Source organism: Haliotis rubra, unplaced genomic scaffold (genome assembly GCF_003918875.1).
Source record: "Haliotis rubra isolate DU_JTF1 unplaced genomic scaffold, ASM391887v1 Scf631, whole genome shotgun sequence".
NCBI classification, from domain to species: Eukaryota; Metazoa; Mollusca; class Gastropoda; order Lepetellida; family Haliotidae; genus Haliotis; species Haliotis rubra.
In genome coordinates, this window is record NW_025767337.1 from 14116 (window position 1) to 158294 (window position 144179).

At 38.6% G+C, this 144179-nt stretch overlaps 2 protein-coding genes and 3 long non-coding RNA genes across 5 annotated transcripts; 3 read left to right on the top strand and 2 right to left on the bottom strand.

Annotated features, from left to right (window-relative positions):
- Window positions 1-682: 682 nt before the first annotated feature.
- LOC124256617 lies at window positions 683-3739 on the bottom strand. Its single transcript, XR_006893009.1, has 3 exons — window positions 3675-3739; window positions 2627-2758; window positions 683-994 (listed from the first exon to the last, which is right to left on the bottom strand). It is a non-coding gene; the product is annotated as an uncharacterized LOC124256617 (long non-coding RNA).
- Window positions 3740-23339: 19600 nt separating this feature from the next.
- On the top strand, window positions 23340-26766 carry LOC124256606. The gene is made up of 3 exons (XR_006893004.1): window positions 23340-23376; window positions 26216-26347; window positions 26670-26766. It is a non-coding gene; the product is annotated as an uncharacterized LOC124256606 (long non-coding RNA).
- Window positions 26767-36314: 9548 nt separating this feature from the next.
- Window positions 36315-46441, top strand: LOC124256622. Its single transcript, XR_006893011.1, has 3 exons — window positions 36315-36532; window positions 39258-39263; window positions 46431-46441. It is a non-coding gene; the product is annotated as an uncharacterized LOC124256622 (long non-coding RNA).
- Window positions 46442-60644: 14203 nt separating this feature from the next.
- Window positions 60645-76238, top strand: LOC124256609 (sodium- and chloride-dependent glycine transporter 2-like). The gene is made up of 13 exons (XM_046690585.1): window positions 60645-60831; window positions 68425-68556; window positions 69272-69581; window positions 69690-69822; window positions 70071-70205; window positions 70510-70613; window positions 71182-71306; window positions 71941-72053; window positions 72668-72805; window positions 73695-73794; window positions 74566-74666; window positions 75035-75202; window positions 75789-76238. Exons 1-13 carry the CDS (start codon window positions 60645-60647, stop codon window positions 75906-75908), a joined length of 1866 nt encoding a protein of 621 aa, XP_046546541.1. The 3' UTR covers window positions 75909-76238.
- Window positions 76239-78930: 2692 nt separating this feature from the next.
- Window positions 78931-94744, bottom strand: LOC124256618 (sodium- and chloride-dependent glycine transporter 2-like). The gene is made up of 15 exons (XM_046690590.1): window positions 94533-94744; window positions 93844-93925; window positions 92590-92728; window positions 92306-92437; window positions 91625-91910; window positions 90209-90341; window positions 88123-88257; window positions 87290-87393; window positions 86524-86648; window positions 84945-85057; window positions 83565-83702; window positions 83170-83269; window positions 82369-82469; window positions 80918-81085; window positions 78931-80399 (listed from the first exon to the last, which is right to left on the bottom strand). The coding sequence occupies exons 2-15, from the start codon at window positions 93904-93906 to the stop codon at window positions 80256-80258; spliced, it is 1881 nt and encodes a 626-aa protein (XP_046546546.1). The 5' UTR covers window positions 93907-93925; window positions 94533-94744; the 3' UTR covers window positions 78931-80255.
- Window positions 94745-144179: the final 49435 nt, after the last annotated feature.

A 144179-nucleotide genomic window follows, 5' to 3' on the forward strand; every position in this document is an offset into this window, starting at 1 on the left:
GGGCAGATAATTCGAATGGAGCTAACTCTGGATGACCCAATATATTGCAGAATCTGAACCATATCGCGATAATCGCATCGCGAGATACTGTACCGGTATATACCGGTGTACCGGTAATATTGCACAGCCCTAAAATATATACCCTAACTACAGATAAGATAAAGGTGAATAAAGGTAGGATTTATAGTTGTCTGTAACTCTGTAACTGTAAGCTCAGCCATTGACTTGAAACGTTAGTAGTAGAAACTAACGTATACAGCAGGAAACAGCACTGTTAAAATATACTTAGACTTCATAATAGCCAATGTGTGTGAAGCTGTTTTACTTACAAACATGATGACAGGGGTGATGTAGGATAACATGATACTCAGCACTACCGGGGTTCGTCGCCCATGCATCATCTCCACGTCCAGACTGAAACGTTTAGAACATGCAATAAATATTCAGTGCTATATTAAAACCATTGCTGAACCGGATAACACAGTCAGTGTTGTTGTCGAACTACGCAACCCACCTTTTCACTGTTTTTTCTTGGTGTTGTCTAATGTTCATGGGTGGGTTCTGGTTTTACGCCCTTTACCTGTAAGTGTTTGATCATTGCACGCACCTCACGCGTGTACATTTTCGCGTCACAGATACCCGTTTATTCACTGACTTGCCACAACGGGACAGTTTCCTCGGGGTTTTGTCAATCAAACTCCATGGCATCACATAATGTCCACAAAGGCACATTTCAGTATTGGGCTCAGAACTCATCAATCGACGGTTGTGCGTGTGACAACATGCTTTAGCAGTCGACTGGAACAAACGTTTAGCCCAAATAATGGTTTCTGGTTTGTTGCCGCTCACCTGAAATTCGACAAAACAAATCTCAACATCACGGTCTTTCCATACCATAAATCCAGCAGATCGTCACGCACTCCAGGCAACCAATGAACAGGACGCTGAATGATGAGGCATACCAGTCCAAAAGTTGGAAGAGGTAGATTCCACCCTGGAATTATGGAATGAGAATTCATTGTTTCAAGTATTGCATATACAGTTTTATTATCCATATGTTTAAAAAATAAATTGTGACATATTGTCGATACGTAGCACACGCGTTATAAACCATAGAGGCCATTTCCTTGGCCTGTTGCGACAATCACGGGTCATCAGAATGCGCAGCTACTTTTGTCATAAATAACGTTTTACTACGATACAATGTTTACTACAACCTCAGTTACTCTCGTTTGTAAGGTTACAATGACTTTTAAAAATATATTAGTAGAAAGTGAATTATATGGTAATTAAAATGGACATTTTGTCACGTTTCACTGTTTTAAATTGGCGCTAGATGTTTAGTTATACAACAGTTCCTGTCAGTGCGCAGCTACTTTGACCTTGCTGTATTTGTATTCATACGCTTCAAGGCTATATTTAGATCGCTTTTAACATGGAAACTGCCAGTAAAACACTGTTTATTGTAATTAAAGCCTTCTGAAAATTAGGTGATAATATAGAAATTAACACACTCGCGTAGATGTCATATTGTATTTACAACACTCGTGCCAGAAAAATTATACCCCCCCACCCCACCCCCCTCACTCGGGAAATATAATTTTTCAGTCACTCGTGTTGTAAATACAATATTATGACATCTACGCGAGTAGATGACCCTGTATGTGGGAATGCCACATGCAACATATCTAGAGATTAATACCCGCAGATATATACTGAAAGGCAAAAGAAATGTCGTAATATTGGAAATGACATTTAAGTATCAATGGAACATTTGAACCTATTTTTTTTAAATAATACGCCACTGAAATGCAGTACCGACTTTCATCAGAGAAGATAACCCCTCTCCATTGTCCCCCACGACAGTTTTGCCGATGTTGTGTCCACTTGGATACGTTCCCGGCGGTGACGTTGGGTGAATATGGGTCTCCTGGCAGGACATCGACAAAACAGGTTCCTGGCTTGGAGACGTCGCCGAATGGTAGGTCACTGACTGGTCGCTGGTGGTTTCCTATGGTCACCCAAGCTGTTTCTCTGACCCTTGCGAATAGGTCTTGCACGTGTTGATGGACGATATGACGGTCCTGGCGACGTGTTGTTACACGGGGTTGACCACTACGTGGACGGTCATCAGTGCTGCTGGTGGCGTTGTATCGCACTCTAAGACGTTCTATCGTTCGTACGCTGCAACTGAAGTCATTAGCAATGACTCGAGCATGTTGACCAGCGTGCAGACGTCCAATAACTTGTTGTGGTTGATCTCTCGTTAACCTAGTCATAGCTGCTGTGTTCAGAAAACAAGTGAACGATTGCCATTCAAGCCGGCAATTTATGCCTGAATGCATTTATGATGCACGTGCATCTCAATTTCAGTGTTGTGTTTTGTGGGAACTTTTCCCTCTCCAAAAAACCAAAACATTTCTAACTTCAATCTCAAACAATACTTTATTGGGCAATGCAGGCTATACGACCACGATTCATGTTTCCTGAAACTTGACTTCTGGTGTATATTTAAAAAAATAGGTTCAAATACTCCATTGATACTCAAATGTCATTTCTAATATTACGACGTTTCTTTTGCCTTTCAGTATATATATGAATGAATTGAATGTATGAATTAACACACCCTTGTCGTATATGGAACAGAGAGCAGGAAAATACATAGACAAACTCCAGCTGTGACACGAACTCTTTTCTTCTGTAAATTCTGAGGAAAGGCTTCGGTTATCCCCGCTATGATTGTCTCTACTGACCCAAACTATAACAAAGGATTACAAAGACGTTTTACAAACGAGGACCCGTGAAATATGTCTTCAACGAAACAAAGCATCTATAGTGACAACATCCATGTAAATTGACGCGTGGGTTCTATAAGACAATAACGTTCATGTTTAAGACTTGTTACTGAAAACAAACCTGGAACATTGCCAAACAGAATACCATTTTCTAGATGTTTGCTATCTATTTTAAATGTAAAAATTACCCAGGTAGCAAAGGCACTGTAAGTCCCAATGGTCCCTAGTATGGTGATCTACCTTCAGTTGTTGGCTACCTATAGCCTGTTTCTATATTGAATTATCTTCGTTAATAAAATAGTCTTAGATTTGCATGCTAGTTTTAACACAGTATGTGATACTCTAGTTATTATTTACAGTCCTTCGATGACTGGTTGCTTAACAAATCGTATTTATTTTTTATGCACAACCGTTCACGTCACTATATGGCTGAAATATTGCCGAGGTGACGTTAAATTTTAACTCGCTCACGTATTCAATATTGATAGGACATACAGCCATGACACACACTAAAATCACCACTGTCTTTACAACCCAAAGAGTTTCATATCTCAGTTGATGGGATGTTTAGGCTCAGTGACACGTAATCTTACCCGATGGCGTACATTACAATATCATTCCCTGAATTGCTGGTCCAGATTTGATCATTCACAGATCATCGTATGACTTGAATATCGCTAATGTCGGAGCTCAGCAACAGGTAAACAAGTTCTTGTGGGAGAACAACAATGACAACATGCTCTAGAGAACATAATAAAACAAACGCATCATGAACATCATTTAAATGATACTGTGGTGACAGATCGAACATTCAACGTCATCGTGTAAAAGCATCAGACAAATGAGGCACCATCTATATTGTTGGACCGTGTATTTTACCAGTGTGTCGATCCCCAAGGACAACAATGTGAGGAAGAACAGGACTGACCACAGCTGAGGCAAGGGTAGCTGGGCTATAGCTTCAGGGTAGATGATAAAACCAAGTCCCGCTCCTGGGTAAATGAACCGTGAACATTTTACACATATATTTTAGCTTTAGATATGTCGAAGTTAATATATACCTAGGATACATGAATCATCTACATGATCCATATGATAATATACATTCTATAAAAGGTTCACTCATATGGGGGTGTTGTAATTGGGATAAACCTTGCAACTCCCAACTTAATGAAGCAGATACTTGAAGTAATGAATATTTAATCCGTCTTTACATGCCGTGTTCTTACAAACTACAAGCCCTTGAAGGCCAGTTACTCCTACAAAGTCAACATAGCAATATCAAGTTATTGTATTTATAATGCACATTGTAATTCCCACATACCAGTCGAAACTACCTCTGATATAGGTACTTGAGCCTCATGAGCCATGAATCCTATAGTAGAGAAGACTACCAATCCGCAAAATATACTGCTGGCTTCTCCAAGGATTGTCAACAGTGCAACGTCTCTAAAATAGACGTGTTTAAGCATGCAAACATTGAAAAATGTTTACACACATGCACATTAGTTTACTTTTAACATGATTAGATTATAACGATATCCATGTTCTCCGACAATCACCTGAGACAGTTGTTATGGAATCACCTGAGACAGTTGTTATGGAATTTGTTGTAACTGCTGATAGTGATGAGCGTGCCAAACGTTGGACCCATGGAATAAAAGGCTTGGAGGAGAGCTTCAAGCCATACCTGCCATGAAAACATGCATTACAAGATTGACGGTTTGCTGCTATGGCAATTGGTGCTAATTCTTACAGTTCATACTTCAAGAGGATATACAGGTATATTCTGATATTTAGTTGCAATATATTGTGAACATTTAAATCTACTGGATAGGATTTCTAAATATATACTACATGTAAAGGCAAGACTACAGAATACCGGATACCTTCCTTTATCTTCGAAAGCACGCGAGTTAACTTTTGGTTGAGGTTAGGTTTAGGGTTACAGTTAGGGTTAGGGTAAGGTTTAGGGTTAGTGTTAGGGTAAGGTTTAGGGTCAGGGTTTAGCGTTAGGGTGACGTGACGCTAAACAATATGGTATCCGGTATTCCGTAGGTGTACCCATGTAAAATGTCACCGTAGCTCTATTTTCCAATCAACAGATTTCCCCATTTCATTTCATCGATAAAATTCCTCAGCATCCTATTATTCTTATAATTGTCACAGAGCAATTGATTAAAGAAGAATATCAATATGCACGAAATCAAACATGTGCTGGGCAATTTATCAAACTAAGTTGCAGCAATAGCAGGTGGTAACATACACAATTTACTAATTCAACAACAATAGACAAAAAGACTTGAATAGTTGATGAATGTCATGGTGATTGTAATAAAAAATATATCAAACCTGTACTGATCCAAGTCGTGAGAAATCTGGACGCAGGAAGTCCACTGCCGGAGCCCGGCATCATGCACGACCGGACCAACAACACCATAAGGAGCACGTAAGGCATCACAGCTGTCACGTACACAAACTATGGAAGAAAACTTGCAGCTAAGTCAATTACATATACATCCAATCAATTTACAACGCACAGTAGCAACGGTTCCCATGGTTGGGTGGTGGGATTTTACAAACAATTTTGTCTGGACCAATGTTTGATTCTCAGAAGAATACCTCATGCAACACAGTGCCAACACATATAAGTCCATGTACGTGTACACCTTTTGTGCTTTATTCCTGTTTTCCTAAGAGTCAACTGTGGTATACTACTCATACCCAAGAACAGTAATGCCCAGTCTAAAACTTTGCCGAATCAGACACGAAACCTTGAACATAATAAGCACGCCCCCTGTGATGCAGATGTACACCAACGTTTTGCCATCCCACAAGACAACTGATGCAGAACATACACTTCATGAACCTACAAAATGCCATGCAAAAAATGCAACTCATGCAAAACACATACACTTCACCATATACTTGCCATACTTAAATGTCACCTATTGCAAACGACATCACGACCAGAACTTTCCGTATGCTTGCCATTCTGCACGGAATCGCGGTAGTAGGCTGTGCTTGTCACACGATTCCCAAACGCATGTTACAAACGTCTTCAAATTCTGCTTCATATTTTTGTCACCAAGATAACACCCAAAATTCCATTCCAGAGAATTTTATCAAGACAGTTGGAAAAGGGTAAGGTTTACGTATTACAGGAAAGATGATTCTCTTGATATTTAAACAATGTGACTCAAATCACCTCCCTTTGTTCGTTCCTTCGGTTCAAGTGACCCACCTTCCCTACAGCCCGCACACCTTTCACCACGCACAGAAACGCTTATGTCCAGGAACACAGGAGACAAATGATCATATGGGACTGTACTGATCCAAAATTGTCGATCCCGATCCAAAGTTGACACCCGAAGGGTGTTGAACCTTTAAAGAAAGAAAGCATACATATCAGTACACCTGAAACATTCATTTTGTACAGATCAACCCCATTATCTGTATCGATTTCCCACATTGGTACAATGTGTGAAGCCCATTTGTGGTGTCCCCCGCCATGATATTACTAGAATATTGCCGAAAGCGGCATAAAACTCACCCACCTGGCCAATTATCTATAATAAACAAAGATCTTGCAAAAATGCTAAGTTAATAATAAGTATACTCGATAGATAAGCTTGAGGCTTGCAGAGTATTAGTATATTTACAGCTCGCGAATTCATGTGGAATCAATTCTCTATGAGCAGTGTGCTTGCTTCATACTTTGAAACAAAAATATAAGTATCTGTCTTGAAAAACCTACTGCCAAAACTCCTCCGACGCTGTCAATGTCGAGTTCGGCTTTCTCCATACTGCATCGAGGAGAAGCTGGTGCTCCACAGTACTGTTGAAGTATACTTCGGATGGGTCATTGGTTACCTTATTGATACATACAGGGGTGTTCCACCAGTTGTCACATGTTGTCCAGGGCAATAACGAACTGAAGGGTTGGCTCAGATAGTATATTGACCAAGCCGTTATGAGAGCGTACGGCATAATACCAATTATGCATGTTAACACTTGGGCGATGGCAATTCCTGAAACAACAACAATATGCATTTATCGCATTTCTGATCGGAATGTTTTACCGCATTCAGAAAAATGTCGGTTTGAATGCTCTTCCCAATTTGCATTTAATGTAAATTGTTTATGAAAAAGAAAATTATCATTGTAAAAAATAATTGCAAAAAGTTTGGGTTTTTTTTACTGCGAGGAAACTTTCTATCAAGCTGTTTCGTATATGTCAACGGTTTAGGCCCAACTCACTCAACCCCAACAATAGGACCCTTGGGGATTGAATGTATAAGATCACCATATGAGATATTACCCTTGTCGGCTCTGTGTCATTACAACCAGTCCCACCACTTAACTTAGGTGACTTCCTGTTTTTACAAATCATCCTCCCTTAGGTAAAATGTCAGAATATATCCAAATAGAGTCAACGTGCTGACGTCAATTCAAAATTAGTTGCCAAAATTGACGTGAAAAACTGTTGGCTGAAAACAAAGCAAGATCCATAAGAGTTACCTTTACCTAACACCTTTCATCTACAACTCTCATTTCTAATATCTTCATTTGCTGTCTTAAGCACTACTTAATACACACAAACCCTCACACAATTCACACAGGCTTTTCTATTCAATATTTACCTAAATATTCAGGCCTTGGTTAAAGACCTAGCAGAATAACTTATCATCTTTTGAAGTTCCACCTCAATTACATGAAGGCGAAATTATTATTAGCCTAAATGAAACATCTGTTTCACAACAAAATCCGATATTCCAACAAACGTTTGTTTGGGGTTTTTTTAATCGGGCGTTGAGGTTTGCGATTCGAAATCTTTGTATCACAAATGTTTTGACATTTGAGAACTGCTGGTATGTTCCATGCAGGTAGCAAAAGTAATGTAAGTCCCCATGGTCCCTAATTTGGTGATCTACCTTCGGTTGTTGGCGATCTATAGCCAGTTTTTATATTGTATTGTCCAAATAGTGCTATTAGTTTTAACTTTCCACACTAGTTTGAGTTGTAATTGTGATATTCTAGTTGTTTTACTGTCCTTCGGAGACAGGTTTTTATCATATACATATATTCCACTTCAATGTCAAATATGTTCTCGTCACGATATGCCTGAGATATTGCCGATGTGACGTTAAATATTAACTCACTCACTCACTCACTCACTGCTGGTATGTACGGCAGTGTCCCATTTTTGACAGCGTCTTGGTCACTGATCCGTTAAGGTGTGAAGTTTCGAAGAGCCACCTATATGTGTGGACTTATATTACTTTTCAAACCAGAAGATTCCAACAAAGAAGTGTATATTATGCAGCTGCAAGGTTGGCATGAAACAGATGGAGACGTCGTGTTGATAATGCTTCAGCAAATTTGTACCAACTTGGTAAGGAATACATGACATGTGACAGAGTTATGGCGTCATATCTTTCTGCCTGTGACAGTGTTGATCAGTGATTGGTGTCTTTGAAGTGATTGACTTTCAAGATTAAACAGTTTCAATTATAGTCTTTTTTGTTTTAGTCTTAGTTTTTAGTCGTATCCGAAGCTCCTGTTACAGTAGCTCCCACAATCACTGGCTAATCAGGGATTAATTAACATGTGTGAGCCGAGGACTCGGAGCTAGGAAAATTTCGTATTTTCATGCATATTATCTTTGATCATCGATTTAGTCTAAGCTTGGTACATTTCAGTTCACCAAGCTACTCACATCTAGTTATATAATAAGTTGGGTCACCCTTTTTCTGGTAGCTTGTTTCATCGTGGATGACCAATTAACGAACAGTTAATAAATTTCCTATCGGTTCAGCTAATGGCCCACAGCTGGTTATGTCACCGTGGGTCAAAGATGTACTCACAGTAAGCTACATCTAATGATGGGACACAAGTTGCCCCTTAAGCTAGATAGTTTAATGAGTGAGTGAGTTATTATTTAACGTCACATCGGCAATATTTCAGCCATATCGTGACGAGAACACTTGACATTTGAAACAGAATATATAGAGAGATTAGAAAACCTGCCGACAAAGGACAGTAAAACAACTAGAACATCACAATTACAACTCAAACTAGTATGGCGAGTTAAAACTGATAGCACTATTTGGACAATACAATAAAAACAAGCTATAGATCGCCAACACCAGAAGGTAGATCACCAAACTAGGGGCCATGGGGACTTACAGTACCTTTGCTACCTGCATGGGCCCTAGTTGGATTTACACCATCCCTTCAGCTGCTGGCGATTGTAAGAAATGTTAGCTACAATTAAGATGACAAGAATGCTACGTTTAAAAATCCTGGCAAGTTTAAATTGACTTTGAAAGTTTTGGGACTTACGTACCCTCTCAGGAGGACAATAATTTTACGCTACGTCAACCCCCCTTTTAGGGTACAGCCACTAACAATCTCAGTTACTAATATAAACTACCAACAATAAAATATTTAGCTATTTACAGATCAGTCAACAAATCTAATTCTTTTAAAAATTCAACTATTAAATGATAATTAACATTATAAAAAAGATCCTTCAATGTTTTGACATTAAAATACTTATCCCTTGTGATGGAATATTCAACACAGTCAAGCAGGACATGCTTGACTGTGATTCTTTCATCACAAGGGATGCAAAACGGAGGATCTTCGCCTTTCAGTAAATATTCGTTAGTATATCTAGTGTGGCCAATGCGACATCGTCGCATAATGACCTCTTCAAATCTGGACTGACAACCCAAGTAGGTGTAACCAATGTAGGGTTTTATTGCATGTAATTTATTAATACCAACTTGGGTGTCCCACTTCTTCTGCATCAAATCACGGATGTAGGTTCTAATGCTAGCTTTGTAATCAGAATATAGGATAAGAAGTGGTGTCATAGACTTGTTGAGTGCTACCTTGGCAGCAAGGTCAGCTATTGTGCCCAGAAATGCCAACGTGGCTGGGTAACCAACAAAAGACGATGTCGTATTGGCCAGTAGCAAGTTCATTGTACAATTCAATAATTTCTAATAAAAGTGGATGTTTGCAAGAAAGATTTTTAATAGCCTGAAGACACGAAAGAGAATCTGAAAAGATGATATATTGCTTATATTTACGGTGTTTATTAATATATTTAAGAGCTGTTAAGATGGCGTTTGCTTCTGCTGTAAATATAGAGCTGTTATCAGGTATTCTAGAAGATATTGTTCTGGATCCAATGACAGTGACACATGCCACTGCGCCACCGTCCTTGGACCCATCTGTAAATAAGGATTTGTATGTATTATATTTAATTTTTAATTTATTATATTCTTGTTTATACTGTAATTCATTAGTTTCAGATTTCTTAAACTTTGTCAGAGTTAGGTCAACTTCAGGCCTCACCAGTTGCCAAGGAGGAGAAGGAAGAAGACGGGAAGGAGATATATTTTCCAGCTCAATTCCGGCAGCAGAAAGGAATGGTTTAATTCTGTGCCCAAGAGGCGGAACAAGAGAAGGCTTTTTGTTGTACAACTCCTCATAAGAAGGATTGAAAACACAGTTAAATGCAGGATTAGACTCGTTAGAATAGAGTTTTGTTATATACTGTAAAGATAGTTTGATACGACGTTGGGTAAGAGAAGGCTCATCTGCTTCAACATATAGACTATCAACAGGAGAGGTTCTAAAGGACTCAAGGCAAAGTCCTAGTCCTTGGTGGTGGACAGAATCTAAAAGTTTTAAGTTGCTTTTGCAGGCTCCACCGTATACGATGGAACCATAATCAAGTTTCGAGCGGACCAATGAACGGTATAGGTGGAGGAGGGTAGCTTGATCCCCTCCCCACTTTGAGTTGGAAACAACTTTCAACAAATCAAGGGCCTTCAGGCATTTAGCTTTAAGTGATTTAATATGCGGCAAAAAAGTTAAATGGGAGTCGAAAATTAGACCCAAGAATTTGGCCTCCTTAACAACTTTGATGGGAGCGCCATTTAAAGATAGTTCTGGATCTTTATGCGGCTTATATTTTCTACAAAAGTGTAGACAATTAGTTTTGGACTTGGAAAATTTAAAGCCGTTTTCAAGACACCATTTATTTATTTTATTTAAACACAACTGCAATTGCCGTTCAATAGTATGCATATTTTTACCACGACAAGAAATATTAAAATCATCCACAAAAAGTGATCCATCAATTGAATCGTTTAAAACCTTTGATAAACTGTTTATCTTGATACTAAACAATGTGACAGACAAAATACTGCCTTGTGGGACACCCTGATCCTGATTGTAATGGTCAGACAGGGTTGAACCCACTCGGACTTGAAATTGCCTGTCATTTAAAAAGTTGGATATAAATTGAGGCAAACGGCCTCGTAATCCAAAGTCATGTAAATCTTTTAAAATCCCATGTTTCCATGTCGTGTCGTATGCTTTTTCTAAATCGAAAAAAGATCGACACTGCATGTTTTTTATTAATTATGGCATTTTTCACAAAAGACTCTAAACGTACTAAATGATCGATGGTACTACGGTTTTTACGGAAACCACATTGTATATTAGTTATAAGGTTATTGGTTTCCAAGTACCAAACAAGTCGATTGTTGATCATACGTTCCATGGTTTTGGAAACGCAGCTAGTCAGTGAAATTGGTCTATAATTAGAGGGATCAGTATGATCACGTCCAGGTTTAGGTATGGGAACAATAATAGCATCCCGCCACGACGAAGGAAAATTTCCAGATGTCCAAATGTCATCAAAAATATGTAAGAGCGTCTCTAAACATGATTCAGGTAAGTGCTTCAGGAGTTGATAATGTATGTTATCAGCCCCTGAAGCAGTATCATGAGCCTGATCAAGAGCAGTATGAAGCTCATGTATCGAAAAGGTTTCATTGTAGTCTTCCCCATTATCTGAATTGAAATTAAGAGATTTCTTTTCCTGCTGTTTTTGATATTTTTGGAATTCAGGTACATAATTAGATGAGGAAGAATGTTTGGCCAACGTCTCACCAAGTTTATTTGCAATATCTGATTTATCAGTCAATAACTGATTCCCATCTTTGAGATGGTGAATGCTAGATTTAGAGCCCTTACCCTTGATTTTCTGGATCATATTCCACACCTTTGATATAGGTGTGCGCGAATTGATTTTTGAGACATAGTTTCGCCAAGAGTGGCGTTTATTTTGCTTGAAAGTACGTCGTGCTTTAGCGTTTAAAATTCTAAATTTGTCTAAATTGTGGACCATAGGATGGCGACGGAAATAATGCTCAGCTTTCTTCCTTGCCTTCCTTGCCTGTTTGCATTCGTCGTTAAACCATGGTTTTCGTACGTGTGGAATTGCAGAGGACTTTGGGATACACTCGTCAGCTATGGTATTTAGTTCATCTGAAAAACATTGTATGGCATCAGGAATATCAATAAAAAGTTCAGGCTTGAGGCTATCAGCACAGAGAATTTCATATAAAGGCCAGTTAGCCTTTTTAAAATTCCATCTTGATGATGGAGGAACGTCAGATGGATTCACAGGTTTTAGTATTGTTGGGAAATGGTCACTTCCACAAAGGTCGTCGTGGACTGACCATTCGAATTCACTCAATAGGTTGGAGTCAGTAATAGATAAATCAAGAGCTGAATATGTTCCTGTGCCAGGATGTAAATAAGTATTGTCACCGTCATTATAAATGCATAAGTCATTATTTGAAATGAAATCCTCCAGTAATTTACCCTTGGCGTTTGTAGTAGATCCACCCCAGAGTGGGTTGTGGCCATTTAAATCACCCATGATTAAACAGGGTTTAGGTAGTTGATCATAGAGAGCTTGCAGATCTGTAAGGTGAACAGTTGATGAAGGCGGGATGTACAAAGAACACAAGGTAAAAGCAACCTGTAATGTAAGTCGAACTGCAACGACTTGAAGATTTGTTTTAAGTGGAACAGGGCTATGGATAACATTGTTCCTCACCAGAATTGATGCTCCACCAGAAGCTCTATCACCAGGAGGAGAAAAATAATGATACGCATTAAACTGACGTAGATCAAAATTATCTGTTTGTTTCAGATAAGTTTCTTGTATGCTAAACGCTGACGGGTTAAAATCTTGGACTAATAACTGTAAATCGGTTATATTAGACCGAAGTCCTCTGCAGTTCCATTGTATTATAGGTGAAGGTATCATTTCTTCGGAGGATGAACGGGAGATCTACCCCTCACCTTCCTTGAGGGTGACAAGCTATGTGCCCTACCATGGCTATGGTCTGACACATCCATCTCCTCGAGAGATCCAAACTTATTAAAAAGCTGGACCTGATTATTCGTCCCTTTAGGGGTTCTGTTACTTTGAGTCTTTTTGTACGTTTCACTGTTTGTTTTGGATTTGTTCCTTGCTGGTGGTTTGATACGTGTTTCTGGTTGAGATGATTGCTTCTGAGATTTAGATGAATCCTTCTCAGAAGATATCTTGGATTGTATGATTGTTTTTGATTGACATGTGGTTTGTGAACTGGAGGTTGTTTGGGTTGGCTTCAACTGAATCTCAACTGATAGCAATGTAGGAGCGGATGTCATCGCCCATGTGTAATCGGTCTGACATCCTACTGAGTTGCATGAAACACGTTTAAGTTTGGTGACCGGAAGAGATGAAGAAACAGTAGCAGAGTAAGTAGGGCCCGATGGTTCCTGTGCAATGACAATCTTCTTTGCTTCTACAAACATAATGTTGCTTTCGTGCTTCACGCGTGATATCTTAGACTGAAGTTTCCAAGTAGGGCATTCCTTGGAGGAGGAGGGATAACAACCAGAACAATTAACACATACGGGAGGTTTGTCACAAACGTTTGAATTCTCACATGATCCTGCACATCGATGACAAGCTGCTTGATTACGGCACGATTTGGAACCGTGGTCATATTTTTGGCAGGTATAGCATCTCAAGGGATTAGGGATAAAAGTATCCACCCTCAAGTTGCAATACCCAGCCTTCAAAGATGTTGGATGTATGGAAAGGCAGAAAGTAAACAGATAAGTGTTAGTTTTTGTGACTTCATCATTCTTTTTTACAGTGAAACGTTTTACACTAGTAACTCCTTGTGAGCATAATTCTGTCACGATGTCATCCTCTGTCATATCAGAAAGGCATCGTCCAATGTCACGGACGATGCCTTTACTTGTATTAAGAGATCTATGAGGAGAAACCTCAACAGGGACATTTGCTAAAGATTTGGTTGAGAGTAGGTTCTGCGATTGGATCTGTTTCCTGCACTCAATTAACAGAGAACCAGATCGCAGCTTTTTGATTTCCTTTGCCTCGCCAGCTAGACCTTCTACACCCTTTGCTACGGCAAATGGATTTAACCTTAGAGGACCACCATCAGGTGCTGACATGACAACGAAACGTGGCCAATTTTCAGTGTTGGTGAGAGCTACAGGAGCCTCATCCACCGACGAGAACGAATCATCAGACTCGTGGGAACGTTTTTTTAGTGGGGGTGCCATGGTAGAAATATATATGATTCACCCTCCTAGCTCCCCACCCACCATGGAGTGTCAACAAGGACGATGGCTCATGTCTGTGGATATCCAGCAGACGGCACCAAGGATACTAGGAGGGTATACTCAAGCAGAAAATATCTTGAAAAGATAAATCCCACCAGATTGGCCCATGAGCCACCGCCTTCTGGGCATTAAGACTCTAGGCAAAGTTCATGATAAACGTAATACAAAATCAATTAGTGTCAATAAACAAAGGGTGCCAAGACCAAAATTTCAACAGTTCCAAATCAAATTTTGTGCAATTACATATAATCAATGCACAAGGTTGACGCCATCATGTGGGTGCAGATGGGAAAGTTCAAAATATTCAACGTCTTCATCTGATTCAAATATATCGACTGACTAATCATACAAGCAGCCAAATGAGAGAAGAAAAGAAATGGATGCAATCCATTATGAGTGCTGCTGCAAACGAAACACGAAGGGTGTGCGGCTACTTACATGAACCGATACTGCTCAGAGTGGCTCATTTTCAAGCAAGTAGACATCTAGGACATGCAGACAGTGTAGGTAAGTAGTCGTAACCTCATTGTATAAATAAATGTACATACACGTTTCTGCAACATGTGTGAGTCAAAGGTCTCATTTTAGTTCAGCTATTGGTTACTTTTCTCGTTACAAGGTATGGTATGTATTGTTTTTCTCTCAAAGAATACGGGACAGGCCCAATGCCAAGTTTAGTATGGCTCATTTCAACATTGGGTGAGTGAGTAAGTTTAGTTTTATGCCACACTCAGCAATATTCCAGCTATATGGCGGCACTCTTATATGGAAGGATTACTCTAAGTTCAATATTGAGAAATGCCTTACATATGCATTTGATGTAGAACTGGTTCAACATAAACTTGATAACTGGTGAAAATAGACCCCTGAAGGTCCGGGTTAGAATTGATCTTCAGAAACCAATCTGTCAGAAGGGGCGACTGACATGATCGTGTGGTCAAGGCACGCTGACTTGGTTGACACATGGCATCGTATTCCAATTGCATAGATAGATGCTCATGCTGTGAATCACTGGATTGTCTGGTCCAGACACGATTATTTTCAGACCGCCGTATATTTCTGAGTGCGGTGTTATAGAACAACCAACCAACCACATCCTTTCTCTTCATATACAACCCGCCGCGCGAGAATGTGTCAGTGTTTCAGAGACTGAAGTATTCATCTTATTGGTGGCTTGATTCAGATGTCACTGTAACTGAGTTCACGCCGAATTTATCAAAGCCCATAAATCATTTCACATTATGTATAAAACAACGACCATATATACATTACTAATGTCAGATTCAGTTTAAGTTACGATATATTTTGTGACGGGTTGACTCCACAAGTATGGTCCATACTTACACAATACAGCACGAACTATAAAAATATCAAATATACACAAAATGGAAAAACATTTTGATAATATATGTATATTGTTCAGCTTTGGTTTTACAAGGTAAATGATATTCATCAGTCGATTAGCATGAGCAGTGTCATGGACCCATGTACATTTGACAGATTTATTTGGCAGATTTAGTAGATGAATATCAGTATGCCATGAATTTGTAATGTGGAAATATTTTAGTAAATTGTATTCATGCGTATATATTTTCCAACACATTTATAAACTAGTCGAACATTTGAATTTGAAATTTATACATATATGTTTTAATTATTTTATGTTAATATTTATTCTGTCACATTAGCTTATAGCAATTAAGTAAGGAATGTGTAAAGTCATTTCTCACAAAACAATAAATGTTATGTATGCAGTTGTTTTTATTGTGAAGATTAACATATGCAACATATGCATCTCCAACCTGAACACATGCAAAGATGTGCATGCAACATTTTGTTGCACATTTGGTAAGGTCTAAACTCTTACTTCTTATTCACGGGATGACTTGTTGCACTTCAGATGATAGAAATGAATATTCGAAGAATCGAGAAAATATACTTTGTTGAAATAATTACAATTAAGGAAAGGTGAATGATTTAAACAACCTTGGATTCATAACAACATAACAGTAATAATTTCATGCCAAATAGCCCGGTCTGTAAATATACTGATCCCAACATGTTTCAATCTAAAAGAAAAAACCCAATATTCTCAAAATCCCCAACATAATAATATGTGATACGTTTCAATTCATAATGTTCATAAATATTATCAGAAATAAGAATTTTTTGTAAACAAAAACATTTGCTATTATTCCAACTGGTTATTCAGAACGAAACACGTCTTTGCATATCAAAGCTTGGTGACAGATTTTAAGACCTCCGCAGAACAAATATTTGTTGGTCCAGCAATTGCTTGCTGCTATACTGTTTCCACAGTACTCATGGGCGGCATCTGGCAATAGTTTCAGGTCCTACCCTTTTCGCGAACACCTGGTGTCAACTGATTTTCAGTAATTCATACTAACATTTGCCACTAACACCAAAGGGAATGTATTTCTTAGGATATTACACCTTGGTCCCAGTAAGGTGGCCAAGCGTTAGTTGCTGGTGGTATATAGCTCGTATTTTAATAGTATTAAACGTTCTATTCATATATGTGTAGAATATATCAGTAACTGGAATGGTTTGTTTTACCTGACTGTGATACTTAACTTACTGTTCTACTGTCATTTGGTGACAGACATTTAGTTGTAATTAACTTGTACTCATCACGATGTTGCTGCAGTTTTGCCGATGCGATGTGATATTTTAACTCACTCGCTCACTCTTAGGATATTAGCTTTGTGTCATGCATTCACCAATACCTGCCTACCTAGACACATATATAGACAGATAGATCTGCACCTACCACACACACACACACACACACACACACAAACACAAAACACTCACATACCTACCATCCCCACACATATACATCCGCACCTACTAACCTACACACACTAACATACGTCCATACATGTACATACACGGCTCACTATGCATTGCCAATACATCTATTTACACTGTGTCTGCCTAACCGTACAGTCACACGTAAATTATTATAAGACATACGTTCTTATAAAATTACAAGTCTCGGTGAGGCATATTCACACAAGGTAATGTAAACAACAAAGACTACACACGTTCCAGGTGTTTTGACATGACATAGCGCGATACTGTGAGGGTGTTCAGCTGTTTTACGTATCAAATACGTCCGCTGATCTGGAACGTGCATGAGTAGGCACTGATTTGCTCGCAAATATAAAATCATTTAACTCATTAAGGCCGAGAGACGCATATATGGGGCAAATTAATCAGCTCCTCACAGCGAGTGACGTGTTTATGGGGCAGGTAATTAGCAGTTTCTCACAGCGAGAGCCCCATACAGTCGTCAACAGAAAGCACCTCTTATTCAGCGAGAGACGCACATGTGTGTTGTACTTTTAAACATCGCACTGTACATATTATTTCAACCAATTTAGCAGTACTGAGCAAATGTTAGCTTTTCTTACGAGAGATCCCACCTTTAGTATCAATCAGAAGAAGTATTTAAAGTGTTTTGATAACAATTGCTAATCATTATCATAGGCTTGTACAGCGTTTAGCAAATGAACGCATGTCGGCGAGAAAGGGGATTATGATGTTTTTACAGAGGTAAGTGCCTGGTACTCTTCCTTGGGAATGGATACTAAAATACTTCGTATGCACCTTGATTGAATTAGATGTAATGGTTTAGAGGTTACTAAAACTTATATTTCCTTCAACTACCTAATAAATAGGAAACAATATACGAAATTTCAAGGACATACAAAGAATTCAAACACAATAGAATAGTTTGAATTTACTTTTTAGGCATCATTACGTTGTCATGTTTCATATACTGAAACATAATGTATAAACACAAGTAATTATACATCTAAGCTCGAATAGATTAAACATAATTGAACTTACTAATTTGAAGTTTACTGAATTGTAACTAGTTGTTTTCCATAATCTAAAGTTCGTAATGTTACCTAAGCGAATATAAAGTGATAAGTCGCGCCTTTGCATCGAATACATATATACATGTCAGTGTTATTACAACAATGAAATGTTTTACTACGTTTGTTACAAAAGACAGTAAGTTGGTAATTCAAAACATTGTCACACATGGACAGAAGTAATATCATAAGTTATTACATGTAAGCCATACAAAGGTATTTCAAGCATTTTTGTTCAAGCTGTTGAAAGTTTTTTATGTTGATTTGAATTGTCAGTTTTCTATGCAATTTACATGAGCATTCTGTAAAACGTTTGTATTTGATCTGTGTAATTATCAAATCCGGTGCAATTATCACGTGTATCAATCAACTCAGTCTCTATTGATCCATCGTCAATCAAAGCTGGATGGTATATCAGTTACGGTATCGATACACATGCGTATAATCATTCAAGCAGATTACAGTAATGAGATAATTGAACGCCTCTTTCGACCTTGAAATAACAGCCTCCGGTAGAATGCATATGTAGTTACGTCCTTGTTTGTCCCGTGACAAGTGTAAAATAAACAGATGCGCTGTTATATCATTGGACATCTTGCTTGATGGAGTCACGCCCCTCTTTGTGATGTTTATACATGCATGCACATCTGTAATCTTATGAACCTCGTTTGCATTCAGTAAAGATATAGGCACGCCCACCTTCATAAATATTGGGGGTGGGGGTGTCAACTGCAAGTTTAAACACTATATAAATTCAGTATAGTGTCACCTCGTGAATTCTGTAATGCGTGTACTCTAGTTTGGATAGTCATTCGTATCAAGGTGAAGATTATATTTACATGTACAGCAAGCCATTATGTTTTATGTACTAGTTGTGTGCATAAAATGTATATGAAAATAAATACTACCTCTACTCAGTGGTTGGATTTCAATCGCTTTGTTTTACTTATCGAAAAACACTAAAATGAGGACAAATAATCTCGCCAAAGTGACTATCTACTCCTATTTGTCTTATGTGTATATTTCATACATCGTTACCAGTGTGTATGTTTACAATACACAAACTGTTACATGATAGCTTGAGTTGATAAAGCCGAAACCCAGCATATCGACTGGTCAAGGATATAGCCAATAACCAATCTCTATCCAAGCTGCTGAGTGACCAAACGTGCTCTTCAGAAATTTCGCCCACGCCCCGTCACCTGTCCTTTCCTCTGTGACAGGTATCTCATGATACGATTGGTCGCAGATAACATATGACCAGCCACTATACTGAACAGTTGAGATACCAGTATGTATGTTTACAATACACAAACTGTTACATGAAAGCTTGAATTGATAAAGCCGAAACCCAGCATATCGACTGGTCAAGGATATAGCCAATAACCAATCTCTATCCAAGCTGCTGAGTGACCAAACGTGCTCTTCAGAAATTTCGCCCTCGCCCCATCACCTGTCCTTTCCTCTGTGACAGGTATCTCATGATACGATTAGTCGCAGATAACATATGACCAGCCACTACATTGAACAGTTGAGATACCGAACGTTCTATTCGGGAAATTTGATGACGCCCTATCACGTGACTCTTTGTTTTATGTCTATGCAAGGAATATGTAGTATACATTTTCTATATGTATGTTTGTATGGTGACGTATATTTTCTGCATTAAATCTGTATGAAGAAAAGTGCAATGCTACGAATGTGCTTTGTGCTAGTCACAGACTAGCGTTATAGTACTTTCATTAAAATAATTTGTAAACACTAGAAATGTATCGGCAAAACCGCTATTTTCGTCGAAGATTATAAAGTATGAAAGTAAATTCTTCTTTACAGTATGTCATTGTCATAGATGTTTTGTAAATTTAAGCCTCACACAATGATATAAGAGAGAGAATTTGTTAACGTGTGTCTCATCTGTTACATACAAAGAATACATGTGTATGCATATTGTGATAAAATATAAATGTACAAGCCGACAAAAGGTCTCCAAGAGAAACTTGCAATAAAATTACATAAAGCTTGCAATACACGACATGTATTCACACCTGATTTCTTTCAACATATATCTTTACGACAGAATTAAACAATCAGGACTTGTTTGTACGACTAGACAGTTTCCTGTGATCCCCGAAACCTGCCAGGGAAATCAGGTGTGACTAGCACTAATTAGTCTCGGCACAGAGAGTGGGCAATCAGCGAGGGCTTCCAGGTGTTGAGTAGTGATGGGGCTCTCGGGCTTAATGAGTTAATAGGCATAGAAGAAGATTATGTCGTACAACGTTGGCAACAGTCATAACAAATGTAAACAAACTAACCGCGTTTGAATGTGGACTTAGCGAGTGACACTCAGTTACATTGTTTATTGAAACCCTTTGTTGTAGATGTCATTGTTTATGCACAGATACCACAACATCATCATCTTCTCTATTTCTAGAAACCCCACCAACGGTGGTTCATGAGACAAGTAAATGCCAATAAAAACAATAATTACCAAGATAGCAAGGATGTACGAAGAAACATCGAAAGCATTTATAATACATATCAGAATCAAATCAAAATACAACAAAATCATTAAGTCGCGATAGCATAGTTAACGTAGTGATTAGCCTGGTTGGGAGACTTCAGTGCTGGAGATGTCTACTACAAATATATTCTACGAACACATTGTTCAGTATTTGATTAAAAGATGTTTTTGTGAATATAATTTAAATTAACAGATCACATATTGATATAATCTTGATCAGTAATAAATTCAGAACTATGTCGATATACCACAATGTATATTGACAAAAAGACAAGGGAGAGTATCACAATTATGTTATGACATTAAAAACTTCAATCCTATGCATCATTTATCTGTGTACAACATTTAAGTTACTTCACACTTTGAGCTATTTCGAACATGCATGATCATGAACGCGAAAATGTTCCTTACTGTGAATTCATAGTATTCAGTATGAAGATACCTATACGCATATACGTGAAAACAAACGTACAACATTCATGTAACAGGGTGCAAACACTGTATTTATTTTGGCATTGTTTTGGTGTTTGGTTTTAATTATAAGCTTTAAAATATTAATTTCATAATGAGGTAGGGACCCTCAGGACCACTAATTTGGAGCCTTGCCACCTATGTAAGGATAGTTCACTGTTCAAATGTTATACCAACTGTGCTGATTGGCCTAAAGTTTATGAAGAAGCCTTGAAACTTCTCATTGGCTGTAAGTTGCTGCTCATGCTTTTCATGCAAGGGAAGTTGCTCAGTATTTTTCTTTCTGGCTGGCAACTTCACCAGGGACACATGTTTTGGTCTTGAAGGAACTGAAAGTTAGTTTATGTATTATAATGTATTCTATTAAGGATAAACATACAAAAATATTTCAATTGGTTTATGGTTTTTTAAAGTATTGTTGAAAGTATATGGAATGTTGATATAAAATACTTTCCAATATCTTGGTGATGTATTTGTGCAAAACAATTTGTATTGCACTTGTGGTCTAATTTATACTAGTGTTTTGCAAAGCATTTATAATTTTGATATTGTGTTCAGATATACTAGTGAAGGCGTTCTGATGAAGCACCAGCCTTTTGATTCAGCCCATAGCTGGTAATTATGTTTAATTTGGTAGTTTTATCCATAGTGCTATTTTCAATAATTATAATAGCTGTCACTGGCCATATGTGTATTTATTTAATGTTTCTGTAATGTTCCTTAAATAGTTAGTTGTATTTATTTAATGTTTCTGTAATTTTCCTTAAATAGTTAGTTGTATTTAAATGTTATATTCTGTGACACCTGTACATGTACTATAACATGTTGCAGAATTGATCGCGAGTGCGTACCACTACATCTGGCTGGATCAAAAATAAAGAACTCTGCTCTACGGCTGGCCCTTGTCATCTATGGGACTAGCCCGTTTACATTCACGCGTTGCTTTTTCTGACGAAACAAATTGTAAATAAGCACCACGTTCAGAAGAGACTACACGAGGATGATTAGCATATATTATTATACTATGAATTCCAAATTCATTGCAGGAATACAATGGTCATGACTACATATACGGACAACATACGGATTGTGAATATACGTCATTTTCGGGAGTGGTTGGGCGTGGACGAATAGTCAACAGTGAATTGATCTGTTAGTTGAGATAATGTAATCGGGGTTATAAAAACCATGATCATCATCTATTACAATTATCGTTTGACCATGAGACATTCGCTAACTCTTGGTGCATGTATTTGACTTCATGTATTGAATCTTAATAACGTGAGCTTTTCCGGTCTGTTTGAACCAAATAAAACGTTTAAAGCGTATTGGAAAAGCCAACTGCAAATCATTATATAAGACAGGTCTAACATCAATTAGATAACGTTAATTACCCGATCGACGATTGATCACCATCCTCAATGTTCGTGACACGATTTATCTATCAATGTTGACAATTATCCATAAAAGTGAAGGACAAGCGAAAACGTAATTCAATTAAATTCCATCATAGGAGGATTTGGCAGCTCTGCAACCGCTTTGAAAAGAATACACTTTGTATTCATGACTCAAAATTCCAGTGTTTTATTGTCTGTGACGGGTCGTAAGTTACACAAGCGTGTATTGAATATGATTATATAGGTGCTCTTTGATGCTTTTCCCCTTGCAGTGACTATTTCTGACTAGAAGTGCCTACTTACTAGTCAGACCATATTGAACTGACTCAGTAGAGCATAAAATGTAGACAACAAATAACTGACTTGATGTTTATGACATCAATCTCCAGTGTGTTATTAATTGCCTGCCACTTGCCGTGGTTTTGTAAGTGGCGCAAAAGTGTATCGCGTTCTGTTCGATGTAACATAGGGCTTGGTTGGGCATAACATGTTGACAACCAATGGTTGGCTTCACCACATTTCCACGCATTACTAGACTGGTAGCGTTCCACGTTTCACAGTTTTACATAGATTCTCAGCCATGTCGGAGCCTGACGTGTTTCTGAACGCTGACTCTCAAACATCCACCAACGAGAATAATGATGGAGTAGGAACCAGAGAGGTATGGTCAAGGAAGAGAGAGTATTTTCTTTCACTGCTTGGGTATGCAGTTGGCCTCAGCTCAATTTGGAGATTTCCCTACCTTTGTCACAGAAATGGTGGTGGTAAGTGTGACTAACTGGTATCAACTTAGTTAATTCGGGACATGCGTTTGTAATATATTATGTATTAATATAGTAGTGAAGGTCAGATTATGACCGTGTAATCAATAATAATTTATATAATATAATCTGGTCAAGGACACAATTACGGGCCGTTTCCGTGCTGTGGTTAGACTTGTACCCAGATTGAAGGGAAAATGTCTCCATGTGTTCCAAAAGTTGGATTTTTACAACTTTCTCCAAGACTTTGGACAAGAAAGATAAATTAGATATTGGCCTGTAACTTTTCAAGATGTCTGGATCAAGGGAAGGCTTCTTGATCGTAGGCTTAATGGCAGCTCTCTTGAAGCTTACCGGAACCACTCCGGTTGACAGGCTCAAGTTGACAATTTTGGTTATAACTGTCAGAACACAGTCCATGATTTGAAGAAGTAACTTGGCTGGAAAACAGTCCAGGCAACACCAGGTTGGTTTTGTGTCCTTGATGATTTTGTTACTGAAATGTTCACCTTTAAACTCACTACAGGACAGGTTATCACAGAATGAGCCAATTTTCCCACTTAAATCGGAAATTTTGCTGGCAAAGAAGGATGAGAAACTGTTTGCAAGAGTGACAGGATCACTTCCTTTAGGTAATATAACGTCTTGTTTTCTACCTAATAAGCCATTAAGTTTTGAAAACACCAGTTTGGGATCAGCCTCAGCTTTGATGATTTCAGAGTTAATGTAATCTGCTCTAGTTTTTCTGATAATGGTTTTCAATTCCTGCCGAGCAGCGTTGTACATCTGGCGGTGTATCTTGTGCTGAGACTTGCGCCAACGTCGTTCAGCAACACGCTTGCGTCTTTTTGAGGACAAGACATCATCACCGTACCATGGTGATACATCATTTTTTACCATGTCATGATACCTTGCAGTGTTGCCCCAAGATGAATATGTATCTGAAATAAAGCTGATTGTGATATTTGGCTTAAAACGTAAATAAATATATTTGAAGAAGAAATTATGATTATGAACGCTGTAACAATGACTCAAAGTATTTTCAATGCTGAGTATGTGTCATTATGCAACAGTCAGGCCCAGGTTATTGTTCTGACATAACTAGCCGATCAGCCAGTTCATGATCAATATGTAGCGCTGAACTGCCTTTACGAAAACAGCTACTACCTGTCCAGGTTAAACGGCATCTCAAAATTACAATAACGTCATTAGGAATGTAACCGATAACAACGCCGAGAAAAAAAGCACGACTTGCTGTATGAAGTGAATCCGTTTAATCATTGTCATAATTGTTTGTAACATTCCCAGACATGCTTTATACATGCTAAGTTCAAGCTCACAATTGCAACTTTGATTGTCGGGTGGTGGGGTAGCCTAGTGGTTAAAGTGTTCGAAGACCAGGGTTCGATTCCCACATGTGTACAATGTGTGAAGCCGATTTTTTGGCTTTCCCTGCCGCGATAGTGTTCGAATATTGCTAAAAGTGGCGTAAAACTATACTGACTCACCCACTTTGTTTGTCACAGTATCACATTCTCTCTACAACACTGAACCAGGGACAGCAGAGCATTGTGTTAGCATTGGGTTGAGGGAGAGGTTGCCGTCATCGTATCACAATTGCGTAGATCGATGCTCATGCTGTTGATCTCTTTATGATAGTTAACCTTGCATGGCAGGCTGTACAAAACCTTGACAAATGAACTTCGACTTCTTTCCTGCTGTGCCCAACTGTGGAAAATCAAGGGTGGTCCCGACATTTGTAGGCTTTAGTCGAATACATTTTACCGTGCTGCTCGCAAGAAGGTCTCTGGACTGCTTGACACTTCATGTGGTTTTAGTATTTCAGTAGACAACGTAATTTCTAGAAACCCAAAAGCGCCATTAAATGCCCATTAAAAGAATCATTCAATGTTTATACATTATGCTTTATGAAAAATACAGATACCTCTGATAATATCGCTCTCAGGGAATTGTATATGCAGTATTCATTTGTCGTGTCAGGTTTACACATGGGCGGAAAGCATGAGTGAGTTGTAGCATGAGTTTACTTTTACGCTGCACTCAGCAATGTTCCAGCAATATGGCGGTGATCTGTAAATAATGGAGTCTGGAAGATGATAGACAATGTGGAGAGGGTAGGATATGTCAGTCCCCGTTCCGTTCACATAGTGGCAGAAAGCACTAGACTTGTGACATTCATAGAATGAGTTATATATTTACGCTGCACTCAATGAATATGACGGTGTGTATGTATATATATGTGTGTATATATATATGCTCGAGTGATTGAGATATTCTTTAATCCACTCAGGAATATTCCAGCTATAGCATCGGTCTGCAAATGCTCGAGTCTGGACCAGACAATCCAGTGATCAACACCACGAGCATCGATCTACGCAATTGGGATACGACGACATGTGTCCACCAAGTCAGCGAGCCCGATCCTGTTAGTGGCCTCTTACGATAAGCATGGATTGCTGAAGACCAATCCTAACTCGGATCTTCACGGTTGTGGAAAGCATGACATACAAAATGAAGATCCCAATAATTGAGTGCTACAGTGATTCTCTAAGTGCGGTTAGCAAAATGTGTATGACCGTTTCTTCTTGGCAACCTGTTGTTTCATCTTTAAAATATAAGGGTACGAACAGTAATCGCGGTGGATACGTGTCAATGTTCATTACACTACAAGCCTGATCGTGAAATTCATCAAATATTAACAGACCGCCGCCATACAGCTGATAATATTTATGACTGAGACAAACGATCAACTTTCAGGGCTTTTGCAAAGTAGTTAGAATATACAGCTCACTACATTCACAAAGAATGTTCTATTTACCAGGTGCGTTTCTCATTCCCTACTTTGCTGGGATTCTCACGTGTTCCGTTCCACTTTTCTTCCTTGAGGCTTCCATTGGCCAGTTCTCGAGCAGGAGTGCATTATATGCTTGGTCCATTTGTCCTTTGCTTAAAGGTTAGTAAACGCCCTTTCTGCACAGGCGATCAATCAACGAATGTCTTCAGACTTCCATTTCACTATTTCAAATGTATTATTATCTATGACACTGATGGATCCGATATATAGCTTGTATCATGTTTGGGCATATCAATGAATCAATATTTTTAATAGGACTGTTTGCACACGGAAACATTCAATTTTATTTAACATTATTCTGGCTGTTCTAGAAAGTCCCAACTTATATCCTCTTCTGAATCTTAACAGTACCAATGTAATAAAATTACAACACTAGTCTTACATGACTGAATAACAATACCATATAATACTCTATTTTCAGGTATTGGCATCACTCAGGTTGCAACCTGTTTCATATCATCCCTGCCTTACAACCTCATTATTGCCTGGTCTGTTTACTACTTGTACAAATCATTTTTGTCTGTGTTGCCATGGACAACATGCGACAACTGGTGGAACACGCCTCTATGCGTCACTAAGCTTAGTAACAGCTCATCAATCACCGACGCCTACCTGACTAACAGCACGGAGGATCCTCGGCTGCTCAACTCTGTATGGCGGAAGCCCAATGTGACGTTGACGGCATCAGAAGAGTTTTGGCAGTAAGATCTGAGGTTTTAGTGACATGTAATAATGTTTAAATGAAAGAATATGAGTCAGACCTGTGCCATTTGACTGGTAATACTAGACAAACTTCGTATTTATGGTCACAATATAGATAGTCAGTGCAAAAGGATACCCAATTTTGACAATCGTCATAAACAAAGTCTGTTTGGTACAAATGAAAAATCAGTGAATAATAATATATGAATGGCTTACTGAAAATCAGTGATGACACCAGGCCTCCACCAAAAGGATAAGTATGTCCTGCCCAACCGGTAGAATCCGCTATTCACAAAAACTGCAACGAAATGAAATTCCATGTCATGCTCATACAAGCACACCCCACAACCCCAACATTCCCATGACAGGCCTACCGACATTGTATGACCAGAGAGTCAGATTCAAAGTCGATCGGCAACATTTCAACCATGTCGTGACTAAACCAAAGATACATATAAACAATAAATAGTGTTAAAATTATATAACCTGTCGACAAGGAATGGTAAAGGAAGTAGAATATCGCAGATACTGACTAAAGACAACACATGTGAACATGAACACTGGTCAGTTCTCAGCATTACATTGTTAAAGCTGGCAAAAGATCTCCCGCAACTGAAGGCAGATCACCAGACTTGGGGACATGGTGACATCACCCCTCACGTGTCGGAGATTGTGGACCACTTTCACCAAACATAAAAATTAAAAACAGGAAAAATGCGTTGAGAGACGTGGACGTTATACTGTTTCATGGGGAACGATAAGTCTGTGAGCACTTGAACTAACAGCATTCCCAATGTCATTTGTTCAAATAGTTCTATTTTATCCATTTGGGATAATCAAATTATCTTGGTGCGGTTTTGCTCAGTGACTCCCACTGAGTATTAATATACTTCTCTTCAAAAGTTCAGACTCAAAATCAGCACTCACTATATGTTATGTATATATATATATGGTTACATCGAAGATTGATTTCTGCACTAACTTTGGGGAATCAGCTGCGTTGTGGTGTAAAGTTTTGATACATATTCATCATTTATTGAACTCATGACAATAATCTCTTCAACGTTACGAATTTGTTTTACAATACATCAGTTCATGTGTAAACAGTGCTTTTAAACAGTATGGCATATTTTGCAAAATTTAGTTTAGAACAGTTGCCTGAAGTAAGTGGCTATATTTACATTAGTGAGTCAAAACTATTGATGAGAAGTAAAATAGGTTTGCTTCAGGGTTGTACACTCAAATTGTTTTCTTTGCTTGCAACATGGCGTCGTATTTACACCAAACATACAGACAATATTTGAGGCTCCTCACTGAAGCTCAGCAGTAATTCACTATGAACAGATCACCCGAGACGACGGAAGGATTCGGTGGTGAGGCGCGTTGATTAGGTTGACATATATCGTCGGATCTCTACTGTGTAGATTAATGCTTATGGTGTAATCATTAGATAATCCGGTCCAGAAATTCGATAATTTACGTATAGCTGAAATACTGTTGAATGCGGCGTTAAACAACAAATACACAAAACAGTATTTGTAGTCTGTAACTTATTTAAGAAATACTGACAATTTAAAACAAGAATGGTTTAATGGTTGCTTTGAGAAATTATAATTGTCCTGCATAAAAGAAATGCAATGCAATACATTCATCTGAAGTTCTTGAAAGGAATTTAGACGTTGTACGAACATGAATACATACTCCTGACGACGTCAGGTCGTCTGTGGGTTCATAAATCCGTGCATACTCATGTAGGTCTACCTTAGGACTTAAAGATGCCATGGATATAATCATATTACAGAAAAACAATCAATATGATAAACTCATATGGAAATGATAATCATATCATTAGCTGTGAAAAAACAAATTACGGCTGAACCATTACAATGTCATCAAGTACGACAATCGCCACCTAGGACAATTGCTACCCACGAACATTGCCAGCTAGTTATTTTTACTATAATAATGAAGACAATTGCCAACCTGAATTTTTGTGTAATTTTATTTGAGAATATTAGTGTACTGAGTTCACAAAATTTTGATTAATTTCATCAGAAAGTGAATAATTTCCATATAAAAAGCATAACCATTTTCATGGAAGAAACGTCTTGATCGATCTTCAGCAATTTTGGACATATATAAAGATAATTTATCTATCAGTGCATACTGTTTCAAACCAAACAAGGCTTTTTGTTAATTCAATTGTGTCCTCAATATGATTATTCATCCAACCTTCACGTTCATTCCGGAATGTTTGTGCTTTTTTACATACCCAATAAACATGCCAAATACTCTCATTCAGCTCATTAAAGAAACAGCAAACTAAATTGTCAAGCAATTTCATTATAAAAAGTTCCTTTTTTGTATAGATAATACCATGTAAGAGCTTGTATTAGAAATCAAGTAGTTTGCCATCTTTCAAACCATTTCTGTTCCATCAAAAGTAACATTAGCAAAGGATGCTTGCCATAAAAGACACAGAATATGTTATCATTTGTTATGGATTACCAAGTCAAACTCAATAAAAGTTGGTAAAGAGACTGAATTATTTTTTTATGTTTTGGGTGGCAATTGTCCGGGTGGCAGTTGTCCTGGGTGGCAATTGTCCTAGATGGTATTTGACCCGTAGCTTTCCCGATGTATCGAATGTAGTTTGATCCATCTTGATAAATTACATACTTGATTTGACAGGTACAACACACTGCGAGTGTCGAGCGGTATTGACAATTTCGGAACAGTTCAGGTTCATCTTGTCCTCTGCATCTTCGCCTCGTGGGTTCTTGCATTTTTGTGTATGGTTAAAGGTGTGAAGTCTGTTGGAAAGGTGGGATACCAATATCATATGCCTCAGACCTAACACTCCTGTTACACCCTTTACAAATAAGAAATGAGATGTACACGAGAAGAGACATTAAACACCTTTGCTTTTCTGAATAGTTTTTCACTTGTAAACGAATTGATGTTCTCTGTGGCTGGTCGAACGATGCTCATTGAACAAGATAACCCCGTGATGACTGTTTGTCGTGTGGCTGAGTTCTGTGACTACTGCCTTTTGTCATCACGTACCTGTTCGGAGCATTCACAGACAGTGATTTTGCTGTCATTTCTATAAACCAGGTTGTGTACGTTACTGCCCTTCTTCCCTACGTTCTCCTGACGGCTTTGCTGGTCAGGTCGTGCATGATGCCGGGTGCTGGGGAGGGTATCCTGTATTTCCTTCGTCCAGACTTCTCTCGGCTCGGCAATGTACAAGTAAGATACTTAAGTATTATTAATGTGATAACAATCGGGGAATGGTCATCATCAGAACCAACGAACAAACGGACTTGACGCTTGCATGTAAATCATGTTTCAGAACAAGGATAACCTATTACCTCCTATGTAACACACATAATGTCATCTTCTCATGTTACAACAAAACCTGAAAGTATTGTCTTATGTCTTATTCCACTGAAAGGTTTGGCTTGAGGCTTTGCTGCAAGGATTTATTTCCATGGGTACATCATTTGGAGGCCTCGTCAGCATGAGCAGCTACAACAACTTCCACAATAACTGTTTCAGGTGAACATTTCAGGAGACATTGAAGTGAGTGAGTTAAAATTTAAAGTCACATCGGCAATATTTCAGCCATATCATGACTAAAACTAGTTCTAAATTTATAATACATACAGATAATATATAAAACCCTGTCAACGAAGGACAGTAAAACCACTAGAGTATCACAAAATGAGTTAAAACTAGCTAGCATATATCTTTAAAAGTACAAAACTATTTTTGGACAATACAATGTAAAAATGGGCTTTAGATCGCCAACAACTGAAGGTAGATCACCATACTAGGAACCATGGGGACTTACATTACTTTTGCTACCTGCATGGATCCTAGTTGGATTTACACCATCCCTTCAGACGCTGGCGATTGTAGGAAAATTTAGCCAACAGTTAAAATAACAAAAATCCTACGTCTAAAACGTGATAATTTATATTTTACTTTGAAAGTGTTGGGGCTTACGTACCCTCTCAGGAGGACAATCATTTTACGCTACTTCAACCCCCTTTGAGGGTACAGCCACTAACAATCTCAGTTTCTAATCTAAACTACCAATAATAGAATATATAGCTATTTACAGATCAGTCAACAAATCTAATTCTTTTAAAAATTCAACTATTAAATGATAACTAACATTATAAAAAACATCCTTCAATGTTTTGACATTGAAATACTTATCCCTCGTGATAGAATATTCAACACAGTCAAGCAAGACATGCTTGACCGTGATTCTTTCATCACGAGGGATACAAAACGGAGGATCCTCACCTTTTAATAGGTACTCATGTGTATATCGTGTGTGATCAATACGACATCGTCGTATGATGACCTCTTCAAATCTGGACTGACAACCCAAGTAGGTGTAACCGATAGTTGGTTTTATTGCATGTAATTTAGTTATACCTACTTGGGTGTCCCACTTCTTTTGCATCAGATCACGGATATAAGATCTAATAGCAGCTTTGTAATCAGAGTACGGGATCAGAAGTGGTGTCACAGATTTGTTGAGTGCTGCCTTGGCAGCAAGATCGGCCATTGTATTCCCAGTAACCAACAAAAGACAATGTCCCATTGGCCAGTAGCAAGGTCATTATACAATTCAATAATTTCTAATAAAAGTGGATGTTAACAAGAAAGATTTTTAATAGCCTGAAGACACGAAAGAGAATCGGAAAGATTATGTATTGTTTATATTTACGGTGTTTATTAATATATTTAAGAGCTGTTAATATGGCATTAGCTTCTGCTGTGAAAATAGAGCTGTTATTGGGTAATCGAGAAGAGATTGTTCTGGATCCAATGACGGTGGCACAAGCAACCGCACCACCATGCTTGGACCCATCTGTAAATAAGGATGTGTATGTAGTATATTTAGTTTTTAATTGAGTAAGTTCTTGTTTATATTGTAATTCATTTATTTCTGATTTTTTAAATGTTGTCAGTGTAAGGTCAACCTGTGGCCTCACCAATTGCCAAGGAGGAGAAGAAATAAGACGGGAAGGAGGTATATGTTTTAGCTCAATGCCAGCAGCAGAAAGGAAAGGTTTCACTCTTATACCAAGAGGCGGAACAAGAGAAGGCTTCTTGTTATACAGATCTTCATATATTGGATTAAAGACACAGTTATATGCAGGGTTTGACTCATTGGAATAAAGTTTTGTTATATACTGTAAAGTTAATTTTATACGGCGTTGTGTAAGAGATGGCTCATCAGCCTCGACGCAGAGGCTGTCAACAGGTAAAGTTCTAAAGGAACCAAGACATAGTCTTAGACCTTGGTGGTGGACAGAATCTAAAAGTTTTAGGTTGCTTTTGCAGGCTCCACCATATACGATGGAGCCATAATCAAGTTTGGAACGAACCAATGACCGATATAATTGTAGGAGGGTAGCTTGATCCCCTCCCCACTTAGAATTGGAAACGACTTTCAACAAGTCAAGTGCCTTCATGCATTTAGTTTTAAGGGCCTTGATATGTGGAAGAAAAGTTAGATGCGAGTCAAAAATTAAACCCAAGAACTTGACTTCCTTAACAACTTTGATGGGAGAGCCATTTAGAAACAGTTCAGGGTCTTTATGCGGTTTATATTTTCTAGAAAAATGGATACAATTAGTTTTGGATTTAGAAAATTTAAAGCCGTTTTCAAGACACCATTTATCTATTTTGTTTAAATACAACTACAGTTGCCGTTCAATAGTATGCATATTTTTACCGAGACAAGAAATATTAAAATCATCCACAAATAGTGACCCATCGATTGAATCACTTAAGACCTTTGATAAACTGTTGATCTTAACACTAAACAATGTGACAGACAAAATACTACCTTGTGGGACACCCTGATCCTGCTTATAATGGTCAGACAGGGTAGAACCCACGCGGACTTGAAATTGTCTATCAGTTAAAAACTCGGATATAAACTGAAGCAAACGGCCTCTCAAACCAAAATCATGTAAATCTTGTAAAATGCCGTGCTTCCATGTCGTGTCATAGGCTTTCTCTAAATCGAAAAATATTGACACTGCATGCTGCTTGTTAAGAATGGCATTCTTAACGAATGACTCCAATCGAACTAAATGGTCAATGGTACTGCGATTTTTTACGAAAACCACATTGAATATTTGTGATTAAATTATTGGACTCTAAGTACTAAGTTAATCTGTTATTGACCATGCGTTCCATGGTTTTGCAAACGCAACTAGTCAAGGAAATGGGCCTATAATTTGAGGGATCGGTATGATCACGTCCAGGTGTAGGTATGGGTACAACAATGGCATCACGCCAAGATGAAGGAAATTTACGAGATGTACAAAAAAATATTTAATAGTGTTTCTAAACAGGATTCAGGTAAGTGTTTCAGGAGTTGATAATGAATGTTATCAGCTCCTGTTGTAGTATTGTTAGCTTGTACAAGAGCAGTATGAAGCTCATGGATAGAGAAGATTTCATTATAGTCTTCCCCATTATCCTAATGAAAATTGATTTGTTTCTTTTCTTGCAATTTTTTTGTATTTTTGAAATTTAGGAACATAGTTTGACGAGGAAAAATGTTTTGCAAGTGTTGCACCCAGTTTATTTGCGATGTCAGATTTATCTGTTAATAATTGGTCCCCAGTTTTGAGATGATTAATGCTTGATTTGGTACCCTTACCTTTAATTCTCTGGATCATGTTCCGTACCTTGGACATCGGCGTCCGTGAATTTATTTTCGAAACGTAATTTTGCCACGACTGGCGCTTATTTTGCTTAAAGGTTCGACGTGCTCTAGCGTTTAAAATTTTAAATTTATCTAAATTATGCACCATTGGGTGGCGACAGAAATAGTATTCAGCTTTTTTCCGTGCCTTTCTAGCTTGTTTGCAGTCATTATTAAACCATGGTGTACGTATATGTGGATTTGTAGAGGACCTAGGAATACACTCAACGGCTATTTTGTGTAGTTCATCAGAGAATAATTGCACTGAATCAAGAGCATCAATAAAACGAGCAGGATTTAGTTTGTCAATACAGAGTAATTCAAACAAAGGCCAGTTTGCTTTGTTGAAGTTCCATCTTGATGATTGAGCAACATCAGCAGGAGTTATTGTTTTAAGAATGGTCGGAAAATGGTCGCTGCCACACAGATCGCTATTGACTGATCATTCAAGTTCATACTCTCATTCTTGCACATCTCACATATGTAGACGTTGTTTACATCTGTGATTTTTAACGTTTAGATTAATTCATTGATTGGCAAACCATGCAGATTTTATTGTTGCAGTTGTTCTAGATATGGATCACAAGGAAGTTATAATGTTATAAAATTGTCTTTTCAGAGACGTGATGTTACTTACTGTGATTGGTGAAGCCACCAGTATATTCTGTGGCCTTGTGGTCTTTTCTACACTTGGCTTCCTGGCACATCAGGCTCAGATACCTATATCAGAAGTTGTGACATCGGGTAAACAATAATGTGGATTCGACAAAGTGGTTAATTATCCCCGCCCCCTCCTGAGTGGGGAGATATTAGAACTGAGTTCCTCCGTCAGTCCCTTCTTTCCGACATTGGGGCCGTCCGTGTGTTTTCAATGGGACACATTGTCATCAAAACTGTACAAGAACTCACATCTTACACAACGATTTAATTGGTTAACGATCTTAAATGACTTAGATTACTGGTACCTGTTTAAAATGTTTAAAGAGCCATGGCCAATACTTGTTTTCCAAATGTGCATACTGTCTGAAAAGGGGATACATTTCTCATAAAGTATTTTAGTCAGACAACTCAATTTATACAGAATGATGTTGCTAGTCATAATCTAAAAAAGACAAGACAATTGCTGTCTTACAACAATGTTTGACATAGTAATAGCCCTTGCTGCATATGCCTTTTGTTTTCCCTTAAACATAACCAGTTATAGACATAGTGTTTGAAAATGGGGCCACTTATTCTTAGAAAGTACTGAATTTACATGAAGTTACTCAAAACTAAGTTGGAAAATTGGCGCCATAAAATGCACCAGAGAAAGAACCTTTTGTGTGTATATACTTCACATTGATTTTATTTTCTTGTATTGTCGTTTTGATTTACGTATGAGCTTAATCATCTTCCGGTACTGCGTCCTAACAGCATTGCCAAACAACCATTGTTTGTGCTCACCAGGTAACGTTGCATCTTCTGATCAAGTTAAGGGGGAATCCCCGCCGTTATATTGAGGGAAGAATCCTAAACAGTGTTCCTCAATCAACTCGCATATCATCTGAATGCATATGACTATATGTAATACTATCACTACTAAATCCGAGCTGCGTGTACCAGGTTCTGGGCTAGGGTTCATCATCCTGACCGAAGCAATTGCCCAGCTACCAGTCTCTCAGTTGTGGGCAGTTCTGTTCTTCATCATGCTGCTAACAATGGGAATAGATTCTGCGGTAAATATACAGTTGGAATAAATGTCCGTAGCCTAGACAATAGCTGATCAAACTTGAAACATGTTCTTGCAAACGTTTGGTTTTTGGTGAACATTTCCAAAATAAATAAATCAATTGAGGCATTTGATTTCACTGGGTCTTTTCTCATCCCAAAAGTGTATCTTACATAACTATATTTCTTTTAGTTTGTTTTTGGTACGTAATGTTGTCTATCGCTAGTTAAAATAATACTAAATGTGTGCGTATGATAGTACCGGTACCGTTTAGTAATCCATAAGCAAGCAACCACCCATTCTAATCAAGAATGAAATCACTTGTCATGTACTGTATAATGTTTGGAGGCAAAACAAAAGAAATGTAAAGGGCGACTTTCTTATTTACACAACACAGCATATCAAGGAAGATTTCGTGTTCATTCTAAATATGGATATCTTATAAATATGTATTTTATTACAGTTTGTTTTCTTGGAAACGATCATATCTGCCATAATAGAAACGAACCCAAAGTACCTGCAACATCGGAGAGTGTATGTCACTGCTGGAGTGTGCCTGTTCAACTTTGGAATTTCCATCCCCTATGCAACTGAAGTGAGGCTCCTGGAACACTCAGCATGCGTCGTATATTTATTCCGTACATCTCAAATAGAAGGAATTGAACCCGTTGCTGTAGACATGATGGCATCGAGGTATATCGATAAAATGTATGTCAAATGACAAACTTGTCACACTGTAACCTGTGACGTTGGGAAAAACAGACAAATTTGAGGAAAGAGTTTACTATTTTAAAACTCCTATGTGGAGAGTAGAAAGTATCATTAATCCTTTGTTATCTCCCACAACGCGTTTATCTGGGGTTTTTAAAATTGACCACTCCGTCCGTGCAACTTCGTCTTTAGCAGAACAGAACATAAGAACCGTTCAATATTTCTTCACCAAACTTGGCACAAAGATAGGTCTGGTGGAGCCTTTTGGTAGTCTTGGATTTCTGAATTTAATATTGTTTGCGTTTCCATGGCAACAAGTTTGACTTCGATTGGTGTTGTTTTTTCCGAAGCAGAACTTTCAAACCGTTTATCATTTCTTCACCAAACATGGCACAAAGATAGGTCTGGTTGTGAACTAGTATCTTGTGGTAGGTTTGGATTTTTGAATATTTTTTTGCGTTTCGATGGCCTATTGACTTTGACTGAAATTGGTAGTTGTGCTGTTTTCCAGTGCAGACCTTTGCACATAGATAGATAGGCTTTGTGGTGAACTGTTGTTTTTCTTATAGATTTGGATTTCTGAATAAAATAATGCTTGCATCATTTATTTTTTCATTTTTCAGGGTGGTGTGTACCTGTTTCAGCTATTAGACTGGTATTCGTGCTCGTTCAACTTTCTGCTCATTTCTTGTCTAGAGTGTGTCGCCATTAATTGGATCTATGGTAAGTAAAAATACCAAATGAGTTCCTGGACATGTTTCAGAGCTTTGGCGGCGAAGCCTTCTGTTGCACAAAAAGAAAACTTGTGGGAGACGCTTCCGCTGCTATTAGTTTAGGCTGCAGAAGATATTTCCGTGGCATTTCTTATGTAAACGCCACATGTTTTGATTGCACAGGCCAACGGAAGGACAATGTTATCTTACCGGTGTTTGTCATCAAAACAAATTACTTCAAACGTTGTATATATTCCTATGATGTCAACATTAAATGTCGTTTATAGTATGTAATTAACTTTCCATAGGTTGTGAAAGATTTAGCGACGATGTTGAAATGATGATTGGAAGACATCCCCCGTGGTTGCTGAAAGTTTTGTCTTCCTATTTCACCCCTGTCATCCTCTTCGTAAGTTCAGCTTTAAACAGACCACGTTAAAATAATGCCTCATTTAAGCAATGTTGACTATCAAAGGTCCTGCTCAAAAAGGGTCATGCATCCGATACTGAGATACATTTGTGATTATTGAGTCATAACTTATCTTAGTACCTGCTGATGTGAGTACTTACGTGATTCGTTATTTGTGCACTTAATGCAATAGGCATCAGAGTAAGCTCAGGGAAGGAAGATACCTACTGTTATAAGGGTGTATTTTAGGCTCTGTACAACAGACATTACATACACATCAACCGCATCACTCGTGTGACAGCACAGGTGCCCTACTCATGTGGGACTCCCGATTCCTTGAAATTCTTCAAAGGCATTTAGAAGTTGGTGTAGTAATGCAAGACAAATCTTATGGATAACCGCACGTTGTGTAAACGTTGTGTAAACTAAATCAAGAAGTTGTTATCCATAAGATTTGTCTTGTATCACGATTCCTTGTTCAGAGTTGTGCCGCTAGGGATGACCAGAATCGTGTGATCTCGGGATCGTCAGCACCATATTCGAACTTGTGGTTTCTCCAAATCCACAATTGTCATACTCACGTATTTGTTCCGGCTTTCGTTTCGAAATATATGCTATACTATGAGACTACCATACTGTTCATACTGGCGTTAGGACCAACCAGGTTCCTCCCAAATTGCCAATTTACATATCCATGCAGCGGGCTCTTGCTTTCTGTTTATATGAAGCTGATATTCCATGATATAACTGCCTTGATGTTCTTTCTGGTGTCCCCCGCCGTGATATTGCTGGAATATTGCTAAAAGCGGCGTAAAACCAAACTCACTCACTCACTTGATGTTCTAACAGCTTCATCAAGTGTCTGCTTATCCCTCACAGGCGTCCCTGATTCTTTCCCTGTTTCTCTACGATCCTCCAAGCTATGGCGAGTACATCTACCCCGAATACGCAAAGTTGATTGGAATCTTAATGGCGGTTGTGATGTCATTGCCAATACCTGTCATGTTGGTATACCAGCTTTTCAAGAAGAAAGGATCATTTCTTCAGGTAGGTTTACATGTGTAACGAAACGTGGTGTACATATATGATATATGTGGCAATAGGTTCTATTAAGTCATTAATATTGCATCTGCAGGATTGAAACAGTCAAGGTCGTAATAAAACATCCAAAATGAGGAGGACACTTCCACTTTTAACACGTTATTATTATAGGACATTTATATAGCGCACATATCCATGCAACTAGTACATGCTCAAGGCAGGAGTGTTCCCTTGATCAACGGATGTCTTTTTTTCTGGCATTGTTTTAACTAACTCATCCTCATGAGGTACCCATTCTCAGTGGGGTGAAATGGGACACAGTCAAAGTTTTTTGTCCAATGATACTGCACGTTACTATACCAGCGACTAGGTATCTGAACGTCTTCGCGTGTCTTCCATTGGATGAGTTGGTTCTTTTAAGTGCTCAGGGTGCAATTCGCCATTTGGACATGTTCCTCTTTTGTTCATGTGAACACTTTTCTTTTTCGATGGTGCTAAAAGCAGGGCAGGATACGCCCACTTTTTTAACGAACATAAGTTTTCACATCTGCCAGTGATTCATAAAGATATGCCTACAATGTACAATGGACTCTGCATTTCACAATTTCACAGATATTTCTTACGATTATGGAAATCGTTTTGTGACTTCTATTCCTGTAAAGTTAGTGAGTTAAAATTTAATATCACATCGGAAATATTTCAGCTCTGTATTGACTTAAGCTTGAAGGGATAAATTTATCGTAATAGCAAATATATCTAGACTGAAATATCATGTCCAATAAGGCCAGATCAATTACAAATTGATCACATAATATATTTAGATCCAGTTTGAGAGCATGTAAACGAACACTTTTAAAAGACACACTACGTAAAGGGCCAACAACTAAAGCTTGGTCACTAAACGAGGTACTGTGGTTAATGCTTCTGCTTTCACAGTAGGATTATAACATCCAAACAAGTGCGAGTATAAGCAGTTTTAGCTGCCAGTTTGTGATGTATAAATATACTGCGCTTAAAAATATATACATATTCTTAAAAAGGTGTTGAGTTACAAACCCTACCACATATATGTTTGGATCAATATACCATTTCCTGAAAATGGGTTTTATGCATTTACAGCGTCTCCGTCTCGCAAGCTCCCCGTCCACTGACTGGGGTCCATTCCTGCCTGAAGACAAAGAACGGTATCTTCAGAAGATGCACAATCAACCAGAACCTCTTATCTTGCAACGATTATACTCAACGGACAACCCACATGACGCGTACGAAAACACAGAGGATACCCAAGGATGTGTTATTAGAGAAGCATAGTCTTATATACCATGTTCGTTCACTGTATTTTAAATATTTCTAAGCTAGTATATTACAAGTGAGTCACTATATATTGATTTACGCCACTGTGAGCAATTATACACCTTCAGACCGTTTAGATATTGATACCAGCAGCTTCGTAACAGAAGTAAAACTACATTATGACGTCATTTCATCACCATCGATTCCCATTCGGCTTAATGAAGTAATTAGTGAATATACTCAGCTCCTAACCACTGTCATTGCACATTTTATTTTATTTTATACATTTGCTTTTCTCGAACTAATGGTGATGGTACACAATAAAACAAAATATTATTGCAAGTGAATATAGTAAATGAGTTTAGTTTTACGCCGCACTCAGCAATATTCCAGCTATATGGCGGCGGTCTGTAAATAATCGAGTCTGGACAAGACCATCAAGTGATCAACAGCATGTGCATCGATCTGCGCAATTGGGAACCGATGACAGTAGCAATGACATTTACTTATTAGTTTCTGCGTCGTGTAGTGAAACTAGTGAGTGAGTGACTGACTGATGGAGTGAGTGAAAGTTGGTTTACGCCGCATCAGAAATTTTGACGCTATTCGCGAGAAATATCTTTTGGTATTATAATATATATAGCATGATATTGAAAATAACCAAAATCTCACTCAAATATTACCTTCAATGGTAAAACCTGACTATTGAGATAAAATTCTATGTTTTGTCATATAGTTTGATTTCATTTAAATATGCAAAACTAAATGGTTAAAAACCATAATGAAAAAGCGGTCTGATAAGCGCACAATGAACATATTCCAGCAAAATGTGCTTGATTGTTATTTGCGTACTGCAAGGGATGCAGAAAGGTGCATCTTCACCTTTTAATAGACATGAATATGTATTACAATAATGTCCAATGCCCTACCGCTGCAATACAACTTCATAACGGCGGGAAAGACCAGAACAGGTGCGACTTTTATATATGGCTAATGGAGTAGATTTTGGCCAATGATCGTTAAATGCTGGATTAGCAGTATTGTAGCCAAGTTTAGTGATATATTGTAATGCCTATTTAATTCGTCTGAAATTAATTTGTTTATTTGTTTGAACATACAAACTGTCAATGGGTGAGGTCCCAATGATCCAAGACATAACAGAAGACCCAGATCGTGAATGGCGTCAAGATATGATTACGAGCTGAGCCGTAAATGCAACAACCATAATCGAGATTTGATCCCTACAATGGATTATGACTATTTAAATCTCAGTCAATTTAAAATGGTTCGAATGGTTAAAATGGTCAATTACATTCAATGAAAGTAATTGTTCCAAAGTGAACATATTCCATCCTTCTCAAAGGTGAACCGCTTAGAATCGACCACTCCTTGTGCAAACAGGTTGCCAATTTGCGAGCTGGCATCCAAATTGCTAATATTTGGAACTAACGGGATCGGGTGATCATGCTCGCTGACCCTGTCGACACATGTCATCAGTTCCCACTTGTGCAGATCGATGCTCATGCTGTTGATCACTGGATTGTCTGGTCCAGACTCGATTATTTACAGACCGCCGCCATATAGCTAAACTGTTGCTGAGTGCGGCATAAAACAAAACTCACTCACGCTAATATGTGGTGAGTAAAATATACCATGTAATCTCCATTTATTAGAAAATCGGTATTAAAAGAGTTTGTAACAATATGAAACTTTACATATTAATACAATGTAGTCTTCCACATTATGGGTTTTTCGTGTTGACTCATTGTTTTGTGGATTTATATGTATATATGTACTTCTATCTGATCTCGTGGAAGATATGATCTCGTGGAAGATATGTTGCAATTCGTTGCTTTTGTTCCAACCAGATGCTCTGTGGATGGTTATGAGCAAGAGCAGATACGTAGTTTTTACGTTTTCTTCTACTGTAATTTGGAGTATTTGCTGGAAATATGTGTCGCAGGGTTTTATAACACGACCACTGGGCTGGTGTTCAATCTCTTTATTCTGCCATTTGCCATTAGGGGTTGGTCAAACACGACCGTGCCATAAACCTGTAATTAGGGAAATTACATAGAGGGCTGCCACTGCCAGCATGGTGTGACCTTATAAATCAATACAACAAGTAAAACTATTGTGACATTTTACATAATTATTAGATATAAATAATTATGAAAGTAAAGGGTTACTAGACCATTATTAAATATAATTATTTACATAGAGGCTTACACCTGACTCAATTATGAGAAATTGTTATAATATGAACAATTCAAACAAACTCGCGTACCTGTAATTATTATTATTTACATAGAGGCTGCCACTGCCAGCATGGTGTGTGCCGGGCACATGGCACATGCAGCGTTTATATCACCTGAGTGCACAGACTGCAGGAACAGCATGTGCCAGAGCCCAGGATGTACCTGCTGGCAGCCAGCTCATCTGTATGGCAAGCTGTTAGGGACAAAAATTGTAAAATGTGCCAGGGGTGCTGTGCTGTACTTTGTATGAACAATTGAGCCTGTGGCATATGTATTAACCGCTTAATACATGCCGCGTTCAAATTCTTCTTTTTGAGGTTTGAACGCATATTTGAATTGACCTTCCAGCATGGTACACGGTCCACAACGTACACCTTATATGATATAATGAATACATAAAAGGAACAATTGTATAAAACAACATTCATTTAACACAACTGAATGTTATCTTCATTGGTAATTGTGCAATCCCAGCATTTGTAAGAAAGGAATCAAAGGCTGAAATCAAATGAGACAGATGACTCACAGATATTATGCAATCTTGAGTGTACAATGAGGTTACAAGTGCTTAGCTACACTACACGTATGGTGTCCTACATATTACGAGCCTCAAAGTGAAAAACACCGTGCTGTACTGGTGCATTTGCTGTGTGTGTGTGGCACTGGCCACCTAATGATATTTGGGTGAATCCATGTTACGTGCACCTATTATTACTAAATGGAATATACTCTGTGAGTATTTAGCATCTTCCCCCTGGCGTGCTGACGATTGCGTCGAGAACTGAAGAGGTTTCATCGTAGATTTCTCTGTTATGAACGCCATTTACAGCTGATATTGAACCAAACAAAGAAACGATCGAGGGCAATGCCCTCACGTCAAACAGTGAAGCTAAAGCATTATAAAGACGCTAGTTTTGAGAAAAGTCGAGATAAGTTTCTGAACATGAAATTTAGAAGCTGTGAGTGAATACATAACCCTACATAAAATGTAACCAACTGCATGTAGATCGGTGATTGATCACCATCTGTAACAGGTTGCTGCGACTAAAAAATGACATTTATCTCCCTGTGAGTCAGCCAACGTCGGTGGTAATAACTTGGATCACAAAATGGTGACCCAAGAGGAAATCTCACGAGGTGAAATAACCTGTATGAAATGTGAATTGGTCCAACAAGAACTTTATACAAAGGTTACACCAAACCAAAGTGGATATTTTTGTTTATAAACTTGCATAAGATGATTCGAATTCTCTTGTCACAAAAATCTGATGATCTGATTATTGGCGGGAATTGGAAAGTGAATCTGACGAGGAAGGATGAAGGGGGTCTGGTACTGACTTCGAAACAGGATTTCCGTGCTTGGGTACCTTGGATTTTCGATTGTATTTTTTTCTCAATCACATTAAATGGGGATTTAGGATATGGAATTCTGTTCTAAGACTGTCAGTATTCTGGTTATGGCTATACTATTACGCAATATCCAAGAAGTGGTCCCTAAAACGTCGTTGCAAAGAAGAAAAGAAGTGGTTTCTTTAAATTTAAAGCATGTCATGTATTTAAAAGTATACATGGAAAAATCAGAAAGGAAGAAGGTTGAACATACATCAAGGAAATCAGGCCAGAAAGCGTCCAGTGACATTTTAAGAAGATGAAAAGTGCACGTGTATGTACGACTGTGTAATGAACTTTACCAGACGGTAAGAAGTAAAGTGGTGGGTGTGCACAGCAATCTCATGCACCGAATAGTGAACCACCCCGTCCATTATGACTGACTGACTGACTGAGTTTGGTTTTACGCCGCTTTTAGCAATATTCCAGCAATATCACGGCGGGGGACACCAGAAATGGGCCCCGTCCATTGTGACTGAGAGGGAGAAAATGCTCTTAATTACAACTAATCTCTTGGAAACCCACATGAGAACCATCTAAATTCATCTGTGTCCTTTACAGTAAGTTGATGATTGACACAAACGACAGTAACTGTGCCATGACTTTAAGCAATGCTCTATTATGTAAACTTGACATTAGATAACTATGTGCTAAGCATCTTCCAAGAAGGATGTGTTTTGTCAATTAAAAGAAAAAGGAAGTGAATGTTGGACAACACTGTGTGAACTCTAAAGCGATTTTTTAAAGACACTATAAACTTGTATCACATACGTTTCAACGAGTGTGCAGCACACCGGTCAATATGACTTAAAAGCCTCTAGATAGTTATAATAAAGTGACAAAGCCATTGCAACTTCATACGAAATCTCTGCCATGAGAACAGATTAAAAGAGACTTCAAACTGAGAATATATATTGTGTTGATGTCAAAGATCGAAATAACTGATTGGTTACAATATAGTTTGAGTATCTAGCATTGGGAGTTTTACCAACTCATAACACGCGATGCGCGTGGAAGGGTCTTGGCTGTTTCATTTTCAGATTACGCTGCAGAAGGTCAGGATCACCATTGACACTTCACTTAAAGCATATTCCAATAATTGCACATGTTGTGAATACATATGGAAACATCTGTCGAAGGTCATCACACAAATTATACATGGACAAAAGAAGGCCAATAGTGATGAAAAAGAGTGTTATCAACAAAACGTTTGTGAAGGGGATCTGAAATTCCTGCCTATACGTACCATCCGCCAACAATTCCATTACATAATGCAAATCTAACGAAGCGATCGGCAATTTTGTAATCAAACGACGATATAAAAGACATCAATATCCCCCGCAAAGGCAAAATACTCTTCATGCAAATGTCTACTAGTTATGACTATGTCAAATGGTTTGGCATGAAATTTTAGGGAATACATGAAATCCCTGGGGGTCACAGGGATTTCATGAAATCACTGACTCTTTCAGGGATTACTATAACGGTTTCAAATGAGACAGTGGAGTAGGTACAGTAGCAAACAAAACACACCTTATCCCTATCTGATAGAATGGATTAACCCCAGCTAATTAGGGATTAGCTATTTAACTGAATCTTGTGGATAGTAACCTACTCAGGTAACAGCAATATGAAAAGTGTCAAAATCTCCAAAAGTTTTATAATGACACACAAACATCATAATAACGCAAATCATCAAAATGTGTAAATAAAAAATCATAATGAAATATTTAATGAACTATTTCTTCTGTGTAAATATAATGATAAGAGTGATTTGAAAGGTTTTTAAGTTCTGCTCCAGAAATGAAACTACCACCAAAGAGCTCGAATAAAAAAAAAAATCAAAGCCAAACTTGTTGCCATGGAAACTAAAAAAATATTTATTCAGAAACCAAAAACTACCAAAAGGCACCAGTACACCACCAGATCTATCTATGTGCCACGTTTGGTGAAGAAATAGTGAACAGTTTTAAAGTTAGATGAATGTGCATCCCCCAGATATTAACAGACAGATGTAATCACAACAGACTTTATGAACTTGGTATGATTTATAGGTCTAACATGATACTAGTTTAAATCATGACAAAGGTGTCAGTGTCAGTGTCCGAGCAGATTATCCATGTTAAAGTGTGGCATGTTACCTCGGTCAGCTAGGACTGACACACGCATTTGCATGCATGCACACAAGCGCACACACGCACACCCACACGCTAATAGTGATGAAAAAGAGTGTTGTTACCAAGCGTTCATAAAAAGGGTCAGGATGTCCTGCCCTGTAGGTAGTATTCCATTACATAAAGCAAACCTGACGCAACGATGGGCAGTTTTGCAACTGAACGTTTACGAAAAAACAACAGATATTAACAGACAGATGCCGTAGACAAATACAATAACAATGGCACAGGGAGGTTTTTTCTATCATTTCCGATACAATTTAATTTGTATGATGTTGTAATGGATCATAGGTCTAACAGGATATTGTTAGAGTTACACACCTGAACTGACAGTGTAACCACTTCCTGTATGGATAACTAGATAGCGTACATATAAAAAAGTAATTTGTAAAAGCGGTTTTTTACAACATCTGTTTCCAATATATTTTGCATGAATCACAGCAAAGACATTTGATAAACAATGGTTTGATGGTGATTTCAGTTATCTATACGGTTCTTTGTATCCAGTGTACATGTGTTACCCTAACTGTTTCGTTGTAGAAATTACCATCGTACCTGAACACTGTAAAGCATTTTGAGCATTATTCCTGTACAAGATGCTGTTAACATGGTGGCCATCGTCCTAGGTGTGCACAATATAATAACCAAGCAACTTACTTTCGATACCTAGTAAAACGTGATATTGAAATAAAGATGATGTCGGGTTAAACTGATAAGGACACCGGGGGAAAATAAGCAATGTCCAATGGCTTATTTCCCATCCGGGATTCGAACCCACACCCTCAGAATCAGGCACCTAATCGCCAGCTTTGTGAGGATGCTTTTTTTAAAAATAAAGGATTTTAACATACAGCAATGACATACCGTAATTCTTTTGACATTGTCATAACGCATCAGCCGTGAGAAGACATAAAATACATGTGTTGCATTTGACCCCTTTCTAAAGGCATAGTGTATTCATACTTTCGGCCATAGGAGCTGTGTCAATTAACAATTGTCAGAGGGGTGCACAAAGTACGTAACCTAGACCTGTTTTTAGATTCCAATCTCTGTTGAAGCCGCAGTGGCTCAGTGGGTTAGATCGCTGACTGTGAGTGTAAGTGATTTGGTGCCCAACGGGTTGTGATTGGATTTGAAATCCAAGTGGGACTCAACCCAAAACCGTCAAAGAATCTGTTATCTACTGAGCAAGTGTAATCGCAAGATTACAAACTGTCCAAATGACAGAAACCATTCCCATTATCATTATTTCCGATGTGTTTCTTTTTCTCCCCGAGGAATCTGTAGTGTTGGTGTGGAGTTCTAGTTTGAAAGTAAATTTGTGTGACATGTTGGTAAGAAGCAAAAGTCAGTTTGGTTTTGGACTGACTCCTTTATAATTAACGAATCGAATGGGAACTTACATATACATATTTACCTTGTGACTTTACATTATATACCAGTGTTTGTAGTCTGTTTGTGTCTGTTGTGCTGAAATAACGTGGACTTTCTCAATGTCTCTTATCTCTAACTCGTTTAAACATATTTATTTCATGAAAAAGCAACGACAGAATTTTCATGAACTGGATTGGTCAACAAGCTCAAAAGAACTTATATGAAGACCGCTCCAATATACATAGATATATGAAACAGTATCATGACAAGAAATGATGATATCTAAAATGAAAGTAGATGGTATGACATGTAGTCGGAAAATTAAAATCATGATGGCTGTATACATTTATGGCATCTGCAGTCGGGATCCATAGTAGTATAGCTTTGAGAATTATAGGTTTTAGTGTATGACTTGCTCAGTTAAAGCGCTTAGTTTCAATTATGAATAGATGGACTGATTTTAAGATATGTGATTGAATTTCTGGGTCCATGGAAGACGTTCCGTATAAGATTGTTTCTAATGAAAAGTCATTGGTATAATAAAATTTATTTACTCTTACAGAATCAAATCTGGGACATACAAATAAATAATGACCGTCATCTTCAGTAGCGTGGCCACACAAACAATCTGCTCTCTCTGATATATGTCTGTTGTGTTTGTCAGCGTTGAGATCGCTACATCCTAACCTTAAGCGACAGTGGATGATTTGACAAACTCTTGAACCTATATCGAAACCTGGATCGAAATGAATGTCTTTAGCTCTGGGACTTAAGGCAGATTTAAAATCATTGACGTCTGTAAGAGATTTAATATTTTGCGGTAAAGCATTCCATAAACTTGAAGCGTCCGGTAGAAATGAATTGTCATATAGAGCAGTACGGCAGGCAATAGTTTGCAAATGCGATGCGTTACGTAACGGATAGTTACTGACTTGAGAGACGAGGGGAGGGACGAGTTCGTTTAGATAGGGGGGTAATCTGTTATGATACATTTTGAAAAATGTGATTAGTTTAGCTCTTCTTCTTCTTTCGCGAAGAGAAACAGGATGTTTCAGCGTAGATTTTATCGTGACTGGTGCCGCGAACAGCTCCACATATCGTACGTAACGCGTCTAAGTGCATGTTTTCCAAGATTGTTGCTTGAGTTTTGGTACAATTGTCATAAATATGGCTACAGTAGTCAAAGATCGGAAGTATAAACGACGTATACATACGATTTAGGGTGTTTCTCGTTAGTCAATATTTAAGGCTTCTTAAGCAATTTATCATGGGGCTAACTCTCTTAACGATATCGTTTATATGTATATCCCATGTACAATCGTTTTGAAGAGTTACACCTAAATGTTTATGGCTCGAAGTTTCTTCAATTCGAACGTCGTTGAAAAACAAGCTTGGATGAGGATTTGAATTTGGTTTCCTACTGAATAAGACTGTTTTAGTTTTAGATGGGTTGAAATCGATTTTCCAGGTTTTTGCCCAGTTCGCTATTTTTAGTAGATCATTATTCAGACTAAACGCCGCTACGTAAGGGTCATCTATTATTACATAGATAGAAGTATCATCGGCAAATAATCGGATATTACTGTCAATGCCTTCAACAATATCATTTATGTAGACCAAAAAAAGAAGTGGTCCTAGAACAGAACCCTGCGGGACGCCAGCTTTTACCGGTTTAATATTAGAACTATAACCATTTACACGCTGGGATCGATATTCTAAATAACTTTTAAACCATTGTAATAGTGAACCATCGATTCCACAAGATTTTAACTTATGCACGAGACCTTTGTGCCCTACTCGATCAAAAGCTTTGTTGATATCGCAAAATACTGCACGTATTTCCTTACCTTCGTCCATTGCCTTGGCTATGAAATTATACAAATATGTCAACTGATTCACGCAAGAGTCCCCTGGGATGAAACCTGACTGTAAATTGGATAAGATGTTACTGCCTCTGAGATAGTTGAAAACATGTTTGAATATACATCGCTCAAATATTTTAGATACACAACTAGTTAAGGCTACTGGTCTGTAATTTGTACAATCATTTACACTTCCCTTTTTGTGAATCGGTATAACGCTTGCTTCTTTCCAAACTGCCGGGAATACGCGTTGTTGAAGTGATAGATTAAAAAGTCCCGTTAAAAGGGGTGAAATACTGACAGCGATTAATTTAAGAATTCTATTTCCAATGCCGTCAGGGACGGTTGCTTTCGCAGTATTAACACTCATTAAGATATCATATACTTCACTGTTAATAAGATTAATTTCTGATAGACTATTGATTGTCTTTATATTGATATTGGGGGATGTTGAATCCGGATTTTCTACTCGCGATTGCCGAGTGAAATAATCATTTTGGGAATCAGTTATATCTTGTAAATCTTCGCTTACGACATCATTCCAAATCAACGGGGGGAAATTAGAGTTTTTTTTATTTCTCTTCACGTAATTATTGACTAATTTCCACCAACATTTGTCCGTAGTGGATCGATTTATCGTTTCATCTAGTTTATTTGCATACGCTCTTTTCGCTTTTCGGATAGCCGAGATTATTCTATTTCTACTTTGTCTGAATCGAGCCGAACCGTTAACAGAATTTTTCCTCTTAGCGAGCTGATGATGTTTATTGCGCTTACGTATTAGCGATCTAATTTCGTTATTCATCCAAAGTGGATCCGATGGTCGAATAGTAACAATTTTAATTGGGATATTCTTGTCACAAGTATCCCTTATTATAGTCGTTAATTTATTTGCTATGTCATCCACGTGGTTTTTAAAGAATAAGTCATTAGTGTCAAGATTATTGATGTCAGAAATCATACCATTAACGTCCATATGTTGATAATCATATATTTTACGTTTAAATGTATCACACCTGGGTCTAACAGGTTTGATATCAACTTATATCGGACAAATAGGGTCTAACACCCCGCGATCCTGCACATTTTGCATAGAGGATATCAATATGAGATCAATTAAAGTACTGGATTGCGGGGTGATTGGGAGTTGGTTTGTCAATAATTTGGGTTAGTCTGTGTAAAAATTCCAATAATTGAATTTTACGATTGCTTTCATTTAAAATATCTTCATTAAAGTCGCCAGTAATAACGGTAAATAAGTTAAGATCGACAGCGTTTCCAATTGACTGATCAATTAGTTCCCAGTACGCAATGCTCCGGTCAGCTCTGTAGAAGGTACTTATGAGGTAGGTACGATGTTGACATTTAACACGAACCCATACGGCTTCAAGTCCAGCAATGTCTAGCTGGTGCATATGCTCCGCATACAAATTGTCTTTAACATATATAGCCACACCGCCCCCGCGACTCCCTCGATTTTTGCGGAATGGAGGTTGAAATCCCGGTATAAGAATATCATCGTTCGGAATGTCTTTATGCAACCACGTTTCAGTTATGCAAATGATATCAAAATAATTGAATTCAACTTCTATAACATCCAATTTGTCTTTGAGACTGCAAACATTTAGGTGGACTGTCTTTAAAGTATTTAGTACTGGGCCAGGGTTAGGATGTACGTCTCCACAACAGAGTATTAGAAGAGATGCGATAATACTAACAGATTTGCTGAAAACGCAAAGATGTCGGGATAGAAAAGTGAAATTATTTAGTTTACAAGCTGCATATGAGTGTATCCCGACTGCAAATGTCCCCACTGCCTGTCTTTACTGACTGATGTCAACCGGCATCTATACATTCAAACATTCTATTGTAGGCAGCGGGTAGATGCACATCAAAACCATCATGTACTTGTTTTAAATACACACAAAATGTCATGTCTTTCAACATATAAGTTTGCAAATAGATATCAGAGTCAACTGGGGGAGAGTAAAAGCATCCAGTAAAGTCAAAGAAAATGTTTTTACATTAGTAGAGAAAAGAAAGAAAACATGTAAAAAAGAGGAATGAAAAAGTCCACACCATCATTTCGATGAGATGGGGAAATACCATGGTGGAAACAGTATGGGTAATTAAAATGAAATAATTTGTACAGAAAGGGGGAAAAGTGCCATAAACCTGCTAATTGCTATAAAAAGCAAAAGTACGGAATAAAAATACCTAAGGTAAGTTTGCATATCATTGTTAATTCTTGATTAATTATATTTATATCTATAATCGCTAGAGGAGATGTATGTTACCTTACATACAACAGAAACAAGTGTGTATGTTTAACTATAATATTAACTATAAATAGAATTGAAAAAAAAATATATAAAAATAAAATAAAAAATATAAATAACATACATACATATATACATACATACACACACACATATACCCACACACATACATATACACACACATACATATACACACATATACATATGCAAAAGTAATAATAGTAATAGTAAAGCAAATGAAAAACATATATAAAAAATATCATAATAATAACAGTGTGGAGATATCAAAGAAAGTCAGTCAACACGAACTTCAACAGCAGTAGCATGTTCTACAACATCAAAAAGCGTTAAGTAACTCGCGCGCTTACATAACTCGTACGAGGTCACGGGATCTAAGCTGCATGGCTCGTGGATACCTGCCGGCTGTGAGCTCAAATATCTATGGATAATTGTGAAAACAGACGACCTTGCGATGTCCTCACAGGGTACCTACAATGATTAATGACTTCCTATCCAGTGAGTAAAACCTTTGTGTTGAATTGCTCAATATTTTGAACATGAATAAAATAGAGATCTGCAACAAAACAGTAACACCGGCGGGTTGCATGATTTGCACGTGAAACCGTAAATAAACATAACGTAAACAAAAGCAAAGGGGTCAGTGCAGACAAAGCTTCTATTGTCTGATGTTAAATAAAGTTTAAGAACATACATAATGTGAGTCAGTGCAACAAGACAAACAATCCGCTTCGTAATTGTTAATATAGTTATTTTGTCAACTATACCATCGGGAATTTAATCCACTTGCCGAGGAAGATGCTATATTAAATGACAAAGTACAGCAATGAAGTTCAGCTGACATTAATTTACCCACGACAAATGGAGTCTTAATAAAGCATCAGAAAATTAAGAACCAATTATGCAATTACACACTTTGTAGAACGATAGCTTTGATCGGTTTCGTCAATGCTGTCGCATCAGGTAAAACTGCAAAACAATAACACTGGCGTATTTTCCATGTGCAACCGTGGATGATCATAACGCAAATAAAAGCAAAGGTGTCGATGTAAACAGAACTTCTATTGATTGATGTTTAACAAAATTTAAGCACATACATAAAGTGAGTCTTAGTGCAACTAGACAAATAACCAACTTCGTAGTTGCCAATATAATTGTTTTATCAGCGATACCATTGGCAGTTTAATCCACTTACCGAGGAATATGCTATATTAAATGATGAAGTAATAGCAATGGACTTCAGTTAATATTCATTTACCTACGACAGTTGGGGTCTCAACAAAGTAGCATAAATTACGAACCAATTAAACAAGAACGCACTTTGTGGAACGATAGCTTTTTGTTTGTCAATAGATTCGTATTAGGGTAGCACTTTTAATGAAAATTATTCCATCCAAGTATCAAACTTAAGCTGATATTCAATTATTGATGGCACAACACATTGAAATGATGATTGCAATTGGTCGTTGCTATGACAGAAAAATAATACATATATTCACTTTTAATGTTGCTGTTTGGTAAGGTTGATACATCAGGACCATAGAATCTGAATATCGTGATTGTTGAGAATGGAACAGTTCTGTTTTAGTATGCAAATCAACTGGCAAGTCATTTGGCATTGTTCGATTAGGGTAGTATCTTGATGAATATTGTTTCATCAGGATATCAAGATAACAAGCCTGGACTAGTATACGGTTGTTGGTGACAGAACACAATGAAGCAATGATTGCAATTGGTCGTTGATCTTGTAATATAAACATAGTTACTGTTGATGTTGCTGTTTAGTAGGGAAGACACAATAAGTCAGCATCTTAATATCATGGTTGATGAGACTAAAACATTTCTGTTTTTGATGTGTAAATCAACTGGAAAGACATTAGCTATTGTTCAATTAGGGTAGCGTCCTTGATGAATATTACTTCATCATGATATCAAGCCTGGGCTGGTGTACGGTTGTTGATACAGTATAATGAAGCAATGATTGCAATTGGACGTTCATATTATAATAGAAACATAGTTACTGTTGATATTGTTGTTTACTAGGGAAGACACAACAAGTCAACAGCATCTGGATTTCTTGGTTGATGAGAATATAACAGTTTGTTGATATGTAAATCAATTGACAAGTCATTAAATATTCTTCAATTAGGGTAGCATCCTTGATGAATATTATTTCGTCAAGACATCAAAGCCAGGGCTGGTATACAGTTGTTGTTGACACAGCACAATAAGGCAATGATTGCAATTGATCGTTGATATTACAATAGAAACATAGTTAATGTTGATATTGCTGTTGAGTAAGAAAACTACAATTGGTATACAGCATCTGAAATATCGTGCTTGATGAGAATAGAACCGTTCTGTTGTTGATATGTAAATCAACTGGCAAGTTATTAGATATTGTTCAGTGATCAATTAGTGAATCTTTCACATAATAAGGAAATATAACTTACATGATTTATAATTAAGTCACTCCAAGCACTTGAGTATTAAGTTTGCTCTGGTGTCTGGTCACCCAGACTTAGGTTGATCCCCATCCTCAGACGAGGTTTCTCGACCACTTGCTGGAAATGAGTAGGGTTTGGTACTTTCGTGACCGATCCACCCTTCAACTTGATGAGGATAACACCTTGGGTGACCCAGGCATATTCCACCTTTTTCTCGGATACGAGGGCTCGGGCTTTGCTAGCGAGTACTGCTCGTGTTCTGGTCAGGTCCTCGTTCACGTAAATCCTAGGTTGGTTAGGTCGAGTAAGTAGTTTCAGTTTAGATCTCGACTTCAAGAGTTGACGTTTCGTGGCGTTGCTGACGAAGCGGACGATGATAGTGCGAGGAGGCTTTTGAGGTGTCGTCGGACGCCTCGGCATCCTGTGGCTGATATCAATATCAGCTGTAGTGATGTTAATACCGATGGATTTTGCTAGTTCTACCACAACATCATCAGTGTTCTCGTCGTCTTTTTCCAGAATGCCGGAGATTCGGACGTTGTTACGTCGCGAGTATTGCTCGCTCCTGTCGAGACGGTCAGTAAGATCATTATTACCTGATCCTTTTCCTCGATTTTCTCTGTGAGGATGGACACTGATTTTTCCAGCTGCTTATTTTGTTCGAAAATTTTCCCCATTTCTTCTTTGAACATGGGTCTAATTAGATCCGTTATGGTTGAACAGAGCACTGTAAGAGACTGTTTGTTTTGAAAAGTTAAAAAGAGCTTCTCAAGGTAAAACATCAGATCCAGGAATAACATCAGTATCGCTACTTGTATCAACTGGTTCAATCATGCTCGCAGTTAATACACTTTCCGAGTCCGTACAGATGTTACAGAGTCTCTTTGAATTCATCTCAATGTCCGATTCAGGGGAAGAGATTACTTGACGGTTACGTTTTACTGTCGGAATATTTTCCATGTGAAAAGCACTATTATGATAACCAAGAGTCAGATTCGACTTGTCAGAGTCACAAAACAAGATAGAGCACTGAACGCTGGGAAGAGAAGTTGGGATCCAGACAACGTGAGTCATCGATGAGTGTGACAGAATTTTTATATCGCCATTTATCGTAAGAAGTTATCACCATCGGTTCATGAATGACTTTCATTAGCACATAAATACAATAATGCTTACATTCGTAGCGTTATTTGCTGTACAAATGCGGTCGTGTCCATCATAGCTTGTGAAATTTCACTCGGTCTCAGCAGAGCTGAAGGGACCACGTCTTGTCATGGTGACGTCACATGTAAGTTATCTCTTACTTCACATGAAACGCGTCCGTCAGTTGACAGTTCACAGCTTGATACAATTTTCATTCATACTAAATTTAGGAATATGCCGATTTACCATACTGTATACTATACTGTCAAGAAGACACTAGGAAAAATCGCAATCACTTTATGACATTAAAAACTTCCACATTATTCATCATATATGTGTTCAGCCTACTTTTCTTCACCCTCTGTTATTTCGAACTTGCAGGAACGCCAAAACGTTCCTGACTGTGAATTCGTACTTTTTCACATTAAGTAATTATAATGCGGGCAGGCACATGCAACGATAATTTACATGAAGATATCTATACGCATAAATATACGTAGAACATATGGTTGTTGTCTTTTGACGAAATGGATTGTGAATAAGCATCACGCTGAGAGGAGGCCGGGCGCTGATGAATAAACTGATGAAATTACTATATTTTCATACTTCGTGCAGCTGAAACACTGCTGATTGCAGCGTCAAACACATACTCTGGAAAGGATTGTTTGTTTCTCATTAAATTGTGATAGTATATATATTGACTTAACAAGCAAGAAGCTAGATTACCATGTATAAGCTTTTTCATTATTGCTGATAACTGATTACAAAATAACATGTGCAATCATTATTTTGTGAAGAAATTGGGTTTTTTTAATATCCAACATGTCTGTTGTGGTGATTGCTCATATGTTCTAAGGCAAATGTGAGAGTGTGAGTTAACATTTTACGTCACATCGGTAATATTTCAGCCATATCGTGACGACAGAAATTCATAAATTAAAAATATATCAAAGAATACTTTATAAAACTCTGTCCTTAAAGGACAGCATAACATCTAGATTATCACATATTTTTCAAACTAGTTTCTTTACATGTAAGAAATTTAAACTATCAATTGACAAACGCTGAATAAACAGGGGCTAGAGATCGCTACCAACCAAAGTTAGGCCACCATACTATGCACCGTGGAGACTTACAATACTTCTGCTTCCTGCAGGGCTCCCAAACAGGATTTATACCATCCCTTTAGCTGCTAGCTATTATACCCAGATATTTAGTTATATAAAAAATTATATACAAATATACTACGCTGACAGAATAGAGCATTCTTTGAATGATATGGGCTTATGTACCCCCTCAGGGGGCACAATAGTTTTGAAGTACTTCACCCCCCTTCAACGGTATAGCCACAAACAATCTAAGGTCATAATCATATTCTAACTATACTAGCCACATAAAGAAACTGTGCATTGTCAAAATATTATCCCAGTTGATAATTACTTTAACAATGTCAAAGGTACATATAAACTTTAATGGAGGGATCATGAGACCATAACAAGTCGGGAGAATTTCAATTGAAAAGTCAATCACAATGACGTCACGAATCCACAAGCGGGACAGGGGCCAAACGACCATGTCACAAGCTCAATAACGGGTATGTCCACCATCGGCATTGAGAACAGCAGTGCATCGACGACGCATAGAGCCTATCAAACGTGCAAGGAAGGCTTGTGGGATGTCACGCCAGATTCTCTCAAGTTCTGTTGCAAGGTCAAGGACGTTATCTGGCGGATGAGGAAGACGGCATAGACGTCGATCCATCTCGTCCCAAACATGCTCTATCGGGAAGAGATCCGGTGAATTTGCAGGGCGGGCATTGTCCTGTTGGAATGTTAACCCGGGGCCATGACGTTGCAGAAAAGGAATTGCCACAGGTCGAAGAATCTGATCCCTGTAGCCCACACCAGTTAAGTTGCCCTGAACAATCACCAAAGGAGTTCTTTTGCGTGCTGTTATTACACCCCAAATCATCACGGAACCACCACCAAAGCGATTCCTTTCCAAGACCCAGGCCTGTGCATAACGTTCTCCCACGCGTCTATAGGCACGTTGACGTCCATCACTATGGGAAATGTTAAACCTGGACTCAAAAAACAATATTTCTCCACCAAAACAAGGGTCTGCGGACATGATTTCGGCACCATATTCTGCGAGCTTGTCGGTGACGTTGTGCCAGGATAAGCCGTATGGCGGACTTCGTGGTCTGATCCCGTGATGACGTTGTCGAACTGTGTTGGGGTGGATACGGCGAAGTCCTGGGATGGTTCGGGCAGTCATCACTGCAGTCTGAAACCTGTGGCGAAGGTGGGTCACCCTTATCCACCTGTCCTGCCTTGGCGTTGTTACACGTGGACGTCCAGAACATGGCCGATCGATGACGTCATTTGTGTTCTGGTAGCGTCTCACCAGTGCAGAAATGGTGTTCCGGTGGCAGTGGAAATGTGCAGCCACTTGTCGTTGAGACATTCCCCCACGGACCATCCAAATGGCCTCATGACGTTGTGCAGACGTCAGCCTTGGCATGCTATGCGTTTCAATAGCCGTTTAATTTTTTGAACGATCGCAAGGGCAGGGGTTGAGCTTTCCAAAGTGACAGTATTGTGTGGCATTCATTTGCTCTGTTTCTCTTTCCCCGAATGCACGTGCAACAACGTATTGCACGTCTCAAGGACGAACCCACTGACGTCACGGAACGTGGCACGTGGCACGTGCATGCATGTTGGATACATGTCACTAATCTCTGAGTTTAAATCCTTATGTGTCTACACAGGTTTGATAAATTTAGATTTAAATTTTTTGTATGCACAGTTTCTTTATGTGCCTAGTATATTATACCATACCGTCTGTATTATACCATTCCCTGTATTTCCGACAACGGTTCAGACAGTGGTATGAGTTTAAAACATCAGAATTAGATTTATAACTGTGTAATGTATTACATGCAAATGTCCAAAGGTGTGAGTGAGTGTGTTAGTATAGTTTTATGCCGCCTTTAGCAATATTTCTGCAATATCCCAACGGGGGACACCAGAAATGGGCTTCACACATTTTAGCCATGTGGGGAATCGAACCCAGATCTTCGACGTGACGAGCACTAGGCCACCCCACTGCTCCTCCAGAGAAGTCCCAAGGCTTTCAACGAAAAGACTATTTCGTCTACAGTGAGTCCGATATGATCATGGTTCGCTCGAAAGCCTGACAGATGTGTTGATGTCCACTATTGCCCACAAAACCATTTTGTAGGACGCAAACATTTAAAATGTAGCATGCTGTTAGGACTTCTGTGAATGATATACTAGTAATTCCCATACATATATTTTTTTAAAAGTCAACTTCACGTTATATGGGTGTTATATACTCCAGGCCGGTTGAAGTAACGTAAAATATAAGTGTTCCCCCATTTGAAGTATTTGTATGATTGCCAGACTTTGAAACGCAGCATATTTGTTATTTTGAATGTAGGCAAGACTCGTGAAATGTCACCAGTGACTGAGGGGATGGTGTAAACATAGCTAGGGTCCACACAGGTAGTAAAGTTCTGTTAGTCCCCGTGGTCTATAGTATGGTCATGTACCTTCAGTTAATTGCGTTCTATAGCCGATTTTTCTGTTGTGTTGTTGATTCATAACCTATTCTTTTAACTGATTGCAACTTATATTGTACCTGTGCTATTTTGTTATTATACTGTCCATCGATGACAAGCGTTTTAGTCAAACTATATTTTACATTTATATTTAAATTCTCGTCACGATATTACCGATGTGATGTGAGTTTAACTCCCTTACGATTTTTCTGCCGGTCCCCATCGTCCATCGTGGGCTCGGCGCCATTTGACATTTATGGCCTATAGGTAGGCAGTTGAGGAGATATTTGGGCATTGACATTAATTCTGCCCACGTACTGTCTTGCCGTCTGGTCTAGAAGATTTTAGAGCAACCTGACCATAAAAACATACGGCTGTACTAACATGCCGACTGATGCTCTCTCTGGAATAGTTCCACAGCGCCCCCTCACCCCTGCTTGTTGAAAAATGTATCTTTATGTTTTTGCTGTGAGTTGTGCCGGTGGTGGGAGGGATTCTTGTAGCTGAGGGCACAGGAGCAAGGAACCGTGTATATTATAAGTTGTTCACTGGTCACGAGGGGGACATGGGTTGATGTACCCTCGATGTTTGTTTGTTTATGAAAGGCCCAGGGAACATAAACAAACATCGAGGGTACATCGACCCATGGGCCCCAAGGGATCAGTGAACAACGTATTTATCTTACCGAACACCCTAATGTTAATTTTGAATTGTTTGAAGCACGGGTACAAATCTTTTTGTAGCCATGCTAAATTTTGCTGACAATAAAAACAAATTTAGAGTTATCTCCCCTTCCATCGATTTGCATTCGCAAAACATCGGTAATTTCCGTACATCAAGCGTGATTCAATGTAATTCGAGATAAAGAATTACTACCACGAAGTACCAAATCAGTTGCCATTGACAGCGGGGTACATTGAAATGTTACTCACTTGTAAGCGGGGTACATTGAACATAATAGACGAGCGCTCAGCCAATCAGAACGCGACATTTATGTGTCGGGTAAGATAAATTATATAATATATCAGTCTCATTGTAGTGGATGAATAGTTTTAAAATATTGGAATTGCTTTTTGCATCTACCGACAAATATTTTTCATACTTATTTTCATACTGAACGTCAGTTAACAGGAACGTAAACATGTGGCACACTGTCATGCAGCTAGAATTGCTCAGCAGGAACTGCATTTGCAATGCTGTGTTTCTTTCTTATCATCATAAATATGTTCATAGAACAAAGGAGACCAGTGAGTAGTGACAGAACATGCACGTTTGAAGTGTGATTGGATTGCACATACGTACATATATAATGAATAAAAATCCTGCTGCCATTTATACATGATGATCTAATTGCGATATTGTGTTTTATCTGAACATTAACGACAACGGATATTCAATAACCGTTTTTATTGTATATTAATATTTTGCTCAAGGTGAAAGGGTGATATCGGGTTCAGTCTGTTCAACAACGTTCTTATGAAATCTTGTTTAATAGATCATCTTGTACATTTCAGGTCATAGTAAGATATTGCATACGATAATAAGAACGACAACTATGTCTAAAAGAAAATCGGAAATGGGTCAAATTCCTGTCTTCAGTTACCAATAATTGTCGTGACCAATAAACCAATAATTGCCGGGTGGTCAGTCTCCCCTGACTCGGTTGACACATGTCATCGTATCCCAGATTGATGCTCATGCTGTGGATCAGACAATCATTGTCTGGTACAGACTCGATTCTTTACAGACAGCCGCCATAGAGCTGGAATATTGCTGAATGCGACGTAATATAACAAACCAAACCGAATATGCCACTTGAAGACGTTCTGATATGTCTTTGGGACGTTGGTGATGTCACGTGCTTCAACTGCATACTTTGACGTTTTGTTTCTGTGACTTTAATTCACTCTCACTATTTACATTTGTTCTTCGTTATAATTGTAAATAATGTCGTGATGTTTAAATGTGCAGATCATCTTCTAGTTCATCTTAAACAATGTTCTGTGTATACAAGTACTATTTACGGCAAAGATATTATTCATTATTGTTGAAATCCGTCCTAGTAGTTTTGTGGCATTGTATTTATAATGGACTTGCTTTTGAGTGTGAACTTAGTCTCGTCGTTGTTTGGCAGACGTTATATCATAATTTAATCACTCACCGAAGCAGCTAGCTGTGGGAAAGATAGCAATACGACAGTCACTGCTATCGAATGTATTTATTGGTTGAATAAAATCAACAGGAACTATTGCCAATACATCAGCAATCTACCGAATCTAGCCAACTCACAAAAACATAGAAGGCTGACAATTGGTAGTTTTGTGTACCCGCCCGTTAAGCCTAAACAGCTTCCATCGCCGAAAGCTATTAATACCCAATGCATGTGAAAATGAGCTCAATGTAACATATGCTATTTGGATTACACTTTATCGGTATCTGACATGAAATATACAAAGGCCTGGCGATGCTGTACAGAAATACATAACACGACAGCTGTTGGTGAATCGGATCAGTGCATATAGCTGAATGTTAGTAATTCCCAGAAAGATGGATATCACGCAGGGGGCAGAAACTGTTTCTCGTCGAGAGGAAATTGATGTGGATTTTGAGGGAAATGTTGTCGAGAAGGCCCAATGGTCTAACAAGTTCCAGAGTGTCATTGCCCTGCTCGGATTTTCTGTAGGACTTGGCAACTTATGGCGATTCCCCTACATGTGTCAGCGGAATGGAGGAGGTACGTAGTTACATGATGCTTAAGTAACAGATGTCATCAGCCTCGGCCATAATTTAGTCAGAAATATAGCTGTTTTGACAGACACGAGGTACATTTCTTGCTTTTTTGTCTCTGCTGTACTTCCGAGAAAAAAAGCTCTAAATTACATACCATTTAGAATACATTGTTGTATATGTAGATTCTTAACAGAAAGTAAGAAGGAACCAGTTGACAAATACATTCATTTGACAGTGTCACAATATCTAATAAATTCTCGCTACAGCAATTCTATGCTTTTAATGAGTTATTTATTTCTTAAATAGTTCACAAAATTAAACACAACCTAATAGTAATGAGAGGTGACTTACGGGATCTGGTGGTCAGGCATCCCTTTTGATATAAATAAATTCATTGGCTTTATCAAAAAGGACAAGATCAGGTTTTTTGGCTGGAATTCTTCTGAGGCTGTATATGGGCCTATTCCATATAAGCTGGAAAGCATCATTTTCCATGACGCCCTGGACATGTTCAGGGTCGTACCATGGATGGGCCTCAGAGTCAAAGCCACAGACATGGCGGAGACGGTAGTAAAAGCAACGAGCCATGCCATCATGTCGTTTTAGATATGATGTTTGTGCCAAAAAAGGGCATCCACTGACAAGGTGTTGGACAGTCTCTGTAAATTCATTACATAGTCGACATATCTTATTAATGTTTTCTTTGAGAATCACATTTTGGCGATTACGAGTGGGAAGTGACTGGTCCTGAGCAGCAAAAAGGAAGCCCTCAGTTCCACATTTAAGACCAGCCGACTTCATCGAGGCGAAGGAGTCGGTTGGATTGCAATTCTGTTCTACACACTGTATGTACACACGATGCAATGGCTTCTCAGAAAGCTTCTCCACAAATGACCGACTCTGGGCAGACTTGGTGAAGGACTTCACCTGGTTTACACCCATCGCTGTACCGTCCAGCAGTACAACGCCATCAACAAAATCAACCTCAAATTTCAGATTCTGTCCAACAACCTTGGCACGCTTAAAATAGCTGTGGAATTCCTTGCTTTCATCATGAGTCTTCACATGCATCACCAGAGGATCATCCGACAAATAAATATGTGCAAAAGTACACAATACAATTTTATCATGAAGAGCCTCCACATTAATCAAACTCCAACCTCCAGATTTGATTGGCATATATAAACGGTTAAGAGAGGAACGAGGGTGGTGGGCTCTGTTATCAGACATGATCCTTCTGGTCAGGCGGTCAAGACTCTGGATGTCTTGTTTTGTCCAATCAACTACTCCAAAGGAATAGGAAAGGACTGGCACAGCAAAAGTATTGGTGGCTTTGACCTTGTTTGGAGCATTTATCCCTGAGCTCCAGATTTTCTTTAAGCGAGATGTGTACAAGTTTTTCTTGCATTCCAAGATAGGTGTAGGCCTGATCTTCACAAGATGCTCAATAACTCATCCCCCCCCTGTAACTTGACCGATCCACCATTAACTGCCTTGCCACCTTCAAATGAAGAGTACTACATTTGTCGAGTCCAAATGTCATGCCAATATCTTTAGAAAAGGATTCGACAATGAGAACCTGCTCTTTTAAACTGGCATCTCCTTTGGCAAGGAGCTGAATGTCATCCATGTAAAGGAGATGAGTAAGCGGTATTGGGGATCTGCGCTGAGGAGGTCCGGGATGGTAACCCTCCTCTTTATTGAGCAGAAAGCTCAAAGGATTTAGAGACAAACAAAAAAGCAAAGGACTGAAGGAGTCCCCCTGGAAAATTCCCCTTCTGATTGGAATAGATTCCTAAGTCTGCACCTGCGATTACATCTCAAGTTGAGTCGACCAGCAACTCATTAAAGACTTGAGTTAATCAAGTAGTCGCTCAGGGAGGTCAATACAACGGAGAGACTTCAGAATCCATTCATGAGGGACAGTGTCGTATGCTTTATTGTAGTCAATCCAGCACATTTTGGGGTTGCGGTGATGTTTTAGCCTCTTCCAAAATCATTTTCTGTACAAGAAGTTGACCCTTGCACCCCCAACATCCCTGTCTCGCCCCCCTGTGCTCTCTGTAAATTATATCATTGGAAGAGCAGTAAGATGACACGAGACTTGTTAAACATCCTGTGAAAATTTTATACTGAAATTCAAACATGTGATAGGGATGAAGTTTTTGGGATCAGTCAAGTCTCCTTTTTGGGGAAAGAGTATTGTGCGACCTTTGCAGAACCATGGAGGAACATCACCTGTGTCCACAAGAGAATTGAAACAGTGAAGTAATGGTGGAACAGTTTCCAATACCGGTTTCGAATGCCATCAGGCCCTGGACTTTTTTTTATGACACTTTTCAGTCAATCTGGTGAGATGTAACAGGCAAACGACCTAGTTACTTTCTCATGCATTGCATGGTCATAATCACTGACCCATGTTGTCGCCGGGTACAGACCACAACTGTTTCCAGAACCTTTCATTGGCATCCATGGGATGCCGTATCTCATGCTCGCCATCACCGTTTGTTTTAAGTTGCATTTAGAAGTGTTTTTCATTTTTTCTAAAAAGTTTAATTTGTTGGATGAATATATTTTTATTTTCCCATGTTTTCTTTCTTTCAGTCCAAACCTTCATTTTTGCCTTAAGGGAATGGGTAACTTGGAGAAATATCTTTTCTTTCGTCGTTTTGTATTTCAGTTTTAATTTTCTCCAAACTGCCTTTTGTCGTTTTGACATTGGACTCCCTGATGATCTTAACTTCAGGCAAAGCTCTATTGGTCTTCAATAACCTATATTTCTCGTAAGAGGCGACTGATGGGACCGGGTGGTCAGGCTCCCTGATTCGGTTGACACATGTCATCGCATCCCAGATTGATCTCATGATGTTGATCACTTGATTGTCTGGTACAGACTCGATTATTTACAGACAGCCGCCATAGAGCTGGAATATTGCTGAATGCGGCGTTATACAACAAACCAACCAGTCAGCCACCTCCCATTCTTACCTCACATAAAATATCTGAAGGCAAAGTGTATCAGTGCTATTTCAAATTCCCAGTGTGGAATAGGCCAAACAACTCACCTTCACGTTTACAGATCATTACTCTGTGACTCTATTGTCTGTGGTGTAACCTGCACAAGCAACCGAGAAAATGTAGATCCTATACACTATGAGATGCACAAGCAGTAAATCTGAAAGAAATACTTTCCAGGCATCTCATCACAAACTACCTGAAAAGATATTGCAAATATGTACGAGCGATGTCCCAAACGTTTCCGGCCTCCCTAACTAATATGCAATCTAAATGAAAATTATTGTACTTATTTTTCAACATAATCTCTCTTCACTTCAATGCACTAGTCCACTGTTTCTCCAATTTATTTAACCAGTGTGAAAACCATTGTTTGTCACGTGACCCCCAAATTCCTCCGTCTATGATTTGTGGTACCTGAGGTACATTTGAGTTGAGGGAAAAGAAAGAAGTCAGAAGGGGCAAGATCTGGAGAATAGGCAAGGTGAGGGAGGATCTTGAAGCCACGGTCCCGTGCAGCACATGCCACTTGGGGCGTGTGAACGGGAGCATTTTCCTGCAGGAGACAGGCACCTTGGCGAAATTTACATCGGCGTAAATCTACGCAATGCATCGGTGTAATATTATAATATATTGTGGAACCATTCCTTAAATAGTCTGTCATGATTACGCCTGCAGAGTACCAGAAAACGGAGACCATGATTTTTCCACTGGAAGATGTTCTTTTAATTGTTGGGGGCGTTGGTGACGTCACGTGCTTCCACTACATACTTTGTTTTTGTCTCTTGGTCAAAATGATGAACCCAGGTTTCACCCTGCGTAACAATATGACACATGAAAGCACATGGATGTCTCGAGAAACTGACGACAAACCCCGACTCTCTGACGTTTGTTTTCTTCAGATAACAGTCGGGGCATCCAACGGGTAATAAGTCTATCCTGTAGAAGTTTGCGGATGCTGCCGATGTTTCTCATGAAGACGTAACAATATGACTCATGATTATGGCTGTCACTTGTTCCATGGAGAGTGAGGTGTCGAGATAACCTCTTAGATTTTTCAGACAGGATGAGAAGGGAATATTCGATTCATCAACTGTTGTACGTGTGGTTATGTTCAAACTTTCTGAGGCCAACTGGAGGACCGATCATCATAGTCTATATTGTCCGCGTTCAACATAAGGATTACACGTTGTGTATGCAGGTTTCCATGTTTCTGATGCAATGTCATTGAGATGCAGCATCAACACCACACTTGTCAGGCAACAAGGTAGACATCTTGTACATATGCACATTTTCATGGATTATTCGTTCCACTGATGTTTTGATAATGCCATGTGCAGTAGCTAATAGGTACCCTGTCCTGCATCATTGTGTCGAGAACAGCAACAGTTTTATGTTTGGTAGTCACTTAATGAGGGCGACCAGACCGTGCCTTCTCGTCGGTGCTGCGCCTGCCCCCTTGTACATTCAGCACACCGCTGTTTGACCGCACCATACGAAAAGAGCATTGTCACCTGTGTCATGTCATCATGAATTTGCCTTGGTGTAAACTTTCTTAAATGAAGATACTTCATAACAGCCTTACATTTGGTTCTCTCCATTTTGAAAGCAAACAATAGGGTCGTGTTATTAGACAGCTATATATAGGAATGGTGTAGATCCAGCTTGGGTCCATGCAGGTAGCAAAAACACTGTGAGTCCCCATGGTTGATCTTAGGTTGTTTGGCGACCTATAGTCCATTTTTATATTGTACTGTTAAAGATAGAAAAAGTGTTTTATGGTTACATGCTGGTTTTATGTATAAATCTGTGATAGACAAGTTATTTTACTGTCCTTTGCAGACAGGTAAGTATATAAATTTGTTTTTATCACATTCACGATATGGCTGAAATACTGCTGATGTTACTTTAAACTTTAACTCTCAATTTACATTTGTCCTTTATTAAACTTGTAAATAATATTTTAATGTTAAAATGTGCAGATAAAAGTATCACCTCGTGGTTCATCATAAACAATGTTCTCTTTATACAAGTACTACGTATACATACGGCAATAAATAATATTCATTATTCTTCAAATCCGTCCTAGAAGTTGTGTGGCTTTGCATTTATAATGAACTTGCTTATATGTGTGAACTTAGTCTCGTCGCTATTTGGCTCATTGAAGTAACTAGTTGTGGGAAACATAGCAATACGACAGTCAATACTGTTTTCGAATTCATATCTTGGTTGATTTAAATGACCAAAAACTGCCAATACATCAGCAATCAACCCATCCCAGCCAACTCTGTTTCAAGAAAACATAGAAGTCTGACAACTGGTAGTCTGGAACATGTACTGTGTGTACCTGCCTGTCAAGTGTAAACAGCTTCCATCGCCGAAAGCTATTAATACCCAGTGCATATGCTCATCCGTGTGTAGAATTTCCTTCTTCTGTTGTCAAACTTAATAGACTTATATACACTAGTCTTAAATATTTTGAATACATTTCCTTCATTTTTGTTAAAGAGTTTAATTTCATTTGTTAGATTAGACAATGCAGTGGTATGAGTGTTTTTCGCTGATAGTATAATGAACACCCTGAAAAGTATTGACTTTGTGCATGGTTACCCCATGCACAGGCTGGAACTTAATGTACTAACGTATACCGTAATTGCGCATGCAGTATACAAGGTTTTCTTATTCTGTTGGAAATGTACATTGAAGGTTAGGTAGAGGATCTATAAATGCTAGATTTGAATTTTGATAATGACTTAAATTTGCTTACTTCTGAAGATAAATTTGTTTCACAATCGGATCGTAGATGTGAAATTCTTATTCTTGGTATTGACAATAAACAATTCCCGAATAACCTTTTAGAGACCACCTGATATCATCGCTATTCGATAGTGATTCATAAACACATGCTTCGTCATCATATCTCATTATGTCATTCTCTAGATAGTCTAGTGGGGGCTCTATAATTCACACCGCCATCCTGAACAAGTATTATTGCTGACTCTTTCCTTTAGCAAACAAATAGAACAGTGAGTGGTGAGTTAAGATTTGCAGTCACACCGGCAATATTTCAGCCATATCGTGACTAAAACAAGATTAGAATTCGCCATAAATACATGTCAATTATAAAAACCTGTCATCGAAGGACAGTAAAACCAATAAAATATCACAATATCAAGAAATAAAACTAGCATCTCTCTAAAATTGGATTTCAATTAAGGACAATACAATACAAAAATTGCCTATAGGTCGCCAACAACTGAAGGTAGATCACCATACTTGGGACCATGGGGACTTATAGTGCATTTTCTACCTGCATGGACCCTAGTTAGATTTACACCATCCCTTTAGTCGTCGGCGACCTTGGAACTCTGTCTTTTAGTTAAACTAGACATTTGTTGTTCAGAAGTTTTCTTATTCATCTACGTCCTGGGCCCCTATTCTCGAAAGGATCCTAGCCCAAGGATGTCCTAACTTTGATCCTAGGGTCTAGGATAGGTGTCCTACCTTATTCTCGAAAAGTATCCTAGCGCTAGGATGTCCTAACTTAGGACAAATACTAGGATAGGTTCTGACGTGTCCTAAGTCTATCTTAGTGGAAGTCAACATAGAGTGGTACTTGTTTGTTCACCAATTTTGACGTCAAACAAAATAACTCGTCAAACTTACATTTGAATTTACAACAGCACACAGTTTTGACGAGTTATGAAGAGTTTATTCAGTTCATATTATCAATTAATCGGTAATGAATAGACACACTTGTTGCAATGCACGCATTCTTTAGATCTACAAAAGAGATTTGTTCAATTCTTACCTATTCTCGGCCTTTTTTAATCACAACATTGCTCTTTTCAGTCACATTCACGTAAAATGTCAATGTCAAGGCCAACTTGATAGGGGAAGTAACTCCTGTTTATTTCCTAGGTGAATTTTTCAGTTTGTGAGATGACGCATAATGAGAGTTCAAGTCATGATTTTCATAAAAAAAACAAAAAAACAATGAAAATATGTTTTTACACATATCTTTAATATCCTTATTTCTTTTTGGCAGACTTTCAAATTCTGAAGTAAAATTGTTATCGCCTTGTCAAAAACATTTCCAATTACTATAATGTGATGAAAATATCGAATAATTTCTTCTAGATCTACTAAGTCCATCAAAAGCTGAATTTCCTTATATTATGTGTTTTTTTATGCCACGAATCATGGGTATTATTTAGGGGAATCCCCAACTAAATGAAGGTTTTTCTATCTCACCTCCTGAAGAGCTCGCTATCCTAGCTAGGATAGGCAGCACAAGTTAGGACAGGGATAGGATTGTTTCGAGAATGGGTCTTATCCTTACGGTAGGATGTCTTAACTTCTGTCTTAAATACTTAGGATCTGTCTTAGCTGGGACACTTTCGAGAATAGGGGCCCTGATACTCTTCCCACAGCTGTCACATAAACTAGTGAATAAAAAAAAGAATACTTGGGAAACAGATGGGAAGGTTTCGCTTATCTTCTTTCTCAAGAAAAATATGGATCGCTGAAGACTAATTCTAACCCGGATCTTCACTAATATTTTCCCATTTGCGTATTGCAGGTGCGTTTTTGATCCCTCACATGATCTTCACGGTCATTGTTGCGATCCCACTCTTCTTCTTGGAGGCTGCCCTTGGTCAGTTCTCCCGTAAAGGTCCCATAGGAGTATGGGCGCTGTGTCCTTTGATGAAAGGTACGTCGGATAAATGAAATATTTGAAAGCACACAGTGTGAAATATTCATGAAAGTATTTAAGGCTACGTTGGCTTAAACCGATCCTGAAAGGTTAATTCACAACAAACAGTAGCAATGATATTATATCTATACAGCATTACCATGGACATGTAACCGCAAACTCAACTCCAGCAGAGTAGCAGGAGCGAGATTGAAGCAATCTGGGCACTGCGACTGTTATATGGTCTGGTCATCAACATGTTATTGTCAACAAGTTTACAAACAAAAATATTTCAAAGCGAAGAAAAATATGTAGATTTGACAGCATTAAAATAAATATTAGTTTTAAAATGTAAATTAATACTGTCAAACTGATCAAAAAGTGTATAGCGTGTTAATCTCCCAACAAAGTTGCATACGATAGGCTACACCTTTGAAAACAAGGTTTAACCAAAGTGAAACATTTGGTTGTTCAGACGCCATCTTCTTCATCATCGTGGATAGAGGCTCTGTCAAGAGACTAGACAGTTGGCGAAGCCAGCGCCATTCCAAAGATGGCGTTTGACAGTACACGTACAATGGACTTAAACTTATAAAGCACAAATTGATGTTATCTCAGCGAGCTGTGGAACCTGCACAGATACAGACTGGTATACTCAACCACACACACAAACTCACGCATGCACGTTGGTATAACAACAACATGCCTCATTTACCTCAACTCGTTTTTGCAGGTATTGGCTTTGGTATCCTGATTATCAGTATCATCATTGTGCCATACTACAGTGTAATGTTTGCCTGGGCCCTCTACTACATCTACAGCTCCTTCTCCACCGTCCTGCCCTGGACAACATGTGGCAACTCATGGAACACACCGCAATGCGTGGCTGTTGGTGATTCAACACGTATCCCCAATAACTCTACAGATGAATCAAGATTCAATATGACAACATATTCGTATCCAATGAACGCTTCTAGTGAGACCAGCATGGTCACAAAAGTATCAAACGTCTTTGGTCATACGGCAACAGAAGAATTCTGGCAGTAAGTACACACACACACACACACACACACACACACACTTCTTTATTCCTACTGATGCAACATTGAAATGACGTTTTATATCTGCACGTGTGTAATTATCTGTTTTAGGTACAATGTACTGGACATTTCATCAGGAATAGATGACCTTGGCACTGTCCAGCTCCACCTCTTCATTTGCTGGTTTCTTACATGCCTGCTCCTTTTTCTTGGTATCGCAAAGGGAATCAAATCTCTTGGCAAAGTAATTTTCCATATTAATTAGAATAGTGTTTAAGTACCTATTGATATAGTCGCGATCACTGACAACTCGTGAATTAATTGATTCAGAAAAATTAATTCAGTGTGGTGTTTAAGTAACATCAAGATGGTCTAAATTATATTTGCCGCTACATAAAAGCTATTTCTCAATTTCTCAAGATATATTTTATGACTACTTTTTCCTACCTGGATTACCATGATTGTAATTCCTTATAATTCGTGCGTCAACAGGTAGTGTATGTGACAGCGTTGATGCCATACATACTGCTAACGATACTGCTGGTCAGGGCGTGCATGATGCCAGGTTCTCTGGACGGGATTTTATATTATATGACTCCTGACTTTCGCCGTCTTCAACAAGCACAGGTCAACGACCATATTTCTTAATAAAACGTCATTTAAGGTTAAGTAAAGACCACAGTAACAACACGTTTACTTAACAGACCAGTAAGTATTTTCAGGAATCATGAAAAATTATTGTTAAAAGGATGAAAGTTCGCCTCTTGTTTTGCTCATTTGAGTTTAACCAAATGAAAAATTTACCGGGCTATTTAAAAAATACACAAGAGTTGATGACAATATGGTCATAAGGATGAAAATGGACGAAATATGGATTATATAATCAGAAACTCTCCATACTCCTAATATATATAATATACGATTGTTTCAGGTGTGGTTAGAAGCAATTATTCAGGTGTTTTTCTCAGTGGGACCTGCTTGTGGCACTATCATCATCATGTCCAGCCACAACTCTCCCCACAACAACGTTGCAAGGTAACACAATTATTTTTGGCAATTTTCTAAGCATTCCGTTTTTCTGACCAACTGGTGAATCGTTTGGTATGATTAACACACACACACGCCAATTCAGTATGTTCAGCTATAGTTACACTATTATTGAATAAGGTCAAATATTTCCAGCTTGACTTCGTACAAGATCGTTTCCATTGATCAGTTGTCAATATGGACAATTTTTCGATTTGTTGAAAACACCCAGACCCGTACATATACACAGAGAGAACTTAATTAAGCACCCCCCTGACATATCTCACGATTGAATGAGCCCCGATCTGAACCCTTTGGTGCATATCTGGGACATGATTGGTCGTAGTGTGCAACAGAAGGATCGTCCTTTACAGAACCTGGCCAATTAGAAGCTGCTTTACACGAGGAGTGGCGTAGACTGCCCCTTCAGAGGATCAGGAGGCCGGGAAGGGTTATGAAGAGGAGAGTACTGACTGGCATACATTATAGATGCACATTGTATCACATGGCACTGTAATAAACTAATAAACTAAACTGTTTGACAGTCGATAGTATAACTCTTGATTCTTCCTTACAGGGATGCAATCGTTGTCACTCTGATAGCAGAGATGACAAGTGTTTTTGTTGGGCTTGTTGTGTTTGCAACGGTAGGCTTCTTGGCTCATGATCTTGGACAACCTATAGCTAAGGTCATCACTTCAGGTAAGTTATCCGATTCAATACGAATTGTTACGGTTAAGAATTTGCCTTGGGGAGGTCTGAGAGTCCCCTTTGAACAAAGCAAATTGATCACAGACAATTCTAAAATATTCAAGAATATATTGAATAAAGAATGAGCAAGGTTACAATAAATGCCACTACAGATTTCTTAACTATTGAGTCACAAATCTGATATATATATATATATATATACTAAATGTTTATAATTACCGCAGACTTTTCTGTGGTACTGATTGAGGATTGAGTTGACGGAAACGAAACGAAGTGAGCTAAAGTTACCAGCAGACAAATCCAAAGCAGTCCTCAAATTTGTGTCTTAGTCTGCCCCGTACATCTCAGAAACCACTGCTTACATATCTTTCACTCAGTTCTGGAGAAAAATAGAATATGTCTATAAATAGTTACGTATAAAAATATATTCTAATCATCAGATGCTAGATGGGACAGTCAGTTCTCTTACTGATTTTTGTTGACATATTTTATAGTTGTAGAATGCATTGTTTTATATAGCTCGTATTAGTTCCGAAGGAATACTGCCGACTGCCGAAATACTGTGACTTGAATATTACCTCACTCACTCATTCTTTCAAAATGATTCCCTGCTTGTTGATTGTAGGTCCTGGCATTGGGTTTATTGTGTATCCAGAGGCAGTTGCCCTACTACCGGTCTCGCAGCTGTGGTCAGTGCTGTTCTTCTTGGTAGTCCTGATGATGGGTATCGATTCGATGGTGATTTCAATTCCATATGCATCATATAAATGCCTTTGTGTTAACAATATCCTATCAATTCACAGAATATGAAAACAAAATCATTGCATGACCTCAAAGCATCCAGATAAGAATAAACACGCGTTGATACTATCCATCCATAATGAATTTGCGAATATAATGTCAGTTTCATCACGGCCATTGGAAGTAAAACCTATAAACCGTTTTTCCACATCAAAAAAGAAATCGATTGCACAATTCCAACTATTTCAAGAGCATGTGTTTATGAATAACTATCAATTAGTGATGATACCAGGTGTTCGCGAAAGATGAGCGTATCTTTCCTTAAAGGCTCCATCTGTCATAAAGATAGGCAAAGCCTAGTTAATTCCTCAAACAAATCATGAAAGTATGGTACAAAGCAAAACATCTGATATAATTTTCTGTCACTGATGCGTCAAAATTTGAAATTCCTACACATTGATATTGTGATACATTTTGAAGGCTTCACTGAGTCTTTGAAGGGTATTACAAAGTAACACAATCCGTTGACGTTTAGTAATAAATATAATGGTGGGTATGGTGATGACATCATGAAATTATCATAAACAACTCCGTTAGTCTTTGTTGAGCAGTTCGGCAATATAGAAGCAGCTCTTGGGTGTATAGAAGATATCCTACCATCGCGTTTCCATACCAAACACCTCCAGACCATACTGGCTGCTCTGTGGATGAGCGTTGTCTTCCTGTTTGGTCTCCCTTACACAACTAATGTGAGTATTCTTTTGTTTTGTGTGTTGTCTTACACGAAACTCACCAATATTTCATATACATCCAGGCGGGATCGTTAAGACATACACGAAGTTGTCTGACAACGTCAGGATATGATGACACTTAATGAGTCGTAACACACAGCTACCATACTACCATATGTATATAACAGCATCTAGATCAGACTGATCAAAGAAGACATGTCAACCCTCTTCGGTAGGTTGATGGATCAGAATATGGAACGTTTCTAACGCAGATGGTCATAAAATACAACTCGATGATAAGAACTGGGATTTTGTACCTGCAGTAGACGAATAGATCAGGAGTCATGTTTTTAATCATTGGCATAAACTACCCCAAAAAATACCATTGTTTGCTTCTGAATTAAGAATAGATGAAAGTTCAAAGTTGTTTAGTGGCAGGAAATATGTATTTTCAATTAATTATTACGTAATTTACATTTGCCCTCGGCGCCGTACGATAATTTGTCCACGATTTTGGGCATCTCAGATGGCTACAGCCTGCGGGGTTTGTGTTCACATTGTCTACGAGCATCGTGTCATTTCTTGTATTGGCTCTCAAGAGCTGGCCGGGGCAAATCTGTACAAAGGCTGTTCGGAGATTGTGCGGAAATTATGCAATTTCAGTGCAGTTGCAAATCCGCCTACATGATGCCTATGCTATTGACCAATCATAATTCGACAAACTGATCTTAAGGGTAATGACACGTTCTATGGACCCCAAAACCTGATGTTGACCTTGATAGCTGGCTGAACAGTTTTCTCGAGTGCTTACTGTCGACCTTCGATCGTGTTTTCATTCTTTTGACATGAATACCCTGGAGTCAAAAGGTTCCATCCGTTTTTGAATATGCATTCAATTGTATTTCAGGGTGGTGTGTACCTGTTCCAGTTAGTAGACTGGTATGTTGCAGCCATTACTTTGTTGGTAATCGGTGCTCTGGAATGCATTGTTGATGGTTGGTGCTACGGTAAGTTGGTATGCCAATGTGAAACATATCGATAAGTGTGCTACGTATCCGGTGCATTGCGGCCAGTTTTCGGTTTGTTACTTCACACGATTGAACAGTATTTTCCAAATGTGTGCATGCTAGGAAAGAACTTAGTAGTTCACATGACAAACGCAATCTGTGCATCATCTAGGACACCATATGTGACATACGACGCAGGTCTTGACACAATTGAGCATATATTAGAGGTGTGTGTATATGGTCGTCTACTTCATATATTTTAACGTGTTTAATAATCGTAAAGGCTGTGTAAAGATGACATAGATTTTAGTACTTCAGAACACGTGCATGAGGTGTAAATTAAGCCATATTTCAGACTAATTCGAAAAATAATTAACATATATTTCAATTTTTCAATGGTCAATATACAATTAAAAATTATCCGATTGTCGAGATTGAATGCATAGGAAATGATGCTTAAATACGGTCGGAAACAAAATATATAATGTATCCTCCTCAAGATGCCACTTGAGCGTTCTGCATCTTAGAAGCTGCTTTATCCGAGCGACTGCTTCTGCATTGACGTTCTGGATATGAGTTATATTCTCTAATGAGAAGTGGATGTGAACATTGAACTTTTAGGGGAAAAGGACATTTTGTTCCCTGGTTTGCTTTTAGAATCCCAACTAAATATTTGCTGATTTTAAATAGATGGATTCTCTAAACTCTAAACAAATAGATGTTTGTTGTATTAAAGAATAATCAGTTTCCTTCCTTGACTCTGTTTACAAGGTGCGAAACTTTTTGCTGCTGACGTTGAAGCTATGATTGGAAAACAGCTGCCAATTGTCTTCAAACTTCTGTGCTTCATCTTAATCCCTGTAATTCTAATAGTTGAGTATGGCTACAACACTAATCCCTATATATACGCAAATGGTTATAACGTTTGTTTCTTGAACATTTTACAGAACGTATTTAAAGACACTTGTTGATATATATTTTGTCGCTGTCACACTAATAACGTTAATTTAAATATAGGCTTACAGAGAAAAAGCTAAATATGTATTTACTAAGTATATATTCTACTTAAATAGCAAATTCGATTGCGTTCTTGAACATGTGTTGACGCAGATAGTGAACATTGAGATTGCCATGTGAAATTAGAATGCATACATATATAGTTCTGCAATCCTATGAATTACATGAGTGATGCTTCTGTGTCATATTTACGTTTATACAATAATATATTCTTGTTTTAAAGGTGGCCGTGTTTCTGAATTTCGCTTCTTACAAACCACCTTCTTACGGTAGTTACGAATATACACCCGTCGCTGTCTCTATTGGCTGGGGTATTGCTCTTGTATCGCTGGTACCTATTCCAGTATCCATGACGATAGATATCTGGAAGGAAAAGGGCACCTTAGCTCAGGTTTGTACTTTGCCTTTCGATGCTAAGTTGAACAGTTGAACTCACTTGAATCAATTGGTATATTTATTTTGTTTCACGGCAAAATGTCTTTTCGAAGATCATTGTTTCGGCTGTGCTTCAAATAGGCCACACGTTCGGTTAAACAAAAACAATGAGCTGTTTTGTTCACTGTTCATAGCTACACTAATTCCATGCAGTCGTTGTATGATGGCTTGACAAGTTACCGAGAATTAAAATACGAGCCAAAATATAGCCTCTTACAAAGGTTGTCCAGTACTTATTGTAACTAGAGAGTTAACCAAACTGATGGCAAATACATAACTTTAACTTCCTTTTGGCTAAATCAACAACTTGTACGGAATTTGAGTCAAATATGAAAGACGGTCATCTGTTTAATTACTGTTTTCCGGCTGTTACATGGCGACCCCTTGTTAATTGATGAGAGGTCTCTTCGGGTCAACGCCGTATAAATAGTATATGCACCCAGATGTGTAATAGTAATTGATCTTAAAATCTGATCGTATAATCTTATGGAAGGTACGACTCCTATGAGGTACAATTGTATTACAGTGTATTTGTATTTCAGCGTGTGAGAAAAGCCACAACTCCCAACCGCAAATGGGAAGAATTCAGACAACGCTATGGAGTGGAGAGAAAATCAAAATTAACTATGAAGGAGAACATTCTATTTCTTTTTAAGGGATGAAACTTACTGACCTACAGCTGATTGTCAGTATTTCCTCAAACCTATTTATGATGTTTCAGCACATGATCGTTATTCGTTAATGCTTGAGACGATCCAAATACTTTTCTTGAACGTTAGGTTTCCTGTGAAAAACAATATTGGCTCTCTGTAAAAGCTGCCAGAATTTGATTTGACTTTACTGTTCCATTGGTGAGGGAAATTAATTTGCTTAGACGTGTTTCTTTACATACAGTGGAATCTGGAACTGAATGTATTGCTGCATGCTTAAGTTGTATTTTTTTTTGCTGAGACTTTATTGCACATGTGGTTAAATACGCAATTCTTACCATTGGTTACTCTTACGTTTATGTTTGGTAAATATAGCCAACATTGAGATAGACTTTCTAAACTATGCTTATCGCTACTGTTTTGCAAATATGAGTGAGTGAATGAGTCTAGTTTTACGCGGCGGTCTGTAAATAATCGAGTCTGGACCAGAAAATCCAGTGATCAACAGCATCAGCATCGATCTGCGCAATTGGGAACCGATGACATGTGTCAACCAAGTCAGCGAGTTTGACCACCCGATCCCGTTAGTCGCCTCTTACGACAAGCATGGGTTACTGAAGATCAATATTCTAACCCGGACCTTCACGGGTATTTGCAAATATTAAGGTTCATGTCTTGGGCACATGTGTCAGAACGCCAACACAGGACAGAAGGATAAAGGTGATCCATCTCCGGCACAGGTTCCAAACAGCAGTGACCAGTGATCAGACCAGTCCAGTAAGTCGGCGTATCCATTCAGGGACAGTCAGGAACCCGTTACGTCATTACGGTATACGACCACATCGTATTGCCATATTGGTGCCATGGTCGTGGTTGAGGACTGTATATTTCAAACAGCTCACACTGAAAATGTGTCTACCGTCATGCTCAATTCGGTGTCATGTAGAAGAATCGGCTTAGTGGTCGTTCCGTGATAAGCTTGGTTTGGATAAGTGCACGTCAGAGAACCCCTTTAGTTGCTGTAAATTGGGCAGTTGGGCAGGTGTAGGCTACAGAGAAAGAACCAGTGATAATTTCGTTTCCCCATCGTCATGGCCCAGGATTGATAATGCCCGTGCTATTGCTTTTCTTCCACATCACAATATTTAAGTACTGCCCTGGACTGCACATCCACTGGATCTATCCCCTATATATCACGTGTCGGATGAAACAGAGCGACTTCTACAACGTATCCCAAATTCGTAAGACAACCTTTTAGATTTGGCAGCAGTTGTAGGGAGCAAGCCACTCTAGAAGCTATCATGTCCATTTGATGGGCTCTGTACGTCGGCAATAAACCGCTGTGTTATTGAGTTTGTGACACCTGCTCCGCCTCATGGACGTTTCACATGCATGTTCTGCAATCTTCATATGATCTTAATATCCCCTTGTTAAACCTTACATAGCAACTTTTCATCATTATTATATTTATAAATTTAGAAAAAAATTCTAACCAATGACAGTTTCTTGTTGTGCTTGGTCTATTTCCAATACACAAGCTCATTTTTCTCAGAAAAGTAATACCATAATATTAGTCTTTCAGATCTCCTGTATTTCCGACTGCGGTTCAAACAATGGTAGGAGTTTTAAACAGCATAATTTGATTTATAACTGTGTAACGTCTCACTTGAAAATGTCCAAATATTTCCCTAGGTTTTCAAAGAAGAATCCATTTTGTTTTCAGTGAGCCAAATGTGTTGATTTCCACGAAAGGTTTGAAAGTTACACCATATTGTAAGATGTGTAATTATAAAGATATATATAAGATGCTGCTGAAACTGTACAATTAGGACTTGTGTGAATGATACATGACTCCCATACATATATTTTCCCAAATGTCAACTTCACGTGTTTTATGGGTTCTCCATTGGATGAGAAGTCGATCACATGCGCTTGTTGCAGCAGAAAAGGGTGCTCAGTGAGAAAGGCTTTCAAAACCGACTTTCAAGAGGAGGCTCTTAACGGGTGATCATGAAGAGTTACTTAACGCAGGCGCAATACCCAAGAGAGGTAACTCCTGGGCATTACATAAACTACGTACCACTAATTACTGACGGTGACCGGACTCATTCTTGCCATCACACTTTTTTCAAAAGACGGTATTCTTGAAATGGCGTAAATATTGACGGACTACATCCACAATCCTAGCGAAACCCATATGAATTCCCTGGTAGGAATGAATACAGACGCATTGCTTCTGACCATTTAAACATTCAATCGTGGCCTGTATGTTTATGCACACATTGGAAATAGGTCTGGATATATGCCAGTTCTAGAATATCCTCGCTTTGACTGAACGAAACGAAGGAATGCACATCCATTCTTTAAACACTATCAGTGTCTAGACTGCTCAGAAGACTTAAAAACAACGTAAATGTTTACCTGATAAATTTCTATAACCACCTTTCGATCACATGATCAATTGATGACCAACAGCTACAGGTCCTTGAAGAGTCCGGACATATCTTACGTAATATTTATTACAAGTCATTTAGATTCCGTAGTTAGTTCTTAAAGCACGTGTTTTCATCTAATGATGGTTTTATTTGAATTTAGTTGGTTTTAATTTTTAGTCTGTCCTTTGAGCATGCTGAACAATTCAAATGTGTTCACATCAAAGGCTGGATCTGGTGGTGTATTGCTCGACATGGAGATAGAGCGGACTATTGCGAAACAGTCTTGTGGATATAGTTTGTCGCCCAGAATTGCAATACACAGATCTAAAAATTAATATGAATGATTTTACGCCGCTTTTAGCAATATCCAAGCAACATGACAGCCGGGGAACACTAAAAACGGGCTTCACACATTGTACCCATGTTGGGAATCGAACCCGCGTCTTCGGCGTGACGAGAGAAGGCTTTAACCACTAGGCAACACCACCGCCTCTCTAAATATACAGTATACAGTATGTAATATATATAATTTCACGACCTCACAAATATACAACATATGATAGACAACGCAACCTTATAAAAAACAACAACAACATATATTACTATCTTTAAGTTTAGCAACAATCATGACATTTATTATGCTCTTACAGAGATACGGCCATTGTGAATTTACTGTATATTATATAAATTCCCGAGTTCACACCGAAAGTTTAAAAAGTTAACAAAAAACAATATCAGCTGCATTCCTGATCATCTGATCCCTTAGCGTGCGAATAGGCACATAGAAGTCAATTAGAAATATTAGTTTGCCCGCCTCGATCATTTAGATGTCAAACGGCTGTAATAACATCTTGATAACATATTGATATTGATCAATAGCAGGTGCATGGCCTGTAGTATATCAATGTGACAGACTGCAATTAACTGTGTCACAGTGTCACTATCCTTCCTTCACCAGGGACATATCACCTCAATGCTGATTTCCTGAGAAATCTTCACCCACTGCAGCCATCGTTCAGGAAATGAGGGGGCGGTGGGGGAGCCTAATGGTTAAAGCGTTGGCTCGTCACGCCGAAGACCCGGGTTCGAATCCCCACATGGGTACAATGTGTGAAACCCATTTCTGGTGTCCCCCGCCGTGATGTAGCTGGAATATTGGTAAATGCGGCGTTAAACGAAACTCAGTCAGTCAGGAAATGAAATAACATAGATCAAAGGCTGCAACTTTAGAGAAACATGTTTTAACGGGACCTTTGTTTTAGCTAATAATTAACAAGTTTCTAGTATTAGTATGCAGACTTTTAGGAAGTTTCAGACAACGTCGCCACTGATGACGTCATGTGCAGATTCGAAAACATGTAGCAAGGGACGTAACACAGGAATGAATTAGGTTTTGGCACTCGAACTCCCCATTTCAGATTCTATAAAGTGAGTGAGGTAAGGCCGTAACTGTGCACAAAAATAATTTACGCCAACCACTGTCTTTGTCTGGAAAAGTATCTCTTAGATGTGTATGGAAACATTCATATAATATATTCAAAGGTTTCCGAGAAACATCGTTCTCATGTCAGCTAGGATGCACTGAGTTGCAAAACAAGGATCAAGGGCAATAACTCTGTAAGAAACGAACTTAACACACAAGTCATTGTAGACCGAGACCAGTAAAACTATTTTATATAATTACATTTCTTTAAATTCTGTGAAGCAAAACAATGACTTCTTTTCATCTAAACTTGTCAATTTAGGGAACGGGTAGCACATTATTGGTTAATAACAGAAAAGTGAACTAAGCTATATACATTATATGGATAGTTGTTTGCATATTTTAAGTGAAAATCTCCACAAAGGTCACAGGTGCGATCAGACTGTGAAGTGGTAGGCAGGTGACGTCCCGAAAAAGGCACGTACAGGGCAGCAAGATAACTTAGAAATGATGTCTCCTTCTGTTGATTCCGAGCATAAACAAAAACGTATCTTTGATGGAGATTGAATCTGTTCGCTCTTCGAGATCATGTCGCTTTCTTAACCTTTGCCAGACAGGGTCTGGAGACACCGAGTCTTTCACTCGCTGGAAATAGAAAATGAATGTGAACTCGCGTATGCTAACAGGCAGGTTTATTAGTTGCGTACCACTAGTGTAATGCGAAGTGACTGCATAAGAGCATCGATAGTTCGGACACGCTGGCATGATGTCCAAAACCTTGCCTTTGCCAGATCACCCTGGCTCAAAACACTGCAAAGGTGATGACTGGACAATTGCTTAAAACAGGCTGCAAGCTCAGTATACATATATTCCCAACAGTCCCCAGTATGATTACCAACTTCGGTTGCTAGCCATCTCTAGCCCCTTTTTATACTGCGTTTGGCAATGGGTAGTTTTTACAGATATGTGATTATCTAGTTGTGATAGTATCCTTCGATGAATTTCTATAAATTGTACATATATTTATTGTTAATACATGATTTTCTCTCGTCATGATATGGTAGAAATTTTGCCGATGTGAAGTAAAATGTTAACTCATTCACTCAATGTATATATTCCACAATTTATTATCAGTGACATGTGTTTTAAGTAGCAAAGAATACCTCGAACAGAGATCCTTTTCTTCTGAGTCTTGTCACCACCATGGTTACAGGAATAGGGACAACTGACACCAGGGCAATACACCATCCGGCGACCACAGCATATCCGGAGTACTTATAGTACCGGTATGTTGGATTCTCGTACGAAGCCATAGTGAGAACAAGCACCATCTTAAATGACAGTAAAACAATCATTATTGTTTTCCATTTTACTCACAAAGTTAATGTAGCATTTATTCAGAGTATTTTAACATTTTCCTTCCATTGTTGGTACGGGTCTCTCTCACTTCATCTCAAATCTAAAATAGACAAAATTGTTAACACTGCAAGTAAAATCGCTGGAGTCAGATTTAAATGTTTATCATCAATATATGAGCGGCAAATCGTGAATCAAGCTGTCAAAATCATATCTGACCGTACTCATTACTTAAATTCGGAATACAACTTCCTCCCTTCAGGCCGCCGCTACAAAGTTCCAATTGTGAAAACTAAGAGAGCCCGTACATCCTTTATTCCAAGTACCATATCTCTCTTAAACCAATGTGAAGATACCTAAATCAAAGAATTTATGTAAATATGTTTGGTATCTCTCTAATGTGTCAGTAGCTCTGCTGATGTAACACAAATTCCTGAAAAGGCATTAAAATATTATTCTATTCTTCTATTCTAAAGAAAGGAGGCTTTCATTGAGAAATATGACTTTTGAATGAATATTAAACGCCAAAAATTCTGTTTGCCATCGTCACTCATTTTTTATGACATCACGTTTTTTACATGACGCCAGGTGAACAATAGTCAAGAACAAAATCACATTTATCACAGAACACATTTTATAATTTATAGTATATAGTAGACCTAGAGAGTTCGCGAGCATATGGAAATGTCTCTTGTTACATATGTATGTTAGACGTATGTGTTACTGTTGACTTCATATGCAATATATCCGTTCATGTAACCGTTGCCGTAATATTTCTGTCCATTATAATTAATTCTCAATTGTTTACGTTCGTGAGTTTTCATTTTTTGTGCTCATGTTTTGTGACGCGAAGACATGAAAAACATACATGATTCTTTATGTGGGTATAATTTGCTAGGGAAAACAGGCCAAACTTTACCGCAAACATCTGGAATCATCACTCCTTTTCATTATTCCATTCATATAATGTTCACCACTAGTGTACTTTTAACGCTAAAAGGAAACTGTTTCAGCGGATGGTAGGAATGCTTACTGTTGCGATATACTTTGACATATGTAATGGTGTTTGAAGAAAATCGTTTTTGTTGTCAATACCAATGCCACTGACCTCAAAGAAAATTAATATACAAGTAAAATTGTGAGCAACGTTTAGCTTACGTTACCCTTATCATACAGGTGTTAAAAGCCGAATACTAACATGGTAAAAGGAAAACTAATCCAGTGCCAATATTTTGTAACGAGTAGATGGTATTGTTACCAGCAAGGCCGCAGAAATGAAGATAAAACACACGAGCATGTAGATGGCTGGCAGTGGTCTGCCTGTCATGGCTTCTACATCAGAAGAGAAGCGCTCAGCTCCTGAAGATGTACAATTATCATATCATCATCATCATCATCATATATTTGTTTTGTGTTTGAGTCGGTCTCATGACGTCCTTTACATACAAGAGTCAACGCCTGACAAACCAGTAATATTGTGAACAACGTTACACATTGTGAAGGACAATGAGACATATTCAAGCAAGTCACCAAGACAGTTTTTCAATCGCGTCAAGCACTTCTGTTGGGAAGACGATGACTAGTTATATGGTACTTTATTACACACACACACACCTACGCCTACTTTTAGTTGTTGGCGATCAATAGCCCATTTTTTCATTGTATTGTCCAAAATAGTTTTCTACTTTTAACGATCTATGTACACCCTTTCTGGTCACTATATGGCTGAAATATTGTCGAGGTGACGTTAAATTTTAATTCACTCACTCATTGATGCCCTTTGCCATCCCGGCCTGGAAAATGTATTGTGTTTTTAGTTTAGTACAAAAACATTACCGTTCTCTTCATTCGAAGGTTATCCGAACAAGGATGTCGCAGTTCCTGTTCATTTATCATCTCTGCTCTATGTGTGGTGTTTAAGACGATTATAACCGAAACAATGATCGTTTCAATTTTCATATTTGACTATATAACATCACATTTTGAAACAAAAGTTCAGCTGTAAAATTAACTAAAGACATGAAGACAGAAAATGACATTGATGGAAAAATGGACTCACCGTATAACCAGCCAACGGCGATACACTGAAGTACCGCAGTGACAAACAAGACGACTGCCACAACATACCAATCAATCAACGTAAACAGGTACACGCCACCCTAAAATATACAGCAGGCAATATGATTATCATTCAACAATGGAAGAAAAATTATCTTTTATAGTAAAGTAATGTAATTGTATATCAGTGGGTGAATGAGTATGTTTTGCGCAGCTTTTAGCAATATTCCAGCAATATCACGGCAGGCGACACTAAAAAAAGGCTTCACACATTGTACCCACGTGGGGAACCGAACCCGGTCTTCGGCGTGACCAGCGAACGCTTTAATTACTAGACTACCCCAGCGCCACATTTGTATATGGAAATATCACAATTTAATGTAAAACAAGACTCACTCGAGTGGTAAAGATGAGCCCCACCAAAAACGTTGCTCCCATGAACGCAACCGCCATGACGGGCTGCATGTACTTGAAATGAAACCGCTCTGGCAGAAGTTCTTTTATGCATCTGAGAGCTGATTCAGCATTTGCGAACTATCATTAACAGAAAACGCGAATCAGTAACAGAAACAAGATATTGCAAATTGTGAACAAACATTTCACATTAAATGTTATACAAGGCACGAGGCTTATTATTTATAAGTCAAAGTAAGTTTGAATCAACAAAAAGCATACCGTTTCATTCATCCACAACTTTCGAAGTTGATAAAACTTGTTCATTCTGTCACTTGTAATATAACAGTGTTGATGTAACTCCGTAATGCGACTTTAAAAAACACAAAGTCTTTGATCAGACATCAGAAATCTTAACATGGTAGTGACTAATATTTTATCTATACCCAAAACATATCGTCAAGTGTTGATTGCAGAAAGGATGAACCTTTCCTAACGGTGGTAACATGTAGTACTCACGCTGTAACATGTATTTGAAATACACTTCAGGAATTCTTTTACATAGGTTTGTTAAAAAATGCGCTGAATTTGGGAATTTCATCCTTCGTGGAAAAACTGAACACAAGTAGTGGAGACTAATTTTCTTCAAACATCTCTTGATTGAATATCTCGTTTTGAAATCTTTGTAGTAGGGGAATACTTAACTATACCTCATAAGCCTGGAGTAAATGGATGACCGCTCCATATCGGTTGAAACTATTCTTTTTGTAATGCAGTCTTGTGGTTAGTTTGTTACACTCGACATCTTTATCCATAGGTACGTAAGTCCCAAAACATTTCGTCAATTTAAGTGTACCAGGTTTTTAGTCGTAGTATTTTTGCGTTTTTAATGTATGGCTAAATCTCAGTATAAACGCCAATGGCTGAAGGGATGGTGTAAATCCAGCTAGGGACCATGCAGGTAGCAAAGGCACTGTAAGTCCCCATGGTTCCTAGTATGGTGATCTACCTTCAGTTGTTGGCGATCTATAGCCCGTTTTTATATTGTATTTTCTTCTCACATAAAATAGTTTTACATGTTCATGCTATTTTTAGACTCCATCTGTGATACTCTAGTTATTTTACAGTCCTTCGATGACTGATTATTTAGCAACTTAAATTTATTGTTTATGTAAAACATGTCTCGTCACTATATGGCTGAAATATTGCCGAAGTGACGTTAAATTTTACCTCACTCACTCACTCTTTATCCATAGATAGCAACATGACTTGACGGCTATATAAATCGTTTTGAATGTCCCAATTTCAGATTCATATGCACCGAAGCAAATAATATTTGATAATGTGAAATCGTCTTAGTCATTAATATTGAAATTGAGTTACCACAGAGTCTATCACCATCATCAACGTTGTTACAAAGAAGAGGACCGACCATAGCTGAGGCACTGGAAGAAGTGCAACTGCTTCTGGATATATGATAAATCCAATGCCAGGTCCTGAAAGAAGGATATTTCGTTGGCATAGACCTGAGTAAGTTACGAAATGTTCCAACGTCCAATGATCCTTCAAACTAACAACAGAACATTCAAGTAATATTTTAAACACTAGGCATACGCGAATTCAAGGAAGTGTTATGTGTTTCCAGATCATGTTACTCTTGAATTCCCCTGAACATAAAATGTTCGTTTATTTTTAAACTTAATCCACATTAGCACCACAGCACACATCGTGCAGCATGTAAATTGGATACAAAAATTGGTTTCCATGAAAGACAATCACTTGCATTGATACCCATGTTGAATGGCTCTTGTCACAAACATGAGGCATTTGTGATCATATTCTGACCCAGACTCAAGAGAGGGGCTCCTGAATAATGCACTGTGGTCGTTATAAACAAACGAATATTGATATAACACACATCCAATGCTGTAGTTACAAATCACTTGCACTCATACGTATATGCCTAGAGATGCCAGAGGATCGCTATTGAAGAGATGCAGCATTGCTCTCGAGGCTTTTATGTAGAAACCAATGGTGATACATTACATGTTTCATTCAGTTTCTTTACACCCATATACATGTTCTAGACTTACAGGGAAACTGTTGTTAGCACTGACCTTTCAAATGCACATGCAGATTGGAATTAACTGAAGAAAGAGCTGTCTGCATATATACTCAACCCACTATTGAAGGATCTGGGATATGGGTTGAAACCGTCCTGTTCAAAGAGGATACAAACCAACGCCTAGTAGTTCGAGACTAATAACAAAAAGGCAAATATTCATGGAAAACATATGCGACCAACGATAAACGGTCCAGGAGCAGGCAAACATTGATAAAAGTTTCACACATCTATGACTTCATGGTTAACCAAATACATCCTAATACCTAATTCGCATTATCTGAACGAGCAATGTGCGGTCAGGACACATTGTTTTGAACCTCATTAACAGTAACAGAAAGCAAGAAGCATTTAATAATGATTTCTACGTGTTGTACGTCGAGAGCGAGGTGGAAAAAGGTTGTCGTTATGGTCAACGTCACTATATGATAGAAAAACACTCATGCGGGGGGATGGAACATCAAACGTCAGTTCTGTCGTTACTAATCTTACGCTGAGTAAGTGCTGAAACTAAACAGGGTGGGTCCACACGATGCGGACTCTACAGTTAACATGCATCAAATAATATGAATCTTTTTTCATTTGGAATGAATTTGCAACCGAAACGCAATGTATTTCGCACAACGCGCTTGTCCTCATACTTCTTGGGAAAAAAATTCAGGGAGATTTGAGATATGTGACAACAAACACATGCCGGAATTAAGCATGAGGGAACAGATCATAGGAAGAGCATTGAGACACAGGGGCTTGCATTGCTGAAAATAATACGTCCTAGGTCCAACACTCGTTTCCTGATAGCCATCTACATATAAACAAGTATACAAGAGTGTTATTCACTACCTGATGTGACGACGTCATCAATGGGTTGCCGAAGACTGTGAGCCAGGTACCCAACAGTTGAAAAGACCACGAATCCAGCAAACACACTAGTGAAGCTTCCAGCTACTGTTACCACGATTGTTGTCCTGTTACAAGATAATTTATATGGATACATAATATATCTATGCAATCATTTGAGGTCTGAATCAAGACAACGTTGAACAGGTAGATACGATGGCCAATAATTTCGCATGACGTTAAAAAAAAACAATTTAGAACGATCTAGTGTACAATTCCTGTTCACTTGAAAACATTGTGAGTGAGTGAGTCTAGTTTTACGCCGCACTCAGCAATATTCCAGCTATATGCGGAGGTCTGTAAATAACATCGACCTACGCAATTGGAATGCGATGACATGTGTCAACCAAGTCAGCGAACCTGACCACCCGATCCCTTTATTCGCCTCTTACGACAAGCATTACTGGTGGTCAATTCTAACCCGGATCAAAACATCGTAATTGTTTAAGCTTGCTAAACTTCGTGTACGTCATGTGACAACGAAAATAAGTAATTAAGTAGTGGTGCTGTATACTGACTCAGCATTTACCCGTTGTGTTAGAGGCTGTGTTGACGTGTTTATCATATGTATTGTTATACATCAGACAAATCCTGCTGACCAGGCAAACACTGTGCAGGTGAACAGTATTGTATTAACTACACCACTGGTGATAAGAAATATAGATCAGTCTCATTTTGAAAGTGTAACTTACTATTTGAAGAGGAATACCTTATTATGCTGCTGTGGAACGGGTTGTGGCTTGAGAGTGTTATCAAGGTGCCCCATGACGGACCCATTGAGAAGAACACTTGTATCAGAGCTTCCAGCCACACCTAGAAGTATGACAAAGACGTACATTTTAATTAGAAAGTTGATATTCTGGCGCTTCAATAAAATAATAATGTGGGAGAAATTATAAACCGAAAATAGAAAGTTCTGACACCTGAGAGAGAGACCATTTCCAACATTATTGTTGTCAGCATGTAATGTATTAATGTCAGGATAGTCAGATACAAGGGTAAAATCTGTGGTTGTTTTGCGGAACAAAAGTATGTTGTGATTACTTTGTATATTAGTTGTACAAAGCATAATTCAAAACCTAAAGATATTTACGTCGGCATAATCTTTCAATAAATTTTGTTTTATAAATCATCCATGGTAATAAGTGTAAGAATCGATATAATAAAGAATACTTTTCCGAGATGCGTCGAGCTCGTCAAAATATGACCAATAAAGTAGATTAACATTGCCGACCTAAAGAGACCGTCAGCCGTCCATCTGCCTTTAAGAGCAGACAGGATGTGGGATCCGTAAGACAGCAGGGGAACCGGAAGACAAGAGGAAGAGCACTGACAGACAAGAAGAGGGGCAAGCCAGGGACAAGGAGGGACGATCACTGACCAGCCAATTCTGCCCATATACTGACCAAGTGTCAGCCTTACTTCGCCGGCCTTTCCCTGGCTGTCGGACTCTGTAAACTCGACATACCTCAAATAGTTGTACTGCGAGAATAAAAACACCCATTCAGAGTGCCAGAGATGTTACAACAGAGTTCATCATACCTGAGAGTGTTTAAGACGTGCAAAGTCGGGCGTCAGATAGAATAAAATTCCATCCCTTGCACCAGGCATCGTGCATGCCCGGACCAACAACACCGTCAGAAGAACGTAAGGCATCAACGCCGTCACATACACCACCTGTAAGAAAAACAGTATTGTCTCTATATTGGTGTATAGAATGTGCCCTCATTATAGCGAACACATATATGATGCTCTACAACAAACTTAAGGTAGTCCTTTGAGCTACACTTGAATAGATCCTAAAGATGTATGCTGGTAATGAGAAGCGGTGACACATAGGATCAAAGATGTTGTGTATTTGTTGTTCAACGCCGCACTTAGCAATATTCCAGCTATATGGCGGTGGTCTGTAAATTGTAAAGTCTGGACCAGGAATTCCAGTGATCAACGGCACGAGCATCGATCTGTGCATCTCGGATACGATGACAATCAGGTCAAAGAATCTGATGGCCACCTGATCATGTTGGTTGCCTTTTTCAGAGAAGCATGGGTTGCTGAAGATTCTGACCTGGACATTCACGAGTACATCACAGTCAATATAACTATATACAAGAGATAACTTCCCATTTTGTGAAACCGATTTGGAAAGTGTTTTAATTAATAGCATTGCATCAATGTTGCTGCACGTTACAAATGCATAATAAATGGAATTAGCAGCAAATGCATTTTTGCGAGACTATTTTTGTAGACGTTTTACCGACATGTGCTTAAGATACCCAACATATCTTAAGACTATTTATCTTACTTTCAGGGGAAACTGTGCACACAATGAAGGGCTTTCCAATATGCCAACATGAACTATTGCGTTAAAACGCTTCAGTAAATACCTTATTTCTCACGTAGGCAGGGAGATTAAATTATAAGACTTAAGTCTTTTTTTTAAAAACAGTTATAGGCTCTTAATGTTAACCTATGCATCATCTGTTGGTGTTTGATCTCGAACTTCTCTATGGACAACGATGCCTGCTCCCTGTTCATCCACCGGAATTCTTTGAGGAAATACAGTGTAATTATGTAACTGGTAATCCTCTAGTGCTTTCAGTTCCAAGTGAAGTTTAAAATTTATCAATTCGGTCTTACATTAATGTAATTTTCAAAACACAGGTTTATTTTGAAGATATGATCAACATCACCTGAAAGAGATTGAGACTGATACATTAATTAATTATTAATATGGATAGACAGTACTTTTCCGACCTTTTCCTATACCAACCGTACGAAAGGATTGAAAAAGTACAAACCAACTTCCTGAAACGTTTTTGGGCCTGCCTAAAGCTACAAGTAATGCTGCCGTTTTGGGAGAAACTGGACGTCATCGGATTAACAGTCATCTCATCTTCAAATGTATTAAATACTGGACTTAACCGATTACCAAAACAAACCTATCTTATGCTCTGTGGGCTGGACGTAAATCATGGACTTAAACTTATATCAAAAACATTCTCTTTCAATACGGCTTTGGATATACATGGGTAATCCAGGATGTGGGGGACTCAGGATTATTTCTATCAGATTTCAAACAGTGCATTCAGGATTGTGGATCTCAACAATGGCATAATGACGTTCTCCAGAAACCCAAATTAATAACATATTCTACTTTCAAAACAACTTTAACCATGGAACCTTATTTCAACTGTATAAACGATAAACCCTTTTTACAAACTCTCATCAGATTTCGCTGTAGCTGTCACCAACAGGAAGACATCACAATAAAGACGAAGAGGAAAGTACGTGTTTCTACGGTGCAAAATCAGGATTAATCGATATAGAAAATGAATATCACCTTGTAATGATTTGTAACGCTTATTCACCATTGAGGATTAGATATTTAGGTAGTTATTATTATAAAAATCGAACATGTTTTAAATGTATAAATCTTATGTCAACGCAATGTAAATCTACCCTGTGTCAATAAAAGTTTATACTTTTTTGCGTTAAAGAACAGAATGTTACTTAAATCTGCGTGATATATATCATGTTAGTCCTGCATTCATTATATGTTCTATAGATTGTATGTTTATTGGGCCTGTGGCCTTTCAAAACTTTATGAATAAATACAATACAGTACTTTTCCGACAGATCCAACTCCTTTAATGATGCAGAGCAATACAACCAGACAGGTAAGGAACCAACAAAGAACCAGATGGGGTTGTACAGGCCCAAGGTCGTCGACCCCAGAGGAGATGCCCAGAACACGGTATCTGCAACATATGAATTGTTAACTCTGCGAGTGCATTGTAACTGTCCGAGGCCGATGACAAATTAGCATTTTGCAAGTTAAAACACCCCACTATCGATAGTATGAATATATTTGATAACATTATCAAATATTGTTCATCATATTGGTGGCTTAGTGGTTTAACGCCCAGTAATTTAATCTGCACATAAATGGCCCGAGGGCGTGGCAGGGTCCTATGATTCTAGGTTCAATCAAATTGTCTCTAACTGACGATACAGAAACATCTTGAAATATCTTGTTTTATGCAGATGCTGTCTTTCACTGGAAGCTGTTTAGGATGTCACGAAGAGAACTTTGCGAGTATTCCAACAGTTCGACTTGCGATATACACGAGCCTGTACAAGTGCAAACAGGTAGAGCAAAACTGAAGTTCCCAAACCCTCATTTGCACTGTGATATTGATACATTTACGGTACCTATTTGAATGAAAATTTGAATGATTGTTCGAAACACTATGCACTACTTATAGAAAAGTCAAGTTTAATGTTTGCCAGACCTTACCAAAAATGCCATCCAAAATCACTGGGGGTCGTCACATCTACTGTAATACTTGTAATGTGTTCCCTATTCGTTCGCTATGATCATGCAGCTATGATTGAATGTAATGTCTCTTACAATTTTGGTTACGTGCATGTTTGTATGACGGGTGAGGTGAATGCTTGCTGAATGCAGGCACTAGCTTATAGGGTAAAGAGCATAATAGTGCGCCAATTGGTCACATTAAAGGATTGATCAAATGGGAATGATTGTTCCCGTTGACAAACCAAATGCAAATGAATTTGAATTTCCGAACAACCTGAATGAAGAACGTTGTATATAAACACAGCCTACATTAGTTGTGGGAGGACGCTTGTCGTGAATATTTACATCGTTGGTTAACATAACGTGGATACATTTGTGGATGAATAATAATGAGTCTACGCATGTAATTCGAACCGTTGATCATCGGATTCTGAAATGACTAACACGCACAAATCTTGCAGCTTGGATATCCAGACCATGGGATTTATGAAAGCTGGGGATATCATGAAACAAAATAGTGAAATATGACGAGAGCTAGCTACATTATTCAACCAGATGTATGTGGTCCTAGAACAATGACCTTGGAAAGATACTTGTAATGTTAAAAAGGTGACCAGTTTAAGGTAATGTTTGCAGTTTGCTGTTCAACGTAAATACAGTTAGCTGAGCTGGGAAACTGAACAGAGTCTGGATGGTTAATGGGGAGATTTTGCCAAAACCTACTGCCAGAATTCCTCAGTGGACGTGTGACCAAAGACACTTGCTATGTCTGTAGACGTATTCCCGCTCTCCGCTCGGTGAGTGACTTGTTCCAGAGACACATTCGGGGGAATGGAGAGACGCGTCTCCCTTGAAGAAACGCACTGTGGTGTGTTCCATGTATTATCGCAATTTGTCCAGGGCAGTACCGTGGAGAAGGAGCTGTATATGTAGTAGAGAACCCAAGCAAACACCATACTGAAGTATGGCACGACAAGACAGCCGAGAGTCAGAATGCCATAACCGATACCTGTCACACAAAAAATAGAAAGAAAAACAAATGTGCAGCTTATTGTTTTTGCTCTGAAACATGTATAATTTTAATTCAATATTCACTCGTTTATCTAGGATACTGGAGAGGATATTTTTGAAATCATTGTATTCTCTCTAAAAATTAAAAAAGAAAAATCATTTTTACCGTCAGAGGTGTAGGTTTAAATCCTTGAGTTATCTTAGATACTTCGGGAAATGGATTCTTATCAAATTGGGATCAGGTAGTAAGAATCTTTGAATAAGATAATTGCTAAATTATCGTTTGATAGGGCAACGTTGTGTTGTTTTATTGAAGGTAATCAGTAATCGTTTGTGTTAATTACGATTCTTTGTGGGTGCTTTAATTTTGCATTCTGTTCCGATGAAAATTACCTGTCATGATTGGACACAACGACCACACCTTTATTGGTCCTCGAGCAGAAAACTGACCAAGTGCAACTTCGAGGAAAAATAGCGGCATTGAGAGAAATAACACGAAGATAATATATGGGATCAGGAATGCACCTGAAAACAAATAGGTTCAAAAGCATACAAAATCATCAGCCATGACCAATCGATCAAATGAAAACCGATTATGTTGTAAAAACATTTGATGAAAACCTCCTTACTCGTAATGATCGTGAGCAGTTTTTCTCTGGTGTTCAACTTAATCTTACCTCCTCCATTTCTTTGGCAAACATAGGGGAATCTCCATAGATTGCCCATTCCAACACTGAATCCTAGCATAGCCAAGGTACTCTGGAACTGGTTGGACCATTTTGAGTTATCTTCATGGGGTTCTTCAGTGTCTTGTATCTGGAATACACAGTTAAGTATAATTAGACGGTGAACGTCAACAAGGACGTCTAGCCAATATGTTGGCGCCGTTGTAGAAGACATTTAGGTCTTACAGATCGCCGCCATATAGCTGTAATATTGCTGAATGCGGCCAACGTATAAACAAGCACTGGTTTGGATTCAGTATTTCAGCAGGCCGCCAATAAGTGACGTACGTGGTGCTGACTATGGCAGGTGATGACATGTATACAATCCATCTCTCAGAAATCCAAACTGGTCCTAATCTAATATAAAGGGAATGTCTGCATGAAGGTATTCCTTGGTTTGAGAAAGTGGTAAATGGACGGGTCATAGTTGAACTTCCTCAGACATTTACTGACATCCCGTGAATACATGAACTTCTACGAGTAGTATGAATATAGATATCATGTTGTTGACAGAGACATAGTTACGTCACAGAGTAAACCATTTCAATAACTTCCTCAAAACGTATTATATTCAAACGACCTAATTGTTTCAATATGTCTCACAAGTAAACCGAAATTCTATCTCCTTTGTCTGTCTGTATTCAGCAAACATTCGATGTATCCCCTCTTATCATAACCTCCCTCCGGGCAGGACCCTTGTCAGTAGATGTAAATTAGGACCTCCCAAACGTCGGCGGCTCTTACATATGTACATGTGCATAGGTCAGTGAACTTGCACAACGTGGCGTAATGTCCCTATGTATATAACCCGACTGACATGATCAGTCAGAGAGACGGTCTCCAGTCTAGGAGACGGGCCCAGATCATCTAAAAAGCGTGTAATTGACAGAGCGGGTGTCCGCACCAGGAACATGGGCGACTCTGTCCCTGTCTGCGTTCTGTTACGTGTAAACCATCAACATGTACCATTTCGACTATCATTCCCCAACCATATTAAACATGGCTGCTGTCATCATCAACTCTACTGCTGATATGACTTCTGTCTTCCGTCCATCAACCATCCTGACCTACCGCCCGAGAGCATCCCCAACAAACGCTCGTGGGCACATGTACATACGTAAGAAATGGTTAACTCTATGACAACAATATAACCCTAGCTCTGTTGGTACACCGTTATAACAGTGATCACTTCCTATGGTGTCTTACCTTTTGAATTTCGTCATCTCCCGTTATCTTGGTCTCAATGTCTTGTACGTTCAAATTAGTCATACTTGAAACATCCAAATACCTGCCACACAAATACGGACTTCAAGAACATGTATTATATATTGATTTAATTCGACTAAATTAAGAGTTGCAGAGCATATGACAAGACTTCTTCACATTCTTAACAAGTCAACTTCAGGCTAACTTCAGAAAACTGTTACATGAAAACATTGAAATAATACAGTTTGTTATCCCGACGGCAGAACACACAACAAACCCATTTTGACATAGATCTTATAAGGACTCTCTGTGATAGTGTGTAGGTATGGTTTCATGCCGCTATTAGCAATAAGAATTTGGCATCATACATTGTACCAATATGGGGAATCGAAAACGGATCTTAGGCATCACGAACGAATGCTTTAACCACTAGGCTTCCCGAAAAGTGTAATTTAACGCGCTTATTTAAGTTTTCAGTTGATACTACAGCTCAGCACCATATGTATAGAACATTCAACAGTGTAACTGCACCCCCCAAAAAAACAAAAGGACAAAAAACAAACAAACAAACAAAAAACAACACAGAACAACCCCACAAACCGAATGCTGGCGGATGTGAAAGATATTACTGACAGTAAGACAGTTCACTAGCGAAATCTAGGGGCGAGACCAGGTGACGTTTCACTTACTATTGTCTGTGCCCTTTTCAAATTTTGCCGCTGATAGTTACAGCCAATGAAGACTTGGAACAGTATCCCGCCAACTAATGCTGATCAAATTGTCTGCTCAGGCTCGATGACTTGGTTCACTGCGGGATGACGTTGTTGGTCGTTACTCACACTATCAGTTTTTAGGTTGCCTGTCGTTTATGTACTAGTCGATGTCATATCGATAGAAAAGGGCTGCCTGTAACAAGTACAATTTATGAAAACATTAGTGCGGCACCGAGTCATAAAGAATCCAAACCATACATGTATTTTCACTTCACATTCCAACATTTGTGATATATAAATACACGATTCACGAAACGACTTATAACATACACACGCACGGACTTGTAATTGCGGCTATTATATTACTAACATTCGTAGCTATAGGCAGTCCATATGATTTACAAAGAGAGATTTAAAGGATGTAAATAGGAAACAATGATGCAATAATGACTTACAAATCTCAATATACACAAAGAATTAAGTTGGGCAACCTTTCAAATAATTCAGGATGCAAGTTCATCTTGTGATAAAAATACAGGTTTCAGTTCAGTTAAACACCCCCCACCTCACCACCCCCCACCCCGACAGATATTAAATCTCTGGAACTGTCACGTTTTTAGCAAAAAGGTGAAAAAAACTATGGTACTTGTGGCATTAGCATGACTGTCCTCAAAACCATTCGGGTGAGAACTTGAATATTCTCATGTATTTTTTTAGCAAAGTTGTTCGCAAATATCGATTAACACGATATATTAAGGAACTGGCAATGATAAGGTATCCCCGAAATACCATTAAACGGGAAGATAGGAATCTGACAAATTACTGACGACGGTAAATTCCTAAGGCACGTTATCCATGTGTGGACAGACAGACACAATGCCTATAAACCAAGGAATATGGCTCCCTCTCTCCCGTATGATAGAGGCTCTCTCGTGGTAAAGGGAGCCATGACTGAATATTGACACAGTAACAGTACACGTCTTCTTCAACGGCAATGGCTGTATCCAAAACATCGTTACTCCAGTTGTTGTTAAGCGAATGTGACAACCATGCACTTGCATCTCGAGCTAAATATGGAGAGGACAAACAACTGGTTCAATCGCTCCCGTGTTGTAACATTGTTTCTGCAGCCTAACGCCACCGCTCATTTGCCGTGACCTGCAATTGGCCCTGTCCTGAATCCTCTAGAACACGTTTGATACATGACTGGACATCGTGCGCAGCTTTACGGGCTGCGATGGGCGTGCTGGAGAAACCCCTTGATCGTATCAGGCGTATCAATGAGCGAATAAAAGATAAGGCTGTACAGGCTGTTATCCTGTCATTCTGAGTTTGACATCCACATTATTATTTCTATGTATTTATCTCTATCTGACCATACGCAAATGAATGTGTTAGGTCCCGTGATGGTCAATTTCAAGAACTCGTGTAAATCTCAAGATCCTTAATTCCAGCTGGTTTAAATCTTTACTCAAATACAACACTTGGACACTACAATGCAAAACTATTGAACATTATTCATCACTATCGGTTCTCACAAACTCTTCACGTGATGTATCACACAAGAAATACAAATGGCTTGGTAAAACGAAAAGGGATGAATTTGGGATTCGTAGCTGATCAACAGCTACGCTACAAGGAGAATGTGGCATTCGTAACCTGACAACAGCTACGCTACCCAACTGTGGGGTGCTATTGGGAATTTGGTCACCTTCACTATAGGCTATATTTGAATATAATGAGGTGAGGTGAAATGGGATTTAACGTCGTACTTAAGAATATTTCGTTCATATGCGTGTGTCAATGTGCGGTTGCTTATCATGCTACTGTAGTCCAGACTTAAGCTGGTTTTATAATGCTAAGCCTCACTGAGATACCACGGATGACTGCAGTCGGGAACGGTTGTTCCCACAGAAAGCACCCCACAACATGCAACTTCCTCCCCGAATCTGTCGACTTCCTGTACAACATTGGGCATACCGTTCACGACGTCGTCCCCAGACTCTATGCCTGCCGTCCGCGAATCTGAGGGTAAACCTGGATTCATCGCTAAAGACGACTCGATTCCAGTCTCTCTGGGTCCATCGGAGGTGACGTTGGGCCCACAGCAGACGTTGACGTTGATGAAACGGCGTCAATATTGGCCCACGATATGGACGTCGCGAATGGAGATTGGCAGCCCGCAACCGATTTCGAATGGTCTGTGAGGACAGTCGACCTCTAAACATCTCAGCCCTGGTTCGTGTAGCCGGCAGAAATCTGTCACGTAGGTGACGTAGGACGATTTGACGGTCTTCTGCTCGTGACGTCACACGTGGACGACCCGACCTTGGGATATCAGAAGTGGTGCCAGTTTGTTGTAGACGACCTCGCAAGTCATACACAGTACGACGGCTGCATCCCATTGCCCCTTGCGACGTCAATAACTGATCTTCCCGCTTTGCAACATGCCAACGGCACGTTCACGCTGCACATTTGACAATCGTGGCATTTCAAGTACCGTTAGAACTGTGGTTTAAAAGTGTTTTTCAATTCTTGAGGCCAATGCAAAACACGTGCATATGAAGGAAACTTCGATGCGAAGATCACGTGATCGACTGCATGTGCAAAACCTGATTTGGCACTGTCGCCGTCATCAACATCGAGGAATGGCCATAGGAGTTGGTTTTGCTAAACGTTTTTCTAGATCGATCCCATTTCGGATCATGTGTTTGGAAATGATATATATTTATATATTTCAAGAACGCCTGATGACGTCGTTGAAGCAAAACTAGAAGTAACGATGGGCCGGATGTTTTACTCCCTCAATAGGTTTTTGCAATCAAACAAGAATTATCCCAAGTGTTACAGTGGCATAGATTCCACAGAGCATTCCATAGATGAACCAACCTAATATTTTTGTTATATTCACATGACTTCACATGTGGCAAATCGTACGTGTTTCCCTGTTGTGGATAAATTCTCCAAAGAAATGGTATTTTGTTTCAGTTAATCGCAACGTATTGCGTCATTCACTAGCAGGCGCGTTGACACTGATTTTGAGCAAGCAGGGCTACTGTGTGACCGTTTAAGAGAGAATATTGCTTATGATTATCTCACAGTTGATTGTGCTCTGTTCAGATTCCAATACTATTGTGAATATTATGCTCCCAACAAACAGGCCAACGTCCAAATTGTGCACATTGCATGAACATGCACGAGCAAATTATGAATCATGACATTGAAGTCAAGGAGATTTCCTCATAATCATATTGCATTATCTAATTTCAGAATATATGCATGTTTATTGGACGTTCTACAGAGCACAGGTACCATTTCTGTAAACTGACAGGCTTGTTAGGAACTCCCCAAAAACCTACTCCAGTTACAAAATGTTGGCCTTCGCTTTGTGTGAAAAAATGCGCGTTTTAGACAGTGGCATAATAGATCAATCATTGGGGTTTGAAATATTTTGTAATCAATGCAGTCGTGATGTTGATGTTGTGTAATACGGTAGTACTGTCAGCACTTGTTTGTAAAACGATAATATATCAACTTAAAAATGTTATCCAACAGGTTACATGGAACACAGACATGCGTGACACTCCTGCTTGAAGACAAATTCATGGAAACCTGTAGGAAGATCACGGAACATCGCTGGCGATGATTGCAATATATGTAAGTATGCCTACCTCTAGACTAACAACTAGTCTCTGAAATGAACATATTTTACACATGAAACAGTCCATAATAAAAAATAATAAGATATATCATTTTCAGAAACTGTGGAAATCTAGACTTGCGACATATTCTAGATTTGCATGGGCTTTCTTGGATATATTTGTTTCAGGGTCTGTATGACAGACTAGCCTACCACTGTCAATGTTGATTTTATGTTGAAGCCTTTTACGAATATATTCATATTCTGTTACACTGTAAACACGTTTAGAAAAATACATCTATATAATGATATCAAACGAAAATATTTAAACTCATAAGGCTTTACATGTACTTTATCACCAAAGCTATAAATGTACTCAGCGCCGTCAGTTTCTGTCACAAAGGATTGAGCCACAGCCAACATTGTAGCAGAGGATAGACAAATATACTCGCTTTCTTCGGAACCCACGTGTCCCACTTTGGCCATTCACTTACCGCCTTCGTGTCATTTAGCTTCAAGGCTAATCCCTTATTCTCCGGCATCGTGAAACGCGGAAGAATTCCCTCTGCAAAAACGTGTCTGCTACTGTTATCCGAGAAGACGCATTGTCAAACGTGTAGATGTCAAATCACGGCTCTGTGCGAGACGGGCCTCATAAAAAGAAGGCGCTTTAAAGCATCAAGATACATCATTCGTAGCTGTTCCAAGCTTGCTGGGGCGGTAGGATAGCCTAGTGGGTAAAGCGTCCGTTCTTCACGTTGAAGTCCCGAGTTCGATTCCCCACATGGGTACAATGTGTGAAGACCATTTCTGGTGTCCCCCGCCGTGATATTGATCGAAAATTGCTAAAGCGGCGTAAAATCATACTCACTCACTCCAAGCTTGCTCCAACGTTACACAACCCTATTGACAAGTACAATTTACGTCACTGATAAGAGAATATGCAGCCCCGATATTGTGACAGCGGCTACATATCCAAGTGTGGGTACATATACACCCAAATACACGTTTTAGTTGGATAGACCATCTAATTGTCTGTGATATAGCAACTGATGTAAAGGTAAGCATTGTTCAAGTAAGTGAGTACACCATGCATTTGATGGACGTTTATTCTTTTTCTGAAGTTTGTCCAAAGCAACTGATAATTGCTTGTTCGCAATAATGGTCAGTAACCTTAAATCCGTTCTTACCTCTCAAAAGTTCAAAAGAGATTGGTCAGCTGAACATATCATGCATAGTTTGATTGATTGGCATGTTTGATTGACATTTTAGAAGTTGATGGATAACAGAAAATTATAATACTTTATGGATAAGAACTTCTTTATTTCTTATCATAAGAAATAAAGAAGTTCTTATCCATAAAGTAGTGTACTTTTCTATTATCCATCATCTTCTAAAATGCCAATTAAACAGATGTTGTTGCCTGGCGTTAATTCCATGTGTTTCTCTACGAGATGAGTTGAAATGGGGTTTAACGTCGTGCTTAAGAATATTTCGCTCATATACGTGCATGCGTGTACGTTTGGCTGATTGAACTAGCCCAGACTTCAGCTGTTTTTTTAGTGCTAGCCCACTGAGATACCATGCCGTTGTGAAACATGAATACCCCACTCAGGCACATTATACTGGCCCCGAACTGACGAGTCTTTGTTGTACGCATTAATGCCGAGCGCCAGGCAGGGACCATGTTTTATATCGTTTGATATAACGCGGCCGCGCATCAAACCCGCGACCTTCCGCTCTCCGGGCGGACGCCCTAACCACTACACCACGGAGGCGGCAATTTCTTTACGAACTTTGTATGATTTTATCAATGAAATGTTACAAGGATGTATTAATTTTTTTATTATCATTATTGCTTGAATGTGCATGATATTGCAACAGAACTGGAGACATGTGTTTGAGGTTAGAAGGACGTGTCTTTGTTTTTCAAAAAGCTTTCAATTTTGATCATACAAAGGTAGGATACCTTTAACTTCAGTACACGTATGCAGAGCAACCGTACAATGTACTGGAATGCCACAGTGAATACGACACTGTCCCGCCTTGCAGGAATTAGCTATGTACGACATGAAAACAAGAAACCCTCGACGGGAGGAATACCTAATTTCACGTGACAAACATAACGTTGAGCGAATTTTTAAGTTTAGACATACAGGAGTGGAGCTCCTGCCCAATTTGGATTACCAAATGATCATCGTGAAGATGGACACAAATTGTACAGTTACACAACAGTGTGCACATCTGCGGATTTAGAGTGAGTGAGTTAATATTTAACGTCACATCGGCAATATCTCAGCCATATCGTGACGAAAACAATTTATACAATAAAAAAGTGAAAACATTTTGAAGATTAGAACCTGTCGACGATGGACAGTAAAAATACTAGATAATCACAGATATAATATAAAATTAGAGAGCAAAGCTAAAATATTCCAATTAAAGAGACAATACAATATAAAACACGGGCTATAGATCGCCAACAACTGAAGGTAGATCACCATACTAGGAACGATGGTGACTTGTATTACTTTTGCTACCTGCATGGAGCCTAGCTGGATTTACACCATCCCTTCAGCCTCTGGTAGGATAATCTGCGGATTTAGAAGATGTCCGTGTATGATTAACGATTTTTATAAGAAGGAAGTGGGACCCTAAAGATTAGGAATGCGGCCTCAGACTTAAGCAGTTATACAGAAAGCAAGGTGGCAAGGAAGCACAACCACAAATATAACAAAACGAACCTAAGTAACAGTACACGTCAGAAATAGAATCCATGTAACGCACATGCAACACTGCTGGCGCGTCTGTGAGTGGAGACAATGGGTTTAGCGGACTGCTGCCAATAAGTTCATTCCCCTTACACTCATGGACAAGGCGTGACGCACCCCGTGTGCAGTATGTTGGTCACTCATGTGGGACATGTGCTGAGCTCTGTGAGCACGGATGTGCATCTCTTGATACACGCATACACACTTTGGCCGAAAGGAATCACATGTTTCTTTGAGTCAGAGGTTGAAAGGAGAACAGCTGTGTTCATAGGTACTTGTCCCTTTTAGATGATAGTTTGTTGTAAGTCAATCAAATCGATGTAACTGCAAAGACTATTTTTCTTATACGTATATGTATAATGTTTTGCAGTCTAGGAAAATCTTATTGTCATTGAACACACATTCACGCGCACGAACACACACAGGCACATACTTTAAGTGATGAAGCTTGACACGGTCCCATGCTTGTAACAACGGTAACTTAGTGAAGCTTCCATTGTCGCTCTTGATACAAGTTATAATTATGCAATGGTCTATCAATCGTGGGATAACACGTGGACGTCTGGTACGAGGTTTCCATCTGCGCAGCCGACTACTATTACGAAAACGTCTGAGCACTCACAGACCTGTACCTCTGTGAATCTCATCTCCAATTTTAGAGGTACAGTTTCGTATCACAGTCGTTCTGATGAAACATACTGTTGCGCCACTTATCGCCCTTGGTCGACCAGCTCCATGCAGGTAGCAAAGGTCCTCATGGTTCCAAGTATGGTGATCTACCTTCAGATGCTGACCATCTATAGCTGTGTTTTATATTGTATTGTCTTCTTTAATTACACTGTTTTAGTTTTACATGGTAGTTTTATGTTCATATCTGTGATACTGTAGTATTTTTACTGTCCATCGTCGACAGGTTTAACTCTTCACAATGTTTTCATTTTTGTATTATATAAATTGTTTTCGTCACGATATGGCCGAGATATTGCCGATGTGACGTTAAATATTAACTCACTCACTCACCCTTGGTCGACCACATCGACGTCTGTCATCACCATTACTTGTCCATAAAGGGGTTGAAATCTGGTAATTACTGACTGTGAAACGTTAAGAGCTGGTGCCACAACGCTCTGTTCCAATTTCCAACATGCCAGCTGCACGTTGCCGTTTTGACGTTACAGACGCCGCATATGAAAATACGTCTAATTTGGTTAGAACAATATCTTAACAACGTTCAGTCGTTTTATCACTGAAATGTACAGCGACACACTGACACATTTCACTGTAAATATAATTTTTATGCCGCCCGTGTTTACGTGCATATCATGAAAACTGATTGCATGACATTCATAACACGCTGTTGCATGAAATACACATGTTCTAAATCAATATGCAACTTGGCATGGCCCTTCTGGTTGTGAAAGTAACTATGTATGTTTGGAAATGAACATACATGTATGATCCGAAGTCGACAAATAAACCTTTTACAGTATGATAAACGTTCAACACTCACCCGATCCGTGAAGATCAAGGTTAGAATTGATTATCAGTAATTCACGACTAACGGGATCGGGTTGTCAGGCTCGCTGACTGGGTTGACACAGGTCATCGTATTCCAATTGCGTAGATTGATGTTCATGCTGTTGATCCGTGGATTGTCTGGTCCAGATCCAATTAATTACAGATAGCAATATTCCACCTATATGGCTGAGTGTGGCCTAAAACTAAACTCACTCACTCACTCAACATATCAGTTCAATTCTTTATTTCGTCAGTACTGGCCAGACTACAGACGTTTACATATAAGTCATAGACGAGTTTTACATTTGTAGAGTACTCTAAAAAATGTGACATTCAAGTTACTGATTACACAATGTCGTTAAGAAAGTGGTCAAATGTAACATATGTTATATTTGGGATTACACTTTCTTAGTAAAGTACAGATTCTTGTACTTTTGTTGAGGTGAGTCCCATCCGTGATTCGAACCCACACCCTCAGAGTCAGACGCCTCTCACTAGGTGCATCTGAGGGTGTGGGTTCGAATCCTGGATGGGACACAACAAAAGTACTAGAATCTGTACTTTACTAAGACAGGGGTTGGTGAAATGGACGCCTTTACACACTACAACATAAAATGTACAGTCATTAACGCATAGAACATGCAAGCGAAAATACACGCTTGGGTCTGTTTCCTTAAACCACTCTTACGTATGTACCAAATATAATGCTTCGGTGAAAGAGCAAAGGCGCCTACATTACTTTGTCAGACGATAATGTACACTTTTTTGCCTTACGTCATAATGTATTAGCGTCACTGCGACATATTCTAGTCATCCTCGTGATTTAATTATAATAGTTCAGGGCGAACTGTATTTCCTAGTTAAATAACATGACACATTAATTAAAATATTAGTAATATGTAAGTATTTTTTCTTCTCTAGTGTATAACGTGCCGAAATGACTTCATATGAAAATTAGTGTGGTGTGTTTGTGTCGTCAAAACAAAGGCTTTGGACAATCATCCGACATTCATGCACCACAAGAAGACAATGTCAGCCTCATTTCTGGAGTTTTCATGCGAGGAAAATTGACAGGAAACCCCCCAAAAAACATTCTTTGATATTTTACTAGAGAAATAATTCAAATAGACTTTCAAGCAAAAATGCTTTGGACCCTTTGCTTCTGATTATTGCCATCACCATGGTTACAGGAATAGGGACAACTGACACCAGGGCAATACACCATCCGGCAACCACAGCATATCTTGAGTACTTAGAGTACCCGTATGTAGGGTTCTCATAGGTAGCCATCGTGGGAACAAGCACCATCTTAAATGACAATGAAAACGACAAATCAATAATGACATGATACACAAAAAGACGAGGGTTTTATTATATACTACTCACACTTTGTTAAGGATCACAATAATTTACTTTACTTAAACGTAGAGTTGTGATTTGAAATTGTATCCATTTAAAACTGGATAAATAATAATATGGTAACACAGCTTTAGGCAAACAGCCACTGTAACCTATCCTTATGCACCTGATACATGAATAACCATAAAATTGTTTTCATGGCACCAATAAACCATTTTGCATATCATGGAACGAGTCATTGACAAGTACACAGCACCTGTCAATAGCAAGAATGGGATCCACAAGATGAAATGACATACTGAAACCGAGGATCCATGTTTTCTGTTCAATCCATGATTTGATCCTTAGCAAAGTGAGTGAGTGAGTGAGTGAGATAATATTTAACGTCACATCGGCAATATTTGAGCCATATCGTGACGAGAACATATGTGACATTGAAATGGAAGATATGTATATTACAAAAAACCTGTCGTCGAAGGACAGTAAAACAACTAGAATATCACAATTACAACTAAAACTAGTGTGGAAAGTTAAAACTGATAGCACTAATTAGACAATACAATATAAAAACTGGCTATAGATCGCCAACAACTGAAGGTAGATCACCATACTAGGAACCATGGGGACTTACATTACTTTTGCTACCTGCATGGACCTTAGCTGGATTTACACCTTCCTTTCAGCTGTTGGCGATTGTAGGAAAATTTAGCCACAAATTAAAATGACAAGAATACTACGTTTAAAAACACAGGACGTGAAAATTTTACTTTGAAAGTTTTTGGGACTTACGTACCCTCTCAGGAGGACAATAATTTTACGCTACTTCTACCCCCTTTGAGGATACAGCCACTAACAATCTAAGCTGGTAATCTACACTACCAATCATTAAAACACATCTATCTACAGAACATATTTATCAAAATTCATTAATTAAATCAATTTCTTTTAAAAAAGCAAGAATTAAATGAAGATGAACAGTATTAAAAAGATCCTTAACAGTTTTAACATTGAAATATTTATCCCTTATGATGGAGAATTCAACACAGTCAAACAGGAGATGCTTGACTGTGACTCTTTCATCACAAGGGATACAAAACGGAGGATCTTCACCTTTTAACAAATATTTGTGAGTGTACCTTGTATGGCCAATGCGACATCGTCGCATGATGACCTCTTCAAATCTGGACTGACAACCCAAGTAGGTGTAACCAATATAGGGTTTTATTTCATGTAATTTATTAATACCTACTTGGGTGTCCCACTTGTTTTGCATCAGATCGCGGATGTAAGTTCTAATGCTAGCTTTGTAATCAGAGTATGGAATAAGAAGTGGTGTCACAGATTTGTTGAGTGCTGCCTTTGCAGCAAAATCGGCCATTGTGTTCCCAGAAATGCCAACGTGGCTGGGTAACCAACAGAGGAAGATGTCGTTTTGGCCAGTTGCAAGATCATTATATAATTCTTAAATTTCTATTAAAAGTGGATGTTTACAAGAAATATTTTAAATCACCTGAAGGCAAGAAAGAGAGTCTGAAAATATTATATATTTTTTATATTTAGGGTGTCTATTTATATATTTAAGAGCTGTTAGTATTGCATTTGCTTCTGCTGTGAAAATTGAACTGTCATTGGGTAATCTGGAAGATATTGTTTTGGACCCAATGATAGTGGCACAAGCAACCGCGCCACCATCCTTGGACCCATCTGTAAATAAGGATTTATATGTATTATATTTACTTTTTAATTGATTATATTCTTGTTTATATAGTAAGTCATTAATTTCTGATTTTTTAAATTTAGTGAGAGTTAGGTCGACTTGTGGCCTAACCAATTGCCAAGGAGGAGAAGAAAGAAGACGGGAAGGAGAGATATTTTCCAGCTCAATGCCGGCAGCAGTAATGAATGGCTTCATCCTGAGCTGAAGAGGCGGAACAAGAGAAGATTTCTTGTTGTACAAATCCTCATAAAGAGGATTAAAGATACAGTGAAATGCAGGATTAGACACGTTAGAATATAGTTTGGTAATATATTGTAATGATAGTTTTTTACGGCGTTGGGTAAGAGATGGTTCATCTGCCTCGACGTAGAGACTGTCAACAGGAAATGTTCTGAATGACCCAAGACAAAGTCTCAGACCTTGGTGGTGGACAGAATCTAATAGTTTTAGGTTGCTTTTACAGGCTCCACCATATACGATGGAGCCATAATCAAGCTTCGAGCGGACCAGTGATCTATAGACGTGTAGGAGGGTAGTTTGGTCCCCTCCCCACTTTGAATTAGAAACTACTTTCAATAAATCGAGTGCCTTCATGCATTTAGTTTTTAGGGATTTAATATGCGGAGGAAAGGTTAAATGGGAGTCGAAAATCAGAAGAACTTGGCCTTTTTTCAACCTTGATGGGAGTACCATTTAAAAACAGTTCTGGGTCTTTATGTGGTTTATATTTACGGCAGAAATGTATGCAATTAGTTTTTGATTTAGAAAATTTAAAACCGTTTTCAAGACACCATTTATTTATTTTGTTTAAACACAACTGTAGTTGCCGTTCAATAGTATGCATATTCTTACCGCGACAAGAAATGTTAAAATCATCCACAAAAAGTGATCCATCAATTGAATCGTTTAAGACCTTTGATAAACTGTTAATCTTAATACTAAACAATGTTACAGACAAAATACTGCCTTGTGGTACACCCTGATCCTGCTTATAATGGTCAGACAGGGTTGAACCCACTCGGACTTGAAATTGCCTGTCTGTTAAAAACTGTGATATAGAAAGAGGTAAACGACCCCTTAAACCAAAATCATGTAAATCCTTTAAAATGCCATGCTTCCAGGTGGTATCGTATGCTTTCTCGAGATCAAAGAATATCGATACTGCATGTTGTTTATTTACTATTGCATTTTTAACAAAGGATTCTAAACGTACCAAATGATCAATGGTACTACGATTTTTCCTGAAAAACATTGAATATTTGTTATGAGATTATTGGTTTCAAGATACCATGTTAATGTATTAGTTACTATTCGTTCCATGGTTTTACAGACGCAACTCGTTAAAGAGATTGGTCTGTAATTAGACGGATCAGTATGATCCCGGCCAGGCTTTGGTATAGGGACTACTATGGCTTTACGCCACGAAGTTGGGAAATTCCCTGAAGTCCATATTGTATCAAAAATATTTAGAAGTGTTTCCAAACATGCTTCAGGTAAATGTTTCAACAGCTGATAGTGTATATCATCAGCCCCTGTTGCTGTATCATGAGCTTGCTCAAGGGAAGAACGTAACTCATGCATTGAAAATAATTCATTATAGTCTTCTCCATTGTCTGAGGTAAAATTTATTCTTTTCTTCTCCTGTTGTTTCTGATATTTCTGAAACTCAGGAACATAATTGGATGAAGACGAATGTTTGGCGAGAGTTTCACCAAATTTATTGGCAATGTCAGTCTGATCAGTTAACAAATTATCACCATCCTTCAGATGATGAACAGTAGATTTGGAACCTTTATCTTTTATCCGTTGTATCATGTTCCACACCTTTGAAATCGGTGTCCGTGAGTTTATCTTGGAAACATAATTTCGCCAAGACTGACGCTTAGTCTGTTGAAAAGCACGTCGAGCCTTGGCACTAGTGATTTTAACATTATTTAAATTGTGAAGTGTAGGATGCCGGCGAAAGTATTTCTCTGCCTTCTTCCTACACTTCCTGGCCTGTTTGCAATCATCAGTAAACCATGGTTTACGAATGTGTGGTGTCGCAGAGGACTTAGGAATAGTTTCATCAGCTAGTATATTTAGCTTGACCGAGAACAACTGAATAGGATCCATAACATTAACAAAACAGCCAGATTTCAATCGGTCAGAACAAAGAGTCTGAAATAAAGGCCAGTTGTCCTTTTTTAAAATTCCGCCTTGTTGTAGGAGGCTCATCATTAGGGTTTATAGCTGAAAGTATTGTGGGAAAATGGTCACTGCCACACAGGTCGTCGTGGACCGACCATTCAAATTCGTTATAAATGTTTGGATCTGTTAGTGACAGATCAAGTGCAGAATATGTTCCTGTAGCAGGATGCAAATATGTGGCTGATCCATCATTAAATATGCATAAATTATTATTTGAAATGAAATCCTCAAGGAGTTTACACAGCAAAAATACTTTAGTGTTAGTTGCAGAACTTCCCCACAGAGGGTTATGTCCATTAAGATCACCCATGATGATACAGGGTTTCGGGAGCTGCTGAAGAACTGAAGAAGGAGAAATATACAAAGAGCAAAGTGTAAAGGTTATCTGTAAAGTAAGACGGACAGCAACAGCCTGAAGATTGGTTTTAAGAGGAACCGGGCTATGGATAATACCCTGCCTCACGAGAATAGAAGCACCGCCAGTGGCTTTATCGCCTGGAGGTGAGAATGAATGGAATGAATTGTACTGGCGCAGCTCAAATTTATCAGTACTTTTCAGATATGTCTCTTGTAAACTAAACGCCGATGGTGTAAAATCTTGTGACAATAATTGTAGATCGTTAAAATTGTTCCTGAGGCCTCTGCAATTCCATTGTAATAACTTCATAAACATGTTAGGGAGCTTCAACTGGAGATCGTGAGCGCATGGGACTCCATAACAAGTGGCTCAAATGAATTTTGAACCGTCACAGGAGGTGTCAACGAAGGAGACTCTTCTAAATGTTGAAGAGTCCTGTTCTTTCTTCTTAATTTTTTCTTTTCTTTATTTGAAAGGTGGGCAACACTCTGTGTTTCCTGAGTCGAATTGACATCGTCTGGTTGCGTTTCCTCAGTCTGAGAGGCTGATGTGCATTGATGATCGTTTGATATTTTATCATTGTCATCAAGGTTATTGGATCAGCATTCAACCAAGATATAACAGTTTGACATTCAGTTGAAACTGAGTCAGATTTAGGAACAGGTGTCGGAGCAGAGGAAGTAGCTGCGGCTGAGTATGTTGGACCGGTAGAAGATTTGGATTGAGCATTAACTACTTTCTTCGCTTCCAAAGTATGAGATGTTGTTTGTACATTTGATTTTCAGAATTCTGGCCTCATATTCAAACTTTGGGCAAGATTTTGATGATGCCAGGTGGTCACCACTGCAGTTTGAGCATTTTATGGTATTATTGCAGTCAGTACTCTCATGACTTTCGTTCCCAATTGCGCAGATCGATGCTCATGCTGTTCATCACTGGATTGTCTGGTCCAGACTCGATTATTTACAGACCGCCGCCATATAGCTGGAATATTTGAGTGCGGCGTAAAACTAAAGACTCACTCACTCACTCATGACTTTCATGCAGCGGAGCATACAGATTTACCGGTGCAAGACCTTGCACCATGGCCAAATGTTTGGCACTTGTAACACCGCAGCAGATTTGGTACATATACCTCCACTCCGATGTTACAGTATCCAGCTTTAATGGATTTGGGAAGTGTAGTCATGCAAAACGTGAAAAGATATATGTTTGTTTTCACTATGTTTGATGCTTGTTTTCTAGTAAAACGCTTCACCATAGTAACGCCTTGGTCCTTCAGCTCTGCCACAATCTCCTCTTCGGTCATATCCGACAGACAACGGGACCTGTCTCTTACAATATCTCTGCAAGTATTGCGAGTCTTATGCACTGAGACAACAACCTGTTTGTGTACAAACTGCTGTAAGCCCAACAGATTGACAGATTGCTGACGCTTTGCACATTCAACCAAGAGTGAACCATTTCGGAGGCGAGTGACATTCTTTACTTCTCCGCAGACACCTTGGATGCCCTTGGATACGGCAAATATTTAATGGACTTCCATCATCAGTTGCAATAACCAAGAACCTTGCCCAGGAATCATTCAATAAAGGGGATACATCTTCATCAGATGACGATGAAAGATGTCTCCTCTTATTTGTTTTGGATGAACCAGAGTGTGTGAGTGAGTGAGCCATGGTATAATAATATTGTTCGACAACCCTGCTCCCCACCCGCCATCGAGTGTCAACAAGGACGATGTTACAGTGGAAACCAGACTGCAACACCAGGGCTACAGGGATGCTATTCTCCAGAAATACAGACATAAATAGATGAAAATTCTAAAAGATCACATGCCAGGCTGGTTCGGCCAATGCCATTAGTCTCAAGAAACTCAGTATTCAGAGATCCATATCACCAGATTGGCCCATGAGCCACCGCCTTCTGGCATAGGACTCTAGGCATGTTAACGTATAATTAAATAGTAATCGTGAAATCGAAAAGGCCAATACCCTCAAAATGAGAAAATGTGCAAATATATATCCACCTTGCACAGGGCTTGACGTGACCAGCCGATTGATAGAACCGGGCCAGTTCTACCACCCGTCTAGGTGAAGTAAGGGGCAAAGTTGTGTGTTGGGCAAAAGGAACACGGTTCCAGGCTCCCAGTGCCCTCAACCACCAGAATCCCGTCCTCCACCGACACAGGGGCGCAACCCACGGCAAACGGGATGGTGGACCAAATATACCCCCGGGTCCACAACGGGGGGGTCGAAGAGCGCTTAGCGTTACCCAGCACCCACCACGAGGAGGTGGCTCTTCACGGGTGCCCTTAGCAAAGTGTGAATGATATATTAGGATATAAATACTTTCATGATACACAAGTGCTTTACAAGTTAAAGTCAGCACATCATACAATCTATGGTGTGACAGACTTGCAGTATAGATTTACTATGGGCGTGATAGTTCTGACTGTAATTTACATCATTTTGCTACATACTGCCATCGATCGGAAGTGATGCTACTTACAGTAATGTTTCTGTTCAATGTGTTTAATCATCAAGTGCTTGTAATGAATGTTATCGACTAGCATGTATCGTTTGGTATGCACATTAAACGTATCGTCAACGTTCGCCGTGTTGTTCGATATGCCACATGGTGTCAGAAGTGGTTTTCAAGCTATCAAACTAAACATTTGAAGCTTTTAGTGACCTGAACGACGAGTCTTGTTCTCAAGGCATCAAACCGGCAACTTGTTGTGAAGTGATACTGTCAACTTTCAGGAAAAAAATTTGGTGCCTGTCGCTGCACAGTGAGTAGAAGTTAACATCTTCGTAGCTTACGTGTCTAAACTGTTCAGATGGCAACAAGAGACAGTAATACGCCCCATATGAACTGGGATGCTGTTGATCTTGAACGGGAATGGAAACGTTTCAAACAACATTGTCAGTTTACATTCAGCGGTCCTCTATTTGGCAAAACACAAGGGCAGAAAGTGAATTACCTAATGACTTACATTGGTGAATTATTTCATTTTTAAAAGAATTAGATTTGTTAACTGATTTGTAAATAGATAAATATTTTATGATTGGAAGTTTGATTAATAACTCAGATTGTTAGTGGCTGTATCCTCAAGGGAGGTTAAAGTACTGTAAAAGGATTGTCCTCCTGAGAGGATACATAAGTCCTAAAACATTCAAAGTAAATTTAAACTCTCCCCTTTTTTAATCGTAGAATATATGTTCGTTTAATTTGTGGCTAGATTATCCAAACATTGCTAATAGCTGACGGGATGGTGTAAATCCAGCAAGGGTCCATGCAGGAAGCAATTGTACTGTAAGTCCCCATAGTCCCTAGTATGGTGATCTACCTTCAGTTGTTGGCAATATATAGCCTGTTCTTACCTTGTATTGTATAAGGGTAATGCTAAGTATCCGTTACTGAACACCATTTCTAGCTCAGTTCTTCACGAATAGACAAGTTAATGTATAAATCACTAAAAGTAAGTTTTACGCATTTCATAGCGTCTCTGCCTCGCAAGCTCTCCGTCCACTGACTGGGGTCCTTCGTTGCCTGAAGACAGGGAACTGTATCTTGAGAAGATGCACAAGCAGCCAGAAAGTCTTATCATGCGATTATTATATACCAAAAACAAACAACCCGCATGGTGCATAGGAATACAAAGCCATATTTATATTTATGATAATAAATAAAATTTGTAGCTATTACAAATAATGTTTACCAAGTATATATAAGCATATTCAGAATCACTATTAAAATAGTTAGCGTTTTGTTTGTTGTTTAACGCCGCACTAAGCAATATTCCAGCTATTTAGCGACTGTCTGTAAATAATCAAGCCTGGACCAGACAATCCAGTGATCAACTTATTGAGCATCGATCTACTCAATTGGCAGATATTACATGTATCAACCAAGTCAGTGACTACCAGATTCCGTTTGTCACCTCTTACACGTATGGGTTACTGAAGACTAATTCTAACCCATCTCTCTTCACTGGTATAACATAGCTTCTTGGACTGGATATTGCTTACATATTTTAACAGCTTTGTGACAGAGGTAAAATACGTGATACATAATTTCATCAACATTTCAGTTTGATTCAATAAAGTAATAAATTAATATACACCTCGTCTGACGACCAGAGACACTTTTAATTACAATTTCTTGCTTACATATATTTGTTATTTATGAAACGTTTCTACTAGGCACAGGTGTGCCTTATTCCTGTACAGTTTCACTTCTTGAGGACAAGCAAACCGGCAACTTCAACTTATCAGCCGCAACAGCCCTTCCTGTCTTGCCATTGCTTCAGAGTGCCGACCTCTAGCCGTCCTCATTTGTATGGCTGCTTGGCTGACATGGTAATTCGGCAAGACGTGAAATGATATTATTACTTTGAAAGATAATGAAACATTCTGAAAATATCCTCTCTGTAGCATATACTTATCGCCTGCTATTTCTCCATTTCAGTTTAGCACTAGTGGTATTATCCCAATATGTTCATCCATGTAACCCAGGTATGCATATGTAATTCTATGATAACATTTGGTTCAATTCTTTAGGATAAATAACTAAAGGATACCAGGACAGGTTTTTTTCACAAGAATATGAAATTGGTCCATTTTTCTTTCTTTCGTTATTATCAATAGCCGGAGTTCCTTTGTAATTATTTTACACGAATGTGGTGTTTATCATTGTAGAATGATATACATCAAAATCCAATAATCTATGTTCATTAGGTAGTATATCCGTCATGCCTGATCAGTTCATTGTGAAATTATATCCATAAACAAAGGTGCCGGTTTTGTCATTCCTGTGAATTTTTCTCTGTTAAAATGTCACGCTATTGTCATCATTCTAATATCGAGAAGAAGCAACTACAGAGATTGTGCTGTCGTTGAATAAACTACCCGTGAAGGTCCGGGTTAGAATATTGATCTTCAGTAACCCATGCTTGTCGTAAGAGGCGACTAACGGGATCGGGTGGTCAGGCTCGCTGACTTGGTTGACACATGTCATCGGTTCCAAATTGCGCAGATCGATGCTCATGCTGTTGATCACTGGATTGTCTGGTCCAGACTCGATTACGTACAGGCTGCTGCCATATAGCTGGAATATTGCTGAGTGCGGCGTAAAACTAAACTCAGTCAGTCAGTCGTTGAATAAACATGTCGGCTTGACATTGAACCGAAGCTACTCGTGTCTTATTCTCGGGAGTTTTGAATACAATCCCCTTGATGAACTTAAATAAAGGAAACCTGAAGAACATAACATGGTCAGAAGTGCCATATACAACGTTCTAATGGCTGGGTCGAATTAGTCTAATCCGACTGTAAATTGGGAGGCACAAAGCCCCGGCGAAGAATGGCGCCGATTCAGACAACACGTGGAACTTATGTTCCTGGGACCACTTGCTTCGAGGAACGAAGAGGTTCATATGAGTTACCTACTTCTGTGGGTCGGCGATAAAGGAAGTGACATCGTTAACACTTTTGAATTTGCTGGCAAAGATCGTAAACAGTTTCAACCCTCTACCTTTTTTCTAGCATACGTGAGTCCAAAGTCAAAACCGATAGTTGCGAGATGGAAATTCCGGAATAGGTTACAGTCATGTACGGAAAGTGTAGATACGTTTGAAACAGACTTGAAGTTGTTAGCCCATGATTCTGAAATCTATGACAGTGATGAAATGGTACGGGACGCCATAGTTTTTGACACAAATTCACAAAACGTACGTGAAACACTGTTGCATGAAGGTAAAGATTTGACACCAACTAAATCAGTGGACATTGTTCTTTCATTTATGTACGAAAGCCTATTCGTCTCCCCTCGCCGCCAATCTTTGACGATTTGTATGCCGTTTCGGGATGCTATGACTGCCGTTTTGTACGCTCGGCGACCGTTCTCGCGCGCTCTTGTAGCTGATACGCGAGTTTTGTTTCCATTTCAAACGATTACAGATGTATTGTTTCGGTTTTAGAGGATATTGTTGCAGTTTTGGTGGTTTTGTTCTGTTTTGGTGTATATGAGTTCAGTTTTGATGATTTGTTCACCGTTTGTATGGTGGTAGGCCTGATTAAGAGTATGTTGCCTGAAGTTAAAGAAAAAAGTGGATACTATTTCTCATTACCGTTGCAACGGAACGGACAGAAATGCCCTGCTAAGGGCTAGCATTGTAATAATGGTGGAAAATGGAATCATTTAGAATCTGTGTGCATGCAAACACAACGCAAAGACAGAAAGTAGAATGTCAAAAGAAAGCTGTGAACACAATATGTGAATAATCTCTTGATTATGTTCTTCATCGACACCATCAAGAACATGTGTGATGGTGACCAAGCATACGCCAAACTTCATCTCACTGATCAAATGATTCCACTGGAGTTCAAGCGATACAGGGGCTCAAGTAAACACTACACCGATGAAAGTTGGTATGTCTACATGCTTGCAGCGAGCTTCAACAAGGCCCATGAGATACGGTGGAACCTAATTGAAGATACGTGGTCAACTGAAATTGAAGGTACACAGCGCAAACAAAGAAGTGACACTAACGTTTTACATCGTAGAAACAGATGCACCCAGTGCTATGTTTGGGCACCTGTGTAGACCTGCATCTGCTGCAGTTAGTGTTAGCTATCGAAGTCTAACCCTCAACATGCAGGAACAAAGCGAGTGTACTTCAAAGGTGATGGGCAATTGGATGGTGAGTGCAAGTTGTACCTGAAAGAACATGCCGCACCAGTAGTACCAGTACCACGTCGTGGTGCCTTCGCTCTGAAAAAGAAACTCAAGCAGGAAATTGACAGAATGAATGCATGGGTGTGATTGCTAAAGTGCCTGAAAGTGCTGGTTGGGTAAGTTCAGTGGTAATCGTGGAAAAACCCCAAAGTGGAAATTTCGGATATGTTTAGACCCAAAGGACCTAAATCAAGCAATCGAACACCCTCTTTACAATATGCGTACGCTTGGAGACGTCACAGTTAAGCTAGCAAGAGTCAAGTTCTTCAGTGTTCTCGACGCAAGTTCAGGGTATTGGTCTAGCCATCTTATCACCAATCATCCTATCTCACACCATTCAACAATCCTTTCGGGCACTACCGCTTCCTACATCTTCCTTCTGGCATCATCGCAGCACAAAATAAATACCAACGTCGTATGGACGAAATCTACGAAAGACTGGATGACATTGACGCTATGGTTGACGACATACTCATCTACGGCCGGCAGGGTTAATGCGATCTCATCAGAAAGTTTTGCGTTTGAAATCATAGTCGATGGAATCAACATCAGCCGATGGAATCAAACCTGATCCAAAGAAAGTCAAAGTCATCACTGACATGGAAGCATCCAAGAATCGAGCTGAGTTAGGGACTGTTCAAGGCATGCCAAACTACTTTGGACGTCCTTGTCTGAGGTGACTCCTCCACTTCGAGATTTGACGAAGAAAGAGTTCTTGTGGGATACAAATCATGACAAATCACATAAAGCATTTTTATGTTATAAAGGATTGATAACAGTCTATGTAGTTTGATACAATGAAAACATCATATGAAAAAACAGTCATAAACAACAAATGAACATGACAAGCAATGTTGCGCACATGTACATTGTCTCTGGGTTTACTTCATGGTTTGAGGCTGTACAACTGGATTCCTCAATTACCCACTATACGGATGGTTTCCAGGAAACCAAGTCATTTCTGTAAAGTGTGTCGATCACATAGTATACATTGCACAAATTATGAAAGTATTATGTAGCTACACACAACAGGCTTATATCAATTACGCAACCAATGATACAAAATATAGATCATTCACGCCAGAAAATGAAGTCTACAATATGTGTGTTGATCCTATCAGCTTGAAGAGGCATACCTTGTAATTCTGCTTGAGAGTGTTATCAGTGTGCCCCATGACGGACCCATTGAGGAAACATTTGTATCAGAGCTTCCAGCCACATGGACACATGACAAATATCAACCTTCAACGATACAAAGGTGAATCAGGGGATTCCAGAAAGAAAAACATAGGGGGAAAATATGAACCTAAACAATGGAAAGTAGTAACGCAGCCGGGTAAATAATTTTTAGACCATTTACAGAAAATGGAAAATAGCATTGCAACACTCCATTTGTTTCCTAGTATCCATGTAACCGTTACCTACAGCACATTAGTAATCAACTGATCTAAAAAGATGAAAAAGTGTAGTTTATTTAGAGAAGCAAACATGCCGCCATATTGACGCATTTTGTAATGCTGGTAACTTTGGATGTTTGACGTTAACAAGAGTGGTTATTTTCAAATTATTCGCATACAATCCGGTGTAAAACAAATTGAGTCGATGTCCTGTAAAGTGTTCACACCTGAGAGTGTTTAAGACGTACAAAGTCAGGCGTCAGGCAGAATATAATTCCATACCTTGCTCCCGACATCATGCACGTCTGGTCAGCAGCACCGTCAGAAGAACGTAAGGCATCAACGCCGTCACATACACCACCTGTGAGGAGAACAATATTGCCCTCCGTGCATATTGTTATAACACCGTCAGTACAGAACCTGGCAGGAAAGTCAGTGTAATGCAGTTGAAATTAGCAAATTGAAATATACGCATGTTTTTGTGAAAGAAAATACCTCTATTTTACATTCATTAATATATTCCTGTAGATGAACATTTAAGCCACATCCGGTTAAGACATGTAATATTGATAGATTGCCTATTTATCATATTTTCATGCAAACTGTAAACAGTGAACTAATTCCCTTTATGCATCCATACACAAGTTGGAATTTGGGGCCATTAGTAATGACCTGCAATGAAATGCACCTGAGCTACTTCTTCGTATTTTCCACCACATTCTAGGCACATTCCACCACAAAGACTCCTGGGCTCACTGTTTTCGTAACATCTAGATATTCTCAATTCTCACTAGCTGTCATCATTAACTGTTCATTATATAATAGCGGCAATCGCGAACGTTTTCACCATATTCCATATAACAGTTAAAAATGACATAGCCTTCATGCAAATTTTGTTGAATGTCAACTGGGCCGATTAACATTATATCATATATATGTGGGCAATAAGAACAAAGATCAAAATATTAGTGTAATAATTTAATGGCGACTGAAATCGAAATCTGTTTGGCAAAACCTGAAACAAAATTATCAAAATCACCCTTTTGTAATTCTGACCTAGCATGATTGTCTGCTGTTTAACTACCTTACGAAACGACATAAGCTGGAACCCTAATGATATGACCTGAGACATATTTAGCATCCAAAATTGTGTCCAGTCTCGCAGGTTCGTAAAACATATCATTTTGGGATTCATTAACTCCAGATTGGATAGCGATAATGACTGCCTGTCAATCAGTGTCAGTACTATTGCGTCAAAGTAGGGGAATTTCATTTATAATTTTTGACTGAAAAAATTGGGATATATATCGGAGTCAATCAATGTTGTTATGATAATAATTAATGTTTTGAGAGTCCGTCACCACTTGCACTTCCTTATGACCATAGTTGTTTGTACAGTAATCGCTATTGAATGATGATTGGTGTATCACGTGAAATTTGCATGGGTATGACTTTTAGTTTCAGACAAAACAAACGGCCAGAAACAACTGCGTGATGCAAGATGATTGTCCAAATTAACGGTCTACAGTGATTTACCGACCTTCCAAATCAAGAATGACCTCATGCACGTGTTTGGGACTAATGCGATTTTCTGGACGTTGTTCACGTAGCTTAACAGTGCAACAGTGACATCTGAGTGAGATTTGCATTGGTCACTGCACTTCAGAGGGTCACAGATTTTGCTGGATGTTTGGCCAGTGCGCCCTCCCGTCCATCTCGTCATTTCATGTATAAGACCAAACTCATTGATGTCGAATGCATCCACTGCTATTTTCAGAACAATCATGTAGTCGACGAGTCATACTCCTAATCCATCCCATTCTTCCTGTATGGCAGCGCCAAATTCGTTGGGAGTGGATGTTCACAGTGACGTACGCGCTGCCTTCCTGCTGGAGGTACAAAGTAACAATACGAGCCCTGTTCGTCTTGCCTTGTCACCCTGACACACAACACGACCTCAATGTCGGCGCGCAAATGACACCACATGTGTCTCAAGGATTTGGTCAAGGTAGTACTGCCCAGTCACACGTCCGTGAATAACATGTAAAGGTATTCTTCCGGTAAAAGTGATCTCACCCCACATCATAGATCCACCCCCAAAACGATGGTTATATCTGTTAACATGTTGAAAACGAGCATTCTGTCCACCGAACACTCTGCTACTTTCAAGGAAGTCCAAAGTAAATCTTATTCAACAGACAACATAACGTTGTCCCAACGACGATTAGTCCAGAGGTGAGGTGAAATAGGGTTTAACGTCTCACTTAAGAATATTTCGCTCATATGACGACGTGCATGCGTGTGTTTGAGTGGCTGATTGTACTAGCCCCGATTTAAGCTGGCTTTATAGTACTAGCTCACTGAGATACCAGGAGTGAGTTAAGATTTATAGTCACATCGGTTAGGTAAGTCCCAATACATTCAGGGTAAATATATTCTTACCATGTTTTTAGTCGTAGTATATGTGTCATTTTCAATGTATGGCTAAATTTGACTGAAAAGGGATGGTGTAAATCCAGTTAGGGTCCATGCAGGAAGCAAATGTACTGTAAGTCCCCATGGTCCCTAGTATGGTGATCTACCTTCAGTTGTTGGCAATATATAGCCTGTTTTTTATATTGTATTGTCTTCTATAGTTAAAGTTTTTAGTGTTTCAGACTAGTTTTATATCTATATCTGTGATCATCTAGTTACTTTACTGTCTTTTGTTGACAGGTTTTTATAATTTACCATTACTTACTATATATACCAATTAATTGTTCTCGTCACGATATGGCTGAAATATTGCCGATGTGACGATAAATTCTAACTCACTCACTCACTATAGTCACATCGGCAATAAACAGCCATATCGTAACTTTAAAAAGATATGAATCCATAATAAACACAATTAAATCATAAAATCCTGTCGACGAATGACAGTAAAATAACTAGATTATCACAGATAACTTAACCCCCTTTGAGGATACAGCCATTAACAATCTCAGTCTATTTACAATACACATTAATCAAGTTTTTTCAATGAGTTCAATTTCTTTTAGAAATTCAATAATTACATGATAATTAACATTATAAAATAGATCCTTTACTGTGTTTGCGCTGAAATAATTATCCCTTATGATGGAAAACTGAGATACCATACTGCAGGTAAGCATGGATACCCGACTGAGGCACATTATACTGACTCCGAGCTGACCAGTCCTTGCTGTACAACAAGAAATCAATCCTGTGATAACAGTCAGTCAGATGTCCCTCAGTGTAGGCGATTACAAATCATCGGTCCACTACCTCTAACACCTGTGAACCTCATCTCCAGTTTATGAGCCACGTTGATCACGGTTTGGTCACAATCGTTCGTATAAAACGGTTTTGCGGGCCAGTTTGGTTGACCAAAGTGCTCGTGCCACAATGCTCTGTCTTGTTCGAACTTCCAGCAAGCCAACTGCACGTAGCCGTTCCTGACGTGACCGAAACCGCATATATGTTACGTGTTTACTTGAAATGCATTACATGTTTCGAATGTAATGATCATTTTCTAAATCCAGATACAATCATACAGCTTGAAACGCCAATAATATCACCGGCGTCAATAGGACATAATCTTGAAGCCAGAACACAACGAAGTATTATCAAGGATGTGTTGAAATGATATATTTACTTAGTACTGTTCATCTTTTTGAGAGAAAAATTAAGATAAGTACGTAATCGCATATATTTTCTGTCCTGTTACTCGACCCATTATCAACAGCATAACACCGTTTCATATGCAAAATACCCAGTGCTTCCACGAAAATGTATTTTAGCGTCAATCAGGAATCCTGATTGAGGACGTGGAGGGAATGCTTGGGTGACGAACACAGGTAGTGCTCAGCGTCATGTTCCAACATTGCTCTGTTATTTGTTTTGTAAGCGAATGAGTGATTAAATGTTGCTTTAAGCCGCATCAACAATTTTGCAGCTATTCGCGGCTAGAAAAACAAATAGTTTCCTATATGGAAACGAATATAGAATGAAAGCGATGACAAAGAAATCTAAAACTTCAGTCAAATCACAGTAAACAATAAACACTGACATTAAGAATTTGGCACCCGTGAAGAGCCACCTCCTCGTGGTGGGTGCTGGGTAACGCTAAGAGCTCTTCGACCGCCCGTTGTGGACCCGGGGGTATATTTGGTCCACCAACCCGTTTGCCGTGGGTTGCGCCCCTGTGTCGGTGGAGGACGGGATTCTGGTGGTTGACGGCACTGGTTCCAGGAACAGTGTTCCTTTGCCCAACACACCACGTCGGCCCTTACTTCACCTAGACAGGTGGTTGAATGGGCCCGGTTCAACCAATCGGCTGGTCATGCCGAGCCCTGAGCACTCCCTTTCTCATTGCTCTAAGGGTATTCACTTTTTGGCTGGGTTTTGTATACACATTTTAAAACTTATTGTTCTTGTATGTTTATTATCTCTACACTGCTTTTTGAAACGTTTGAAAAGTAGAAATTTGCCTAGATGCTGGTGCCAGAAGGCGATGGCTCATGGGCCAATCTGGTGGAAAAAATAATCTTTTAGTTTTTCTGCTTGAGTATATCATCCGAGTATTCTTGGTGCTGCAAGTTGGAGACCCACTTGTGTTTAGCATTGTCCTTGTGATACTCCGTGGTGGGTGGGGAGCTCGGATGATGAACCATTAAAAACTAACCATGGCATACGAAACCCCCATTAAAAAAACAAAACGTCCACTCGACACTGATCCTGTTGATACTGACCACAGACCGTCCCTATCGATTGAATATTGGCCACGTTTCCTTGTGATTGAGACTCTTGACAAGACGCCGTTAAAGTTGAACCCTTTCGCAGTATCTAAGGGTATTCAAGGTATTGCTGGGGATGTCAAGAACATTAAACGCTTACGTTCGGGTGCGCTGCTAGTTGAGTGCGGAAAAAAGCAACAGTCAATCAACCTTATGAGTACAGAATCGTTTGTCAGCGTTCCGGTCACCGTCACAGCTCATAAAACATTAAACACGAGCAAGGGAATCATCAGAGACCGTGATCGATTGTTTGCAGATATGTCGGAACTTGACATCGTCTCTGAGATGAAAGATCAAGCGTACTCTATGTCAAACGTTTCACAACCAGGAAAAACGATACTGTTATAAAAAACAAATACCTACCTGTTTTCATTTTCTACACCAAATGCTCCAAAATCTCTAAAGGCAGGATATTGTAACATCAATGTTGGCACGTACATTCCGAACCCTCTTAGGTGCTTCAAATGTCAAAAGTTCGGTCATGGCGTAAATACTTGCACATTGTCTGTTGTATGTGCTCACTGTGGTGAGAATACACATACAACAGAAGATTGTGACAGTACTGTCAAAAAATGTACAAACTGTGCAGGGGATCATTCCTCTTACTCTAAAAGCTGTCCTGTTTGGAAACGACAAATGGAGATAAATCAAATCAAATTCACCCAAAACATTATTTTTGCAGATGCAAAAAAACTAGTTCAAAGCTCCGAGCATAAAGAGAGCTATGCTTCTATCACCAGAACACCGTCAGAAGCGTTAACTAGAATAACAAAATCATCTGCATGCTGTCAGACAACCTTGACCTGGGTTAAATCTGATTCTCCTCTGATATTCTCACCTGCAATATCTACACAAACTGCAGAACCACTTCCTGGTACGCCCCAAATCCAATCAGAACCATCTTATGACCGTGACACTTCTCAGTCAACTCAAAGATCTCAATCAACGCCAAACGTTCAACCAATCATTAAACACAAAGGCAAACTGAAGCCAGATTCAAAGAAACAAAGTGGCAGAGCCCCCAAGGGGTCAGATGATAAAATCAACTTATTTAACAAATACGGATCACTTGAGGACATGGACGTGTCCGAAAACGTCCATTCTAGGGCACATAGCTTGTCGCCCTCGAAAACGGTGCGGGGTAGATCCCTAATAAATCCGCCTAAAAGATAGGTATGTCTACCAATATCGTGCATTGGAACTGTAGAGGACTCCGGACAAATTTTAATGAAATACAGCTATTAATCCAGGATTTTACACCATCAGCGTTCTGTCTGCAAGAGACGTATCTGAAACAGACAGATAATTTTAACTTACGTCAGTTTGAAGCCTATCATTATTTTTCCCCTCCAGGTGATAGAGCCACTGGAGGTTCTACTATCCTTATACGGCAGAATGTTATTCACAGCCCTGTTACTCTTAACACTAATCTCCAAGCTGTTGCAGTGCGACTTACTCTGTGTGTAGCATTTACGTTATGCTCTCTGTATATTCCGCCTTCATCGAACCTTCAGCTGACTGATCTTCAATCACTCTATGATCAACTCCCAAAGCCATGTGTTATTATGGGTGACCTAAACGGTCACAACCCAGTACTAACACTAAAGGCAGGGTAATTGAAGATTTCATTTCCAATAATGACCTGTGCATATTTAATGATGATTCAAGCACCTATCTGCATCCTGCAACTGGCACTTATTCTTCTCTGGATTTGTCTCTTGCAGATTCTAACCTCCTGAATGATTTTGATTGGTCTGTTCATAATGACCTTTGTGGAAGTGACCACTTCCCAACTATCCTTTCAGAAATAACTCCATCTGATTCTCCATCGTATACAAGATGGACCTTTTCGAAGGCTAACTGGTCTTTATAATAAACTATATGTAAATCGAAACGGCGACCTGAATGTTTCAGTGATATAACTGATCCCATTCAAACTTTTGCTGACGTTTTAAATGACATAGCTGATGAGTGTATACCAAAGTCCTCTACGACTCCACATGTACGAAAACCATGGTTTAATACACATTGTAGACAAGCCAGAAAAGCGAGGAAAAAAGGCAGAGCGTTATTTCCGCCATCATCCAACTGTCCATAACTTAAATAAATTTAAAATACTCAATGCAAAGGCGCGTCGTACCTTTAAACAAAACAAACGACAATCTTGGAGAAATTACGTCTCCAAACTTAATTCACGTACGCCAATGTCCAGAGTATGGAACATGGTTCAAAGAATTAAAGGCAAAGGTGCAAAATCTGCTGTTCACCATCTTAAAGATGGTGATAATGTAATAACTGACAAATCTAAAATTGCAGATAAAATTGGCGAAACTCTTGCCAAAAATTCATCATCGGGAAATTATGTCGCTGAGTTTCAGAGATATCAGAAGCAACAGGAAAAGACAAAACTTAATTTCGAATCACATAACGGTGAAGATTATAATGAAGTGTTTTCATTACATGAGCTACATACTGCTCTTGAGTAAGCTCATGACACTGCAGCGGGTGATGACAATATACATTACCAGCTACTGAAACACTTACCGGAACCATGTCTGATGACACTTTTAGATATATTTGACCAAATATGGAGAATTTCCTCCTTCATGGCGTAATGCCATTGTAGTCCCAATACCAAAACCTGGCAAGGATCATACAGATCCGTCGAATTACAGGCCGATCTCTCTAACTAGCTGTGTTTGTAAAACCATGGAACGTATGGTGAATAATAGATTAACTTGGTATCTTGAAACCAATAACCTTATAACAAATTTTCAATGTGGTTTCAGGAAAAATCGTAGTACCATTGACCATTTGGTTCGTTTAGAATCCTTTGTTAAAAATGCTATAGTAAATAAACAACATGCTGTATCAATTTTCTTTGATCTTGAGAAAGCTTATGATACAACCTGGAAGCATGGCATTTTGAAGGATTTACATGATTTTGGTTTGAGAGGCCGTTTGCCTCTTTTTATATCACAGTTTTTAACAGACAGGCAATTTCAAGTCCGAGTGGGTTCAACCCTGTCTGACCATTATAATCAGGATCAGGGTGTCCCCCCAAGGAAGTATTTTGTCTATCACTTTATTTAGCATTAAGATCAACAGCTTATCCAAGGTTTTAAACGATTCAATTGATGGATCACTATTTGTGGATGATATTAACATTTCTTGTCGCGGTAAGAATATGCATACTATTGAACGGCAACTACAGTTGTGTTTAAATAAAATACATAAATGGTGTCTTGAAAATGGCTTTAAATTTTCTAAATCAAAAACTAATTGCATACATTTCTGCCGTAAATATAAACCACATAAAGACCCAGAACTACTTGATTCTGTCCACCACCAAGGTCTAAGACTTTGTCTTGGATCTTTTAGAACTTCTCCTGTTGACAGTCTCTACGTCGAAGCAGACGAGCCTTCTCTTAACCAACGACGTATAAAATTATCTTTACAATATCTTACAAAACTATATTCTAACGAGTCTAATCCTGCATTTCACTGCATCTTTAATCCTCTTTACGAGGATTTGTATAACAAGAAATCTTCGCTTGTCCCGCCTCTTGGGCTCAGGATTAAGCCATTCATTACTGCTGCCGGCATTGAGCTGGAAAATATATCTCCTTCCCGTCTTCTTTCTTCTCCTCCTTGGCAGTTGGCTAGGCCACAAGTTGACCTAACATTAACAGCATTTAAAAAAGGAGAAACTAAGGAATTACAATATAAACAAGAATATAATCAATTAAAAAGTAAATATAATACATATAAATCCTTATTTACAGATGGGTCCAAGGATGGTGGCACGGTTGCTTCAGCCACTGTCATTGGGTCCAAAACAATATCTTCCAGATTACCCAATGACAGTTCAATTTTCACAGCAGAAGCAAACGCAATACTAACAGCTCTTAAATATAATAATTAACACCGTAAATATAAACAATATATCATCTTTTCAGATTCTCTTTCGTGTCTTCAGGCTCTTAAAAATCTTTCTTGCAAACACCCACTTTTATTAGAAATTATTGAATTGTACAATGAACTTGCTACTGGCCAATGCGACATCGTCTTTTGTTGGTTACCCAGCCACGTTGGCATTTCTGGGAACACAATGGCTGATATTGCTGCTAAGGCAGCACTCAACAAATCTGTGACACCACTTCTGATCCCATACTCTAATTACAAAGCTGCTATAAGATCTTATATCCGTGATCTGATGCAAAAGAAATGGGACACTCAAGTAGGTATCAATAAATTACATGAAATAAAACCCTATATCGGTTACACTTACTTGGGTTGTCAGTCCAGATTTGAAGAGGTCATCATACGACGATACACACAAGATATACTCATGAGTACCTATTAAAAGGCGAGGATCCTCCGTTTTGTATCCCTTGTGATGAACGAATCACGGTCAAACATGTCTCGCTTGACTGTGTTGAGTACTCCATCACAAGGGATATCTATTTCAAATCCCGAACTATGAAGGATGTTTTCACTAATATAAGTCCTCATTTAATTATTGCTTTTTTAAAAGAATTAAATTTGTTAACTGATTTGTAAATAGCTAAATATTTTATGATTGGAAGTTTGAATAAGTAACACAGATTGTTAGTGGCTGTATCATCGAGTGGGGTTAAAGTACTGTAAAATTATTGTCCCCCAGAAGGTACGTAAGTCCCAAAACATTCATAGTAAATTTCAACTTTCCGTTTTTTAATCGTAGAATATGTGTAATTTTAATGTATGGCTAGATATATCTCAATTGCTAACAGCTGAGGGTATGATGTAAATCCAGCTAGGGCCCATGCAGGAATCCAATGTACTGTAAGTCCCCATGGCTCCTAGTATGGTGATCTACCTTCAGTTGTTAGCGATCTATAGCCCATTTTTATATTGTGTTGTCCCCTATAGTTAAAATGTTTTAGATTCAATTACTAGTTTTACATACATATCTGTGATATTCTAGTTGCTTTACTGTCCTTTGTCGACAGGTTTTATAATCTCTGTATATATTTTATTTCAATGTCAAGTGTTTTCGTCACGATATGGCTGAAATATTGTTAAATAATAACTCACTCACTCACTCACATTAAGAATTTGAAATCTCCATCTTATGATGTAGTTAGATTTCCTTGAAATACGCTACAAGTAAATTACATGAAACGATACTGAAAAGTTCAAACATAGTTCCTTCTACCAGTATCTATATGCACTGCGCCTGCATAACCGTAAATCACACTTAAATTATTAAGAGACTAAAGTTTTATAAAATTGAAAGCCGGAAAATCTCAGTGAGGCATATTCACACAAGATAATTTGAACAACAAAGGCTGCACACGTTCCACGTGTTTTGACATGACATACCGCGGTACTGTGAGTGTGTTCAGTGAGTGTTCTGTTTTACGTATCAAATACGTCCACTGATGTGGTACGTGCATGAGTAAGCACTGATTTGCTTGCAAATCGTATATTTATTTAATAGGCATAGAAGAATAATATGTCGTACAACGTTGGCAACAGTCATAACAAATGTAAACAAGCTAGCCGAATTTGAATGTGGACTTCGCGAGGGGCACAGTGACACGCAAATACATTTTTTATTGAGAACATTTGTAGTACATGTTATTGTTTCCGCCACTGTGCAGTGGGGCAGAACAACAACAACTTCATCATCATCATTTCTCGAAAACCCACAAACGGTGGTACGTGACACAAATAATGCAAATACATACAATAAATACCAATATTGCAAGGATGTACAAAGAAACACCAAATTCATTTATAATACATATTATACAACATGATTATGTGACTGCACAATGCCATATAACAATGGGCCAAATGTAACATATATTATATTTGGGATTACACTTTCTTAGTACAGTACAGCTTCTTGTACTTTTGTTGGGTTGAGTCCGATCCGCTCAGCGGACTAGGCGGCTGACTTTGTGTGCTGGCGAATAGGTGCCTGACTCTGAGGGTGTGGGTTCGAATCCCGGATGGCACTCAACCCAACAAAACTACAAGTATATGTACTTTACTGAGAAAGTGTAACCCCAAATATAATAAATGTAGCATCATTATGTCGCAATAGAATAGTTAACGTACTGATAAGCCTGGTTGGGAGACCTTAGTTCTGGAGAACTCTGCTACAAACAAATTCTACGAACAAATTGTTCAGTATTTGATTAAAAGATGTTTTTGTGAATATAATTTGAATTTTATTATCGAGTTAAAAATCTTTTAAACCGAGTCATCCTAACATTGTGATCTACATTCATTCACAGGACCATTCATTGACCACTTACACAAGTTTGAAATAAACGACTCCAACAGCTACCTCCGGCCGAGTCGTGGCTGTGCCAACAGTGCATTCATCTACATATGATACAGTAATTTACGCCTTCAAATGATACATTTACGCCGTGAAATGATATATTTAGTTCTGTTTGGATTACCTGCATAACATGAGTAAATGCGATTGCTAGCCCTATTCAGGCCTTATTGTCGACAGGTTAATTCTTGTCGCATAAAGATGAGCATTTCCTGCCTCAGCAGTGGTACCTGTCAGAAACACACGTCAGTCCTTCAAGGTCAAGAACTCGGAAACTTGGTGTACATCCATAGGTAATGTTACGAGTGCATCTCCAATATGGTCCTATATATAACGAAGAGATATCACGCAACAATTTAACAGTTTAATTCTTTAAGACTAAGAATTTTACATGATTTACAATCATAAAAAGTAAGTGTGACACTAAAATGCCCGTGACAGACTGAATGAACTCTGTGTAGTTTGCTTGATTTCTCATATGAGGAATTGGGTCTGAACATTATTACAGTTATGTTATAGAAATGTTTCACAGATACTCGGGGCTAAGATCGACTCACATGAGACACCAACTGTATCTTATTGGTCACTGTATTTTCTGCACATTCTAAAGGCAAATATTCTTTATTGATAGTGAAATCATATCGAATTATTAGAATGTTACCTTAAAGTTGATTTTCTTATTTTACCAGTTATGTTTCAGTGAAAAACCAAATACGTTAAATTTGTAAAAAACATCATATGTACCTATGTCAATGTGATTGAAATACATAATGTGTCGTATTACATTATGGTATTTATCATTTTGTTATTAAACATGAAACTTTTTTACGTTATTCTAACTCAACCAAATACAATATTTACCCCATACGTGACCAATAAAACCAGATACGTTAACGTTAGATTTCCTTCAACCGACTGCTATATAAACATTGATTATTTACTAACAAAAGACATTAAATTACATTCAAAATTAACACAAAGGGTTAAAAAAGGTGTTTTGTTGACCTTACGTATGATAAAATTTAACGATTTATGGAAAGATTTTGTGATTTGAGTGGACACATATCAAACGATGACAAGACAGGTTCCTCTGCTCTCATGACAGCCGGAAGTGGACTAGCAGATGATGCTATCATCCAGTTAAAATACTCCTGAAGTTAGGCAGGCGCAGTAGTTACTTTTTCAAACATGGTAACATATCTGGTTGTAACGTATCTGGTTAACTTAATTTCATAATCCATTTCATTGCAACTGTTCAGGGCAGTCACGTAAAATCCTGTGCTCTCGATTGAGCGAAGGTCTAATGAGAGTAACTCATGTTGTCTTCTCACCTGGAACAGTCAGTTGAGGGGACTTATAATCGATTACTTGGTAACGTATCTGGTCAAAATCTAAAGTGACAGACGATGTTTCAAAAGATCTTACCATGATTGTTACTTTCGTAATAAAGTATGTAAGTATGTCTTTGCGGATATGTAGCTGTTGTTTTGACCTACCCAAGCTTCAGAACTAACTTTCCTATTGCTGTTAAGAGGAATTCTATGAGCGCTTGAAAGTGTGTAACGTATCTGGTGACATATTTTAAGACATATGAGTTGGTGTAAAAAAACAAAACACAACACAAACTCTGATGTTCAGGGTTACACATAAATATTTATTAGAATATTGGTCCAAATTAGAGCATTTCAGACAGTTGTAAATAGACAAATTGATCAACAAAAAACTTAAATACGCACTGCCAAAGACAAAAGAACAATCACATAACAGCATTGCGTTGGATCAGCATACATGCCTTGCACCCCTCCTACGAGTGATGCTTGAGTGAGTGAGTTAAGATTTAAAGTCACATCGGCAATATTTCAGCCATATCGTGACTAAAACTAGTTCTAAATTCATAATACATACATATAATATATAAAACCATGTCAACGAAGGACAGTAAAACTACTAGATTATCACAGATTGAGTTAAAACAAGCTAGCATATATCTTTAAAAGTAGAACATTATTTCTGGACAATACAATATAAAAATGGGCTATAGATCGCCAGGAACTGAAAGTAGATCACCACACTAGGGTCCATGGACCCTAGTTGGATTTACAACATCCCTTCAGCCACTGGCGATTGTAAGAAAAGATTAGCCGAATTTTAAAGGAACAAAATACTACGTTTAAAAATCGAGTCAGCAAAGATTTAACTTTGGAAGTTTTGGGACTTACGTACCCTCTCAGGAGGACAATAATTTTACGATACTTTAACCCCCCCCTTCGAGGATACAGCCACTAACAATCGCAGTTGCAAATTTATACTACCATGTCTAAAATACCATTTATCTATTTACAAATCATTTAACAAATCTAATTCATATAGAAATGCAATAATTAAATGAGAACTGACATTATTAAAAAGATCCTTCATATACTGAGTCAAAAAAAGAAACTTCACAAAATGTAATTTGAAAAATAATGAATAATTTTTCTCTGATGATACATCCATGTATCCGAAATGGGATCCCTATCTTTCGACTCTAGAAAAACGTTAGCAAAACCAACTCAAACCCATCCATTCCTCGTTAGTGCCAAATCAGGTTTTGCACGTGCAGTCGATCACGTGATCTTCGCATCGAAGTTTTCTTCATATGCACGTGTTTGCATTGGCCTAAAAAACCACACACTTTTAAACCACAGTTCTAACGGTACTTGAAATGCCACGATTGTCAAATGTGCAACGTGAACGTGCCGTTGGCATGTTGCAAGCGGGAAGATCAGTTATTGACGTCGCAAGAGCAATGGGATGCAGCCGTCGTACTGTGTATGACTTGCGAGGTCGTCTACAACAAACTGGCACCACTGTGTGACGTCACGAGCAGAAGACCGTCAAATCGTCCTATGTCACCTGCGTGACAGATTTCTGCCAGCTACACGAACCAGGGCTGAGATGTCCTCACAGACCATTCGAAATCGGTTACGGGCTGCTAATCTCTATTCTCGACGTCCATATCGTGGGCCAATATTGACGCCGTTTCATCAACGTCAACGTCTGCTGTGGGCCCAACGACACCTCCGATGGACCCAGAGGGACTGGAATCGAGTCGTCTTTAGCGATGAATCCAGGTTTACCCTCAGATTCGCGGACGGCAGGTATAGAGTCTGGAGACGACGTCGTGAACGGTATGTCCAATGTTGTGTACAGGAAGTCGACAGATTCGGGGGCGGAAGTTGCATGTTGTGGGGTGCTTTCTGTGGGAACAACCGTTCCCGACTGCTGGTCATCCGTGGGAACCTCACAGCTGCTGCTTACCGCCACCAGGTGCTCACCCCTGAACTAGTTCCTTTCATGGCGGCTCATGGCCCAGGTCTACAGTTCCAACATGATAATGCTCGGCCGCATACCGCGATGTTGACACGAAATTTCCTTCAAAACGCTGGAATCAACGTCATGGACTGGCCATCGAGGTCCCCTGACCTTAATCCAATAGAGCACGTTTGGGATGCACTTGGGAGAAGGCTTCGTGGTCTTAGGAACTAACCTCAGAATTTGCAGGAACTTGGCGCTGCCTTGCAAGAGCAATGGCGCAGAATCCCCAACCACGTGTTCACTAGCATCAGGCAGTCGATGAGGAGACGGTGTTTGGCAATGGTGAATGCGCGGGGCGGCCATACACGATATTGAACTGAGAAATTTCGCATTTTTATTCTTGTGACACATTCTGTATACCCCTGTTTTGGAACGGCGGTGTAGCCTTATGGAACTGATTATGGCACTGCCAGTGTGTCGAGTACATCACACAGATCTCAGCAATGCAATAATAACAATTTAACCATCTCTTCTTCTTTTATAGTGCCCTGCAGAAAGAATGTGAAGTTTCTTTTTTAACTCAGTATATATAGTTCGTGATTTGAAATAGATATCCCTTGTGATGGAATATTCAACACAGTCAAGCAGGACATGCTTGACCGTGATTCTTTCATCACAAGGGACACAAAACGGAGGATCCTCACCTTCCAGGTACTAATGAGTATATCTTGTGTGGCCAATACGACATCGTCGTAGGATGACCTCTTCAAATCTGGACTGACAACCCAGTGGGTCCCCCTCCTACGAGGTGATTGTGATATGTTTTTATTTGTATACACCTTTGCTGTAGTTCCAATATAAAAAGAATGTTAAAAGATCGTTTAAATATTCTTATAAATTCACAAAGACGTCAGATACTGTTAATGTGCAAGTTTAGTGGAGAATGAACCTGAAGAACAAGAACCAGCGTAAGTCATGACAGATATGAAAGCCGTCTTGTTTGTCCCCATCGAATATTTCTTGTTTGTTTATACGCTTTGGTTCAGCAGTCTATTTACAGCGACATTTTTCTATTATCTACTCGACATCTATTATTCAACGAACGAATGCTTAACTATTAGCTCAGCCCACAGCCCAAATAAACAACAATTCTTTCCGAAAGCGTACTCCAGATGGAGTCATGAACATTCATTACTGTCAGGAGAGAGATAGCTGCGAATCTTCTTAGGGACATTTGCGTATCCCCCCACCAAAACTCAACAAATAAAATAAATATGAAAAAAATTAAAAATAGAAATAAATAAATAAATAATAATGATAATAATCATTGAATTTTCTGTCCCTTTTTGACAGCACCGTGATGGGCAAGATTCAGGAAAAGAATTCAAAATATGCGGAACTCGCCTTTGAAATGTCTTGCTTGCATCCCAAGTACACTGTCGTTAGACACTAACCTAAGTTGTCCTTATATTTTATACATCACAATAGCTAGTTCACAGAACCTCACACTAGCCTAAGTGTCCTTATTGGGATGCATTTATGAAACAGTCCTTGAATGCTTTTGATAGATATGGGATATCATTTTCTCTGCCATCCATCTCATGCTAAATGAGCATACTCAATATGATGTTAAAATTCCATTCAGTTAAGATTTGCCGTATAAATAGTTTAAAACAGTTCAGTTTGCCGAATAGACCGTTCAGTCAATGATGTTGCATTTGTGTTGAATGTTTCTTGAAAAAAGAAAATCAACATTCTCATTTTATCCCATGCGGGTTTTTTTCTGAGAAGCGTGTATTTTACATGTACCTCTGGAGTGCTGAGTTTGAAAATGAATTTGTCTATGTTGATATGTTGGTGAGAAACAAAACTCATTTTGTTTTGAGTCGTGACTACTTAACAATTGAGGCATCGAATGGGAACTGAAAGTTAATTACACAGTACTTTGGAACTTTCTGTTGTAATCCAGTGTTTGTTTATGTATGTTGTGCTGAAGTATCGTGGGCCTTCTCAGTTTCTTATCGTCATAAAACTTACATGAAACGCGTCCAACAGTTGACGGATCACATCTTGATATGATCTTGCTCAGTACCCAATTCAGAAATATGTCGGCATACCACAATTCATACTGACAAAAAGACAAGGGAAAGTTTCACAATTATTGTAAGGCATTATTTCTCATTATCCAGCTTATAATTCACGCATTGCATAGTTTCGAACGTGTATGATCACGTACGCGAAATATGTTCTTGACTATGAATTCGTAGTTTTCCACATTACGTAATGTTAATGGCGCATGCAACGATTATGTAATGAAGATATATATGCGCATATACATAAGCATCACGTTTAGACGCGGATATATTATTACACATGAATATAACGGTAAATGACTAAAAGTACGTGCAACATATGGTATTCACATGTTGGTGTTTCTGACTAAAAGGCTTGTGAATATACATCATTTTCAGGAGATGCTGGGAGTGGAAGAATAGTTATTACAGAACTGTTACATTCTTATAGTTGTGGGAATATAGAACACAAAGAACACAAAGTAGGATCATTATATATTGCCATGTACCTGCACTTGAATGACTCTTCTTACAAAGAAATTACACACACTGCTTTGCTCTCGCACATGTAGAATATGACCAATGACCATATGGTTCAATTTAACTGCAACTGCATGCACATTATCGGGGTCAAGATGTTCAATGTCTGTCTCTAATAGCTGCCCTGTAACCGCTGTCCAAAATGTTCTGTAATCGTTATAACCTCGCACAGCACTACTAAAGTTGAAAATGTCGAGCTTCGCCATGCCTTTGGAAAGGGGACCCGTAAAGATCCGGGGTAGAATAATCTTCAGCAACCCATGCTTGCCACAAAAGGCGACTATGCTTGTCGTAAGAAGCGACTAACGGGATCGGGTGGTCAGGCTCGCTGACTTGGTTGACACATGTTATCGGTTCCCAATGTTTTGCGTAGATCGATGCTCACGCTGTTGATCACTGGATTGTCTTGTCCAGACTCGATTATTTACAGACCGCCGCCATATAGCTGGAATATTGCTGAGTGCAGGTTAAAACTAAACTCACTCACTCACTCACTCACTCACTTTGGAAAGGGACCTTAATCTAATCACCTAAGAATTAAATCCAAATCTTAGCCCATGAGCTTAAATACGGAAAAAAAATCCCGTATTTATGCCCATGGACTACATTTCGCGCGGGCCTGAATACGGGAATTCCCGGTACTTTTATCATTATTTCTGATAATGATTTTCAAAACAACATGTATTGTCATGATGTTGTTCAAGTTACCTTGACCAGGAGACATTCGCTTGCTCTTCGTAGAAAATAATAAAAGCATGCAAAGAAAGAAATTTTAGAACCTCCAGCATGCCTATTATGGTGATCTGGAAAATGTCTTAAGGAGAAAAGGCTTAGTAGAGAGTCAAGATCTTTGTCAAGCTGTTGTTGTCACTGCACCCATTGACCGAAATTCACATTCGTAGTCACTCGTAGTATTTGTAAATTGATAAGTTCATAATGTGTGTCCAACTAGGCGATATATCCCTAATGTGGTCGATGAAATTACGCAGAGCAAAATGTAAATGAGTAAATATACAATGACTGACACAAATGCAATCAAGATGAGAAGTATAAACCCAATTAGAGCTCGGAACAAGAGCAATAAATGTACATGCAATGTAATTCCAAAAAATAATATACTTTGGAGCAGATTGAAATCTTGATGAAAGGCAGTAAACTAGGTCATGTTAGATAACGAAAAACAATTCAGATCTGCAAAAAATCATCTGTTGTCATTAACCATGAGATTCATCATATTACACGGTCTTGCATGAGGGCCTGTAAATGAGTGAGTGCTGTGGTACACACAAACATTATACACTCCACCGACCTTAGGTAATTTGGACCATAGGAGGATAAAGGAGTTAACAATGGCTCATGAATATAATGGTCCATCCTAATCACCCTCAATCACAGCAACGTGTCATATTTCCTTTGATTTGATTCTATTTACTGAAGAAATCGACTGTTCCAAAATTGTGCATAGTGAACAGAAACCTGCATCTGATCTAAAAAAGTGGTACCATGATATCATTTGACTTCAAATCTTAATTCTTAATAGCCTGGCCTGATGCTTTCGCGGACCAATTAATCATTTTATTTTTCATGAATGTTCTGTCCAATGCCCACATTCGAAAAGTGATGTTTGGAAAAGCTACCCAACTGCAAATCCTCTTACAACAAACAGATCTAAACATAAATGGAATACAACGAATTACCCACGGACATTGTATCACTATCCAAACTGTACTTGTGATGATTTCTTTGACAATTATTGACATAGGTGAGGAGAAATCGAAAAGTAAATGTAAACGGACCTATGGAGGATACAGCCACTAAAGATATCACTTGTTTAAACTATTAATCGCAAAACATGTATCTGTTTGCACAAGTTATTGTAATCAAAATTTATCTAACAACTCTATTTACTTTAAAAAGGTCAAAGATTAAATGATAATTAACATTAGTAAAAAAGGTCCTTAACCGTTTTGACATTGAAATATTTATCCCTTGTGATGGAAAAGTCAATACAGTCAAGCAGGACATGCTTATATAAATATGGGATGAGAAGTGGTGTCACGGATTTGTTGAGTGCTGCCTTAGCAGCAACATTGGCCATTGTGTTATCAGAAATGCCAACATGGCTGGGTAACCAACTGAGGAGGATGTGGTGTTGGTCAGTAGCAAGATCATTACATAATTTAATTATTTCGTGGATGTTTACAAGAAAGATTTTTTACAGCCTGAAGTCACGAAAGAGAGTCTGAAAAAAATATAGATATTGTTTATATTTAGGGTGTCTATTAATATACTTAAGAGCTGTTAGTATTGCGTTTGCTTCTGCTGTGAAAATTAAACTGTCATTGGGTAATCTAGAAGATACTGTTCCGGATCGAGTGACAGTTGTACTTATACTAGAATCGAGTAGTGTAGAAGAACCATCCAGTTTACTAACAAACATGGGTTTTTGCCAGCTCTGCAACCCATTGAATCTTATACACTTGCTATTCATGACACCAAATTCCAGTGCGTTTGATTGATTTTGATGTGTGGTGGTTTTCTAATGAAAATCTGCTTTCCACTTGTCGTGAAACGTTATTTGATGTTGGAAATTTCCTACTTACCAGCCCAATTATATACATATACATTGGATTCAGTTGTGCGTAAAATGTTGACAACCAATCCCTGACTTAGCCAGATTGACGCGCAGTACAGGAGTGGTCGCGAGCGACGGTAGGGTTGTACATAGACTCTCTGTCATGTCGGAGAATGACGTGTTTCTGAACGCTGGATGTCAAAAGTCCACCAACGAAAAGAATGACCGAGTAAGAACCAGAGAGGAATGGTCCAGGAAGAGAGAGTACATTCTGTCCCTCCTTGGGTATGCAGTTGGCCTTGGCTCACTTTGGAGATTCCCCTACCTGTGTCACAGAAATGGTGGTGGTAAGTGTGACAAGTTGAAATCATCTTGTTGTATCGGATATATTTATACATATGTGTGAATGAGCGGTCACGTGTGTGTTTGTGTCAGAGAGAGAGAAGAGGGAAAGAGATCAGACTTATATATATATCTGAGATATATTTGTTTCAATATACTGATGAGTGAGTGAGTTAAGATTTTAAGCCACATCGGCAATATTTCAGCCATATCGTGACTAAAAGCAAGTTATACTTTCATAGTTAATAAAGGTAATTTATAAGACTCTGTCAGCGAAGGAGAGTAAAATAACTAGATTATCACAGTTAGAAACGAAAAACCAGTAATCAAATCTAAAACATTTAAACTGTAGATTTACACCATCCCTTCAGATGTTAGCAATTTGGCAATCTAGCCATCAATTATAATAACATATATAATGCAGTTACAAATACTAGTATGTTACAATGTGTCATAACATTTTCAATGCTGAATTCGTGTCACGTATGCAACAGTCGGGCCCGGGTGGTTGGTTTAACACAGCGAGCACATCAGCCAGTTGATGATGAATACATTGCACTGAACTGCATTTACGAAAACTGCTACTGATTATTGTCGAGAGAAAACAACACCTCAAACTTATAATAAAGTCATTATGAAGACAACAAATATGTATGTAGTACTATAGATGTTTTATTCATGGATTAAACACTGGTTCGAGTTCCCCACATTTGACCACGTTTCACTAATCATAATGATCATTCACCCTGTCTGACCTATGAAGACATTCGTACTTATGCCTTGAGTTGACCCTCCTGAATCATCCTGATGTGGTAGGGCATTTGCCTCTCTGAAAAACTCTTGCTTAGTCTGTAAATACTAGTCCGTGTGTTCCACAACACACTAATTAATTTGTAGCGAACTGTATTGAGAGAAAAAAATAATGATCGTTCGTGTATTATTATTTGTATCGTATTAATTCATAGTACACAAAATGGTAAATTTATATCTCAAACAAAAGCTTTTAAAAATGGCGGAGAACTCAAAAGATAAAATAAGTGTCTGTAACGCTCTCCATGACAAATTACTACCTCATGCAACTATTTAGGTCTGTTATTCACGCACTTATCTACAGATGATTTAGCTTTTAAGGGCAAAAAAGTACTATTGTGTAATTATATGTACTTTATAGTATTTGATACTAAAATATTGCCTATATTGTTTGTTGGTGTGAAATATGGGGTCTTCATAAATATGATTGTATAGAAAAGGTACATTTACATGCATTATAACGTTTTATTGATGTAAGACGATGGACACCAACTAATTGTGTTTTAGGGCAATTTGGCAGATTTCCTATATGTGTTTATACTGTTAAACGTTCTATTTCTTATTGGTTAAAAGTTTTTTTTGTGCAATTATGTCACTCAGCATTGAAAACATATAAAATGCTATATAACCTTGACCAAACTGCTAGTGAAACTAGAAGCAAAAATACCTGGGCTACTCTGTTAAAAACACAGTTAATAGATTAAGGCTTGTTTCTGTATGGATTGAACAAGGGGTAGGAAACAAAGCATATTACTGTCACTTGTACACCTGAGATGTAAAGACTGTTTCCAACATAACTAACAACCAGCTTAAATAAAATACTTGTTCGTACACATATTCCTTTTTCAGAAGAGCAATTTATATGTGAAAAGTACTTCTATGGTATAAACATTAATTCAGTGAAACCATCTTTAGCTCAGCTCCGTTGTTATTATTATGATTGTATGTTTTACAAAGGGGGGTATACAGTACTATAGGGAATGAGAGTTCGGCCGCAACCCGCCCTCATCAAGAACTTTCATCCCAATTATGCTGCACAGCCCCATAAAAAAAACAGGTCAAATTTACCAGAAGCACATCAATCGAAGTTCCACTTAATTTGAACTGCATTACACTGACTACACCACACGACCAAAAATACAGTCGATACAAATGCATATTGAGGAAACAATTCATTGTTAATCTCCTATTATTTATATGGTTTTGGTTTTGTATCCCTTGTGATGTCCTGCTTGACTGTGTTGAATTCTCCATCATAAGGAATACATATTTCAATGTAAAAACAATGAAAGATCTTTTTACCAATGTTCATTATCATTTAATTATTCGTTTTTGAAAAGAAATTGATTTGTTTGATGAATTCTGATTAATGCGTTTTGTAAATAGATATATTTTACAGATTGGTAATTTAGATTAGTAACTTAGATTGTTAGTGGCTGTACCCTCAAAGGGGATTAAAGTACTGTAAAGTTATTGTCCTCCTGGGAGGGTACGTAAGTCCAAAAGCTTTCAAAGTAAAATGTAAATGTACCATATTTTAAACGTAGTATCTTAATTCTTTTAACTGCCGGCTACATTTTCCTACAATCGCCAGCGGCTGAAGGGATGGTGTAAATCCAGCTAGGGCCCATGCAGGTAGCAAAGGTAATGTAAGTCCCCATGGTTCCTACTGTGGTGATCTACCTTCAGTTGTTGGCGATCTATAGCCCGTGTTTTATATTGTATTGTCCTCTTTAATTGAAATGTTTTAACTTTGCTCGCTAGTTTTATTCATATCTGTGATTCTCTAGTCTTTTTACTGTCCATCGTCGACAGGTTTTAATCTTCAAAGTGTTCTCTCTTTATATTGTAAAAATTGTTTTCGTCACGATATGGCTGAGATATTGCCGATGTGACGTTAAATATTAACTCACTCACTCACTCACTATATGGTTTTGGTAAGTAATGCTTGTTGCGCTTGTTCTGTCCCCTGTTCTATGAATATTTTTGTCTCTTCTTCTGTCCGAAAATCTTGTTTCATTGAGTTGTATTTGATGAGTTCTCACAGCACTAAACGAAGATCTTTATCTGCGATCTTACTATTAGACAGTGCTGTCGAGATATGATAATTGATAGTATTTGCATTCTAACCGAAGCTAAGTTAAAGACTATCAGTGTCACCGGTTGCAAAAGAAGCCCGCAAATAGCTTTATACGATTTTATAACCCCAACATCGTTGTTTTGCCGCAGCCGACATGTTCTCCCGACATGAATGCCATCAGTCTAAGTAAACTTAGTCTCAGTAATATTCGTTACACTGCTTTCCTGAGTCTAACAAACCCTAGTGGAAGGTCCCATCAGTTAACCTTTTGAGCGACCTATGACCGTCCAATCAAATGCGAGACAGCTGAACGGATTAAACCAATCAGCCAACAGCTACTGTTTAGGGTTCGATATATACGCGTAGGGCTCTCTGATGACATGGTTACCATTAGCTAATATTTGCGCAAGACGACACCCTTGAATATTGACAGCGACTGTTTACACACTGTTTTGGCGTGCTCCATGTGCATCAGTCGAAAGAAATCATACGGAAAAATAGCATTCGGAATCGTTCGAGTAAAAAACCTTTTCGAGGTAAAAGTTCAAAGGTCTGTGTGAAAGTCAACTTTTGCGATTTGGTAAGCTGTGTCCTGATTGGTCAGTTGAAAAGGTTAGCTGACGCGACCTTCTACTAGGGTTTGTTAGACTCAGTATAAGCAGTGTAACAAATAATACTGAGCTTACATAGACTGGAATCCGATAGAACACTTATGGGACTACCTGTATCAGCAAATCAGAACATGAGCAGCGCAACTGCTCAATAGTGAGTGAGTGAGTGAGTTAAAATTTAAAGTCACTTTGGCAATATTTCAGCCACATCGTGACTAAAACAACATATAGATTAACAATAATTAAAGATAGAGTATAAAATCCTGTCAACGAAGTACAGTAAAACAACAAGAATATCACATATACAAATGTAAAACTAGTAATTAAATGTGAAACATATTTTTTATTGAGGACAACACAATATACAAATAGGCTATAGATCACCAACAACTGAAGGTAGATCACCCTACTAGGGACCATGGGGACTTACAGTACCTTTGCTACCTGCATGGACCCTAGTTGGATTTACAACATCCCTTCAGCTGTTGGCGATTGTGCGAAATGTTAGCCAAAATTAAAATAACAAGAATACTACGTTTAAAATCCTGGTAACTTTAAATTGACTTTGAAAGTTTTGGGACTTACGTACCCTCTCAGGAGGACAATAATTTTACGATACTTCAACCCCCTTTAAGGGCACAGCCACTAATAATCTCAGTTACTTATCCAAACCACCAATAATAAAATATACATCTATTTACAAACTATTCATCAACATTTATCTAATAATTCTATTTCTTTTAAAAATTCAATAATTAAATGAAAATTAACACAACTAAAAATATCCTTAACAGTTTTTACATTGAAATACTTATCCCTTGTGATAGAAAAATCAATACAGTCAAGCAAGACATGCTTGACCGTGATTCGTTCATAACAAGGGATGCAAAACGGAGGATCTTCGCCTTTCAACAAATATTCATGAGTATACCTTGAATGACAAATGCGACATCATCGCTTGGTGTCCTCTTCAAATCTGGACTGACAACCCAAGTAGGTATAACCAATAAAGGGTTTTATTACATGTAATTTGTTAATCCCTACTTGGGTGTCCCACTTCTTTTGCATTAGATCACGGATGTAGGTTCTTATGCTAGTCTTGTAATCAGAGTATGGAATAAGAAGAGATGTCACAGATTTATTGAGTGCTGCCTTAGCAGCAAGATCAGCCACTGTGTTCCCAGAAATGCCACATGGCTGGGTAACCAACAAAAGACGATGTCGTATTGACCAGTAGCAAGATCATTATATAATTCATCAATTTGAATTAAAAGTGGATGTTTACAAGAAAGATTTTTAATAGCTTGAAGGCAAGAAAGAGAATCTGAATAGATTATATATTGTTTGTATTTAGGGTGTTTTTGAGTATATATTAAGGCTGTTATTATGGCGTTTGCTTCTGCTGTAAACATAGAGCTGTTATCTCGTAATCGAGAAGATATTGTTCTGGATCCAATGACAGTGGCACAAGCCACTGCGCCACCATCCTTGGACCCATCTGTAAATAAGGATTTATATGTATTATATTTATTTCCTAATTGACTCAATTTTTGCTTATACTGTAACTCATTAGTTTCTGAACTTTTAAATGTGGTTAATGTTAAGTCAACTGCTGGTCTCACCAATTGCCAAGGAGGAGAAGTAAGAAGACGAGAAGGAGATATATTCTCCAGCTCAATACCGGCAGCAGAAAGGAATGGTTTAATTCTGTGTCCAAAAGGCGGAACAAGAAAAGACTTTTTGTTATACAAATCCTCATAAAGAGGATTGAAGACACAGTTAAATGCAGGGTTAGACTCGTTAGAATATAGTTTGGTAATATATTGTAAAGATAATTTTATACAGCGTTGGGTAAGAGAAGGCTCATCTGCCTCGTCGTAGAGACTATCAACTGGAGAAGTTCTAAATGATCCAAGACAAAGTCTTAGACCTTGGTGGTGAGAATCAAGTAGTTTAAGGTTGCTTTTGCAGGCTCCACCATATACGATGGAGCCATAATCAAGTTTAGATCGCACTAATGATCTATATAGGTGAAGGAGAGTAGTTTGATCCCCTCCCCACTTTGAATTGGAGACAACCTTTAACAAATCGAGTGCCTTCAGGCATTTAGCTTTAAGGGATTTAATATGTGGCAGGAATGTAAAATGGGAATCGAAAATTAGGCCCCAAAATTTGGCCTCCTTTACAACTTTGATGGGAGTGCCATTTAAAGATAGTTTTGGGTGCTTATGAGGCTTATATTTTCTACAAAAATGTATACAATTAGTTTTGATTTAGAAAGTTTAAAGCCGTTTTCAAGACACCATTTATTTATTTTGTTTAAACATAGTGCAGTTGCCGTTTAATAGTATGCATATTTTTACCACTACAAGAAATATTGAAAATTTGTTATAAGGTTATTGGTTTCAAGATACCAAGTTAATCTATTATTCACCATACGTTCCATGGTTTTACAGACACAGCTAGTTAGAGATATCGGTCTGTAATTCGACGGATCTGTATGATCCCTGCCAGGTTTTGGTATCGGGACTACAATGGCATTATGCCACGAAGGAGGAAATTCTCGCGACGTCCATATGTGGTCAAATACATCTAACAGTGTCATCAGACATGGTTCAGGTAAGTGTTTCAGTAGCTGGTAATGTATATTATCATCACCCGCTGCAGTGTCATGGGCTTGCTCAAGAGCAGTATGTAGCTCATGTAATGAAAACACTTCGTTATAATCTTCACCATTATTTGATTCGAAATTAAGTTTTGTCTTTTCCTGTTGTTTCTGATATCTCTGAAACTCAGGGACATAATTAGCCGATGATGAATTTTTAGCAAGGTTTCGCAAATTTTATATTTGTCAGTAATTAAATTATCACCATCTTTAAGATGGTGAACAGCAGATTTTATACCTTTGCCTTTAATTCTTTGAACCATGTTCCATACCTTAGACATTGGCGTGCGTGAATTAATTTTTGAGACATAATTTCTCCAAGATTGTCGTTTGTTTTGTTTAAAAGTACGACGCGCCTTTGCATTGAGTATTTTAAATTTATTTAAGTTATGGACAGTTGGATGATGGAGGAAATAACGCTCTGCCTTTTTCCTCGCTTTTCTGGCTTGTCTACAATCTGTATTAAACCATGGTTTTCGTGGAGTCGTATAGGACTTTGGTATACACTCATCAGCTATTTGCTTTAAAACGTCAGCAAAAGTTTGAATGGGATCAGGTATATCACTGAAGCATTCAGGTCGCAGTTTCGATTTACATATAGTTTGATATAAAGAGCAGTTAGCCTTCGAAAAGTTCCATCTTGTATACGATGGAGAATCAGATGGAGTTATTTCTGAAAGGATAGTTGGGAAGTGGTCACTTCCACAAAGGTCATTATGAACAAACCAATCAAAATCATTCAGGAGGTTAGAATCTGCAAGAGACAAATCCAGAGAAGAATAAGTGCCAGTTGCAGGATGCAGATAGGTGCTTGAATCATCATTAAATATGCACAGGTCATTATTGGAAATGAAATCTTTCAGTATTTTGCCTTTAGTATTATTATTAGTACTGCCCCAGATTGGGTTGTTACCGTTTAGGTCACCCATAATAACACATGGCTTTGGGAGTTGATCATAGAGTGATTGAAGATCAGTCAGCTGAAGGTTCGATGAAAGCGGAATATACAGAGAGCATAACGTAAATGCTACACCCAGAGTAAGTCGCACTGCAACAGCTTGGAGATTAGTGTTAAGTGTAACATCCTGTCGTATAAGATAGTAGAACCTCCAGTGGCCCTATCACCTGGAGGGGAAAATTAATGATAGGCTTCAAACTGACGTAAGCTAAAATTATCTGTCCGTTTCAGATACGTCTCTTGCAGACAGAACGCTGATGGTGTTAGTTCCTGGGTTAATAGCTGTATTTCATTAAAATTGTCCGTATTCCTCTACAGTTCCACTGCACGATATGTTTAGATAGACCTATCTTTGAGGTGGATTAATAGGAGATCTACCCCGCACCTTTGCCGAGGGCGACAAGCTATGTGCCCTAGAATGGACGTTTTCGGACACGTGATCGGTATTTGTTAAATAATTTGATTATATCATCTGACCCTTTTGAGGCTCTGCCACTTTGTTTCTCCAAAGAATCTGACTTTGGTTTGCCTTTGTTTTTAACGGTTTGTTGAACGTTTGATGTTGATTGAGACCTTTGAGTTGACTGAGAAGATGTGTTACGTTCATAAGATGGTTCTGATTGGATTTGGGGTGTGTCAGGAAGTGGTCCTGCAGTTTGTGTAGATAATGCAGGTGACAAAATCTTCGGAGAATCTGTTTTCATCCAAGTCAAGTTCGTCTGACAGCTAACTGATGATTTAGTTACTGTTGGGGTTGTGTCTGAAGATGTTTTGGCTTTAGAAGCATAAGTTTCCTTAATTTCCGATCTCAAGACAAGCTTTTTGGCATCAGCAAAACTGATATTT

What these genes read in the sequence shown, in the direction of transcription:
- LOC124256609 (XM_046690585.1), top strand. Translation starts at nt 60,645, where the DNA reads ATGGATATCACGCAGGGGGCAGAAACTGTTTCTCGTCGAGAGGAAATT. An exon ending in GCCGTCTTCAACAAGCACAG is followed by an intron (nt 70,206 to 70,509) that starts GTCAACGACCAT and finishes CGATTGTTTCAG; the next exon opens with GTGTGGTTAGAAGCAATTAT. An exon ending in CCCCACAACAACGTTGCAAG is followed by an intron (nt 70,614 to 71,181) that starts GTAACACAATTA and finishes TCTTCCTTACAG; the next exon opens with GGATGCAATCGTTGTCACTC.
- LOC124256618 (XM_046690590.1), bottom strand. Translation starts at nt 93,906, where the DNA reads ATGACTAATTTGAACGTACAAGACATTGAGACCAAGATAACGGGAGAT. An exon ending in TTGCCAAAGAAATGGAGGAG is followed by an intron (nt 92,438 to 92,589) that starts GTAAGATTAAGT and finishes ATTTGTTTTCAG; the next exon opens with GTGCATTCCTGATCCCATAT. An exon ending in GAGTTGGATCTGTCGGAAAA is followed by an intron (nt 88,258 to 90,208) that starts GTACTGTATTGT and finishes TTTTTCTTACAG; the next exon opens with GTGGTGTATGTGACGGCGTT.